This window comes from Drosophila nasuta, chromosome 3, assembly GCF_023558535.2.
Source record: "Drosophila nasuta strain 15112-1781.00 chromosome 3, ASM2355853v1, whole genome shotgun sequence".
Classification (NCBI taxonomy): domain Eukaryota; kingdom Metazoa; phylum Arthropoda; class Insecta; order Diptera; family Drosophilidae; genus Drosophila; species Drosophila nasuta.
Genome location: NC_083457.1, coordinates 14114362 through 14231591, shown reverse-complemented (window position 1 = coordinate 14231591; position 117230 = coordinate 14114362). Strand labels below are relative to the sequence as shown.

General features: G+C 39.2%; 7 protein-coding genes and 1 long non-coding RNA gene across 59 annotated transcripts; 5 read left to right on the top strand and 3 right to left on the bottom strand.

Annotated features, from left to right (window-relative positions):
* The first annotated feature begins 12324 nt into the window (after positions 1–12324).
* On the top strand, positions 12325–22833 carry LOC132792106 (ell-associated factor Eaf). 2 transcript variants are annotated; one of them, XM_060801336.1, is made up of 8 exons: positions 12325–12377; positions 13547–14622; positions 14705–14797; positions 20796–20934; positions 20995–21197; positions 21263–21350; positions 21411–21915; positions 22002–22833. In XM_060801336.1, the coding sequence occupies exons 2-8, from the start codon at positions 14496–14498 to the stop codon at positions 22389–22391; spliced, it is 1545 nt and encodes a 514-aa protein (XP_060657319.1). In that variant the 5' UTR covers positions 12325–12377; positions 13547–14495; the 3' UTR covers positions 22392–22833. The 2 variants fall into 2 exon arrangements, with proteins under 2 accessions (XP_060657319.1, XP_060657320.1); XM_060801337.1 differs by having other exon boundaries at positions 12340–12401.
* A 1995-nt stretch (positions 22834–24828) lies between these two features.
* Positions 24829–26026, bottom strand: LOC132792108 (serine/threonine-protein phosphatase alpha-2 isoform-like). The gene has a single exon (XM_060801341.1). It carries the CDS (start codon positions 25936–25938, stop codon positions 24970–24972), a length of 969 nt encoding a protein of 322 aa, XP_060657324.1. The 5' UTR covers positions 25939–26026; the 3' UTR covers positions 24829–24969.
* A 230-nt stretch (positions 26027–26256) lies between these two features.
* LOC132792109 (lactoylglutathione lyase) lies at positions 26257–27267 on the top strand. The gene is made up of 5 exons (XM_060801342.1): positions 26257–26431; positions 26507–26643; positions 26716–26802; positions 26862–26975; positions 27042–27267. The coding sequence occupies exons 1-5, from the start codon at positions 26360–26362 to the stop codon at positions 27160–27162; spliced, it is 531 nt and encodes a 176-aa protein (XP_060657325.1). The 5' UTR covers positions 26257–26359; the 3' UTR covers positions 27163–27267.
* Positions 27268–27539: 272 nt separating this feature from the next.
* LOC132792107 (gustatory receptor for sugar taste 43a) lies at positions 27540–32758 on the top strand. Of its 2 annotated transcripts, none has more exons than XM_060801340.1 (8): positions 27540–27926; positions 27996–28050; positions 31307–31439; positions 31501–31663; positions 31722–31862; positions 31915–32131; positions 32186–32537; positions 32597–32758. In XM_060801340.1, exons 1-8 carry the CDS (start codon positions 27773–27775, stop codon positions 32657–32659), a joined length of 1278 nt encoding a protein of 425 aa, XP_060657323.1. In that variant the 5' UTR covers positions 27540–27772; the 3' UTR covers positions 32660–32758. The 2 variants fall into 2 exon arrangements, with proteins under 2 accessions (XP_060657323.1, XP_060657322.1); XM_060801339.1 differs by having other exon boundaries at positions 31722–31865; positions 32597–32755.
* LOC132792105 (ATP-dependent RNA helicase DHX15 homolog) lies at positions 32705–36359 on the bottom strand. Its single transcript, XM_060801335.1, has 8 exons — positions 36194–36359; positions 36033–36123; positions 35240–35948; positions 34702–35175; positions 34372–34635; positions 33578–33700; positions 33154–33507; positions 32705–33084 (listed from the first exon to the last, which is right to left on the bottom strand). The coding sequence occupies exons 1-8, from the start codon at positions 36241–36243 to the stop codon at positions 32957–32959; spliced, it is 2193 nt and encodes a 730-aa protein (XP_060657318.1). The 5' UTR covers positions 36244–36359; the 3' UTR covers positions 32705–32956.
* Positions 36360–36505: 146 nt separating this feature from the next.
* Positions 36506–41385, top strand: LOC132792104 (kinesin-like protein costa). The gene is made up of 4 exons (XM_060801334.1): positions 36506–37451; positions 37514–38234; positions 38294–38724; positions 38781–41385. The coding sequence occupies exons 1-4, from the start codon at positions 36851–36853 to the stop codon at positions 40577–40579; spliced, it is 3552 nt and encodes a 1183-aa protein (XP_060657317.1). The 5' UTR covers positions 36506–36850; the 3' UTR covers positions 40580–41385.
* Positions 41386–41608: 223 nt separating this feature from the next.
* LOC132793059 (cell adhesion molecule Dscam2) lies at positions 41609–116275 on the top strand. Of its 50 annotated transcripts, none has more exons than XM_060802678.1 (24): positions 41609–42067; positions 48142–48359; positions 60836–61180; positions 64694–64864; positions 68545–68694; positions 81267–81390; positions 83544–84388; positions 84540–84701; positions 87994–88284; positions 101310–101429; positions 101490–102716; positions 102777–102932; positions 102997–103680; positions 104248–104356; positions 104417–104593; positions 104659–104825; positions 107487–107699; positions 109118–109273; positions 109997–110161; positions 110465–110772; positions 110838–111018; positions 111074–111232; positions 112275–112341; positions 113173–116275. In XM_060802678.1, the coding sequence occupies exons 2-24, from the start codon at positions 48293–48295 to the stop codon at positions 113252–113254; spliced, it is 6126 nt and encodes a 2041-aa protein (XP_060658661.1). In that variant the 5' UTR covers positions 41609–42067; positions 48142–48292; the 3' UTR covers positions 113255–116275. The 50 variants fall into 50 exon arrangements, with proteins under 50 accessions (XP_060658661.1, XP_060658664.1, XP_060658691.1 ...); XM_060802681.1 differs by lacking the exons at positions 81267–81390; positions 87994–88284 and adding exons at positions 81042–81165; positions 92213–92503; XM_060802708.1 differs by lacking the exons at positions 81267–81390; positions 87994–88284; positions 107487–107699 and adding exons at positions 80837–80960; positions 94929–95216; positions 107049–107216.
* On the bottom strand, positions 61802–63576 carry LOC132793063 (uncharacterized). Its single transcript, XR_009633068.1, has 3 exons — positions 63496–63576; positions 62860–63427; positions 61802–62785 (listed from the first exon to the last, which is right to left on the bottom strand). It is a non-coding gene; the product is annotated as an uncharacterized LOC132793063 (long non-coding RNA).
* Positions 116276–117230: the final 955 nt, after the last annotated feature.

Genomic DNA, 117230 nt, shown 5'->3' with positions numbered 1-117230 from the left:
ATTGAATTTTAATGTTTACTAATTTCTATATATATCGTAATAATTTTTAAAAATCCATTCAACTATATAAGATCTTCTCTAACGTATAATAAATAAATAATATAAAATACTGAAAAACTTAATAAACAACATTAAACTCTTATTGGTGGATCAATAGGATTTAAAGTCCATTTAAAGGTCTAATAAAATAAAATATGAAATATGTAAATTTGAAAGTAAGACATTAAAAAACAATCACATTTATTTAACTAAATAAAAATGTTTAAAATTACTTATTTAGGGATGATTAGTGATAGTTTTTTTTTATCTGCATTAATTTATAAAAATAAATCTTCGATAAAGGAAATGAAATAAAATAAATATTTAAAAAAAATCTCAATTAAATTATTCAAATCATAAAACGTAATTATTTGCTGATATTATCAGACGCCAGAGTAATGGGTAAACGGTTTCGATTATCGATCATAATAGACCACACAAGTGGGCACCGAATGCAATCAAGAACTCACAATCAAACCTCAGGTGGAAAAGAAAAGCAGGCTGATTGAATTTACGATTATCGAGACAGGCGCCAGTTCGATTGTCAAGCTATTGATCTTTCGATAGATAGACACCCGAAGTATCGGAGACTGTGAATTGACAAATTGCATATCGATTACGGAGCAGAGCTTTTTTCAAGTGTCGAAAAGTTTGGGAATGTGCATTTAACAAATTTTTGGCGCCAGTCACAATGGGCGAAAGATGTGTTAGGGAATTAGGGAATCATCAAATTTACATAATAACAGATCGTATTTCCAATTGAGGGGGGGCCCCTACTTCTACTCCTACAGCAACTGATCAACAACTGGCCAAGCAATCGTAAAACGACAACAGTTGGAGATGTCAAAATAGCCAAAGGAACATAAAAAACAACAAATGTGAAATAAAAATCGAGACAAGCGAAGCCAGAGTAGAAGAAGAAACCCCGATCCCGCAATATGTTAATGAAAAGACGCGATAAAAATCTTGTACAACATGAATGAGAAAACGAAACGCAGCAGCGATCAACACCACATTCTGTGGTCGAAGCAGATGCTGAAGAAAGTCCCAAAAAAACACACACACACACACATCTGTTTGATGCCCCTGTCTCCCCCGATACCCTCTCCACCTAAAGCGGTTGGTGTTAAAAATGAAGATAATAACGAGAGTGGCGCACGCGCTGAACGCGCGTTAACTCTAGGAAAGTCACCTGCTGTGCCGTCCCAGAGTACTGTGATCCTCTACCCGGAGTGTAAACAAAGCGCCCCTCGGCGCTTCCCCCTCATGATGCACTCACTCACTTAGCTATATGAGTGGTTATTAGAAATGGTAAACAAATCTCGAGAAAAAACAAAAGTTCATAAATTTTCATAGCCATTTCGAAACATGCTCACATTGTAAATCACCAGAAACGAGTCGCCTCCGATTCCTTTTCCGATTCCAAGTCTGTGTCATGGTTGTGTGGTTGTGTTATTAATTTAGTTGAAATGATTATTAATTTTACGCCATAAATCTCCACTCCATCTCGTTCGCTGCTTGAGCCCGTGCCTAGAGTTGAACTTCTATCTATCTTGGTTTCTTTTTTGGAATCATGATCTTTCTCTGCATGATCTTTGACTATGTGTGGGTAATTAGCTTTGAATACCAGCACCTGAGATGCCTCATTGGCCAAATTATGCTCATATTGTTGCTCATCGAAGATGTTTTTATGATTGATCATAAAGCATTTGTTTTTTTGAGTGTCTGTATTTCGTAATCATCCAATAGAAATAAAGTCGTTGGCTCTTGCAAAATGATCGTAAATGGCATGAAATTTACGATTAAACCTGTTAGAAACCTTGCAGAAAACGAAACAAGTAATAAAAATATATTCAAGTAGTCAGAAATTAAGTAGATGTTAAATTAGAATAGGGTTTAAACCTTGCCATCACTATCCAACTAACCTTCATCTCTTTTTATGCAAGTTAATTTATTACAAAATTGATTAGAATATATAATTTTAAAGCTACTTAAGCTGTAATTTCTAATGTTAATTAAAATTTCTTACACTGGTTGCTGAATTGAAAATTATCTAAAAACATATTTTATTTTATAAGCCTAGGAATAAAATATAAAGTATAAAATCCAAAAGAACTTGAACTTTGTTTATGTGAATATTTGAAATGAAATTATATTTCACGGCTAGTTATAAAATTCTAATATTTTGAGTAATGGGTTGAAGCTAATTTAATTAAAATATATATTAAATCTATAAATCTATAATTTTATTATTTCCTTACTGTTTTAATGAGCTAAGCTTCAAACTAAAATATATATTCTTATTATTCTCATGCTTATTTGAACAACAATGTTTTACAAAATTTGTGGAGCTTAACTAAAATTGATGTGCTTCACATTTGTTTTGCTATAAAAATAATCGAATGAAGAATAAATTTAAGATAATTTATACTGTATACTGGTACCAAGATGTAATTATCATTTATTTAACAAGTAAGAAAGTTACAGTCGAGTGTGCTCGACTGTGAGATACCCGCTACCCATTTTTAATAAAGGCAAAATATTGCGGAAGTGGGCGTGGCAAAAATTTCAAGTTTGAAACAAACTTGATCTGCGTGCAAACATAACAAATGCTGTCAAAAAAAATTATAGCTCTATCTCTTATAGTCTCTGAGATCCAGTGTTTCATGCGGACGGACGGACAGACGGACATGGCTATATCGTCTCGGCTGTTGACGCTGATCAAGAATATATATACTTTATAGGGTCGGAGATGCCTCCTTCTACCTGTTACATACATTTCCTGCCGGCACAAAGTTATAATACCCTTCTACCCTATGGTTAGCGGGTATAAAAAGCTTTATATTTGTATAATATTGCAAGTTAAATCTCCTTTCTCTTCATTACAAATAACTTTCCTTCACGCACATACATATAGTATATTATAAATGAAACTCTTATTGCAACTGCAGGAAATCAAAACACAATCCCTTCTCTATGTGATAAACAACCGCCACGACATGCAGGAAATTTAAAGCGTTCAGCGGAACGCCTCCTCGCAATAGGGGCAACCCTATAATACACTACTATGTACTATACGTCGTAGAGTAGTCGCCTCTACCCTTTTACAATCGCCTGGCCGCATAATTGGTCGGGCAATTCAATTACCCGATTCACGTTGTGTTTCGGCGTGGTGTCCGGACTCCGGAGCGAGGTGATTATGCAATTGCCATGTAATTTGCCACAATTATTCATATTAAAAATGAGTTAGGCGCTGCATTCGTGGGATGGCGAAGGGGGCGGCGAGGGGGTGGGGAGTAAGCAATTTTCACGCGTAGGTAACTTTAAACGGAGACGGGCTCGGAATAATAATCGCTGGCACATAAATATTACAAGCATCTGACAACTGAAAATTATCTGCTTCACTCACGAGCCATTTAAATCAATTTTACACTTCGGATTTCACACAAGCCAACTCAAGACTTGGCCTGGCCCGCCACGTCTCGGCGGTAGTTGGCCAAAAGGATATCATACAGCGAGGGAGCTGGAGAGGTGCAGTGCTATGGAAATTTATTGAAAAAAATGATGACAAACGAACGAAAATAAGCGCATGCGGCAGCTGCAAGGTGGTCCCGGAGGTGTGACGTGAGAAGCTGAAATTTAAGGCCAGCCAGCACTTGAATGTATGGCTAAGATAGACGCTGATTAGGGTTGCCAGGTTGCCCATCAGAACGAGCTCTTAATTGAATATTTTTGAAAAAAATATTATGCCATAGAAAATAATAATATTCTAAGAAATAAGCGATGAATATTTTTGAAAATATTTGATTTCACATCATAGAAGCATATCTTAAGAAATATAAAATACCTTTATATTATATCTTAATAAATTACAAATAATATATATTTAATTTGTTGTCTTTTACTTTTAGATTTCAGAAGAAGTAATTTATTTTCAAATTACCAGGTATCAGCTGCTTGGACTGGCATTCCTGTTTATTCAAATGTTGCAATAAGTTGATAATAAACTTTCACTAATTTGAGATAATGATTCATTTTAATTAACTTCAGTTATCTTTTTATTAGTAGTAAAATTTTAACTTTCATTCAGCTCATATTTCCTAACTTTTGTAAGATATTCTCATCTTTCTTTCAAAAATTCAATTATTAAAAAGTATTCAATTTCTGTAGTCACACACTTTTCAAATTATATATCTTTTATATATTTTTTCTTGTATATTTATAATTTTATAATTCGGATTGAATAAACAAACACTTTTCACATAAATATAAAATGTCTCTCTTCACAATTTGAAATTCTTGACACCATCTTTATGCTTAATTTGCCGACCTTTGCGACTGCTTGACAACTCTAGACTTGGCTCACATTTTACGCTGTGGTGTCATAAACGTTGTCTGCCCATCGCCCCGCCACGTTGCTGCTCCAACAGCTGGGACACTTTGCGAAACGTTTAAACCAACAATTACGCGAGCATAAATCAAACAGTCGAGTGGAGCGTCGAGCCAGGCGGGCGGTCCAAACTGAAGACGGAGACTTGGACTTGAGACTGAAGACTGAAGACTGGAGATTGGAGAGTCGCGTGCAGCTCTCGCCCAGAGACTGGCAATGGGAATGGCGATGGCGATGGTGTTGCTGATGATGCGATGCTGATGCCGCTGCTGCTGCTGTTGCTGTTGCTGGACGCTGCCGCGCCTACTGCCGATGACGATCTGCAAAAAGGTGGCTGGAATGTTACACCGGCAGCCGACCGATACGGACACGGACACCGACACCATCTGCTGTCACAGCAGCAACGCCTCAGCCTCCAGTCAGCGTCTCCAACTCGAAGTTTTGCTTATTGGTTTCAGGTGTCAATAAATAATAGCGCTTGCTGGCCAGGCCCCCAAGTCGCAGTCGGCTCGCGATCTCGTTGAGATTAGATTGTGGTCGCCGCCGCGTTCGGTGTTCGTTGTTTCCTTTAGCGGGCGCTCGCCACAAATTTAAATAATTTTCGTATTAATTAAACACTTTAAAAACAATTTGCACCGCCGCACAAATTGAATTTGCTGCTGCTGCACAACGTCAAGGACGTCGCCTCGTTTGGCGCATGCTCAGCTTGCCAAGTGACCAATTTTGTCTCCGAACTTGACAGCCGAATTATGGTTTAAAACGCTACATAATCAACTCATAAACTTGCATGAAATATGTCCTCATTCCACTGGCTGAGAATACAGTTTAAAGAAATTAAAAAAGATAACAGCAGAAATTTATAAAGAAATTCGTCTGGATGGGAATAAAGTTTAAAGAAATTACAACAAATAACGGCAAAAATTTATAAAAACAAAAACACGCTACTAAGAGATATAGAGTAAGAAATTCCTTTTTATGTTTTTTATGTTCTTTGTTGTTGTTCTTCCTATGTTAGTAATATTATCTTTTTTTATATACAAAATTTGTATTACAATTTTCTTTTAAGATCCCTCGGCCAATTATCAAAAAATTTGTATCAAAACTAAATATTCGATTATAGTTTCCTAAAAAAAACTTCGATATTTTCAGATATTCAAAAAAACTGACAAAATGCATAATCAATGCCATATTTAACTAACAAATTTTATGACAATTTGGTTAAAAATTTGGTAACCTTCTTTACAAACTATTTAGAAAACATTTACATACAATTTGACTTAATAATTGTGAAATATTTTATTGAAATTACTGAAGTTTATATTTTTAACACTTTGAAAGTTCAACGATATTATGGTCTAGAGCTCGTTTTAATTAAAATCACTATAATGTCATATTAAATTTTAAAACCAAATTTATTTTTCAATTAAAAATTATCCCAAAAGCAATTGGAGAATAAATAGAGTAATAAATTCCAAATTATTTTACAATCTACTTAAGCCCATTAAAGCATTACGCCTGAAAATATATCTCGTACATCTTAAATCACTTTATTTAAAATGGGGAATAAATAAAGTAATCAATTCCAAATAATTTGTAAAATATTGTTGATTCAGAGTCTTTAACATAGAAAGCAATGTTTTAATTCAAATTAAAATCAAATTTAGTTTTCAATTAAAAATGATCCTAAAAGCAATTGTAGAAAGAATAGAGTATTAATTATATCAAATTATTTAAAAATATATTTAAGCACAGTAAAACAATACACCTAATTTTATATTTTTTCACATTTAAAAGACTTTATTTAAATTGGGGAATAAATAAAGTAATCAATACCAAGTTATTTGAAAATATTGTTGATTCCGAGCCTTAAACATACTCGTAGAAAGCAATGCTTTAATTCATTTTGCAAACACAGCTAACTTTCACGGCATTCAATTTAATCATCGGTGGCATTTATAAATAACCAATTTCCTTTGGATCCTCGGGTTAGCTACAGCTACCCGAATTGGTGGCAAAACCCACACACAGACATAGAGGCATTCACACTGTTCGGGGGTTATTCACAATTGAAGCTGTTGAATAAATCAACGCCACAAATACACAAAAATTGAATTGTGGCCATCGCTTGCGGCGCTTGACCGGCTGCTGCCCCCGTGAAACCCCGTGAAACGACGCGACGATGGAGTATTGTAAGCCGGATGATGATGATGATGGCGGATGCGGGGCGGGAGGAGGAGGCCATGGAGCATGGCCATTGCCTGCCAAAGGTGTTAATATTCAATTAAAATTCTAGGGATACAAGTCGAATGCCTAATAAATTAGCGCTCAACAAGCGACTTGCCAATTTCAATTTGTTTTCGTATCATTTTTCTGCGTTTCTCCCTGTCCAAGAGAGCAAGGAGTCAAGACTGAGAAACGAGAAGCGAGAAAAAAAAGGAGGCTTTATAATTTATTGAGCTGCGCAGGTGGCAAAGGGATTGCAGCTGAGATTGCTGTGGACCTCATATCCTCAGCTAGATCTCTTGTATGTGGTGTGAACTTCTCACACATTACAGACAACTGGAAAAAGTCAGATTATTAAGTGATTTTTTTATAAAGAAGAAAGAGTACTAACATTCTTAAATACTACTAACAAATAATAAACTAAATCAAAATAAAAATAATACAAAAACACTAAAATTCATTATACAGTTAATCTTTTTTCAACAACATCAATATGCTATTATACAAATTTATTTGTTTGAAATTAGCTTGCTATGAAATTAAGTTAAACTTAATCAAAGCAACGTATTTTTTATTTATATTTTCATTTAATTTGTATTTTTAATATTATTTATTTATTTATTTATTTTTTTTGATATTTTGTATGCTTATACTTTCAATATCAGTATTAGGTACTAAGTTTAATATAATAAAATAAAAATAAGAAATATATAGTTAAAAAGAAAAAAAATTTTATATCGTCTTATACCAAATTGTAATAAAATTTTATTATCTATTATATTTTGAAGACACAATTAGCTATAAATGATAATTATGAAGTGTAAAGTTAATTTTATCTCAATCTGACTTAAGGAATTTTATATTAAGCGTACACAAATTTAAGACGTAAAGCAATTTTATTATACATTGAAAAATTCTATCCATAATATAATTGTTTACTTAATTTTTACGCCAAGCTTTGAAATTTCTTTTAAGAATCGAAGCCATTTTATTAAACATTAAAAATTTCTATCCATAATATAATTATTTACTAAAATTTTTCGTATAGCTTCGAAATTTCTTTTCATGTGCACTTAAGCCAATAAGAAACTTTTCTGTGAAAACTTTGCAAAGCAGTTAAGATTGGAAACCAGAGCTATGTTCACGTATGTTAATAAGCCATGTTGTCAAATGCAAACAAATTCGATTCGCATCTGGAGACTCGAGTGCCGCGTGCCACAAGTTGTGGCAAGCTCTGCGTGTGATCTTGTAATCGATGTTGCACTTAGTTGGACATTTGTACTTACACCCTGGCACGCCACGATATCGATATAATGGACACACAGCCAGCCTCGATTGACGGCACGCACCGACAGACAACTCTCTGATACTGTCTCTGACTCTGACTCTGACTCCAATTCCAGGTTCAACAGCGCGATATTTATCGCCGATAGTGAGATTCGAGATGGAGTCTGAGTTGGGGGAAAGAGAGGCCCGTGGGGTCGCTTGTGCCTCTTTCTCGATGTGCGCTTGTTTGTTGTGATTGCTCATCGGACTGTGGCATCGTCCGCCTTCCACCGCATGAGGTCCAACGATGTCGAAGAGTTTCAAATGCTGCAAGCAGGCAACAACGACAACATGCAGTTGTGGGGGGCTTCCGATCTCAGCTGGCTGGGATCTTGATGGTCTGATATACGATTGCTGATTGAGTTTTAGCTCGAATTAGTTGCAATTGTTCGCTGGCACGTGAATCATTATACGATAATTGGGGAGTATACTTATTGATAACTGTTCGATTAAAAAAAAAGAAAGTTCGTGCTGAATAATTAGGTAAAAACTGATTGCGCGGAATTGTATTTATTATATTATTATTGAAAATACCGCTGTAAAGTTTCAGAATATGATATACTTTCTTAAGTTGTGCCCCTAGAAGTTGACCTTGTTGTAAGGGTATATTAAAATGATAGGACACCTCGAAAAATATAATATATAATATATTAAATAATATAAAGTTAGTAATAGGTTGATTGTAATAAACAACCAATAATTATTTTTCCATTGTCATTATTTCAACTACACATTTATTTATTAAATATATTGAACTATTAAAGAATTGACAGCGATTGAAGTCTACTTATTTATGGATCTTACATTATTCTGTACTATTTTATAACTATACCACAATATAATATTATAGGAAAAGTGCAAAACATTACAAAAACTTCTGCGTTATCTTTCTTAAAATGTATATTTTTCAATTATTTAATTTCTTTATAAATAAACTATTTTAATAATCTGTTGATCATAATGTTAGTCTTGAGTGTCAAAGCTAATTTAATATACTCCTACCATTACAATTTTGTATGAAACAATATTACAAAACTAATATAACAATTCGTATCAAAAACATTTTTCAAAGATGATATATGCACCATATATGACTATATTTAATAGCCACTGCGTATTTTTATGGATAGTTGAATTTTGTTGCCTTTCAGAATTGCAGCACGTTTATTTTAAAGTACTTGCGGTAAAGAGAGAATGTCTAACCCTTCTTGAAGCCTCTAGTCTAGTTTATGACCACATATTTAGCGTAATAACAGGCGGACAGGTTGCCTCTACGACCACGTGAAAATAATCGCAAACTTCAATGAAATTAACATAAACATTATTTATGGCTGCCAACTCTGTGGCCAAAGATGCAAGGAAAAGTCACATTAGAAACATTAAAATAATTTCAAAAGACATAAATTTTGAATTATGGTCGCACAACATGAACGTTCGTTCGTTCGTTTTTTGCTCCGTGCTCCATTCGGTCTGTGCTTCGGATCCGTGTCCGTTCCCGGACAGCGAACGAGCACTGTATGCGAAATTTTCAAATCAATTTGGCGCTGGCTGGGCGACTCTTGGAGTGGGATCTGCGCCAAGTGTTTTCACTATAATTACCGACAATTTCAAACGATCGTGCGAATGGGCTGCCTGGTGGGTCCTCTCCACCTCCCCTCCACCTTCTGCTTCCCTCCATTCTCATGGCAACTGTGGGGAGTCCACTTAAATTGATTTATGGCCGCCTGATCGGGTGCATTTGTCAGGCCGTCGGCAGTTTTAGTTTGGTTAGTTGAATTCCAGTTGATACGACTACTAATTAAATTTACATAAGTGGGCGCACTTTTGACGGTGGGCGTGGCCGCAATAGCCACAAATCACAGCTGCCTCAACATCGGACTTTCTCAGGTACGAGAAGTCCTCTCACCCTTGTCAGAGTGGTCGACAAGACGTGGCCTTGGCCTAATTTTTGTCTTCTCGAAGGGTCGAAGGGGTCAGCTAAGACAATGCGACGTTTAATGAGGGGAAGATCCGTTCAAGAAAATGGCAATCGTATCTGACATTTGTCAGCGATCAACGATCAGAGCTGACTTTCTCAGGCATTGCAAGAGATTTGTAATTTAATCAGCGCAACATTGTTTGCCCTTTTCTGGATAACAATTTGTATTTTGACTTTTCGCTGATTCTCTGACATTTTTTATTGCTTTTATTAAGACATAACCTCAATCTGGGCCAACTTGCCGTTAACAAGGAAAATTCCAATTAAAGGAGACAAACAAGCAGCAATAACAATCACATACACACACACACATACATATGTGAATGTGTGTTGAACAATGCAATAAATGAGCAAGTTTTGAAACGAAAGTGTCGATAGGCGGCAAAATGTTCGCAGTTCGAACTTCGAACTAACAACAACAACTGTAATAACAAGTCGAATAGCAGAGAGAATGAGTGCGGAAGAAAGAGAGAAAGAGTATGTGTGTGTGCGGCAGTGCGACTAAAAGGAAGAGAGAGCGAGCAGAAACTACAAAAGGAAGTGCCATAAAAATGCAATTTTAGATTTCATCAACTGATAAGAAAAGTTTTCAAATTAGCCACCAAATGGAATATGAAATATTGCGAATATTGCGAATTGAGAAACTGTAAAGTGAGCAAACAAGAACAACAACAATAATAAACAAAAAACTCACATGCTTGATTAGAAAACAAAACAAGGACAACGGCGCATAGAGAACGGTTTGCTAACGGAAAGGCATTTATTCAGTCGGCCTACAAATTGCCGCCGTCACGCCAAAATATAGTTAGAAAGTTTTCTGTTCTTTATATATTCTCTTCTCTGGGTATTCATATATGTAAATATGTACATATGTAACTATGTCGATAAAAATGTATGTATGATGAGTATGTAATACATATGTACATACTATGTATGTTGTAATAGAAATGAAGTCGATGCTATTTTGAATGAATTAAAATGTTCAGAAGCAAAGATTTTATTGTAAACCTTGTTGCAAAGATACATTCATACATATACATATGTTATAACTTTTTTATATTTTTGACAATTTGTTTTCTTTTCTGCATACTATTTATCGACCACCCACGCCCACTTGCTGGCCCAGCTTATAGAAAGAGAGGTACAGAGAGAGAGAGAGAGAGAGAAAGAACAATAGAATGTAAACAGTGAGTGCACGGCAAAAGTATCAATTTCACTTTATCAAATGGGAGCAATCGCTATGTACGAGATTATTATAATCAACAAAAAGGATAAGGAGGACGAATGCAAAGAAATGCAATGAAGCGAACACACAGCGTCGTCGGAAAATCTGAAAGTGCAGATCAATGAAGGAAGATCAGGCAACAACCAAGAGAAACGGTAGCATCGCCAGACGGCACCGCTCAACATAATTAACGCCCAATAATGAGAGCAGCCTCTCCGACTTGTCCAAGCACAAACAGTAGCTGTTGCTCGACCGGCGCCTGTGGGATTTATGCCAATGTTAATGATGATCTCTTTCCTTTTTCTTTAGGAACAGCCATGCTTGTGTGTTTATGTCTGTGCCTGTGTGTGTGTGCGTGAGATGCCATTGTTTGCTTTTAGTATTTTACCAGGGCATGGTGTTAATCCTGAGGGCGGCATGTTGTTTGTTTTGCTTTTAGGCCGATTTTCCAAGTGCTGATGTGATTTTAATTAATGCACGCATATTATATAATTGCTAGCTGATAACTAAGAAATTAATTCTCTTTAATGTATGTGTCTATTTCTATAAAATATTTATGTTTTTATTATTGTTAGTTAATTTAAGATTATTTTCAATAAAAATTTCGTTCTGAATTTCTTAACTAGAGAGTTTTTAGAGAACGATTTATTTTACTATAAATATTGAATATGTGGAAGTAAAATATTTATTTAAATGTAATAACTGACAATTGTTCATTAAATCGCGTGTTGCATTATATACATTTGTTTTTATCAATCTGGCAGCCTATTTGAAAGAGTGTTGGAAAATGCGCTTATTTAAAACTTGGTTACTGCAACAAGTTTTACAGTATTTTCAGTTAATTATATGAAAGACCCTTGCCATTGCACCAAAACAGTATAAACATTTTGATATTTTAATACCAAATTCTTCCAAAACATTAATAACGTTTTTTGAACTTTGCTACCAATTGCTGATATAAACATATTTTTGCTTGAAAATTGTTACATAGGGAACGAAATGTTCCTTATAAATAGTGGTTTTAAGATATGAAAAAAATTTGTTGTGAGTGTAACCAGCAGGAAAATATAACAATTGAGTATTTCGGTATATTTTACAATCTAAATAAATATATTTTGAAGTTAAGCCTGCGGTCACACCGGTAGTAAGTCAGTTTTTAACAAGTCGTTTCGTGGGTCGTGGGTCGTGTAAATATTGTAAGAACTTTTTCAAAATATATAGTAAGGCCAAGCGAATAAAAAACCAAAAAAAAAAACCGTGGCAGTGAACTAATTTTATAATATGAGTGCATTGTGCATAGGCTGCACACAGTGTAAATGTGGACAAAGGCAACAACGGCAGCAACAGCAGAATGCACACCAATACACTGACACTCGCATACGCGTACATATACATCTATAGGCATACATATGCATATGTATATTTTCCGTCTACGTTTCAATTTGATTTTCGGAAATTTCACCTTCGCTTTGCTGTTTTCGGCTATTTCAAACTTGTTTTTCAGCTGTGTCTGTTTCATAGTCTCATTTTTTCTTATTTTTTTTTGTTCATTTACCTTTGCCAGCCGCTCACTTTTTTCGTTTGCTTACGTATTACGTGTGATGGTGTGCGTGCGTTTCACAAAATTATCGCTAATTTGCACCAAAATGGGATGTAAAGTGGCATAATTTGATGCGTATTTGAATACGTATCATGCATACGTACGCACACATTCACATTGATGTACTTATGCGTGCATGAGGTATGTGTGTACATGGATCACTTGCTATGTGAACAGCTGTAATTTACATAAAGAAATTGGCAACTCTTACACGGCACGTGTAAGTGTACATTTCACATATGTATGTGTTTGTAGGCAAATGCTTACCAGTGTGTGCCCGTGTCTGTGTTGCGTGTGGTTGTTATCGCGAAATTGCCTTGCTGTCTGTGTATGAGTGAGTGAATGTGTATGTAATACATTCGTATGTAATGTTTATTTGCATTGAACTGTGTATGTTATATATTAAAACAAAATGAAAGACTAATTGTCACTGCAAAATAGTGTGGTCTGTCTCCAAAAAACAAAGAAAAATGTTTAATAAAATAATCGAAAATAGTGAACGATTTGCATTAATGATGCGTAGTTGTTGCGAAATGTGTGTCAATATGTGAGACGACGGCGACGCGTCAAAACCAGCAGGTGCAGCTGTCTAGTGTTGTAAAGCGAAATAAATACATATGTTATGATGTGTGTGTGTGTGTGATTGTGAATGTGAAAGAATGTGTGTGTGAGTGCGAACAGTGCTAACATATGGCAAAATATTGCAGACAAATATTGAGAAAAATTGTGATGATAATAATAATAATTGTTGCATTTCAATTGCAGCACCAATGTTGCCTAAAGCCAGCGATTAAAAACCACACACACAAAAGTAATTAAATGCTTATAAATGAAGAACTGTGCGATAAATAAGAGAAAACCCCAATATCATCAATGCCAAATGTAACAACGAAGAAAATTGCAAAAACGCCGCCGCCTTGGAGAACCTGATACAAAATCAAAAACAACAAATTAATTAAAATATATCTAAGGAAATCAAAAAATACGTTGCGTACCTTACAACAAAAAGGAAGAGAGAAAGAGCGAAATTTAAACGAAATTATTTATTTTTTTTTTGTTTTTTTGGTTTATTTCATTTCGTTTTGCATCGATAAAAACGTGTTTGTTTTGCGTGCAACACTTTTTTCCAACGTGCGAAAAAAGCATTGCAACGTTCGAAACAACACGTCGATAAGTAACGGCCGCAAAAATTCCCAAATCCGGGGCAACTAGCAAACTGCAGCGCCTCAAAGCCAAAGCAGCTGCAAGTCAACGCTACGGCGGCAATTATCGCAAGTCCGGCAACACAGGCAGCAGCAACGGAGGTGGCGGCGGCGGCGGCGGTGGCAGCAGCGGGGGCGGTGGCGACATAGCGTCAACAACATTTACAACAACAAGCGGCTACAATTATCAACGCGGTGGCGCTGCGGAGGAGCGTAGCTTTGCTGCAACAGCGGCGACGTCGGCGTTGGCGTTGGCGTCAGCCGCAGCCTCCGAAACAGTTGGTGAAAAGTCATATCATTACAACAACAACAACAACAGTAGCAGCAGCAACAACAACAACAACAACAACAATTATCAACAAAAGTCAAACTACACCAGTGCCAATTACAATAATCAGACCCAAACAAACCACCTGCCTTATCACCAGCATACAGCATACAACAGCAACGGGAACGGGAACAGCAGTAGCAACATTAGCGGGAGCGGGAGCGGGAGCAGCAACGGGGCAACGATGATGATGACCAAACAAAAGTCAACGCTCAACGAGCGCCTCAACATTGGGGATGAGGTGCGCGAGCTGAAACTGGGCGCCACATTCAATCCGAAAAACACATCGACCGCATTTCACACAATCAAATGTGAGTTGCTTTCATACATCTCTTATATATCGTTCCGTTCTGATGACTTATGCAATACCTCCTCCTCCATCTCCGTCTATAGATGACTTTAAGCCAGCGAGTGTGGATACCAGTCGAATGGCAACTGTCGATGTTGGCTCCAATAATCAAGTTACTGTTACCGTGCCAAATTTAGGTGAGTTTATCCCATCATCAGATGCTCTATCTCTTTTTGTCACATCGTTTCGATTGGAAGACAACTAGTGTCTAATTAGCATGCCACTTGTTTCGTATTGAGGGATCAGTGTCAACAAACAGGAAAGCGGCAGACAAGCTGTGACTTTAATAGACCCTTTAATTGTGTTGTTTTTAACAAACTTTTTAAAATTTCCAAAATTTATAAGTTTTTTCTTCAATTGATTTTCGTTCCTTGATATCTAATAGTCTGATTGTTATTAAATTTGAGAATATTTACATAATTCTACATTTTTGGGATCTGCTGAGTTATAATTTAATATCTTGAAGAATTGTTCATGTATAAATTTGAGCAATTTAAAAATTCTGAAATTGTGCTTGAGAAAGTTGGTTACAGAAATAAATGTGCAATATTTTGATATGTCATTATAATTGCTGAGATACATGGCTAAATCGCTTCACCGATTGAGGTTGATTGAAAATGTATACATATTTCCGACAAACTTAATAGACCCTTTTTCGCTTGCTTCAAAAGTAAAGGGTGTCATAAGTATACAAATCAAATTGAAACCGGAAATGCTTGCATTTTGATGTTGTTGCTCATGCTCTTCTCAAGTTAAGCAAATCAATTAACAGAACACAAATCAGCAGCTGAATTTAATGCAATACTAATAAACAGAACTTGTTTGCTGGCCAAGAAAACAACGACCCTTTGCGACCCAAAATGAATCGCGTTGCAGCAGCTGAAAAGCAACTTGTAATTGACACAATAAAAACGCGGCTTTAATGCATGGCAATTGCAACAAAAGAGCTTTCAAGACTTCAGTTTGCTAGATTGAGATTCCAACTCTCTCTCTCCCTCTCTTCGTCTATTGCTCCTCAGTCTCTGTCTGTCTGGGTGATGACATAATTTTGTGGCATTATATGAAACGCTGCACAAACAGACATTCATAGATACTCGCACAAATTAATGCCTTTGCCTTATGTATTATTTTGTTTAAACGAAAGAAGCAGAAAAAAAAAGTAATGCAAAATGGGAAAAAACAAAGAAACGAAAAAAAAAAAATAGTATAACTACAACCACAAGCTAAAGGTAGCCGACAACGACTGAGAGAGCCAAAGAAACCAAATTACATCAAGTCAGGCAAAATGCAGCCAAGCGTTCAGGTTTCTGTTTCTTTTTTTTTTTTTTTTGTTGTATTTTGCCATGCTCTTTGTGGCCAGACAGGCGCAGTTGTTGTTGTTGTTGTTGTTGTTGTTGTTTTCGGTTGTTGTAACAGTTGTTGCTGTGCTCCATTACAGGCGAGTTGACTTGGTTTAGGTAACGCTTCGTTGATTGCTGCCCTGACAGCGACAAAGATTTGGGCGGCGTCCATAGACAGAGACGCTAATCGGTCAAGTGTATTTAGTCAAAGCGACGTTCAATTTGTGTTCTGCCACGGTCCAAGAAAACCAGACAGCAACTTGGGGAAAAAACAACAAGACCTTGATAACTGTTTAGACTTCTCTGGAACGTTCACTTCATGGAAATAAAACAGGGCAGTTTGATTTTAATGCAGTTGCCAACTGAACTTTGCACTTTCACTTTTATAGAGAAGATTTCAACTGAAAAGATTCAGTAAATAAAAATAATGTGTAATAAAAAAATCTTGTAGATAGAAGAATCTCGCTCCAGTTTCTTAATATTACAGTAAAAAATTGAAACGTAAACGAATCTAACTTTTTTACTTTTACTATAATAAAAGACAATTTTTATATGTCTACTTTGATAACTCAACTTGTGAAATGCTCACTTGACGTGGCAACTTCATCGACGAGTTGTATTCATTTGAAATTTTCAATTAATTTATTGTATTTTTAGCACAAAGCGCGGCGTCAGAGCAGCGATAACCACAAGATACTTTTGTATCTGTATCTATAGCCATACGTTTGCAATGTGATGTAGTATTAAATTCTACGTAAAACTAATGCAAAACACAAAAGTTTTATTGTGTGGGCGTCTGTTGCACACATTGATATATACACACATACATACGATATAGATTTTTGTGTATCGTATGACAACTGGCGCCAATCAGATTAGTTTTGATACCCGGTAGAAGGTTATAATGAATGAGTGGTATCTTCAATCTCATTAAGTATTCATTTATATTCTTTATCAACTTCAACTCTCGAGACTGTATGATTGAATATCTATTCTATATTTCTATTCCATATAAATGGTCACGCTTAACTAGACAATTTTTTACTTTAATTTTATTTTTTTCGACTAAATGTCATTCCCATTTCTAGATTCTATTTCCCTTTAAAAATTACATCTATAAGATGTGTAAATTAGATAAATACATTAGGCATTTATGACGTTTGATTTCAATAAACACATTTATGACTTTTGTAAACAACATTAAGATATTGTTATTGTGGATGCTGTAATTCATTTTTACAACTATTCTAAGAAAAAAGTTAATCACTGGAAATAATATTTTCTTTAGTATGTATTAGGTAAGCTTCAGCTTAGATTGAACTTCGCAAATGTTAATATTACTGTCTATATATATTGCATTCTTTTAAAGTGAAAAAACTTCTGTACCATTTGGTATTTGCTAATTCTTGAGAAGATGATTTCCAATCTCTTTTGTGTTGTATTTGTTATTTCTTATAGTATATTTATGTATTATTAGCACAAAGCAAGTTGTAACCACAAAACGCTTTTGGATCTGTTTCTATAGATATACGATGTATATTTGTGGTCAACGTTACTTTTTTATACTATGCATTATATTAATCCAGGCTCCGAATCGAAAAATATATATTTCAGAATCTATACTAATCGAAAACTAATACCGAAGGAAAAAATGCTATTTTAACTTAGATTTTCATTTAGAAAAACACGCAAAAATGTTAAATATAAAGAATTTTTAAATTGTAGGATAAGAAATTATCATAAAAATAGTTTAATTGAACATACAAAGCAATTGTAGTGTAAATATATAATATTATTGCCACTCTAAATCCAAATAAATAAGTTAAAATTATTGATAAAAGTGTATAAAAGTATTATGTCTGTTTACATGCACTTGAGACTTAAACTATTTCAAGGCAACGACTTTCGAGCACGTACCGTGAGCTGTCGAATTAACTCTTTCGTGTTTTTGGTTCTGCAATTTCACAACAGAAACAATCCGATTTATGCTTATCGCATTGCGCTACTACAGCATTATTTATTTTCAATTACATAGATACTCTATCATATGTGTATGTGTGTGCAAATGAGCTTCTTCTTCAGCTGAATATGATAAGGGCACACGACTAAACACACGTTATCAGCTGTGGCAACAGAATTCGACCAGGTGGCTACTTGGATATAAGAAGCTTACGCTTGAACTCCATGTGAACCTGTCTCTGTCTTCATTACAGATGCACACACTCGCTGCGGTTCAACTATCATTAGGAATACGTCTGTGTTTGTGTGCGTGCCTAATTATGAGTTATATATGTATGTGTGTGTGTGTGTGCGTTGACGTCAAAAGTAAACGGTACTTTTGCATCTTCATTTCTCTCTATGTGGTGCTTTTGGCACGACGTGAATAGTCTGCATTTTATTGTGGAATTTTTCCACAGCTCTTTTCGTTTCGTCTGCTTTATTTAAAGAGTGTGCGAGAGAAATGTGGAGCGCAGAGGTGGGGAGGAGGGCATAAAAACTAACGTGAGTTTTTGTTTTCGACCAGCTGTTCTTTCATTGCACTCCCACACGTGCGTGTAAACGTATGCGAGTGTGTCTGTAAATATCTGAATGCATGCGAGTGAGTGAGAGCAATCGCTCTTTTTTGTTCTCGTTGCTCTTTTGCCACGACGACGGCATGCGCACGCACACACACACACATACACTCCAGCAAGACTTATTAAGTGCAGGTGAGAGCGAGGCAGATAATGTTGGGATAGTGCAAGTTCATTATCAATTGCATAGAAGGAACTGTTACTTATCAATGCTATGCAAACAAATTCACTAACACACACAGCATCGCTAATAAAGTGTCACACACATTCACGTTGAGTTTTGTGATATAGGGTTGGGCACCTAGCCATGTTAACTGCACTTTAAACGATTGCTTACCAAGTTACACACAATCACTTGTTGTGCACGTGTGTGTGCGTGCGATTGTCAGTGTGAGTAACGAGTACATTCGTATAGTATTAATACTCTGTTTACTTGCAACAACAAAAATTCCAAAAACGCAACCGGATTTCGTTATACGATTTCGTTGAATGTTGCTTGTTGTTTTTGCTCTGCTTTTGTTTGCGTTTGCTGAGCCGCTGTTGCTGCTCTCCGTGTTGTAGTTGTTGTTGTTGTCGCTCAGCGCGCACGCTTTCATTTTATTGCTTTTTGACTTGTGCACTGTTGTAGTTGTTGTCGCTTTGTCGCTTGGCTGAGCTTTTGCAGTCATTGCAACGTGCATCTCAAACTGTAAGCGAACGAAGCGAAGATTATTCAACAGGCGAAAGGCAAAAAACACAGGCCAAAACAATAAACAACAACAACAAGCACAATTACAATGACAAGCAGAGTTCAAGTCAAATGAATAAATAAACCGAAAAAAATAAAGCAACAATTGCACACACGCAAACAGCCTTGCTTGTCTTTTCTCTCTCTCTCTCTTTCTCTCTCTCTCTCTCTCTCTCGGTGCTTGTGAATGACTTTTTGCACCCAAATAAATAATTTTGTTTGTGTAAACAATTTGTATTCAGTTTATGATAATTTTTGAATAATTAACTATTTGTATTGCTAAAGAATCATGAATTTTTTGCTGTTCTTATGGTTTTGTGTGGGAGAAAAATGTTAAATTAAAAAGTCAAGAGGTTTTTACTGATAAATAAATAAAGACAATAAGACAATATTTATAGATGTACTTATCAAGTTCAAAAGATGAATAAATTTCAAATTAATAGCTGATTGAAAGTTAAGTATCTCTAACTTTTCATATTATAGGCTAAAATTATTCTATAAAATTTACCAAGTTACGTTCGTATTTAATCCAGATTTGTTTTGAAAACTATATTTATTTTTGTGTTTATATCAAAGATTGTGTCTAAAATAAATGGGGCATAGTAAAAAATAATGCGAATCGCTCATAATTCATGTGCGAATTTTTTTCGCATTCATAAGAAAGTGCTTCTTCTTGCTTGAGAGAAACTTTTGTATAAAAATATCAAAATCAACCTGGGTAACAAATTGAATTGGTAGAAGCGTTAAAAGCTCAGCTTTCACTATAATTGCAAAAAAGTGTTGGCCAGATTTCTTATCAGATAATTGAATTTCTTATCGTTTGCTTGTGGCAATTAATTCTTTTACTTGAAATTCCCAAATATACAAATAATAAAACACTTGTGAAATTAACGCATTCGAGCTGAAGTTGTTGATTTTCTATCTTGAGTGACAGTCAAAACACTTGACAGCACCCAACTCACATCTGTTGAATAGTTCGTTGGGAAAACAAGATAAACAATTAAATTCTTAGGGGGTTAGCAAGTGCGTGGCTTCAGCACTTGACCGACCCGCCTTTCAAATATTTATTTCGTTTTGTTCGCATGATTATCGTTTCATTCACTCGCATTTCTGTATTTTTGGGATATCTGTCGATTCATCGCTTAATAATGTTTATGTAGCAATTGTATTACATTTAATATTGTATTTAAGGCATCGTGTTAATTTCCGCCGTTAATTAACATTCACTTTCGAAGTAAAATGTGACGTTCCGCACTCGTAATTCCCGCTGTCAACTCGTTTGATCAGAAAAACAAATACAACAACCAGAATTAAATGACAGAGTTGAACAAAAGTTCAGGTTTCTACCCTAAAATTTGATAGTACTCTAAGTAGGCTTTCTCGGCTGACTCAACTGATGAAGTAGTTAAACATTTATAGACATTTTATGAGTATTCTGTGTTGAGACAGAAAAGAAAATGTATTAATACAATATATTTTTCGTGTGTCTTTGCAGAAAGTTCCGGTGTGCCTCATACAGTTTATAAGGGTAATCACAAAAAATATACAAAAGAATGCTTAATAATTTTCGACAAGGAAACGGGTGCTATCACAATAGAGAAGCTAAATCACAATATACAAGTCAAGAAGACAAGGTAACGTAATTGAATTTTAATCAATTTTTGAACAAATATTAAATTTAATTAAATTTGTAGAAGCGAAATGTCAAACAAGCCAAGCTTGATGCCAGCTACAAATGTGCCCTCCGCTTTCCCCAATGGTAGTGGACCCGGACCCGGATCCGGCTCTGGCTCTTTGCCCGTGCCCTCCTCGGGTCCTCGACCCACGCCGGAGAACAGCACCATGCGCATAACATCCAAGACGAAAGTGTCCACAGGCAGTCGACGGAACAACATAAGTGAGTGAAGAGTTATGGGGGAATCTTTGTGTGCATCATGCTAATGTTATTGCCATATCTTGCAGTTGATTACAAGCCCCGCAATTCGCCCATGCAGCAGAGCTCACCATCGCGTCCAGTTGCCTCGCATCGTAGTCCACAATCAGCACCAGCGTAAGTTGAATCATAATGTGCCAACTCAACGAACTGTTTGTTGAAACCATTTACTTTCAGCTGGCATGCCAACAATGCGCAACAAACATTGCCAAGCATCCCCATGCTGTTGGACGATGATGACTTTGGTCTTGGAGCAGCCATGCATAATGGCGGTCAGGCGAATATCTCGGGCTCCTCGACGGGTTCCTCGGTTGGCCAGCCGGATTATGCGTCATCACACGGGCACATGGGCAAACAGCGACAGGCGCCGTTGCAAAATCATGCCAAGCGTCAGCAGCTGACTCAACGCTCCAGTCCACCCATGCAGCATTTGCAGCAGCAGCAACGGCACGAGCAACAGCAACAACAACACCACCAGCAGCAGCAACAACATCAGCAGCAGCAGAATTATGGTCGTGGCAACAGCAACAGCAACAACTACGCACAACAACAGCAGCTGCAGCAACAGCGACCATCGTTTAGCAACCATAACAGCAATAGCATGCCCCTGGATCTGGACTCGCCTAGCCATCATGATCTGTCCTCACAGTCCGTTGCGCAAGCGGCTGCCGCGTTGGAACAGGTTTGTTGTCGCCCTTCGACGCAATTAAGAATTCACAGTTTGTCATATAGTATAATATTGCTTATACAAAATCTTTTTAATTGCAGGAAATGGCCTCCAGTTCGAGTTCTGATTCGGATTCGAGTGACAGCGACAGTGGCAGCGATTCGGATGACAGCAGTGTTCAGGATCAACCTCAGTCACAGCATCATCAACATCAAATGCAACATCAGCAGCAGCAGCACCACAATCAACATCATCAGCAGCAACATTTGAATCAGCTGCCCAATTTGGGACTGGGTTCGATATCGCCTGCTTATAACAACCATCATCAGCAACAGCAATCGCATCATCATCACCAGCAGCAACAACAACAACAACACCAACAACAGATGCAGCAGTCTGGCATTTATGCATCCAACAATGGATTCCCCAATGATTTGCTACAAAACGATCTGCAATTGTCCTCAAATTCGTCCGATGATGATGACGATTAGCCGTTTTTAATTCTCTTAACGTGTTTAGCTGTAATTATATAACACACAAACAACAACAAAAACTGGAAAACTAGACGGAGAACAACCAATAAATGTAAAAACAAAACCTAATAACAAGAAACAGCAAAACTGAAAATACACCTTTTATCGATATTGATTCTCTCTGCGTTTAATTAAGTTGAAATTATTAAATGGTGAATTTAATTGCTAGTGAAATTTTTATAAATAAATTATTAGTTCTATGCATTCAAAACAAAAAACATACAATCATAACATATAATCTATTAAATAATAATTTTTAACATTATCTATAAAACTTCAATTACACAAGATACAAAAAGAAAACAACGTGCTGCATCAAAAACTACAAAGAAAAAAACGTTAACGAATGTAATTGTAATTGTAAAAACAAGACAACAAAAAAAAAAACAAAAACAAAGAATGATACGTACGTTTGCCAATATTTCAATGTACATTAATTTTAGTACGAAATCTAAGGTTATGTGAAACTTGTTGGGAATCCTGAAGAGCGCGCGCAATATTTATAAAGATACACAACAGATACTACGATACTACTACTACGACAACAAACAAATTATTTAGTTTCTAATGGAATATACACACACACACACTCATACACACACACACATTTAATTGTTAAGTGACAAAAGTGAAAGGGAGAAAAAGAAAAAATGACCAGAGCGGATTTTTGCCATTAATTACGCATTTTATTCTAAGCAATTTTCAGCTAACATTTAGAGATATATACAATTTGACAAATAATCAAACAAACAAACCAACAAACACCAAAAGAGACACGACGGACAGAGCAACCAACAACAATAGCAATAATTAAATCAATCAATTAAATCACAACAACAACAGCAACGCATGCTTATTATTTGTAATTATCAATTAGTTTATGCTTTTCTATTTGTTTAATACATTTTACCTTTGACTTCATTTATAGTCAAGCCAAATTGGATTTAACTACATATGATTTCTTTTTGTCATTGTTATGCAATAAATAGTTTATGTTTAAGTATAATTTTCAATTATATTTGTTAGCCTACCATTATACATATTTAGTATATTACAAGCAAGAGTATTTTGTAATTAATTGCTACAGCGCCCTTTGATTAGTGCCCCCGTTAACTACAACAGTGCGGAATGAAGACATTAATGTTTTTTTAGCTCATGTTTTATTTGAATTTATTTGTAATTTTTTAATTAATTTGTAATAACTATTATTATAATTATAATTTTGTTATGTGCTTGCAATAATTTAAAGCAAAGAAATGATGTGAAAAAAACCAACAAAAATAAATATGCATTGAAAGAACTTGACAATTTGTTTCATATTTTCAAATAAACAATGTACATACATAATTTTTGGAATTTTGCGGTGCAATAATACTCATAATACAACTCCTTCCAATAGAGCAATGCACTTTAAAGAAAGAAAAGAAAATTAACAAATATGTCCACACAATTAAAATTTCTGTTAACATTTATATGGTAATAGCATTTAATTTTGCCAAAGCAAACAAACAACAAAAACTAAAATCGCATTTGTAAAGAACCATCCAGAAGGAAAACGACCAACAGCTGAAACGTCTACATCAATAGAAAGTTGAGGAAAGAAAGGCAGAAGATTTATTAGAAAGTAATATGATTATTTTTATTAAGCTTATACTTAGTACTTACACTAACGAATATAATGTCGATTGATTTCCAGGCCATAGATTACATACATATTTGTTTTAGAAATTTACATTTGAAACACCAAAAAACAAAAAAAAATAAGAAGAGAAAGTAAAACACATAATTAAATAGAAGGAGATGAACAAGATCAAAACAATTCTGATAATCATAAGCACAATTTATGTAGGACTAATTATAATAATTCTAAAACGATTTACATATATAAGAATGAGGACAAAACTAACATACTAACATATTATAACAATGATATGAAATGAAAGCAAAGTAGTTTAATTGATAAGCAAATGTACGCTATATACTAAATGATATATTATATATTATACATATATTATTATACTTATATACACCATGCATACATACATACAACATATATCCATATACATACAAGATGAAAATATTACTTACGATATACACCACATACCACATACGATATGGTTACGGATACAAATACGATATACATATACACACACACACACATAAATGATAAAGATGGCGACGACTCCAGTATCTCAGAGTATCAGTTAAATTAGTTCTAATAATAACAATGACCAGTAAAAACAGTCAACAAAAAACACCAATACAATGACAAATTGCAACGTTATGTAAATATGTAAGAGCCGAGACCACACACACAAAAAAAGAAGAGATAATTGCCCTTGAAAATGCCTTGACCATGTAAATAGACTATGTATCGAAGAAAGAGAGAGAGATAGAACGAAAGATTGCGATCTCTTTACTTAAAAGAGCAGCGAAGTGAGAGTTACGCGCAGCTTGGATGCCGATTACAATTAAAATAAAGTGAACGAATTATGTATACACCATTTAACATATATATACTATATAAGATAATGCATTACAATGTTTCTCCATCGGTTGATTGATTTTGCAGCACTTGTGGTTTAATGATAACAAAATGACACACCAACGAGGCATTTACAGTCAACACGGCGCCGCTATTGTCAAATAGATTGCAGTAGTTGGGTGCTGAGAAGATGGTGACCAGTCTTCGTTCCGCAAAGAACTCGTAACCATCCTCAACCACCTGATGGGCACGCACTATCAAGCTAAAGCCATGCGATTCCAGAAATGTGGCCACAATGTCCGAATTGAAGGTGACTCCCACGCCTCTATCATTAGTGCCCCAACCAACGCAGTTCGTATCGGGATCTGACCAAAGCAGATCACAAAGCAGTCCAGTCATGGGCACCTCGGTGGGTCGTGGCAGTCGGCGTATGGCATCCAGTTCTTTGAGATCGGGACTTAGTCCGCCATGGCAGCAGAAGATGCGATTCTCTATGATAGCGGCCACTGGCATGCAATTATAGCAATCAACAAAGGTCCGCCACAACTTGATGTTGTAGCGTCGCTTGCACTCGTCATAAAAGCCATACATGCGATTAACATCGGCGGATTCATGATTGCCGCGCAGCAAAAAAAACGTGAAGGGATATTGCAGTTTGTAAGCGAGCAGCAATGTGATTGTCTCGATGGACTGATGGCCACGATCCACATAATCGCCAAGGAACAGATAATTGGCTTGCGATGGGAAGCCACAGTTGTTGAAAATTCGCAACAGATCTCCATACTGACCGTGTATATCACCGCAAATATTGATGGGCGCGTGCAACTCCAGCAGCATGGGTTGAGTTAGGAAAATGTTGCGAGCTTCGCGGCAAATGGACTGTAGAGTGGATTCAGAAAGTGTTACGCCATTTCTTGGTGATTTGTTCGTTTCCAGTCTGTGTATGATGTCCGACAAATTCGAGCCGCCCAGTAATTTTTCAGGCGGATTTTTCCAGTTGCCAATTATGCGACGAGCCATAATTTCGACTTTTTCAATTTGTTAGTTTTGAATTGTGAAACGGTAGATTTTCAATGCTTTCAGTCAAACGTTACACAGCACTAGTTGGGCGAAGAAAGCTCGATTTGCTTATCGATGCGCTATCGATAACAATGTTTAGACAATCGTTTCCATTGTAAAAGACCGCAAATATTTTTATCCATTTATTAATATTGCCGCTACGTGCCTACCTAATTAATAATACTTAATAAACAAGCGTACAAATTGTCAATCGATGATTTTCAAGCAACCCATCAGCTGTTTATTGCAAAAGCAAAAATATGAAAACACCTGTTCGAATCAAAACAGCTGACCGGTGATATCTTAAAACGTGTAGGTTAAAATTGTATTCTGCACGCAGAACATTCTACAATCTGTCAGGTTAAAGACTGTGCTCCATACAATGGGTGATGTTACAGGACTGAGCAACGCGGAGGCCGATGAGTTGTGCCAAACACAAGATGCGGCTACCAAGGTAAGTTTCCATTAACTCCAATTGGAAATGATAACAATAAAAATGCAATTGTGTTTTGTTTTTGCCATATGCTAGGACTTTCTGTTCCAACAAACCATGTACCGCATCAAGGATCCGCGTAAATCGCTTCCATTTTACACCGGTGTTTTGGGAATGACTTTGCTGGTTAAATTGGATTTCCCAGAGGCAAAGTTCTCGTTGTATTTTATGGGGTGAGTCAAGGTCGTCTTATCTTTGAAGTGGTCAAAAAGTTTATATTTATATTGTTTAAATGTGACTTGCAGTTATGAGAACCCCGCCGATGTGCCCAAAGATCCCAAGGAGCGACGCCAATGGGCTCTAAGCCGCAAGGCCACCATCGAATTGACCCAGTGAGTTTATAATTACAATCCCCATAATTATCCCATTAACTAATTACTTGGTTATTTAGCAATTGGGGTACCGAGTCGGATCCGGATCAAAGCTATCACACCGGTAACAGTGATCCACGTGGCTATGGGCACATTGGCCTTATGGTGCCCGATGTCTATGCAGCTTGCAAACGGTTAATAGAGAATTTTCCACTTCTATTGCAAATATTTATTATAACATCTCTGTATTAACTTTTTAGCTTTGAGGAACATGGCGTGCAGTTTGTGAAGAAGCCCGATGATGGCCGCATGAAGGGTTTGGCTTTCATCAAGGATCCCGATGGTTACTGGATTGAGATTTTCAATGCCTTCAGCGTGTAATCTGAAGCATGAGATTAAAGTTGCGCCCCCTTTTTTTTTGTATGTCAATTGAATGTTTGTAATAAAAATCGGAGTACGCAGTATTGAATCCGAATTCGCAAATGGCGTGACAATTGCTGATATTAATGGACACTCGCACATACACACACAAATGTTGCTTGTCAGCTTTCGGTTTCCATTCATAAAATTGAAGCAGCTGTCAGAGCAGGCATTTGGCCAACTAATTGGCCACTATGTGCTTAACTGATTGACGTTGCTCACACGCTAATTATTATTTACAGCCGATAGATAGCCACGAACATATGTGCGTGTGTGTGTTTGTAAAGTTCTTCGCCAGGACAGTCAGTCGAAAAAGACTATTGTCAACAATTTGTTCATAGGGTGGTTGTTTTTTATTATTATTATTTTTTATTTTCACTTAGGCTCTGTCCTGTTGTCCTGCCGTCTCCTGTCTGGCGGTCTGAACTAATAATAGTCAAACACGGGAGCGCATTATTTGTTCAGTGTCAAATGTGCGCAAAAAACACAATTCGATGCCATGTTATTTGTTGATGCGGAAAAAGGCACTCAGTAGGTGTCGAGAGCCGAGTGGCGACAGTTTGCAACAAACATGGAAATTTCTGAGCCCAGCATTGGCATATTCTATGTGAGCAAACTGCTCGCCTTGGCGCCCTATTCGGCGCAAAAGAACTCCAAGGGACAGCTCGAGATTCGTCGAAGTTGGATCTTTACCATCTATTCTGCTAGCCTATGTGTCATTTTGGGTGAGTAACTCAATCCCGAAGAGAAGTGTTATGAAACAGTGGCTGATGTCGCGAATCTTTCGCCATTAGTTTTCCTCACATATCGTGGACTACTTTTTGATGCTAACTCGAAAATTCCCGTTCGGTAAGTTTGACTTTATAAAATAAATATTCGATTTATTTCTTTAAGAGTGAAATGCGAGTGTACAAAAGATTTCCGATATTTGTAAAATGTTCAGTTTTTCGAATTGGGCTTTAAATTAAATTGCCTTCAATGGTTTCTATTGCCGCAAATTGCCATTAGGTGTTTCTTCTTCGAGGAGCGTAGGGTCGGGCAGATATCCTTCAGCCTCACGTTCGATTTACGAGTAGGGACGGAATGTGGGGCGTGGCAGATAAGGAGGCCTCTCGTGTCCAGGATCAGCTTCGCGAACTACTCGAGCAACTTGTCCAGGATTCTCCTCATGAACAACCCGAAGATGTAGTTGCTTGTCGTGTCCAGGATCAGCTTCACGAACAACTCGGGCAACAGGGCGGAAAGTAGGACGAGGCAGATATGGTGGCTTATCGTGTCCAGGATCCGCTTCACGAACTACTCGAACTGGCCTGAAGGTAGGACGAGGAAGATATGGTGGCTTGTCATGTCCAGGATCCGCTTCACGAACTACTCGGGATACAGGCCGGAAAGTGGGACGAGGAAGATATGGGGGCTTATCGTGTCCAGGATCAGCTTCACGAACAACTCGGGCAACAGGGCGGAAAGTAGGACGAGGCAGATATGGTGGCTTATCGTGTCCAGGATCCGCTTCACGAACTACTCGAACTGGCCTGAAGGTAGGACGAGGAAGATATGGTGGCTTATCGTGTCCAGGATCAGCTTCACGAACAACTCGGGCAACAGGGCGGAACGTAGGGCGTGGAAGATATGGGGGTTTATCGTGTCCAGGATCCGCTTCACGAACTACTCGGGATACAGGCCGGAAAGTGGGACGAGGAAGATATGGTGGTTTATCGTGTCCAGGATCAGCTTCTCTCACTGCTCTGGAATACGGCCGGAACGTTGGACGTGGTAGATATGGAGGTCTCTCATGGCCAGAGACAACGGCCAGAGCGCAGATCGAGAGCAGCAGCAAATTGATTGCAAACTTCATTGTCGTTGTGTTGAGTTTCTGGGTTTGATGCTGATTGAACGTCAAGTCGTCGCATTTATAGGCAAGCTTCGCTTTTTTGTCAACTACGTTTTAATGCAAAGTGCGGTGATTTTTGAGGTGCGCTGGGGGGATTTACACGTTCTCTTCTGCTGAACTGAGACAAGGCAATATGTGATCTGTTAAACAAATAATGTATTTCCATTCGCGAGCTGGGCATGATAAGTTTACGAACCTTATCAGTACCGATTGCAGGACAGTTGTTAAAAGGGGGAAGTTTCTGAAAAATAAACTTACAAAAATTGTACATATTCATTGTATTCTATTGCAAAATTATTTGCCAGAAGTACTATGGAATTAGTTTCATTTTTTGATAAATTATCTAGCAAAATATTAACAATTATTTCCGTACTAATGTTAGAATTTGTTGTGGTTTTCAACGTAAATAACCCTATGAAGAACATTATAAAAATGTACAAGAAAATGTCCTGCCTTTATGATTAGAAATGCATAGTTGTGCTTTTCAACATGCAGATTGGTACTACATTAGCGATGCCTTTCACATAAATATGTCTAATGGGAATACTTGTCCAATATTCTGTTAATAAAAATAATCTAAATACTAAAGACGATGAAGATAAAGCTTGCAATAAAAACAGCTTCTTAGATTTCGCTCGTACTTAGTGTAATTAATAAATCTAAGGAGCTATTATTTAAACTGAACTATATATTATATATGTATAAATCAAACAGAAAAATGTATTTTTTGTATTAGTCAAAATTTTTATATAATCTCTAAGTTTTTTTCACAGTCAACTTTTTCAATTGAAAATAAGATATTCTGAGTTTTAATGTAACTTCTTTATTTGAACAATTTGAATTAGCAAATTATTTTGGTTCTTTTTTTTTACCGATTATAGCTTTAGTTTGGAATCTTAAGTAGCCGATAAGAAATGCATGCATAAAGTTTATTCAGGTCGCATACATGTTTCCTTGAGTTTACAAAAATCACCGCAAATGTAAACCCCCCATGAACATAGCTCAGGCTGCGATCTATAAAACCAGCTAGACTCCAAACAATCGACAACAATCTCGTTTTGGCAAGCTAAGAAGAATGAAGTTCGCAATCACTTTGCTTCTGCTCTCGATCTGCGCTCTGGCCGTTGTCTCCGGCCATGAGAGACCTCCATATCTACCACGCCCAACGTTCCGTCCGTACTCCCGAGCAGTGAGAGAAGCAGATCCCGGACACGATAAGCCACCATATCTTCCACGCCCGACGTTCCGCCCTGTTGTTCGAGTTGTTCGTGAAGCTGATCCTGGACACGATAAGCCCCCATATCTTCCTCGTCCCACTTTCCGGCCTGTTGCCCGAGTTGTTCGTGAAGCGGATCCTGGACACGATAAGCCACCATATCTTCCACGCCCGACGTTCCGTCCGTACTCCCGTGTTGTTCGTGAAGCTGATCCTGGACACGACAAGCCACCATATCTTCCTCGTCCTACCTTTAGACCCATTGGCAGAGTAGTTCGCGAAGCTGATCCTGGACATGACAAGCCACCATATCTTCCTCGCCCCACTTTCCGGCCTGTTTCGTAAGGTGTTACCAGAACCTAACTCAACATCGATTTACTACATAAATATTTAATGTTGGATCTGGGCAATTATAAATATTACGAATCTTTACGAATATTTAAATTTAAAAGGAAATAAAGAACATCAATATTTAAAATCAAAAGTAAAATTGCTAACTCAAAAACACGAAGAGAGTAATGACCACATCAAGGTTTAATGCAAATAAATATCAGCTGCACTAATTTCAAATATTTGAAGCATACTTTTAGGAATAACCAAAAACTGTAAAACTTGTGTGCAATTTATTAGGCAGTGAAAGCTGTTTAAAATATTTAGCTTTTTGTACTCGTTAATAGCAGAAGTGTGCGTGATAATCTCTATTTAGTTCGCAGCATTTAAAATAATTATTAATTTCAGTAAACTTTCGCAAATATTAATAAATGAAATTAATATGTGTAATGAATTTTTTTTCCAATACTTAAAGCATACTTTTAGGGTACACAAAAATGTAAGATTATTGTGGAGTTTGTTAGGCAGTGGAAGTTGTTGTACGTCCTTCATTGCTTCTTGTGTCCGTTGATTGCAAGTGTGTGTGTGTGCGTTTCTATGTGGATTGCAAAATTTGAAATAACTATAAATTCGAATAAACTTCAACAAATCAAAAGCGCATCTTTCAGAATGAAATCGGCGACATCCAAAGTGGTAACCGCATCGGATGTATCTGTTGTTGTGCTGGCCATTGTATCAGGCGTCTACTGTGGCCTCTTTGGACTACGTGCCACACAGGAGCTAAACATGCGATTGCATAGGGTAAGCTTAAAATATGATTGTGGTATTGATATTATACAAGAGAATATACACTTTTTTACAGATCGACAGCACGTTGAGCGCCTACAACAATTACAGGCGGGATCGCTGGCGTGCCTTTGGCATGGCAAGCATATCGTTGATAGTGATTGGCATACTCCTTGGCCTGGATGTGTGGACGTGGGTGCGCATGGCACAGAAAATGAACATCAATAAATCGGACACGGGTGAGCAAAACTGTCTCAACTCAACATTTCTTATATTTATTTAAATTCCAATTTACAGAGCTCAACGTACAATGGTACATACCATTCTATAGCCTCTACTTTATACTCACTGGACTCCAAATTCATTTTGCCAACACGGCCTATGGTCTGGGCAGGCGTTATGGGCGTCTTAATCTAATGCTACGCACCAGTTATTTGGGTGGTAAGTTGCTGTACTAACTAACTAACTAACACTAACTTACACTCCATAGACAAGTCCTATACAAATGCCTCGAATTTGGTGAAGGTGAATACGGTGAGAACGATCAACTTCAATCCAATGATGCCCACGGCTCTGCACGCCAGTCTGACTAAGCTGAATGGCGAGATGCTGGCAAATGAATCGGCAGCCAAGAACAAGAGTCTAGTCATCAGAGCCATGGCCGATAATCATGAATCGTTGGGCAAGTGCGTGCGACTGCTCTCCAGGTCAGAAAGCCTTTAGATAAGTAGACTAGAGTGGTGATGATTTAATCATTGCAGCTCCTATGGGATTGCTGTGCTGTTCATTCTGGTCTCGTGTCTGCTGCACTTGGTGGCCACCGCTTACTTTCTGTTCCTGGAGATGCTCAACAAGCGAGACAACGGCTATGTCTGGGTGCAAATGTTGTGGATCATCTTTCATTTTCTACGCCTGCTAATGGTCGTCGAGCCGTGTCATCTGGCCGCTCGTGAGTCTCGTAAAACCATTCAGATTGTCTGCGAAATTGAGCGAAAGGTCTATGAGCCTATTTTGGCGGAGGAAGCCAAGAAGTTTTGGCAGCAATTGCTTGTTGTTGATGCCGATTTCTCGGCCAGCGGCTTGTGCCGTGTTAATCGCACTATTTTAACATCGGTGAGTTATCACATAATTCATAAAATAATACATACAAGATTTGCAATTGTTTCTTACAGTTTGCCTCGGCCATTGCCACCTATCTGGTTATACTAATTCAATTTCAGAAGACAAACGGTTGAACGACTTGTCGTTTATATAGTTTTAAGGTATACAAAAAGGTTGCTTTTAGTAACACTAATCGGAATTCTTAGTTGTGTGTTTAAGTCTGTAATTGCGAAAGCATAAAATAATAAAGAGAGAACATTTGTTTTTTTTTTTTTAGTTTGTGATTTTTGGAAAACAAAATTCAAAATGTAACATTTCAGCCAACTAATTTCCAAGACTTCTTTAACGGACTTTATCATTATAATTAGTTTTTCTCATTTGAATTATGTTTAAACTACGTGTATTTGTATTAAAAACTCGCATTTGGGTACTCAGAAACCCTTCTGGTACTGCTTTGTCTCCATGCGCTGTTGCAGCAACTCCAACTGTCGCTTGGCCTCGCATTGTGGAAAGTTGTTCAGATCGTAGTATTGAGGCGCCAAGCTAAGCAGCCACTCCGCTGTAAATATAGAATAATAATCTATGTATTTGAGGGAGAAAGACGAGGAAACCTAAGAGTGTTACTCACGCTTAACATCGGTGACGGTGCGTATGTAGTTCTTGGTGGTCAGCACGAATTCATTGTAGATGACCCAGTCGGGCTTGTGGTCCAGACATGTGGATGGATGCAGCTGCACAACCTGATTATCCTTGATGGTCAAATAATGACCAGTGCGCTCCAGATGCGCCACCTGCATGAAGAAGCCCTGCACTAGAGCCTTGCGTATGTTCACATAATAATCCTTGGATGTGAACTCTGTGCTGGAACGCTTCAATTGGAAGCGATCCATAATTCGGGCCAACTGTTGTCGCACATTATCAGCGCTCTTCAACGAGCGAAAGTTAATGAAATTATCGTAGCACCAGTTAGGATCCTCGCTGCCTGTTTTCGACACAAAACAAACAAATCATGAGTTAAAAGTAAACATTTTCAAAAAGAGCTTTTTACTTACTCTGCTTGAAGGCGTGATAGACATTCAGCAATGTGAGATGATCCCCGTCGATGTGGGCAAAGCGCATCTTGGCCTCATCCGCAACCTTCTTTGCCTCATTGGGACGCACGAAACATTGTGGCACTTTGTTGATTGATGTTTTTGGTGTTTGAATTGGTTTGTTTTTGTTTGATTAAGCGCAAGTTCAAAACGTGTATGTTTTTTTATGTTTTTACATTAAACAAATAGATTGTGCTTACAGTTTTGTCAGCTAGGCAATCTAGAGGTTTGATTCAAAGATTGATTGCATTTGTGAGTTGCAGGTGCGTTCTTCCACAGCGGCAATAGCAACGTTACAACAAATTAGAACAAGAATTTTCGCCGCGGCACATTTCAATTGAAATGCTTGCAACGAGGGCAACGCACATGCAACTTTGCTTTTTAGTGTTAAATGCAAAGAACAAATAAATTGAACAAACTTTTTTCTTTGCACTGGAATGACATTTAAAGTGACAGTCAGCGTACGTCGAGGAGTCTTAAGAGGATAATGGCATTAGCTTAAAGTGGCAGAAGGAAAAACATTCCTTTACTTTAAACTAATGTAAATTTTGTTACGACTAAGGAAACCCTCAATAATCTAAACTCGCTGATATTCAATTTACAAGAAAGAACCCAATCCTCAACTGGCTAAACAGTGTCGAGCAATGCAATTTATTCCCTATGTATTGCTTAAGATACGGAATTAATTGCTTGCTCAGGCTCTGTTACTATTGAACCTTGACTTAAAGATTTAACACACGAAATTTGTGCCTCACCCGACAGCATAGCCGTAATCGAAAGTATCTCGTTGGAGCAGTTGTGCTGGCAACTGGCTATCAACATCTTGGCCAATTGTGGATCCAATGGGAATTCAGACATTACAGCACCAAGATCCGTAAGATTGCCATCGTCATCAAGAGCAGCCAAATAGTTAAGCAGCTCCAGAGCTCGCATAAGTGTTTCGGGTGCAGGTGGATCCATAAAATCAAAATGCACCAGATCATCAATGCCCAGTTTCTTCAGTTGCAACACCACGGTGCCTATAAGAATGCACAATCAATTGGAATTAGTATGTCCAATAAGACATATTAGCAAGCGTTACTTGCCCAAATTGGAGCGCAGAATTTCGGGGTATGTGTTGTCTTGCATTTCATTCTTAAATGCCTTCTCGGTATATAGGCGGAAACATTTACCGGGCCGAGTACGTCCGGCACGACCGGCACGCTGTTGAGCCGATGCCTTGGATATGGGTGAAACAAGCAAACTCTCAACACGAATACGTGGATTGTACACTTTCTGCTTGGCAAAGCCGGGATCAATCACGAACACCACACCGTCAATGGTCAGAGAGGTCTCAGCAATGTTGGTGGACACGACAACCTTGCGGCCAATGGCGCCATTGGCATTTGGAGGAGGTGCCGCTTCAAAAATGCGCTGCTGTAGATTTGGTGGCAGCGTGGAGTACAAGGGAATGCACTTGAGTTCGCCAATCTCCGAGCCCAGATTATCAATTTCACGCTTGATGCGCTTGCAAGCCTCCTCGATTTCCTCTTGACCTGTGAGGAACATAAGTATGTCACCTGAAAGGCAGCAAAATATTGCTTGAAAAGTCGTTATATAAACAGAAATTAAACTGCCACATACCCTCGATTTCCTCACACATGTGAATCTGGATAACTGTGCGTATGGCCGCCTCCAGATAATCACGCTCCGGTTCAGGTGTATAGAAGATCTCGACGGGATGCGTGCGACCCGGCACATTCATGAGGGGCGCATTATCAAAGTACTGTTGGAATTTGCCGGCATCGAGCGTGGCCGACATGACCACCAGTTTAAGATCGTTGCGTTGCCGGATCACCTCTTTGAGCACACCCATCAATATGTCGGTGGCTAGCGTACGTTCGTGGGCCTCATCCAGCAATATAACCTGATACTGTTCCAGCATGGGATCAGACATTGCCTCGCGCAACAACATACCATCGGTCATGTACTTTAGCAGTGTCTTGGGTGAGGAACAGTCCTCGAAACGAATGGAGTAGCCAACCTCTTCGCCGAGTATCACGTCCATTTCCTCGGAGACACGTTGCGCCACCGACATGGCGGCCACACGACGTGGCTGTGTGCATGAAACGCCTTTGCGTCCTTTGGAGACCGCAAAGTCCACACACCATTGTGGTATCTGTGTTGTTTTGCCCGAACCCGTTTCACCAACCAGTACAATGCACTGATGTTGACTGAGTAGACGCATAAAGTCTGCTTGGTACTCAAATACCGGCAACGAGATGCGCTTTTTGTACAAATTCTGATAGCGAGTCGAATAAGGCTTATTTGTGAAGGGATTCATGGTTGGCGGCTAAACGTAAGAATGTAAAACGTTTAAACGTTTAAGTACGTAGCAATAGGTCAGGTGAATTGGATTGTGAAATAGTTAACTTACCTGTTTGCTGGGCACAAATCCGCCCAGTATTTGAGCAACGGTGCCGGCCGCGGAAGCCGCTGCGGCTGATGTTGAAGCTTCCGTTTCTCTGCTGAAGGAGATGACAAAAAAAATGACATGAATACGTGAGTGCTTTTATGACAATTTAAACGGATATTTACTTCTTTTTGGTTGTGTATGTCTCTCCTACTTCAATGCGGCGCTTCGACATCTTGTTGGCTTATATTAAAACGCACAAATTATAGCAAAAAAGTTTTTGCACAAATAAAAAAACACGCGCTGAAAGCAACGTGAAATGCGATGTTGTCCGTGTGACCGCGGTCTTAATATTACAATAGACTTTTAATATACTAAAACATACCACTATCTTTGTTCACCGCCTGGGAGCAGTAGGCGCCAGCTTTGAAGCAATTTGGTTGTTTACTTATTTATCAATTAAAAACTAGACACTTAAGTTGAGGAAATTTATGTATTATTTGCTACCATATTAACAATATTTAAAAAGCAAGAAAAATGAGTGGGAACATTACTTATTTTGCTAATAAGCTGAATTTCAACCGCTTCAACTTGTATAGCTGGTCACACTGTTGGCGGCAACAATTTTATAATTCATGCAGAACGTATCGATACGAAATTAGAATGGATATCAATATATCGATGACTAGATTTGTGTTTAATACCGATTGCTGTTGTGTGTGCGCATCATTATCGATTCAGCAGTTTTATTTTTTGCACCAAAAATCTTTGTGCTAATCACAAAATGTATACAAAAGCACACAAATCAATGTGAAAACACGCTGCAAAAGTGAGGAACAACAATGGAGATACCCATACAAGTGGCTGTGCGCATTTATCCCCATGCTGAACTTCAGGCAAAGCCACAACTCAAGGCCACCACAGAGGATGGCGACGCAGAAGCTGACAAACCGCAATCGGAGCTTCCCTCCTCGCCTCCGCCCCCGTCAACGTCGCCGTCGGCAGCGTTAGATGCCAATGGCAATAATAGCGAAAAAGAAACTGCTACGCTGAATACAAATGATACGCCGGAGAATGGCAGCTGCGTGCAAGCAATACCAATTACTGCATCGGCTCTCGGTTTGCCCAGCGCCTTGCCCGGCGGAGCGCCCTTGGACAGCATTGCCGCTGGCCTCATCCAGGTGGGCGCACACACGGTGCCCGTGACGCATGCGCTGCCCAGCAGCACCACTCAGTGCCAGGTGTATCATCAGACGGTGTTTCCTCTGATTAGTCTGTTTCTGGAAGGCTTCGATGCCTCTGTGGTAACTTATGGACAGCGTAAGACAGGCAAAACATACACACTTTACGGCCATGGCTTTGAGTGTGTTTATGGCGAGGCGGATCAGGGTGTCGTCCAACGCTGCGTACGTGAAATCTTCACGCATATTGCAGCCCATACAGGTGAGTTAAATGAGCATTTAAAATGCGTAAGGATCAGTCTAAAATCGCTATGTTTCCAATAGAGCGTACTTATGCTGTCAACGTGGGTTTTGTGGAAATCTGCAATGGCGAAGTGCGCGATCTGTTGGGCATGGGCAACGTCCATTGTCGCAGCGTCGAAGAGGTATTCCATTGGCTCAAGTTAGGCTTGAGCAAGAAGCTGGAGCTACCTGCGCACACGCTCTTTACCATGACACTCGAACAGCAGTGGATCTCAAAGGATGGCCTCATCCAGCATCGCCTGTCAACGGCCAGTTTCTCGGATCTGAGTGGCACCGATCGCTGTGGTGAACCGCTACCTGGTTATCCGCGTGATCCAGGCTTGCATATGCTGGAGCAGGTGATTAATACGCTGACAGATCCGGGCATCATGTATAGTGTCAATGGCAATATTCCCTACGGCCAGACAACGTTGACGACGTTGCTAAAAGATTCATTTGGCGGTCGAGCGCAGACTTTGCTCATTTTGTGCGTTTCTCCGCTGGAGCAGCATCTCACAGAGACGCTTGGAAATTTGCAGTTTGGCTATAAGGTGCAATGTGTGCGCAATTATGTCATCATGAATACGTTCTCCGATGACAACACTCCCATAGCACCTGAGACGATGCCCAACGAGCAAGCTGTGGTAGACAGAGCGGCGCTAATGGCAGCTGTAGGTGCGACCAATGCGGAAAACTTTGGACTGCAGTTTGCGGCCAGTCAATGGTTCAAACTAGTGTCTAATGCTGAGGGACTCTTTGCCAAGTAAGTGCCAGCAATTAAAAGAGATGTTTTGTTCACTAATCTGATATATTTTTTGTTAGATTAATTGGTTCCAATGCTATAACGGAGATGGAGAAAGAACAGATGGAGGAGTGGCTCTTTTTGAAGCAGGAATGCGAGGAGTGTCTGAGCTCCAGCGATGTGCTGCGCCAGCCGAAGCCATTGGTGCCCATTGAGGAGGCCGAAGAGCCCGAATCGGTTAGCGAGCCGGAAACATCATGCCAGCAGAATTCCGATAATGAGAGCGACAATGAATCGCAAGGTCCAGATCTAGATGAGAAACTTGACAGTTTTATGGATGAGTTTCGTTCTAAAACAGATACTCTCATCAAGGCCAAGCACGAGGAGTTTATGCTTAAACAGCCCAAAGCTGTGATGCAGAGCCAAGACAAGGAGGCGGAACAATTGAAGCTGGAACCCGCTGCTCCCACTGAAGTTGAAAGATGTGATGAACGCAAAGCAAGCACATGTGGTGAGTAGGCGAAATTATTTGCAGTGTGACAAAAATAAATGCGTAATCTCTTGCAGGTCGTCGACGCAGCATACAGCCAGGTGCTAGCTTGAGTAGTGCGGAGCTGGCCATGCTTAATCGTGTTGCCTCACAGCAGACAACGGGCGCCGAAGTTGTGGCGGAACTCGATCCACTTGAGAGTGCAGCAGGCGTCTCCACGGCAGTTGTTGTGGCTGCTGTAAGCGAACCCATTGAGCAAGTGCAGAAGAAGATGCGTAAGCTGCATGCAGAGATTGAGGCACGTCAGCGGCAACTGAAAGAAATCGAACAGACCATGCAACTGAAGCAGAATATCATCAGTGAGCTGGTTAGGAATCGCGAGACACGAAGTCATGTCAAGCAGCGTTTCCACAAGAAGAAGGCCAAATTGGACGCCGAGTGCGAGAAGGCAAAGAAGCATTTGGCCAAGGCGCTTGTGCAAGGAAAGGAGAAGGCAGAGGTGGAACGCTGGAGTGCGATTGTGGCGCACATTGAGCATCGCCTCGAGGATCTCAACTCCATGAAGCACATTGCTGGAGAGAGTGGCCAAAAGCTGAAGAAGCTGCAGCAATCGGTGGCCGAGTCACGCAAACAAATCGAGGAGTTGCAAAAGAAGCTGAAGAAGGAATGCAAATTGCGGGATCAGCTGGAGGTCGAATTAAAGTCACTCAAGGAGGCGTCACTAGTCAAGTTGGAACCGCATCCCGATCAGCTGAAGGCGGTGCAGGCACGCATTACCCACCTGGATCATATATTGCGTGAAAAGTCCGAGAATCTGGAACTGGGCGATGCCAGCGATCAGTCGCCCAGGGAGCAGGAGGGTTTGCGCCATGAGATACGCAATTTGCGACGCACACGAGACCACTTGCTGGAGCAGCGTTGCACGCTGGATCGCAAGCTGAAGCGTGACAAGATGCTGACGCAACGCGAGGAGCGCAAACTCCTCGAATGCGACGAGGCCATCATGGCTATCGATGAGGCCATCGAGTTCAAGAACGAACTGATCTGCGGTCGCAAATCAATTGACTTGTCCACCGAGCGACTGCAGCGCGAAAAGGGCGAACAGATGCTGATGGCACGCCTCAACAAGTTGTCGTCGGAGGAGATGCGCACTCTGCTCTACAAGTACTTTGTTAAGGTCATCGATTTGCGGGATTCGTCGCGTAAACTGGAGCAGCAGCTGGTGCAATTGGAGCGTGAACGCGATGCCTGGGAGTGGAAGGAACGTGTGCTCTCAAATGCGGTACGACAAGCACGACTTGAGGGAGAAAGAAATGCAGTGCTGTTGCAGCGTCAACACGAGACAAAGTTAACGTTAATGCTACGTCATCTGGCCGAGGAGACGTCCACCAGTTCGGCCAGCTATGGCGAGCGTGCTCTGGCGCCAGCTCATCCTCAAGCCAGCAGCGATTTCGATTACGAGCTGGACTTTTACAAGACAACAGGCGACAAAGTGATGCTAAAGACGCCGCAAGCCAAACCCACACCCACAGTGCTCGAGAAGTACAAAGACAAAGAGCGAAGCGGTGGTCGCAACATCTTTGCCAAGTTCCAGGTGCTCACACGCTATGCTTCGGCAGCGGCAGCGGCTGCTGGTTCATCGTCCACCGCCGATGAGTCGACGGCACTGATAGAGACCACAACCACAACGGCGACCACAACCACGACGACAGCAACCACGAGCACAGCGGCAGCGGCACTAAGCAGAGGCAAGGAGCATGCGTTGGTCAAAATCAATCAGGATCAACTGAAGCGTCTGATGCCGGCGCCAACATCCACAAAAGTCACACGACAAAAGAATAAAATCATCATACAGGACGCCTCGCGCAATAACTAGAAACTAATTCACGAATTTACCAAGTAAAAGGCACTTTAAGGTGCTATCATCTTTGCATCAGTCTCGAATCTCTCAACAAAAAGAAAAATACTCAATGAACAAAGACGTCCAATACGACTTAACAAGGTTTTCATCAATAATCCAACTTCCTTTTGACCCCTCTGAACTAAAGCATTTAAAATCCCTTGACTGGCAATTTGTAAAGACTTGACAACTGTTACTTAAAATACTCGCAATTTAGTAATCCAAAAACAAAAGAAGAAAGTATACTGCGCAATTAATATGCTCGAATTGTTAAGTTAAATGATTGGAAACACTTGTTTGATGTATGTTATGTTATACGCATTTATATGTTTAAAGATTGTATATGTATATTAATATTTTAGTTGTAAGTTTTTGGCATTTAAGTTTTCTTAAGCCTTAAGTCTCTGTCCCAGATTGTGCTATTTATTTGTTTACCACTTATTTTTTACGTTTTTAAGCATTTATTACAATTATGTCTTCCCACTAAAAACTGATAAAAGAGCTCAAATCATCCTAGCTATTTACGTTAAGTACTTATTGCATTTACTAAATAATTATTATGTTATCCTTTTAAGATACAAAACAAAAAACATTTCGGTTGTGTTTGATGCTATTTAAATGTTTTCCCCATATCGAGGATCATACAATGCATATGCTTTATATTACAACAAAAAATTGCTCAAAGTCAAAAGAATATATACAGATAAAACAAATATATATATATTATATGCGTAAAACTGATATTTTTGCGTAGAAATCATATTCCGAATAAAAAAAGTATTTTAAAAGCAACAGTATCAATTTGTGTTCCACATCATTTTATAGCATGCGATTTTATTTCCTCGCCAGCAACAGGTGCCCACTGAAAATATCCCAATGAATATCCCAAACAATTGCCCCTCCACGCACACACTCACACCACCTGAAAAGAGAGCGAACAGCAAAATGGCCGGCAGCTGCGAATCAACTGCTGAGCAGAGCGGCAAGTCAGTCTTGTTTGGACCGTCGAGCGGTGATTGTCAAACGTAGGGAAGCCGGAGTGTACGTCAGCGTTCTCATAGATTGCCATTGTATAAGTGTGTATGTGAATTGTTTTGGCTACGGTTACGGTTACGGTACGCTACTAGCACACCCCCGCAAACCGGTTCGCTGGTGGTGGTTCAATCATAAGCGCGCTTTGTCTGTGCGTTCGCATCCATTTGAAATTTAATAATAAAATGCAAAAGCAATAAATAATAATACAACAAAATTGTTCAAAAGCAGAGCAAAAGCATCAGCGTTTAGGCTGTTTGTTGTTTGTGTGCGAAGTGTAGCAGTTTTTTGTGCAGAGTCGCCACCCCAGTGGATTAGTGGCACCCTGATACAATTTGCTCACACTCATTGTGATTGTGTCTGTGTGTTTGTGCATTAACATTAACTAAATCAACCGATAAACTCGCGACTCAAATCAAAATCGAATAAACGGTAAGAAACAAAACCAAGATTTTTGCATATATCTGTCGCTGTCTGGCAACTTCTTTGTTTGTGGGCATATGTGTGTGTGTGTGTCTGCTGATGTTGTTGTTGTTCTCATAGTTATACACGCCCATGTCCCCACCAACACCCCTGTTAAAAGGGTGACGGCAAAACGACTCGGATCTATTTTGTGCAACATTATTGCAGCCTGCAGTGTTTTCACCGAGGAATTTTATCAACTTAGGCCCCAGCTTCCTATTGATTTTTCGCCAAAAACTAAAGTTTTCCCTTTGGCGAATCCACTTTGTTACTTTCCACACTCACACAAACACACACATACACTCAAACAAAAGGGTGTGTGCTGTATAGAGGCTGGCGAATCAAACTCAATTCGCAATGGCGGTTTTCAGATGCCTAGAAAATGTATTTCCTTTGCCTAAAATAAGCGAGAATTTATGTAAACATAAACATTGGTTTATTTTCTTTTATGTTGGCTAAAAATGTGCATTTATTTCGTGGATTTTCATTTAGAAATTTGCGTTTTGCCAAAACGCTCTGCCTGCATTTGTTCAGTGAATTTTTTTTTGCGCATGCGCTTTACGCCCTGTGCGACAATCAAAGCAACTCTGCGTTGTTCCTGTGAATCCGTATGCGAGTGTGTGAGTGTGTGTGTATGCAGGCAACCTGCCTGAGCCTTTGTCTCTGTCAGGTAGTTTTCCCTACTCAAGGCAGGCACAGGGCACTTTATAGCTTAAGCATCCTTTAAAATCCTCTGCAGTTTCCATGTGGCACACATACGTAGCGCAGATTGTGTTCGTGTATGTGTGTGTTTCGCTGTATATATGTGAGAACAACCCCTGCCAAGTTAGGTACTCATCTCTCATCTCGTCCCGTGCAGCTGTCGTTTAACGTTTTTTCCTTTAGTTTTCTTTATTTGATTTCGCAAGTGTTGCGCCTCGTCTTCGTCTTCCTCTTCCTCTTCCTTCTTTGGGTCTTTTGCCCTTCTCGATGACGCGTCGTCGTCTGCAGGTCTTTCGCCCTTTGCGACTCTCAACTCACGACATTGTCATCATCATCTGTAGCAAAAGCAGCAACAGAAGCAGCAGCATCAAAATCTCTTGCGCTGTTGCTAGGCGGAGTTTTTGGCTGCGAACTTTGTAATCCTGTTGAAAATTTGTTGCTTCGTCTGTGGATATTGATTTGCTGCAAAATTTTACAGCTGCCCATGGCTGAAACGAAGGTCAAGCAGGAGAAGATGTCCATCTTCGGGTGCAATCTGAAATCGCAGGGTTCCAAGTATATAGCAAATATTGATTTTGACTTCTGCACCAAAGAACATAAAAGGGTAAACTGAGCAACGGGAACAAACAGGCAAATCAAATAATAAAAGCCGAGCAAACAAAACTTTTCATTGTCGTTGTTCGTGTTGTTGCTGAGACCACAAAGTGCACTTGAATCTCAATTAGGCGCAGCGTCCAATGGGTCACTGAACATGGAAGCGGAATGACTGCACCATAAAAAAACCGGACAATGGACACTTTTCCATTCCTGCGCATTTTATTTCCACTCTTTTTTTCTCGTTTTGTTTTTAATGTTTTTTTTCTGTTTGCTGATGACGAACGATGCACAGCTTGTGGATTGACCCTGCAATGGGCCACTGCACTTTGTGGACCAGACACCCTGCGCTCCTTCGTTGTCTCCCCTCCTGTTCCCCTACTTAAAAAATACATTTCGCTGCAGTAAATGGCAAAATTTATTGGCATTGCCACCCTAATGCACAGACATTTTAGCATTTTAGTTGCCATCGACGGCGAAAAGGAGCCCAAAAATAAGAATGAGTAATAAAATTAGTATTTCGTTGATGTTTCCACGCGATTGAGGCATTTCCGGATATGATCTGATTCGATTAGGAGTCTGAAAACCTTTTATTTCCTCGAAATGCACTTGAAATTTGCTACAATTTTAGAAGTCTAAATTTTGTGATTCATCCTTTAATTTAAATATTTGAAGCTTCTAGAGTTTATATTTTGAAAATGCGATATATTTATTAAAAATCTAGAAAATACTTGATCTTACATGATTATTTTTTAAACTATTCTATGATATATCTGTTGGCTTAAATATTTATATTCTTAGATTCAAAAAGTGTTTTAAGATCACTTGGGGTATTTTTTGAATTGCAATTTGTTGATTTCTATTATGGAATATTCTTCAACTGTTTTATACTAGCAAAAAAATTTCAAGGTTTTTAATATTTCTTTAACCCTTCAAACCCTTTACACAATTATGCTGGTGTCAAGTGATAAAATCCATTTCATATAAAATTGTACTCTAGGACGCAATATAATACCATAATGACAGATGGATGAATTGCAGAACTGATCGAATATACGAGTTTGCTGAATGTGCGACTGTTTTATAATTATTGTATATGAATCGCATATGAAACTTCCGTGCTGTTGACTGATTACCAGATGTTTTTCAAATTGAAACACGCAGTTTTTTGTTGTTATTTTTTGGCATATGAATCGTATATTGGGAATCGGCTGAATGGGCGCGTCTCTCAACAGCCGGTTGAATCATGTCAAAGACAGCAAGCAGCACATGAGGCATCACAACAAATGGAATATATCGTAAATTATTGTTTATAGTATATTGTATTAAATGCTTTTTGTTGCTTGCGGAATTAATCAGTCAGGCGACCTACCCTGCTCTCAAGTAGATCTTGATCTATGTAGATGTGAAAATTCTCTTTCAACTTTTCCACCCCAAAGACGAATGCGCAGCTGTGCAACTGCGTCGTAGTCAAAAAAAAAAAACAAAAACTTGTCATTTGCGTTGTACTCGTGTCTATCCGCTGGCAAAGTTCATTACACCAATTTGAAAGCTAACAATTGTTCAATCCTCCCTTCGTAGATCGCCACGTGCCCAGCCTGTGGCAGTTTCCACAGTCGCGCTTGCGCCGCACAACCCTCAAGTCTATAATATTAATCCCTAACTCTAATTCGTAGATGCGCAACGCGAATGAAATAGTTGCCAGCAGTTGGACGGTGGTTTGTCAAATACAATTCGTTAGCTGGCCATAAAACCGTTATCAGATATTGTAATCTTATAGAATTAAGTATTCTCAGTTCGAATATACTCTATAAGATGATTCATGCCATGAATTTTTGAGATAAATAGTATATCAATATGTTAGGAAAACTTACTTACAATATTTATTAAAACCTCATTAGTATATTTTTCGTCTATCAACTCAGAACGTTAAAAAAGTCGTCAGTTATTCTAATATAATATTCTGAATATATTCCAAATGCTTACCTGAAAGCGGCTCTATAAAATGATAAACCTTTTTCCTAATAATTTACTTCTTAAACTTTGCATAAAAAAAATATTGTTATCTATTTATTTTTCCATAATAAAGTTTAGAAATTTAAAAACAAATTGTAATATAATATAACAGTTTACAAATGAAAAATGATCAGATTGGAGATACTCTCTATTAAAAAATGATCAAATTCTGGAGAAGAATAATATATTAATATGTTACAAAACTCTATTTGTCAGTCTATATAGGAAAAAGATCTCTTCATTTATTATTTGTTCCATATATAATTCCAGCATATACAATACGTTGTTAGATAGTGTAATATAATATTATATTATACTGAAGATATTTTATTTTTCTTTTTAAGATACTCTATAAAATCATGAATAATTTTTCTCTATTTATCTTATTACATTTCTGAATATCTAAACTTACATTTACGTATAAACATTCATCTTCAAATTTATTGATCTATTATTCCAATCAATATTTGCTTTTTATTGAGTATAAAATACATTCGCGTAACTTGATTACGAGTAGACTAAAGTTTAGTGTGTTTTTTTATGGCTCTAGAGTATAAATAGAGCCTTGGTCATTTGTTTCTGTAGTATGATAAAATTCACTTAAATTTTAATTAAGCGTTAAAAAGCCAACAAATTGCCACTGAAACGCTCTCAGTCGGATTAGATACAATGTATAGCGTAGTCTGTGTATGTTACATAGACAAATGCGAGGTCTGCTCGTCTTTACAGACAGTCAGGCAGAGTGGAGCTCTGTCAGTTCATTTTGGTTTCCATGTTTGCGTCTATGGCAAGTTCACAGTGTCGCGACGAATAGTTTCTGAGGCATATGTCAATACGAGACAGAGACAGAGAGAAGTAGAGAGAGAGAGAGGGAGGCAAAGAGACATGGCAATTGATAGATATGGATGGAGTCATGTGTGTGTATGTGTGTGTGTGGAATCGTGACTTCCTGCCCATCATAAAGTTTTAAAAAGCACGCGAATGTTTTGGGCAGGAGATGGAAGAGAGAGAAGGAGGGAGGTAGGGAGGTTATATTTTATGGATGACAAAAGGCACAAGACGATATCAAAGTGCCTGTTCTATCGCCCCACTGCCGCTGCCCGTTTTGAACATTCGCCCATTTGAGGTTTAATTAATGACATCCACATCGACAGTAGTCGCAGTAGTTGCTTGTCTCGCATTTTCCGCTTTTCCTCCCATTTCCTTTAGTTTCCCGTTTCAGTTTCTCTGCTTCTCCGCTTCTAGCTATATTCGCTAATCGTTCGAATGGCTTTATAAATAGTTGGCGTTGTCTGCGGGTCTAATGTGACCACCATATGTGGAATTTGTGGACAAATTGTCGAGTTGATGGATTTACATAAACGTCTCGGATGGAAATAGAACCGTGTGCGATTAGGTCGTAGGTTATATTATGCCATGATTTATAAAGTAAATGTGATTAAGTTAAATCGCTCGAGTTCTTATCGCAACGTTGCTGCTCATCAAGTTGAATGTCGCCACACAGGTTGATTGCTTGCCACGCCCCAACGCCCACATGCAAATATCAAATTACCAATTTATTGTAAAACAATTTTGCACATTCAGCAGGGCTAAAGGGGTTTTGTTGTTTTTGTTTGTTACGAGTGTTTACTGCTGAGTCTCGTTTTGCTTGAAGGGTTGTCCGAGGGGTTGTTGCCTAATCGAATTACTTGCATTTCACTAGCAAGGTAAAGATACTTATTTGCTATTGATTAACATCGATGCAGACTGGGAAAATTCAAATTTGTAATTTTATAGAGGAATATTTTGTGTGAATATCAATAGAATTAATTAAATTAATTACTTTTTAAATGAATTTTCTAATTATGTACTTGATAAATAGTATAACGTCTTTTATTTATAAAAGTAAATTCTTTTTGTTTTAATAAGTTACTAAATATTTCATATAATATGTAAAAGTTTATAAATTTTCAAATTAAGTATTTACAATCTTATAAATTTAATACATTTTTGATTTTCAATAGAGTCAAAAAAGTATTCCTAATTCGACTTAACTTTCAACAGTTCTTATACTACCTACCTATAGAATAATCGGGTCTTATAATTTTGTTTCTATAGTTAAACTATGTAACAGACAGCCGGAGACATCTCGGACTCCATGCGATATATGTTCATATATATTCTTAATGAATTTTAACAGCCAATACGCAAGAGTCATATCCGTTTTATTTGTGGATAATCTGGTATATTTTGCTATCTATGGTATATTATGAATGTATTAGTATATCGATATACTATTTACAGACTAGGCGCCTTTTAGTATTTTTGTAGTATATTAGTTTTTTATAGTTTAAGAGTAATACCGCACTATTTTGCGTTAATTGAAAATAGGTAGCGAGTATCTCACAGTCGAGTACACTCAATTGTAGCTTTCTTACATGCTAATATATGTAAGTGTAACAAAGGGAGTTATAAAGCTGTTACCAAAGGTTTATACATAGTAATATAAAGCAACTGCTGCACATGCTTATGAATTATGCTAAAAATTAAATTGAGTACATTTTTCTTAACCGCAAAGCAACTCAGAAAATAAGCAAAAGGGAGTTTTACCCCCAAACAGCATCTAGATACATACGTTTTAAGTCTGCTCGGACATGCTACAATAATTTTAAACTTGCTCATTTGGAAGAATATTATATTTTCTCTGTTTAAAGCTAATCCATTTTGCTCTCAATGTTTGTTTCTCATTCCAGCAGCTGAGTCACCGGGTCTACTCGTTGTCGTCGTCTCCGTCGCCTTCGTCGTCGCGTTTGCCGTGTTAACTACACCGTATAAAGGGTGTCTTTGAGCCCATTTTGCATAAAATCGATACATTCAGCGGCCACCCTCAAAGCGGAGTGTAAAATGGCCTATATGATGCCAAACGAACGCCTCAAATGGCTAACATTGTGCGCAGCTGTTGTTGTGCTTGGTGAGTAATTTAATTTTTCCTGCAATTCTCAACACTTTTCGCTAGAAAACTTAAATGATTAATATAAAATGAAATGCAAAATGATCAATTGAGGCAACCAATTCTTGTATACACGGCGTTTAAAAATAGCTTGTTGCACTAACAAATGGCTGAACAGATACATTTTGGTAGTAAACACACATTGTGCAATGTTGTTCTTTGCTCTCTTTTTTTAAATTAAACTTTTACTTTTACTTTTTCCTGGGTTGTGCTCCGGTTATTGTATTGTTGACACATTCCATATCACACTGGGACAGGCCTTAAATACGATATGTTTCTTTATCATAACGTAACCATTTCTATGAATTTTTAATTGCGTTGACTTTACATTTAGATTGCTTTTGTTTCACTGTTTGCTTTTTATTATTCTTATTTGCTTGCCGGTTGCCTATGAATGCTAAATGTATCCAGATACACATATCTGTACTTATGTGTGTGTCTGTATTAAGCAGCAGATAAACTGCGGTTCATTGCCTGCTGCTGAATGAAAGATATGCGCTGTGGAAGTTCAAAGCATTCTCTCTTTATGATTAATGCCCCAGCAAAGCAATCTACGCCATTTTGTGGGTCACTCTGCAACGTTCTAATCACTTCTACTTTAGTAAGCTTTTGTTTATTGAGATGGAAGAGCACTGCATGCTTTTAAACTTGTTTTTTTATATTGAGAGAAAACTTTAATAACAGATATTCAATTCTTAATAAAAATGACAGCTCATAAGTCAGCAATATCTGTAACTGAAATCAGCCAACATGGCAAATCTTATTCATTGAACTCAATTGAATGAATATGCATACTAATGTGCTAGTAATTTCCACCTTTTGAACAGCAATTGGGTGGGGCAATCGCTTGACCCGAACACAAAGGCTTCGATTGTTTCATTGCCGTCTGCGATTCGGAGATTTCTATTCAATTTATGAAGTTTTTTGGGACTGTCTGCTCCGAATTCGGAGGGATTCGTATATCTTATGGGCATGCCTTATATGATGCTCATAAATTGAAAGCCAAAAACCCCATTAGATTGCGGCCCACGTGTCGCATGCATAATTTGCATTATCAATTAAATGTGCTCGCCGCTGCTCAGCGGCAAAAAGAAACAGAATAAATATGATGCAGAGCAAGTCGCTACAATTTGCGGCCAAGTTATAAATAAATTGACACAAAAAAATGAGCCAACAAAAAAGCAAAACAAAAAATAATTGTAATAAGTTTTCAGCAAAATGTGCAGAAAAATGTAAAAAATAATGTGCGTCGCGTGCTTAATTTGAAAATTCTGTCGAATTGCTTGAAGAAATAATTATAGTTATGTGTGGAATTTTAAGCAGACAAATGAAACTGAAAACTACCGACAAGTCGCAATGAAATTCTGTTGAAATTGTAGTCAAAAAAGGGAGGAAAAAGAGAACTATAAGAATACCTGAAATCAAATAAAATTCGACGATAGAAGTGTGTGTGTGAGGAAAGTAAAGTCAAACAAAACATAATCGTAAAAGCGCAATAACAATAAAAAGCATAACAAAACAATTTATAAACAGCGCATAAAATGCCGTAATTTATTACAAGCAAGCTTTATTCAAGTTTGATTCAATGAGATATGCATATGTACATAATGCCAGCCAAGACGCAAAGATACCAACTAAAAGATACAATGCTAAAATTAATACTTTCGAGCGGCTGCCGCGTTTCTTGCGCTGATTGTGCGGGTCATCATTCAATTGAAATTGATTAAAAACATTTTGCGCCAATTTTCCTTTACATCTGTGTACAGAATGAAGTAATGAGGTAAATGTACTACTGAATACCCTGTAATATGCATTTTGTATTTATTTATTTGACTCACAAAAGACCTTCTATATTATCTTCTTTTTCACATTTTATAGATACAGGGTATGGAAGTGTAAATAAAATTTCGTGCCGTGTACATAACTGAAACTTTGTATGCTTATGTTGTTTATCAAAAATATGTGTTTGCTCGCTTGTTGCACGCCATCTAAAGTGCATCTTTTGTTTTCGTTGCTGCTGCTGCAACAGCACATTTAATTCGCATTTAATTCAATTGGATTGAAATTCAGCTCACAGTCGCTGTGTCTGCTAATCGTGATATTTACAGGAAGCACGTAATTTAACATGGCGCGAATAAAATAATTAAATAAGTAGAACGAACATAATGCTCATATAGTTTTTTGCTTTTGGTTGTTTGATCATTTTAAATAGAACTCAGACTTATTATGACATTATGAGTCGTTGTCTTTGTTATTGCTGACACATACTAAGTAAATATAATAATTAATTATCTAGCAAGCTTCTTAGTCTTGCATCATTAAATAAACATTAATTCGTAATCATAATAAGAATGTATTGAGAAGATAGTTTAGAGCCGTAAATGAAATCAAATTTTTAAGAGAAATGTTCTTAGGTAGTTGACATAATTACAATGGAAAATATTTAATTTTCCAAGTCTTGTACTTTTCACTTTGAGTGAGAATGAATTTTGTAAACACTCTTGGACAGTTATAAGCTCGTTAGCTAAATAAGAATGTACTTTCAGCTGGATAACAAAAAGTGACTCTTATTAACTTAACTGTTTAAAAAGTGCTCACAGATAGAAAAATATAATTATAGAATTTTCTTAGACTGCATCAGGTTTGGTTTGCTATGAAATACAATAGGAATTGCTTCTGTGCTGTCTTTATGTAACTGAGAGCACTCGTAAATTGTATTGAATGGGAGAATGGGAGAATGGTCCTCAAGTGAGAGATTAAAGTGAGATGTGTGCTCCACACGCAACCAGATCGGATCATATCAGATCACTGAACTGGGCTGCCAAAATAAAAGCCATTTCCGTTATGGCATCACAGAGATGAGACGAAGAAAAGAAATGTGTTTTGGGGAGAGGAAAAGCGAAGAGAGAGAAAAGCGTATAATTACAAATGATTGATGTACACTAGAGGCGAGGAGAAACCGAGGTACCGAGAGACACAAGTCGAGAGATGAGAGTCGAGCATCGAGAGTGGAGTGTCGAAGATGCCGAAGATGGAGTCGCCACATTTTGCCCCCACTTATGAGGGGCCTCGACGATGGAGGCACATCACACGCGGCGCTTGTCTAAACAACAAAAGGCAAACTGACAGCCAAGGCAACGGGATCGGATCGGTTCGGATCGGATGGGAAACCACTCCAGCATGGAGGAGGAGCAGCTGCTGTAGCTGCAGCTATAGATTTTTCCTTCACATGATTTATTTTTAATGGCTTTTTTCCCGAAACGTGTCTCTCGACATCTCGCATGTTCGATACGGTTTATTATTAGTTATTATGCTTGTGCCAAGTGCCAAGGAATTGTCGACACAGCCGCAGGAATGTCGACTCTTTGTTTTGCCAGCGCCTTTCATGTGGAACTTAGGATCTGGCGCATACATACATCATTATCATCATTCGTCTAGTTCTATGGGCAAAGTTTTGTGCATTTCATTGTTGCAGCAATTTTAGCGTCATTATTTCGAATCTCAAGTCAATTTCAGAGTCTCGAGGCAGGCATAAAGCAAATAGTTTATGAATGCATTTGGAAAGTTTTGTAATACTGTAAAATCTATTTATTTGTTCATCATAAATTCCTTTAGAAATCCTCTCGACATTCGACAGCTTGAGCATCAAAGCGATTCGTTGCCTCTTTCTGCATTCTTTGGGCCATTAAGAGCATTTGTCATACATTTTGAGCTCATTAACAGACTCGAGCAGACTTTTAAGTATTTCTATAGACAACCCAGATATGTCTAATGTTTCTATATATATAGATGGTATATGGTTAAGTGTGTAAACCTTAAGAATTTTACGAGCTGCATCGCTGACAATTTATGCTGTCTGCAACTTAAAAATGATATTTGGGGGATTCAATTTACGAATCGTGTTAAGAGGTGCCTAACATTTTATGTGCTGCTTGCATAGAAATAAGTTAGAGGTCAGCCAGCGCGTAATCCAATTTGTTAATTCTTTTGACTGGGGCAAAAACATAATTTAGTCTAGTGTGGGAAAATTAATTATTAATTCATTAATTATGCTCAAAGAAAATACATTGCTTTACAATCTATTTAGCACATTTTTAACTGAGCAAACTTAATTAATTATAATGTTTATTGTCACAGTTATTTCGTGCCTCGCAGACTGGTTTTATTTTAATGGAAATATAGACCTTATACACTATTTTTTATTAATTAATATACTTGAAACTTGCGACCTACTTTGCTATGAATCAAAAAGATCAACTTGTTATATTTTGAAACCAGTTTTGATATAAATGATATCATTAAAGCAAATATTTTTATTGCATCAGTAAATTGAGCAGTAAAATTATGGAAAATTTGTAGATATTTTAATGAAAACAAAAATGAATATTAGTAAAATATACTTATACAATTATCGAAGTTACCCATTAGTTATATTTCAACTATGCTATTCTAATCCTCTATGCTATAATCTCTTAGTAAACACAAAAGATGTTTTACAATTTCCAATTGTGTTAATTATTTTCCCTGTTTTCTTAGTTTTGTATGTTGGACTTAAGCACATGTGATTTACATGACAGCTAAAGTGAATTCGAATGCTTGTAGTGTGTGTTATACTATATTTAAATTTAGGGTCTTGTTTTTTCTCACATGTTGCTCTAAGATAAAAATACTTTGAAAGTGGCAATAACTAAGTGCTGGTTGTGGTTGTGTACGCACTCGCTTCGTACCACCATCTCCATCTCCACGTTGTAATAATTATTTCCCCCCTCCTGTCATACGCATCAACATCAACATCAACACTCAGAGAGAGAGAGAGAAAGAAGGAGAAAAAAAAACGAACTTGCCAACATATTATTATACTTATTTAATGTCTCTGCTTGGCGATGCCTTCAAAATCGTTTAGAGCCGTGCGTTGTTGCCGCATTTCACTCAACAAGCCCATGAATGGGAATGTGGATGGTAATGGGGATGAGGATGGGGAACTGAGAACTGGGCTTCCGCTCCTTTTTCCATACACTCACTGTCAGGCGCTGTCTCTTCTGGGTGGGTGACTTACTGTGTGTGTGTGTGTGTGTGTGTGTGTGTGTGTGTGTGTGTGTGTGTGTGTGTGTGTGTGTGTGTGTGTGTGTGTGTGTGTGTGAGTTTGTTTTGCTCTTTGAGTTATGTAGGCGTAGGTAAAGTGGATATTAAGTAAGTAGCTACACTTTTTTACGCCTGTCCAAACCATATTCTTTTCTACTCAGAACATAAATTTGTTATACACAGCATAACGTAAATAACAATTAGTTGAGAAATGCGATAGAAATCAACGCGCTGGCTGTAACACACAGTAAATTTAAAATTATAAACAACTTGCTGGAATTGATGAGATTAAAAAGTCGAATTTCAACGCTGAATTATGTGGCGTTAAATTAAAAAGGTTTATCTACACGAAATGGGGGCTAAGAAAATCTGAATTGTCATCTTTATTAACAATACGAAGCGAAACAAAACAGAAAGAGTGGAAGATTAACATAATTTTGGCGCCCTCATAAAAGAATCAAGCCATAATTTGTAAAATATTTGATTGCCTCGCCCAGAGAGTTGAGGTGACATTTATCAGGCAAACATCATCTACGGCGCGTACGACGAGGCATGACAAGAGGTAACAGCCCCCACCTCCACCTCTCTCCCACTCATTCGTCAGGCACTTCATGAAATGCTTGTACATTTTTGTGATGTGTGTACGTAAACTGAGTCACGTTTTTTGGGGGCTGCCAACTCGTTGTGTTTTTGGCGCTGCTTATCGCAGCAATGCAATCGAGGCAGACAACAATGACAACAATTCTTTTATTTCGACTTAAAGTTATTTAAAGTTCCATTGCTCGCGTGTTTATGAGTCTTCCCCATTTCGACGTCTCATGGAAATATCTCTTTTGCGCCTCGTTCTCGGTCTTAATTAATGCGTCGACAGCGTTTGGCTTGTTTTTTAATATGCAAAGTGCGTCGGGCTTTTGTATTTGCTTTTTTGGTGGGGCTGTCTGGGCTGGCCAGCAGCAAGTTGGCAGTCCCACTTGGGACGCACTTCCCCCGAAGCTCTTGACACATTCCCATGCACAAACACTCGCACGTGCGTGGTCGATGCTCGTGAATGTTGTGCAACGCTTTCAGCGACAAACAAACCACCCTCACTCTGTCTCTATTCGTCTCTGTTTCTCTCTTTCTCTTTCTGTCTATCTACGTATGGCAGGCAGTCAACCAGCCGGCTCTTGCTTCCCTCAAAAGTATCTCAAAGCGTTAGCAGCGCCAACTTCTACTTCATACTTGCCGTTCCCGCTGGCATTTGTAGCCGTCGTCGTCATCGAGGCACAGTGGTGTGATTATGATATGCATCGTAATCGCTTTCTTAAGCTGAATTTATTATCATAATAAAAGTGAACTAACTGGGGTAGTTTTCATAAAGTATACCATTTATATTAAAGAATGCATTTTTTGTTACTAAATTCTGCATAATTTAATATCACTTTAAAAGTAAACAAACTAGCTTTAAAGTAAATACAAGTAAAATTAATATTTAAGAGTTTAATAATATTCGAAGATTGGTAACTAGTTGCTGCATAATTTTGTATCACAATAAAAGTAAAGTGAGAAAATGTAAAATAAAATGAATATTAAAGAATTTCATAAAATAATATATTTTTTTTTGTATCTAAATTCAGCTGAGAGTGTTAAAGAATATAATGTAATGCATTTACTTATATGTATATTTAATATACACACGCAAATAATAATTACTACCCAATAAATGGATGTACATATATGTACATATGTATATTTCAACATTATTTTTCATTTGTGTTGTTAATGATTTTTATCTTATAACAATACAGTTCCACTTCACCGACTCTGCACAATGAAGCTGCTATAAATACACATTTATTTCAAGTACAAAGGTACATTGTTCTACATATTTTTATTAACCTTACCAACATGTTATTATATACATATAGTGGAATATATGAAAAATATATTATATAAAGTATAACACTTTTCATAGATTTCAGGACACTGTGTCAGCTGTCGAGACACATCAACTGCATCATCATGCTCGTCATAAACCGCACTCAGTCTCTCAGCAACTTCATAACAAGATTCCACGTGCTATCACTTGGTTTCGCTCTCTGTCACTCTCCCTCACTCTCTTTGTGCTTGTATAACATCCCACACCTAAACGATGTCCCATATTGGCTCCTGTTTGCTTAACGGGTGTCTCACGTGTGTCGCTCCAGATAAATGTCACCTTTCCATCAGCGACGCGTCGTCGACTCGACCGCAAGGTGGACAGCTTGTGGTTTCGCATGTCATTCATTGAGTTGGCTGTCGGGATTGGAGAATTGTTGTTAGAACTGCCTACTCTATCGGTGTCTAGTGGTTACTCTGCGTAGGCATTGAATGACATTTTTTGTTACGCATTAGCTAATTGCATTTCGGGCCAACAACTTATAACTTAGTTATAACAGTTGCCCCTGGCTTTAACGTGACTTTGTGTGGGTCTCTGAAACACACGATTCGAGTGGGTAAAACTGAAAAATACTCGCAACAGACCTTTTAATTCTCTGTTTCACAGCTGTCGAACTGGTTTTTCATCTCGTCAGACAGATGTTTGCTTTGCCAAAAACAGCGCTTGAATAGCAGAAGAATGCTCCCGATGCGATTGAACTACACGCATCATTAGCTCAACACTCATTTAGAACTTCAACCGTAATGTTTGATGAAAATATCATTTAGATCGCGTGACACTCGCGGTGTTTGATGTTGCACACAACACACACACACTCACACACCTCCCCAAGCTGACCTCTCACCTCATGTGCGTGTTCAATTTTCGATGTTTGGGGCGTATTGTGTTTGGTGTTTTGGGTTCTCGGGCTTTGTGTCATACGTGTGCCTATTGAACTTGTGCGCTTTGTTTTGTTTTTCTTTGTCAGGAAGTTATTAATTTCGAATTTCCTTTTACTTTCCCGCTGCTCATGAAAACGACAGGAATCATTGATGTCTGTAATTACGTCTTTTTCGGCCTTTGTCTAAGCCTGGGAATCGGTTTATTAGCAGACTCATATCAAATGGGCGTAGCACGCACTGGCTACTGAGTGGAAGGGCTCGACAGGTCAACCCATTAATTCTTTTTAATGGAAATTAGCTAATTTTTGGAAATAGTTATAGTCACAGATATGTTGTTTTAACAGTGATATTTTCTAGGTACAAAATTAGGTTGTATAATTTATTATTAATTAGGTTTACAAAATTCAGTTTTCAATAACTGAAAACATAAAATTTATCATTTGTTAATAATTAGAATTTAGTTGTAACTTATCTGAACGTTATATTTAGAGGACAGCAGACTCCAGTCATCATTTTACAATCAATTTACTAAATATAATAGCTGCTGTGATGATAATATTAAATGATGTATGATATTTTAAATAAAAGCTGAATCATTTAAAGCTTTGATTTAAGCTTTGCTAAATATGAAATGTTCTACATATGTATAGTATGTGGAATTCTTTTCTTCACTGCCAAATGATTTTAACAACTAGTTGGGGCCTTACTTATACCCACAATACTATTTTAACAGTAGTTCGCACCTACTTAAAAGTCGTGGCTGACTTTGATATTTATAGCTCTCTTTACTATACACGCTTTGGGAGTATTATGTAATAAATAATTTTGACAAAGTAACGCGACAACTTCGCGACAGCATTTTGCTTTAGCTAGAAATATATTTCCTATTACTCATCCGAGCCGTCACACACATTACGTATACGTACACACACAGACACATGCATAAATCTATTGCTTGGCTCGTTTATTTGTTTATTTAACATTCAATTCATTTGCGAGTGCGGTCTGTGTTAATGTTTGTTTACTGTGGCGCCATTTATTTGAAACGGCGTCTCGGAAGAGTCAAAGAAGTCTGGAAGCTCCCAGCTCCCACGTAGTGATCGTAAGTGCGCTGGGAACTTGTCGCTTGCTCGTAGCACGAATCGACAACTGCAACTCAGATGACCTTAGCTTCCCATCAGCGTCAATTGCAATTCCCTCTGATTAATCATTTTGCCGCATAATTGCATTTACACAGAGACAATTGACAGACGCAGTACGAGTATATAGAAATGTTTTGATATGCTTCATGCTTAATCAGACTGCATGTTTGTATGTATTGCACTGTGAAGTATATAGTACATATATGTAATTGGAAAATTGCGCTTCAAAAACAACTAAAGCGGCACAATTGACTGAGTTGTGTTTTGCTGTCGCTGTCGTTGTCGTCGTCGTTGCTCTCCTCGTGGTTTTGTTGGGCAGCTGGTAACGTCACCGGCGACCTGGAACCGGTTTCTGTATGTTTGTTTATTCAGCTTTTGATTTGCCAAAAAACAAAAAAAAAACTTTAAGCTAGGGTAAAAAGTGACCGGGCCACTTTATCTGTTGACCATTGAAGAGAAGAGGAAACACCTGCTGCAAAAATCTTTGCAAACAAAACTGAAGCTGCCGAAAAGTTGAAACAACGTGCAGAAAAGTTCGCAAAAGAAAAACAAAACAAAGAAGATCAAAAGCAAAAGGCAGCTGGTGTTAGTGTCAAGGAGAAGCAACAGACAAAGGCAAAAGTGAATTCGGCAAAAAGAGAATTCATTCATTCTTCCTCTCTCTCTCTGAAGTGCAATGGAATTAACCAAGGATAATAAATGGAAATCATTTGCTTTTTATTCTCTTGCTGCGGGTGTCATGTTTTTGTCATAAAACCACATATTTACGATCCCATAAAGTAAACCAGAAGAGGAGGAGCTTCAGTCTCTTTGCTCTCTTCAGTTCACTATTTCTATTTTATAAGCGAAAAAAAACTTTGTTTCTAATCGTTTTCTCAATGCTCAAACTGAAAAGCAGATGTGTAACAGCTGCAAGATATGAGTATGAGTATGAATATAATTGGATTTGCGGTGTTCCATCTGCCATATTCGCATTTATTCTTATTCATCTCACTTCAAAATTTCGCTCTTTCTCTTCTCGCTATATAAGGGTATTGATACCCGCTATGCATATGGTAGAAGGGTATTACAACTTTGTGCCTGAAAAAAATGATTCTTTGATCCTATAAAGTATATACATATATATTTTTTATCAGCGTTAACAGACGCTTATTATTATTAAAGAGCAAGCGTATTGAAGCTTTATTTCTTGGTACATTTAAATATAATTAAGTAGTGCAAAAGTTATTTAAGAAATAATTTGACAATTAACATGGCAAAAAGGGGCTTCAGCTAAGGGGCTTACTATGGTAATATTTAAAAGTATGTCAATATACAAAATAAAAACGTTAGTATATTGTAGTATTTTTAAGGTATTTTAATTTGGAATCTTTTAAGAATAATACTCCACTGTTTTACTTTTATTTAAATTGGGTAGCGGATATCTCGCAGTCGAGCACACTCCACTGTAGGTTGCTTACTTATTATATATGAGTTTATGGTACTTATCCCTCCACATGGCCATCATATGTTTGCCACTGTGAATTTTTAATATTCTTTAAAGGAATTTAATTTATGAATTCGCAACGCGTTATTGCGCACTTCCTGCGCGTACATAATTAAGGAGTCATCATTGAACAACAATTGGGAAATGGAGAAATCAATTTGGTTGACCGCAAACCCAACTCACTGACACTCACTCTAATAAGTGGGTATTGGAAAAGGGTATCAACACACGCACCGTCGAAGACTGTCACACACTCTAAATAGCTGGCTATGTCAGTTTAATTAATTCGTTGTCATTCTCCAAATGCCACAGTGGCGTGCCGCAAGCGGCAAGTTCTTTGCTGGCCTTTAAAGAATTTTACACTGCCATCAAAAAACACTTACATGCCACGCCCATTGTGTATATGCCTCTTTTTGCCACACTGCTTATTGTTTTTAATTATTCTCTAACAAATTTTGTTGCTTTTCGTGTTGTTGTTTGTTTGGAAAGACGAGCTCGACATTAATTAATGCGAGAGTGGAAATGATAAATTAGACAAGTGGCCACATGACCCCAAAATGCAACTGTGTGAACTCTGAAGGACATGCGAAATAGTCGTTATATGTAGTAAAGCACAGCTATAGGAAAATGTAGAAAAGTTTATGCTATTTTAATATGATGATTTAATTGATTGAGACTAGCAATTAACTAGATTAATAAATGATTAGATGACAAGTAAAGTTAAATTAAAATGTTGTCAATATTTGTAATTTGATTAGTTAAATGATTTAAAGTAACAATTATTTTGTTTAAAACATTAAAATAGGCATAATGCCTAATAAATAAATAACTAAATAAGTAATTAAGCAACAAAAAGTAGTTCAATTATGTTGAAATATTTTCGAACTGTTTTTGTTGGGTTAAAGATTTAATAAGATAATAGAAAATATTAAAACTAGCTTATATAAACTATCTATTCTTGTAAATAATTAAATAATAATTATACCAAAATAAATAAATAAAAATGTTAGGTGATGGCAATGTTTGTAATTCATTAGGTGATGTGGTTCGAACTGATTGTGTTGGGTGAAAGTTCCATTGCCCAAAGGTTGATTGGAGTTTAGACTGGAAATCACTTAGCTAAATTGTTTTATACAAAGTATAAATTAAAAATAATAACATACTAGAAAATGAAAGGCATAACACACAGCTTGAAATGTTTTATTCACTGCTGTATATAGAATTGCGAAGCCTTTTCATATGAGACACAACTGAGCGCTGGCTTAAGGTGAGTCAGGCATTGAAATTGCTGCATGCCGATGCATAAAATGCGATACGAAATTGCTGGCGAATGTAGAAGTGACTTTTGGGATGGGAACAGATGGGTTAGTTGGTTGGATGGTTCTGCCTGTGTCTATGGAAACTTTTGTTGTGCGCCGCAGCAGCAACAGCAGCCTCTTTGAAAGTGTCAATGAACGATTTTAGACCGTTCGCCTTTTGTTTGAGCTTTGCTTTGTGTGGGTGTGTGTGTGCAAGTGTGTGCAGAGGAAATGAAAGAGAGACCAGTTTGTAGTTGTTGTCGTTGTTGCTGGTGTTCTCGCAACAACAACGCGAACAACAGCAAAAGAGTTCAGCACTGGCTGCAGGGCATCCGCATAGCGAAGCGAGTTACTGATCCATGGCATTCAATTGTCGAGCAGCAACAACCACGACAACAACTTTGGAACAAAAGCCAAACTGTTGACAATTGACTTGGACTCTGACAAATATGATGACAAATTTACATGCATACACGCTCCATATACATACACAGATACTTATATGTATGCATGCGTATACTTAATATGCGCATGTGAATAAACTTCCGCTCCGCTTGCCCTCAATATTTCAAGTGCTCTATGTGTTTTTAATTATATGTGTTAATTAATTTTCTCTCTTCCTCTTTGCAGCTTCTGTCGGCAACACTTTGGCAGCCAATCCAGCAGATTCTGATCAAAAGGGACCCGTCTTCCTTAAGGAACCCACCAATCGCATTGACTTCTCGAACTCAACTGGCGCCGAAATTGAATGCAAATCGAGTGGAAACCCCATGCCCGAAATTATCTGGATCCGCAGCGATGGCACCGCCGTGGGAGATGTTCCCGGACTTCGTCAGATCTCGTCGGATGGCAAATTGGTCTTCCCACCATTCCGTGCCGAGGACTATCGTCAGGAGGTTCATGCCCAGGTCTACGCTTGTCTGGCCCGCAATCAATTTGGATCCATTATCTCACGCGATGTTCATGTGCGAGCGGGTAAGTTGTCGGTGTTCTAGAGAGAGCAAAATGGAGTTACAGAGTGCAGAGCAAGCTGGATGGATGTTGCCTAAATCTAATTAGAAGAGAAACAAAATGATTGAAGGGACATCAAAAGCCCTAGATACTATTTATTTATTTAATATATTTAAAAGAAGTCAAGAGTTACTTGAAACAATGATGAACTTGTATGTTTGATTATTCCATATTATTGAATAGCATAGGATTACATAAAGATTATCTGAAAAATGTATTTTCCGAAATGAAGTTTTAGTAAGTGAAAAAAGGGAAATTATTTCAATAAATTCAAAAACAAACAAACAATATAATTGCTACTTTCATTGATTTATTATAAATTAATATAGGATTTTTTTTAAAAATTTTGATGATGATATTAAGAAAAGTTAATTAAATGTGATTGAAACATCAAAAGTAAGCACTCTTTTCCAATTTAAAAACAGACTCTCATTATTTTTTTCACTTCAATTGTAGAAAGTTTTTTAAGACTTAAAATAGTCATGTTAGATTTATTTGGCAGTTTGTTTGACATGTTACTAAAGTATTTAAAACTACAGCCACATCCAAAGCTTGCACTGCACTCATCAAATATCAAATATTTATTGCAGGATTTCAGCAAACTTTCAGCAGAACTCGCGCTCCACGTTGGTTGTAAATTCGTTGCTACGTTGTTAAGGGCTGTCATTTTAATTACCAGCATATGTCGCTTTATAATGTGTAATGTAGGGAAATGTTTCAACGCTCTCTGCTGCAAAAAGGAAAATCATTATAGTTGCGATTTTGTTGTTGCTCCATTGCTTTGCAATTCGATGTCAGTTGGCATTTGCCTTAAATCGATTTGTTATTTGCACTTTCAAGCTGTCTAAAGTGTTGAAACTTTTGCAGCACTTCTTGCACTTGCCAAGATACATAGTTTATAGGGTTTGGAGCACATGTGCCACCCTTTGTTGCAGTCGTCGTCTTTGCAATTTCACCGTAATTAATTATTGTGCAAGCTGTTGCTGTTGCTGTTGATGATGATGCAATTGCCACACATCGTTTGCCCCGACGCGTCGTCACCTTGTCCGGTGGGAGGCCAGAGTTCATAGCAGGCGAAGTTCATACTCTCTAGTTATTAGTTGGCTCCCCAAAGACATGCATATATGTATGTTATTTATTCATGTGAAAATTTGTGAACTTGTGCGCTGTGGAAATATCCATTACTTCCGCTTGCATAAAGCAACGTTAAATAGGCCAGACTTAATGACTTCTTATCTAATTATGCTACAATCATGCAAGCAACCCCATGTCACTTGAACGCCACCTGGCGGTCGTGGATGGCAAACAGTTCAGCGTAGCTTAGTCATCGGGTCGCGACAGTTGACGTGTTCGCTAGCAATTAGCCCCATGCCAAGAGAGACCTAACCCAATCTCTGCTTCCCTTTCCTTCGCATATGAACTCGGTTCCTATTTAACTCCAAGAATTTATCATGTTCGTTTAGTGCCAAAAATATAAGTAAAGCAGAGACTGATGATAATGTGGCCAACATGAATGAAATATGGCTTTAACACGGGCTACACCTCAAATGCTGACTGGCTGGCTGACAACTAAAATACGTTTTTAATTAATTTTATGCTGCGACTGCGACTGTGATTAAAACTATGTTTTTTTTGTCTCGCACTTTTCACTTAATTGGCCGCCTAATTGTTTTCCGACAAACAGGAAGCTTACGCAGCGTGTGTATTTCCAGGAATTCTATTCAACAGAGTTGTCAAGGTTGAACAGGTGTTTTTTTTTCAGCGTGAGAATAGTTTCAGATTCGCACAAACAACAACAGCACTCAGCATACACACTCAGCACTCTTTCATTCATATCATACACCACTTTACAGTTGTTGCCCAGTACTACGAGGCGGATGTGAACAAGGAGCATGTGATTCGCGGCAATTCGGCGGTTATCAAGTGCTTGATACCCTCATTTGTGGCCGATTTCGTTGAGGTTGTCTCCTGGCATACCGATCAGGAGGAGAACTACTTTCCGGGCACAGAATATGGTGCGATGCCCAACAACAAGAACAAAATATACTTAGTAGATCTCAGCATTATGTAGGATTAGGTTTCTACTAAAAACGCATGGCCATCGTGTTACAATATTCCTTCATGCAAAATCATTCATCAAACTATTATTCCCATCTTATATTATATGACTATTTTTGTTTCTTCTCCTGTATGTTTAGTCGTTTCGCAACACTATGAAGAGGATATACACAAGGCGTTTGTCATTCGCGGCAATTCGGCCATATTGAAGTGTGATATACCATCATTTGTAGCCGATTTCGTTAATGTCATCTCCTGGCATACCGATCAGGAAGAGAATTTCTATCCAGACACTGAATATGGTGTGTTTTCCTCACTTTCTGTCTTCGTCTGTCTCGCTCGCGCGCTTGCTCACTGCCTTAGTATATGTGTGTCTGTGTGTGTGCGTGTGTGTGTTGCAAAACAACACTACTTTTAACTACTACGTCTACCAGCAATATAATCCCCCCAAAACACACACCACAACAACGAAAACAATCACACCACACGTGTACAGTGCAAGAGCAGTTAACCAACACTAAGTACTAAGTACTTACCAACACCAACTATCAACAAACGACACCCAACACTGGTACACTAATATCTGTAAAATACGCGCCTCTCACACACACACCAAGTGTAACTCTGCAATGAGCTAACTCCATTAACCAACACTGGTTAGGTCAAAGTCGTCCCCTGTCCGCTCTTCATTCAGTTTAGTTTCTTTTCTTATTGAACATATATTTATATTAGTATTTTTATTTTGATTTGTGCTTATCCATGTGTCTTATGCCATTTTTGCTTTAGTCGTTACCCAATACTATGACACCGATGTAAATAAGGCCTATGTGATCCGGGGCAATGCGGCTGTGCTCAAGTGCGAAATTCCCTCATTTGTCGCCGATTTTGTTAGCGTTGTCTCCTGGCACACGGATCAGAATGAGGACTTTTTTGCCAGGCAGCGAATACGGTTTGTTCCAAGTTTTCAGGTTTCTTCTATAGAGAGTTTGTTATACTATAAGTTGTTGTAGACTCGTGCAAAGTTCCCTCATTTTCCCCCTTCTATAAATTATTTATTTTTCCATTTCGTTTTTATGCATTTTATATACACACATGATACAAAGTTGACTTGTTGTTCTCAGTGCGTGTTTATGAGCCATGTACCTAAACTATTATTAACCTTCAGCCTCAGACAGATACAGCGGAGACTTTCTCAGGGAAGTTTGCCATGGCATAGCATAGCATGTCTAAATATTTATGCACATCTCATCAAATTGCGCATTAAGCTGCATTAATTGCATTCGCTCCAGCTTGACTTATTTCAATTAGTCGCTGCTGGGTTTTCACACGCCCAACGTAAACACACGCGAGGTGTGGCAATCCTTTCCCCCTGCACTTCACTCTTATTAAGTACTCTAAATCTCATTCCATTCCATGTAGTTGTGCAACAGTTCTACGAGTCGGAGGTTAATAATGAGTATGTCATCAGGGGCAATTCGGCGGTGCTGAAGTGCTCGATACCATCGTTTGTGGCGGACTTTGTGCAGGTTGTATCCTGGCAGGATGAGGAGGGACAACTCTATGGCACACTCGAAGACCAGCAGGGCACGGGTGCGATTTTCGAAACTAAGTTGCTAAGCCTTAACTCTTCGACAAACTATCTTTCCCCCACATTATCCCACTGTATATTTTACATTTTCATTTACATATTTACTTTTACAGCGCGTGTGTTTTACGATAGTTTTTCGCTAGTTCATTTCGTTGATTATTTGCTTTCCCTCAAACATCTTGCAGTCGTCAACCAGTACTATGAGGCTGAGGTTGTTTCCGAGTATGTGATCAAGGGCAATACGGCGGTGCTCAAGTGCACAATACCAAGTTTTGTCGCTGACTTTCTGCGAGTCGAAGCCTGGGTAGCCAGCGATGGCACGGAATATATGCCGCAAGATGATTTTGGTAGTTCTCTTAACTAGATTGTATTTTTTATTGATAAATAGTGGTTTCCCTCTTAATCATCCCGATTCCTATCCCAAAATGCTATAGCTTCATTTGTTTGCTTGTTGTTTCTGTACAGTTGTGAATCAGTTTTATGGCGCGGATATTTTAATGGAGTATGTGATCAAAGGGAATGCTGCGGTATTGAAATGCTCGATACCATCGTTTGTGGCTGATTTTGTGCGAGTTGAGTCCTGGATCGATGAGGAGGGCACTGAACTGCGTCACTCTGAAAACTATGGTACACTCAACACACACAGTTTGTTAGACTCTAACTTTAAGTTACCTCGGTTACCACGACTATCCAAACACTTTCCATGTTCTCTTTTGATTTCAACTTTTATTTTCCCCGCTTCATTTTGCAGTGGTTAATCAGTTCTATGAGGCCGAGATAATGACAGAGTATGTGATTAAGGGCAATGCAGCAGTGTTAAAGTGTTCGATTCCCTCGTTTGTGGCGGATTTTGTGCGTGTCGAGTCGTGGATTGATGAGGAAGGCAATGTGCTGACCTTCTCCGACAATTATGGTGGGCAATATGCTATAGTGCAGCTCGGTTTAGACTTAAGTTAGCGACGAATCCAAATCCCCAAATCCGTAACTGAACCACAAAATTATCTATTGATTTGCTTATTTGTTTTGTTTTTGCGCAGTCGTTTCACAGTTCTACATTACCGAGGCTGAGAATGAGTATGTGATTAAGGGCAATGCGGCGGTGGTCAAGTGTAAGATTCCCTCGTTTGTGGCCGACTTTGTGCAGGTCGAGGCCTGGGTGGACGAGAATGGGGTTGAATTGTGGCGCGATAATGCAACCAGCGCTTATGGTACAGTCTAAAAATCATTTTACATTTTCTCCACATAGCTGTTAAAACTTTTAAGCTAGTTCTTAGATGACTTTTCCCAACAAAAACACTTTCCATCCATCACTTTTGTTTTGTCAGTTGTCATTCAATCGTATGAATCGGAAGCGGATAATGAATATGTCATTCGTGGCAACTCTGTGGTTATGAAGTGCGAGATTCCATCGTATGTGGCGGACTTTGTTTTCGTCGATCTCTGGCTGGATTCAGAGGGTCGCAATTATTATCCCAATAATGCCGAGGAGACGGGTACTTTTTCCATTTCGTATTTTTTTTGTGTGTGGGTTATTGACATGCTTTCCAGATCCAGTTCCATATATTAGTACCTTATTTCATATTATGTAGTTTCTTTAAATTATTTTTTTTGTGGTCTCTTCGTGTTTATCTCTACCAGTTGTGCATCAGTTCTATCAGACACGCGTCATCGATGAGTTTGTGCTGCGCGGCAACTCTGCAACCCTGAAGTGCCTGGTGCCCTCGTTTGTGGCTGATTTCATAGACGTTGAGGCTTGGTTAGATGAGGAGGGCGTGGAAATAATGCGTCCTCTGCCAGATGAATCCATTGGTAAAGGATGTTGCTGCTTAGCTTAGCCATAGGACTAGAACTCTTTTAATTCCTTTTACCTCTATTCCACTCATTATCCATTCACTCATTATCCTCATGAATGCTATTTCAGTGGTGAAGCAATTCTTTGAGTCCCAAGTGTACGATGAGTACGTGATCAAGGGGAATGCGGCCATATTCAAGTGTCAGACTCCATCATTTGTTGCTGATCATTTAGAAATAACGGACTGGATCGATACCGAGGGCGGTATCTATACCAAAAATATAACGGGTACAAGACTTTTGCGAATATCGGTAACATTGTAGAAACATGAAGGGGGGGAAGCATCTGTTGTCTGTCCACAATTTTTACATCTTATGATTTCGAATTATTTTCCCGAACATACGATATCCATCTTGTCAATTTCCCAACTCTCGATCTCTCATCTACCTTCAGTTGTGCCACAATCCTACAGCGTCAATGTCATGGATGAGTCCATTTTGCGTGGCAATAGCGCAATTCTCAAGTGCCACATTCCCAGTTTTGTTGCCGACTTTATTGTGGTCGACTCGTGGGTTGAGGACGAAGAGCGGCAGATATATCCGCAGGCCGATGTCACAGCTAGCGGTAATTCATCTACTAGCTATTAAGTTCTCCTCTAAATGTTAGCCTTGTTTCTATACACACTCAATTCAAAATAATTCCCGTCCAAAAACGCATTCCATTCGCCAGCTTGTTGCTCGATAATCACTCAAGTGTTCAGTGCATTGGTCCAAATCTCCAAGAGCTCCTCTTCTAACAGGAAACCACTCTCATTGCTGCGCTGTTAGGCATTCAATTACTTTCTGTTTTCTTTCTTTTATTTTCACTTTCCTTTCTGCATACTCTTCTTACTTTATCCCAACTCCAATGTTATGATTTCTATATCCTTTCCCTCGCTATATCCCAATTCCAAGAGTCGCTCCTGACTTGCCCAACATAAAACCTACCCCTTCATGTAGTCGAAAGTAGCGTTGTTTTGTAGCCTAGTGTAAATATGTATTTAAATAAATGTATAAACAAAAATGCTAATAAATTAATGAATTTTAACTAAACGTAATACTGAAAAAGTAAACATTTTGTAAATATGAGAGCTTAAGCAAATACTCATTCGATTCAGAAACTGTATAACAAACATCCATCAACCACGATAATCCACAACATCAGCTAAAAGTATTGGCATTTTTGTTAAAGCATGAGAATCATTACGCATCGTTAAGAAATTGTAGGAAATTCTCAAGAATTTGTTTATAAACCACTTGAATCAATTGTAAATATATTCAACTTAAATAATTTCCCACAATTTATTGTCGATCAAAACAATTGCTTGGAATGGTGCATAGTTAGTTATAAGCAAGAGATTTTGCTCAGATTAATTGAATTCGATTTGGCAAAAAATAAATAAATAATCTGAACAGATTCTCGCTTGTAGTTGTAAGACTGAATTTGTTAAATAATGAAATTAATTTCATGTATATTCTCAACATAAAAATAACGCACAATCTTCAGTCTTACACTCTTAATTGTACATAGCATCGATTCTAATCTAATAATTAATATTTATAGTATACACAAATCGCATTTTGAAAGTCACATTGCATGATCTATGAATAATGACATAATCTTTTATGAAAAATATATATGAAGTGCTTTCTTGCTTTGCAATCTTTGCTGTTATGTGGCTTTCGAATGTGAACTGAACAAATTCAATTAAAGCAACAGTTTTAATTGAATTTGATCAATTGAATGGTAGCTTTATCTTTACGTTAGCTTAAGTTCCCCTAAGGATCACCATGACTAATAAATTTTATCTTTTCGTTAATTATTTTTAATTAAACACAAACACAAAATTAGACGGAAAATATCTGGTTCTGCCCTCCGGAGAATTGCATATTCGTGAAGTTGGACCCGAGGATGGATACAAGAGCTATCAGTGTCGCACCAAGCATCGTTTGACCGGAGAGACACGTCTAAGCGCGACCAAGGGACGATTGGTTATCACAGGTAAGTCGGCCTTGTTTGCCAATTGACTTTCTAACTTTTTTTTATGATATAAACTTCAGTTATCAAATATCTTCAAGAAGAAATTAAATTATATAAATATATTTTATATAAATAAATAAAAAAAAAGAAATTAAATCACCATTTTTGCATAGCTGGTGAATATATTGAAAATATATTCCATTAGTATTTAGTCGATTTCTATCTTAAAAATGATAACTGAAGTTTAATATTGCTAAATAAACTTCATACAAATATATGTTACTTTTTTATTGAAACACCTTTTCATATTGTTTTATTGTTTATTGTTTTATTGATGTACATATTTTAAACCTAAAACTTAATTCTAAAGTTGTAAGTGAGATAGGGAAAACGTTCAAAAATATTTTAAAGTTTATCTTACATTCTTGGATATTTTATATGGAAAATCTAGACAATAATTTTAAAACAAATATAATATGCTGTATTTAACATATATTTGTGTGAATCTTAATTAGCTTATAAAATTTGTTAAAATAAAAAAACTACTTTGAATTACAAATTATTGAAGTGTAGTTTCTTTATTTTAACATATGTATTTAATGTGTGTATTTGGAATACTCAACTAAATTAAAAAACAAATTAAAACAAGAATAAAATACAAAATAAATGTAAGAATGTTAATTTTTTTTTGTTATATTCTTTATTTATTTACAATCTATCTATTTAAAGATAATAAGTAAATTATATGAAGAATATTAATGATTAAATGAAATATTGGTAAAGTATTCCAAATACACTCAGCAGAATATTGAGTAACTAAAACGTTAAAACTTTATTTACTCGGTGTTCCGTTTTTATAATACCGAGATATTAATTACTCGGTATATAAAAAACATATTTGATGAGCAACAATATTCTGATTTATTTGTTTATATTCCCACATTCAATCAAATAGATTTTTCGCTTAAAATCTGTTTCTTTGTGAAGGAATAGCGAATATAAATATCATAAAAATAACAATTTTAATTACTTGCTATTGCATTGGTCAGAAAATTGTTGTTCGCTTAAGACTAAATTGAAAACTGCCTGAATGTTGGGATAGGGTACTCGACAATGCTAAGAGCTTGAAACAAAGCCTAAATAAATAGAGAAAGAATAATTAAGAAATGTCTGTGGTCCGTTGAAAAAGTCAGAGAAAGAAAGCAAAGCAGAGCCTTATTTAATTTGAATTCATTTTTCGAAATCCTTTTGCCAATGCGCCCAAGAGGTAAGTGCCAAAACAACAATTAGTTCTAATAATTAAAAGATAAACTGTTTAAAAAAATTTGTTAACTACATTTTCCATTTTGGATTCATTCACAGAACCAGTTGGCAGGGTTTCGCCTAAGTTTCCAACCACATTGACAAGTAGCAGCTTTACGAGCTCGGCCAATGATAGTCTCACATTGCTGTGTCCTGCTCAGGCTTATCCGGCGCCATTATTTAGGTGGGCAACTCAATTTGAATTAGACCCAACTTTGGCCAGTTTTCCGCAGCTTTCTTTTCTATATATGTATCTCCTGCATTTGTTTCTTTAAGAACCCATTGCAAGTGTTGGTCCACGTCTGCTCTCTGGCAACGACATAAAAGTTGTTCAATATGCTGCCCAACATGCCATAACTCTGCTCTGTCCAGCTCAGTCGTATCCTATGCCCATGTTTAGGTATGACCTTATCCCAACAACTTTTAACTCGAATGCGTTTCTCTGTTAGAACCCGTTGGTAGTGTTGGACCACGTTTAACGAGTGGCGACGAATCTCGCATCCTCAGGGTGCACATGGAGCAGAGTGCCACATTGCTATGTCCAGCTCAAGCCTATCCAGTGCCCTTTTTTAGGTAACCCAAACCCAACATCAGGTTTTACTGAAACTCTTCCCCCCACTAAGCTGTCATTAATTATTTTTCAAGAGCCCGTCGCTAGTGTTAGTCCCAAGGTGACAGCTGGCGATGATGCCATCAAAATACCCAAAGTGTCCATGGGTCACAGTGCTACACTTATGTGTCCAGCTCAGGCATATCCGGTGCCCTTCTTTAGGTAAAAACACACCCAACATTTAGGCACAATTTAAGCTGCTTTTCCATACTGACTTTATACACTGTTATTCTGTATTAGAACCCGTTGGTAGCGTCAGTCCACAGTTCAGTGGCAATGGCAACCAGGAGCACATCACACTCACCCGTATTCCACTTAATCAAAGCGTGACTTTAATGTGTCCAGCTCAAGCCTATCCAGTGCCATTCTTTAGGTAATACTTCATATCCCAACATCAGGCTGACTTCATTTGACTTGTTATCATAATTGTCTTTATTGCTTTAAAGAACCTGTTGGCAGTGTGGGTCCTAGATTGACCTCTGGCGATGATTCTCGCACCACTAAAGTGCAGCTTTCCCATAGTGTTACTCTGCTCTGTCCAGCTCAAGCTTTTCCAGTGCCCTTCTATAGGTAAGCTCGCTTCCCAGATTCAGGCAGTCTGTTAGCAATTTTTTTATTGAGCTTTGCTTATATTATTCACAGAGCCCGTGGGCAGTGTTAGTCCCAAAATTAATACGGGCGAGGACTTTAAACATGTAAAAGGCAAAAGTGCCCAGCATCTGAGCTTACTCTGTCCTGCTCAGGCATATCCCCAGCCATTCTATAGGTAATAATACCCAACCAACTCGGGCAGTTTTTAAGCAAAGTTGTCAAATTTGTCTGCCTCATTTACAGAGCCTGTGGGCAGTGTTAGCCCCAAGATAAACACAGGAGATGACTACAATCATATAAAAGGCAAAAGTGCCCAAGACTTGAGTCTACTCTGTCCTGCCCAGGCATATCCTCAGCCTTTTTATAGGTAATAACCCTTCCAGCAACTAGGGCAGTTTTCAGAAAATGGTGTTTTAGCAGTTTCAATATCTTTACTCTCCTTCCTTCTAGAGCCCATTGGCAGTGTTAGTCCCAAAATAACAAATGCAGATGATCTGAAGCATGTGAAAGTCAAGCTCAGTCATGGCGTCAGTTTGCTGTGTCCAGCTCAGGCTTATCCACAACCCGTTTCTAGGTAAATCCAGTCCCAACATTGCAGGATTGCTTAAGGAGTTGCTTTCGTTTTTTAAAGAAATTTCCAATGTTTGCAGAGCCCGTTGGCAGCGTGGCACCCAAGCTCAATTTTCTCGAGCGCTTTAAAATGATGCAAGTCGAGGGCGGCAGCGGTTTCAACATTCAGTGTCCGGTTCAATCTTATCCAATGCCCGTATTCAAGTAAGAGCCAAAGCTAAGTCCACATCCAACATTCAGTTTAGTTTAGACAACTTCGATTGATTTTGTGATGTTTATATGTAGAACCCGTTGGCAGTGTGCGTCCAAAAGTCAATGCCCAAGACAAGCACCAGTTTATTGATGTGCAAATGGCCAACAGTATTGCGCTGCTCTGTTTGGCACAATCTTATCCAACGCCAGCTTTCAGGTGGTTAGTAAATTGGCCCCGCCCAGCAAAAAACAGACAGTTTTCTAGCATAATAAAGTCGTGCATGTCATGCCAGCAGATAAAAGCACTCGCAATGTATTTTTCTTATATATATTGTAGAACCCGTTGGCTCAGTCAAGCCCAAAATAAACATTCAGGACAAATTGCAGACACGCGAGATGGCGCAGCACGTGAGCTTTGCTCTGCTCTGCCCCGCTCAATCGTATCCTATGCCTGCTTACAGGTTAGCTGCTCCTTATAGTTGTAAAACTACTGCATGTCCTGGCGCTATAAAGTCCTTAAATTACTCCGACTTGACCGCAGCACAACTTTACGTTAGTTTAATTCCGATTCAACGATTATTTCGTTAGCCTTATTTCCATTCAGCGATTATTTTGTTAGTCTAATTTCCCGTCAGGCAGTTATCAAATAATTTTCGGCAATTGTGCTACATTTGGTTGGCTTTTGCTTTACAGAACCCATTGGCAGTGTACCGCCCAAGGTGGGCATAGCTGACGAATTGTCCAATACACGAACTGTGCTGGGAGCTAGCTTCAGTCTCAAGTGTCCAGCTCAATCGTATCCTATACCAGCCTATAGGTATGGCAGTTTTCAAGAAAATATCATATCTATAGATCTTTATATGGAATGTATGCCTTTTTCGTAGAGCCTATTGGCAGTGTGCCGCCCAAGGTTAGCATAGATGACGAGGTGGCCAATGCACGTGCTTATGTGAGCAAGAGCTTGAGTCTCAAGTGTCCAGCACAATCGTATCCAATACCAGCATATAGGTGGGTTTCACTATATCAGTCAACATTCAGGTAGTCTGAGGTTAGAACTCACACTTATGAGTGGTTTTCTATTAACTCCCCTAGAACCCGTTGCTGCTGTGCCACCCAAACTGAATCTGCTCGAAAGAGTTCGCACCATGGAAGTGCAGTTGGGCTCGAAGTATGCAATGCAGTGTCCTGGCCAAGCTTTTCCGGTGCCCATCAATAGGTAAAAGTCGCCAGCTCCCAACTCTCAGCTTCAGGCAGCTTATTTCTTATTTCATTCCTTTTCAAAATGTAATTTCATTTACAGAACCCATTGGCTCTGTGCCACCCAAGATTAACAATATCAATGACAAGTTTCAATTGATGCAAGTGAAATTATCTCAGAACTTTGCCATGCAGTGTCCAGGTCAGGCGTATCCTGTGCCCGTTGTGCGGTTAGTTTCATTATCAAGTGCCCAACCAACATTATAAGGTTTAGTTTATTCCAATCGAAGTAACTTTTTGATATTTTTATTTAGAACCAATTGGGTCTGTGCCTCCCAAGATTACGAATCTGCACGATAAGTTTCAGTTTGTGCAGGCAAAATTGCAGGAGGATTATGCCATGCAATGTCCTGGCCAAGCATATCCTGTGCCCATTGTTAGGTTAGTTTGGCATCAAGAAATTCCAACTCCCACATTAATGGCAGATGATAATTACGTAGAATATTACAAATATTAGAGAACACTCTTTTTTTTAGAACCTATTGGCTCTGTACCGCCAAAGATCACAAGTTTGAGCGACAAGTTTCAAGTGTTGCAAGTGAAAATGCTTGAGGACTATGCTATGCAATGTCCTGGTCAGGCTTATCCAGTACCCGTTGTTAGGTTAGTTTGACTTCCATCTCCCTCATTCATGGCAGCCTTAAAGAAGAGTATTATTATTAGATTACTTTCTTTGTAGAACCCATTGGCTCTGTGCCACCAAAGATCACAAGTTTGCATGACAAATTTCAAGTGCTGCAAGTGAAAATGCGGGAAGATTATTCCATGCAATGTCCTGGCCAGGCCTATCCAGTTCCTGTTGTTAGGTTAGTTCCCTATTCGCAACATTCAGCAAGGCAGTTCCCAAAAATGTTTTCTAATTCCTGCCACTTTTCATCGCAGAACCTGTGGGCTCTGTGGCTCCTAAAGTTGATACCCGCGATGAATTTACCTTTGCGAGGACACAACTGGGATCATCGAAGGCGCTCATTTGTCCAGCTCAATCGTATCCTATGCCAGCGTTTAGGTAAAGCCCCTTGCTCTCAACATTCAGGCACCCCTTAGTTAGATTGCATTCCTTATGAATTGCTCCATTCTTTCTCTTAGAACCCGTGGGGAGCGTGGCACCTAAGGTTGATATTAAAGATGAGATTAATTACGCACGCGCTGCATTAAATCACAGTCTGGCTATAGTCTGTCCAGCTCAGTCGTATCCAGTCCCTGCCTTTAGGTAATTCTATCCCAACATTCAGTTGTTATTTTAGTTGCTTTTGGGGTTAGCTTCATTTACTTCTCTCACTTGCAGAGCCTGTGGGCAGCGTGGCACCCAAAGTGGATGCCAATGATCGCATTAAATGGGTCGACAAGCCCAAAGGTGTTTCATTAAGCTTACTTTGTCCCGCTCAATCTTATCCAACACCCGCGCAACGGTAAGCTGCGTTTTCCTACTCCGCATTCTAAGGCAGTTTTCTTTAGGCTAGTTGCATCTTATTTATTGTTGCTCTTTACAGAGCCCGTTGGCAGCGTGGCACCCAAAGTGGATGTCAAAGATCGCATAACGTGGCTTGACAAACCCTCTGGAGAATCCTTGAATTTGCTTTGTCCAGCTCAGTCGTATCCTATGCCAGCTTACAGGTATTAAAACCAGTTTCATTCAGGCAGTTTTAGCAGTCTTTAGACACAGTAATATAGAGAATATATATTTGCAGAACCCGTTGGCAGTGTGGCGCCCAAGGTTGATATGCATGATAAAATGGATTTTTCCATTAGGCGATCAAACACTTCGCTGAACTTATTCTGCAAAGCTCAAGGTTATCCAATGCCAGCCTTTAGGTATGATTACGAGTCCCTTCAACTTATTCAGACAGTTTAAATTTGATTGCTAAAGACATTTCATTATTGTTTTGTAGAACCCATTGGCACTGTGGCGCCCAAAGTTGACTTGAAAGACAAGGTGGCCATATCTATGGCTAAGTTGGGTTGGGAATTGAGTTTAATATGCCCAGCTCAGGGTTATCCAATGCCAGCATTTAGGTGAGAACAAACACTATACCAGCTGAAGGCAGTTATTGATTATAGAATTAAATAATCAACTTTCGCTTACTATTATTCGGTTGCTTCATAGAACCTATGGGCTCTGTTGCTCCCAAAGTGGACATGAATGACAAGCTGAAGTTCTCTTCGAAGCATTTCAATATCTCCTTGAGTCTACTATGCCCCGCTCAGGCTTATCCAATGCCAGCTTTTAGGTGAGATCAACGGTCAATATTCAGGCAGTTTTTACTTAGAAAGAAAGCAGTGAGTTTCAATATTTGTTCCTCTTTATAGAACCCGTTGGCTCTGTGGCGCCAAAGGTTGACATTAACGACAAAGTAAAGATTGCTATCATCAAGTCGAACAACTCATTGAGTTTGGTGTGTCCAGCTCAGGGTTATCCCATGCCAGCCTTTAGGTAATACTTAGTCGAGTACTCTTTCTCTTCTTTTTGGTGAGGTTTTAGTATTTAACTCAATATGGATTATTGTTATTTCAGAGCCCGTTGGCTCTGTGCCACCTAAAGTTGAAATCAAGGATAAAGCGGGTATTTTCTTGGCAAAGTCGTCACATTCCTTCGCTCTGCTTTGTCCTGCGCAATCGTATCCCATGCCAGCCTTTAGGTAATCGTCCAAAGTTTTCCTATTAGGACAATATTCAGGCAGTAAAAATTGTTAGAGCTTTCATTGAACTCCATTCGCTTACAGAGCCTGTGGGCAGTGTGGCGCCCAAAGTAGAGATTAAGGATAAACTGGGTATATTTGTGGCCAAAGCGAACAGTTCCATGGCTCTGTTGTGTCCAGCTCAATCGTATCCTATGCCAGCATTTAGGTAAGCTCCCAGGCAGGCAGTTTAAATATATTTCGCGAACACTTTTGCAGAGCCAATTGGCAGCGTTGCACCGCGTGTGAATCGCAAGGATGAGTTTAATCATGATCGCATTAGCAGCAGCAAGTCAATTGCAATACAATGTCCTGCACAATCTTATCCTGTGCCAGCCTATAGGTAAAGTAATAGTGCACAATATTTTGAGTCTTGTTTTGGAGATTGTCGATTATATTTTACTCTGATAGTGATTGTCCGCTGATTATCTTTTGCTCGCATAGTGTTAATTATTCCCCAGTGGCAAATATGTTTCTTACAATGTGATAATTTTTCTCTTTAACACCGAAGGTTACTTGTTTTAATCATAGTGTTAATTGCTGCTCAGTTGAGTTACATTTTTGCACTTCAGTTTGTTTTGATGACTTCAAAGTCAAAGAGTCTTCAATTATATATATATATCAATTTAATGTTATTTTTCTTTATCAAAGTCAATGTGGCTTTCTTTATAGTCGAGTAAAGTGAATGTCAGTTCTTCCCCAGTCGAGTATCCTATGCCTTTAGCAGAGTCAGTTTCAGTTCCCTTTATTTAGTCTATCTCGTTAATATGCTATATTTTAGAGCCTGTGGGCAGTGTGGCTCCGCGTGTCAACAAGCAGGATGGCTTAACACGCGACAGCATTCGCTCTGAGCAAACTGTGGCCATCTTTTGTCCTGCTCAAGCCTATCCAGTGCCCTTCTATAGGTAATATGTTGACTTTTAGCATTGCTTGCAATCATAAATCGAGCATAGCAAAATCTTCAAGCCTCATTGACTGCCAATATTAATTGGGTCTTAGCCTTTGTCTCCCATTCTCTGGCTGCTGCATAATTAAACCCATTCACAATAAGCTGTCACGCAATTGACTTGAACTAGGCACAGCTCTCACACTCCTCCCAAAGTTTTGGCAGTTTTCAAAGTTTCGGTTTTCAATTTGTTGCCTGTATTGTGTGCTTAACTAACTTGTACGTTTCAAGAACCTGTGGGCAGTGTACCGCCCAAAATCAGCATTGGGGAGCGTCGCAAGGATGCCGAAGTGCCTCTCGCTGGCGATTTGAGCATCTTTTGTCCTGCTCAATCCTATCCAGTGCCAGCTTATAGGTGAGACTCATTCAGGCAGTTTTCATTTAGCTTGTGGGTTATTTAACTGGGTCTAATATATCTATTATTTGACATAGAACCCGTTGGCTCTGTGGGGCCCAAGATAAGCGTTGGCGAACGACTTAAGGATGCGGCAGCTCAACTGCACTCCACATTCACGCTCTTCTGCCCCGCCCAGTCGTATCCTGTGCCCGCCTTTAGGTAATCCCAACATTCAGGCAATGTTTATTAACTAGTTGTAGTTGCTAATGGCAAACTGATTTTCAATTTTTAGAGCCTGTGGGCAGCGTGGCGCCCAAAATCAGTGTTGAGAATCGACTCAAAAATGCCGAATCGCATTTGGGCAGCAGCTTTACTCTCTTCTGTCCTGGCCAAGCTTATCCAGTGCCATTCTTTAGGTAATTTCCTCGAGTATCCTAGGCTCAGGTTAAGGCAGGCTAATACTTGATTACTATAACTTTTTCGATATTTCTATAGAGCCTGTGGGAAGTGTGGCACCTCGTCTCACCTCGGGTGATAAGACACGCAATGTGGACGTGGCACTTGGCGGCAGCTTCACTTTGCTCTGTCCCGCTCAAGCGTATCCAGTGCCTTTCTTTAGGTAGGAACTCCCAACATCATTCAGGCAGTTTAATGAGTCAATTTAGTGGGTATTTTTAATTGAAATTCACTTGATTGCAGAACCTATTAGTGGCGCAGCTCCGAGAGTTGCTCTGATACAGAAAACAAATATAGAATATGCGCGCATAGATGGCACTGTGGCTATTATGTGTCCAGCTCAAGGTTATCCTGTGCCCGCCTTTCGGTAATCTCACATTCTGGCAGTTTTCTTTAGCATAAATGTTGAGGGAATAAGCTAATCTTCTATTACACTCTTTAGAGCCCATTAGCAGCACTGTGCCCAAAGTCATTTCCCTGGCCAAATTCGATATGAAAACTTATGCAGGCGCTAGCACTTTAGCTTTATTGTGCCCAGCTCAGGGTTATCCCGTGCCAGCTTTTAGGTAAATCAAGTACAACCACTCAACATTCAGGTTTCCGTTTAGTTTTATTGTACTTCTTTGTTAAGTCTTGTGAGCACTTTTCAGAGCCCGTTTCGAGCACAGCTCCCAAGGTGCCGCCACTGCAGTCGCGTCCTTTGATTGTGGCACATCACTCAAGCATTTCCATTCTATGCCCAGCTCAGGGCTATCCTGCACCTAGTTTTCGGTAAGCTTAAGTTTCTATCCAACATTCAGGCAAATAGCGAAGATGTCTTGTATTGTTTGTGAACGTTTTCTATGTGCTTTTCAGAGCCCATTGGCAGCAGTCCGCCCAAGATAAATGCTTTGACCTATAAGCCAAATGTGATTGAGCTTCAAGCAGACACTGCTATACTCTGCCCAGCTCAAGGCTATCCAGCTCCTAGTTTTAGGTGTGTTGTTCATAGTAGAGATTTAAATAAACAAACTATACCAACATCAGGCATTGATTGATTTATAAATACTGATAAATTCATCTCCTAACACATTAACAGAACCCATTTCAAGCTCGGCTCCCAAAACTCCTGCTCTCGTTCAGAAACCTCTTGAATTGCAGCAAGCTCATTCGATTTCGCTTCTCTGCCCAGCTCAGGGTTATCCAGCGCCCAGTTTTCGGTAAGCCGAAATCGCGTACTTCGTCCTAACATTCAGAGAATATGAATTTAGTATGTTTCTTCAATTTATTGTGCTTATTTAGAGTCTGATTTAGCTTGCATAAACAATTTAATGTGCTTCTCTAGAACCTGTTGGTGGCAAGGCGCCCACTTTGCTTTCCAACGACATTAAACGCTCCTGGATTGAGCGATGGCAATCCACAAATCTGGCGCTATTTTGTCCACCTCAAGCTTATAATGAGCTCTATAATGAGCAAACCCTTTGAGTTGCGAAGAGGCAGCGACATTTCGCTGCTTTGTCCTGCTCAAGGCTCAAGGCCAGCACCCAGTTTTCGGTAAACTCTACTTGCTCTATCTCAACATCTGCATATAAATATCGGTTATAAGTTGAAGTGCTTTTCAGGAAATGAAATTAAAATAAATTCAACACAATACTAAGTTCACATGAAATTGCTGTCAATAATTTAAAGAATCTAATTTCACACTTTCCAATTAATTGGGAATATACATTGATTTTATTAAATCAAAATAAATTAATGAATTTATTTGCTTATATATTGAATATGCAATCAATTTCTGATTACATGAAAATTGTTTGCTTATTTCTTATAACCGATATACTCTATAATATTTGATGTTCCTCTAATGAATTCTTCGCTATAAATTGCTCCCATTTAGAACCCGTTTCGGCCAAGGCGCCCACTCTCTCCACAGACACAAAGTGGTCGGGCATTGAACGGCATTGCGGCATGGACATTGTGCTGCTTTGTCCCGCTCAGGCATTTCCGGTTCCTGTTAGCAGGTTAGGCTCCCAACAAATGCGTGCCTTTAATTATGCATGAGATACAAGTGCGAACTTTAACCCCAAGCGAATGTTTTTCGATACGTTTCGTTTCATTTCTCTGCGTTCATTCATAAAACGTGCGAGCAAACACAAACATAAACACACATAGGCACAGACACAAAGGCAAACAGGCGCGCACACTCATAAAAAGTAAGCTAAGTAAACAAACCGTAAACCGTAAAGCGCAGACCGGACAACATACAACTCATATCGTAGACTGTCAGCCGCAGACTGGCAAAAGCAAAACGAAATCAATTGCAGCTGGCAAATTCCCCCACCACCATTCACAGTGCCAGCGATTTGTAAACAAAAGACGGCGGCGCTCAGCTGATTGCGCTCTCTCGCTCTCTCGGGCACTGCGCATGCTCGTGTTCCACATGAAAATTTCCCAAACAATTACCCCTACATGCGCGCGCCATTGTTGCTGTGGATTGTGAGTGTGGTATGTGGATGGAATGCTCTCCGCTCGCATACCGGTTTATGAATGAACGCACGTTTTTGGGTCAGCTTTCGCTTTGTTGTCGTTTTCGTCTTGGCTTTTGCCCTCAACTTGTTGCCGTTAGTTGGGCTTTGTGCGCATGTCTCGTCTCAATTTCACTTGTTGAGCGTAACCTTAAGCTTAACATTGACCTTAATAAAATATGTATTGTGCGCGCCACTGTTACGACAAGTAGTATTGTCGTCTATTACCCGCCCCTGCCCTTTCGCTCGTTTTTTTTCGACTGTGCTCGTAAAAGTTCAACGTCTTTTGTCTGGCGGCTTCGTGTCAAAAGGTCACGTTCAACACAAAGTTGCACTTATGTTGAGGAAGTTTTTTTTATTAGATTTTCATTGAATAAAAAGCAGGTTGTAGGTTAATGCATTCAGACAGTTTTCGGTAGTAACTTTTTAGTTGAAATTAAATCACTTTCACTTTCCTTTCAAAGAGCCCATTGGGTCCAAAGCACCTGCTGTGCCCACCGGAGTGCAGACTTTTCAACAAAATGTGCCCCTGGGCGGCACCTTTGCAATGCTCTGCCAAGCTCAGGCTTTTCCTGTGCCAGTCTTTAGGTAAATTAAATTAAGTATTGAATAAGAAAACTTTAAACTTTAGAGTGGCAACTTGGACTTCGCCTTGTCAACTGGTTCTTTTAGAAATTGTGTATTAAATTAATTGTAATTTTTCATGAATTGACTTAATTTTAGAGCCTGTTGGTGCCAAGGCTCCCACTTTCTCCAGTGATTCCAAGGGCAGCATTTTTGAGCGTTCCATCAATGCGAGTTTTGCGCTTTTGTGCCAAGCACAAGCATTTCCTGTGCCCATAATTAGGCAAGTTTAAAGAGTAGCTCCCCCAACTGGCAGTTCTCAATTGCTTTTATATATAGAGTACTTACTTAATGATTTTCCTAGAACCTATTGGCTCCAGAGCACCAACATTTTCCACGGATTATAATTCCTTTTCCTATGCGCGTGCTGTTGGTCAAAGCTTTGCACTGCTTTGTCAGGCGCAGGCATTTCCCGTGCCCGCTATGAGGTAGATTTTATAATCCTTCTGAAATTCAGGCAGTTTTCTAAATTTAATTGTTGTTTTGTAGTATTGAAGTATTAAGGCACTCGATCATTTCTAATTTACAGAACCCATTGGAGCTAGAGCCCCAACGTTTTCGACAGATTCAAATTCATTTTCCTACACTCGTGGAGTAGGACAAAGTTTTGCACTGCTTTGCCAGGCTCAAGCATATCCTGTGCCCGCCATGAGGTAGTTTCTTTTAACCAGCTCAAATTCAGGCAGTTTTCTATATATTTCATTGCTGTTTTATAGAGTTGTAGTATTGAGGTTTTTATTCGTTTGTAATTTGCAGAACCCATTGGAGCCAGAGCGCCAACTTTCTCGACAGAGTCTAATGTGTTTTCCTATACACGTGCTATTGGACAAAGCTTTGCACTGCTTTGCCAGGCTCAAGCATATCCAGTACCCGCCATGAGGTACTTTATTTTTCCGGTCAAATTCGATCAGTTATCTTAACACTTATTGTAGAGAAGTTTAAAACTCTTACCTATATCGTAATGTGCAGAACGTATTGCAGTCAGAGCGCCAACCTTCTCCGCAGATTCTTTTGCTTTCTCATATATACATGGAGTAGGCCAATTCTTTGCACTACTTTGTCAGACTTAAGCGTATCCTGTGCCCGTCATGAGGTAGATTCTTTTCTTGAGTTCAAGTTCAGGCAGTTTTCGTATTACAAGATAACAAGATTTTAATTTTTACCTACGCTGTAATTTTGCAGAACCCATTGGAGCAAGAGCGCCAACCTTCTCCACAGACTCTATTGTATTCTCATATATACGAGGAATAGGCCAAAGCTTTGCACTGCTTTGCCAGGCTCAAGCGTATCCAGTGCCCGTTATGAGGTAGTTCGATTAAATTCTATAAAACATGAAGGCAGTTTTCCAAGCATAACTCTTGTCTACAGATTCGCTTATTCTAAAAATCTTTTGCAGAACCCGTTGGTGCTAAGGCACCGACATTTGCCAGCGTATCTAAAATCTCTAGTCTAGTTGGTCATAGTGCCAATGATATCGTGCTGCTTTGCCAGGCTCAGGCTTATCCTGTGCCAATCATTAGGTAAACTTTGCCAACACACTGCCAACTGGTTGAAATTGTTAAAATTGCCTAATTTGTACTTTCTGTTATATAGAACCTGTTAGTGCCAAGGGTCCAACATTTGCGTCCGATATGAAAAGCTATACATTTGTGCGATATTCGGGGCAAAGTTTTGCGCTGCTCTGTCAGGCTCAAGCGTATCCTGTACCCATGATAAGGTAGCTTAAAGTGAAGAGTATCTATTACATGCAGTCCAGGCAGTTTATATTGTTAATTTGCGATTTCTTTTTGACTTTTCGTAGAGCCAATTGGTGCCAAGTCTCCAACTTTTTCGGGAGAGGCGAAAAGCTCTACCTTTATCAAAGAAATCTCGACCAGTTTTGCTTTGCTTTGCCAGGCTCAGGCATATCCTGTGCCCATCACACGGTTAGTTGACCTATAATACAATATTCAGGTAGTCTTCTTTTGAATGGGAGTAATTCTTTGACTTTATGAGGAATAATTGCTGTTTTACAGAACCTATGGGCAGCGTGGCGCCCAAAATATCCGGCGGTCGCTTGCAGGAATTGACCAAAACAGCTGGCAACGATTTGGCCATGCTATGCCAAGGTCAATCCTTTCCTACACCAGCATTTAGGTAAAGCTCCTAACAATATTCAGGCAGTTTCAATAAGTTTAGCGTTAACAACTTGAATTGACGCATGAGTTTATTGCAGAGCCCATTGGCAGCGTGGCACCCACAATAGCTGGGGATCGTTTGCAGGAGCTGACTCGCAAGCTAAACCAGAGTTTCTCTATACTCTGCCAGGGTCAAGCATATCCCATGCCTGCTTTTAGGTACTTAAGAGTAACAGATTGTTGATAGAGATATAAAGTTCAGGCAGTTTCCTTTTGTTGGTTAGAAAAAGAAACCCTTAATCACTGTTTTTGCAATTTCGCAGAACCCATTGGCCATGTCAAACCTCGCATTGCTGTAAAGAGCATTGAAATCAACGAGGTGCCCTTGAATGGCACATTTGTGGCTCATTGTCCCGGTCAGGGTTATCCTGTGCCCGTCTATAGGTAGCTTTTGCATAGGGCGTTTGTCTTGCTGTTAGGAAAATTTCCTCTTCCCCTCGTCGAAGTGTTGCGCACAATAAGCAAATGAAGTGAGGTAAGTATAAAGAAATTCATATCCACAAGAAGTTGGAGTAAGTATAGAGTAAAGTCCTCCTACAGAGTGTCATATGCTTGTTGTGTCTTCGCTTTGACTCCCCAATCAACTTGGACTCAATAGAACACCGATTAACCCTTTCTTCTCGTTGCAGATGGTACAAATTCATTGAGGGCACCACCCGTAAACAAGCTGTGGTATTGAACGATCGCGTTAAACAGGTTTCGGGCACACTCATCATCAAGGACGCTGTCGTCGAGGATTCTGGCAAATATTTGTGCGTGGTCAACAATTCAGTAGGTGGAGAAAGTGTGGAAACTGTGCTGACTGTGACTGCTCCTCTGTCGGCCAAGATTGATCCCCCCACACAGACCATTGACTTTGGACGCCCAGCTGTATTCACCTGCCAATATACCGGTAATCCCATCAAGACCGTCAGCTGGATGAAAGACGGCAAGGCGATGGGACACAGTGAGCCAGTGCTGCGCATTGAATCGGTAAAGAAAGAGGACAAGGGCATGTATCAATGTTTTGTACGCAACGATCAGGAATCGGCGGAAGCAAGTGCTGAACTGAAGCTGGGCGGACGCTTCGATCCTCCTGTCATACGTCAGGCATTCCAAGAGGAGACCATGGAACCTGGACCAAGTGTGTTCCTCAAGTGCGTTGCTGGCGGCAATCCTACACCTGAAATCTCTTGGGAACTTGATGGAAAGAAAATCGCTAACAATGATCGCTTCCAAGTCGGACAATATGTGACTGTCAACGGTGATGTTGTGTCGTATTTGAACATTACTTCGGTGCATGCCAATGATGGTGGTCTCTACAAGTGCATTGCCAAGAGCAAAGTCGGCGTGGCTGAGCACTCTGCCAAACTGAATGTCTACGGTCTGCCCTACATTCGTCAGATGGAGAAGAAGGCTATTGTTGCTGGAGAGACGCTGATGGTCACTTGCCCCGTTGCTGGATACCCAATTGATTCTATTGTCTGGGAACGTGGTGAGTTTAAGGGAACAAGCTGAGATCTTCATTTTATAATTGATACAGAATACAAATTAATTTAAATATTAATATTAATTAAAAAATTGGTATACAATTTAATTTATTATATTATAATATTTTATTATTATAATATTTTATTTCTGTTTAGATAATCGTGCTCTGCCCATCAATCGCAAACAGAAGGTCTTCCCCAATGGCACTTTGATCATCGAGAACGTGGAACGCAATTCGGATCAGGCTACGTACACCTGTGTGGCCAAGAATCAGGAAGGTTATTCGGCACGCGGTTCACTGGAAGTGCAAGTCATGGGTAAGTTGAATGCTCCATTTATTGCGTCGCCCACGCGGCGCCTCTTCATATTCTTTTCGGGCGGGTTAATTTTCAGCTGCAACGAAATCCCTGCAACGTTGGTCGTTCGTTTAAATTCTGTGATTCATTGTGGCTTTTGATATATGCTTAGTGCCGCCACAGATAGTGCCCTTTGACTTTGGTGAGGAGACCATCAACATGAATGAAATGGTCTCGGCCACCTGCACCATCAACAAGGGCGACACGCCCCTCGAGGTTTACTGGACCACGGCGCCGGAGCCGAAATTGGGCGGGGCGCGTCTCATGTCCAACGATGGCATACTGATCACCAAGACCACACAGCGCATCAGCATGCTGAGCATTGAGTCCGTCCACGCTCGCCACATGGCCAACTATACGTGCGTGGCCCGCAATGCTGCGGGCATTGTCTACCACACAGCGGAGCTGCGTGTCAATGGTGATGAGTTCAACTCCCAAATCTCAGCCTCAGTCTCAGCTTGTGTCTCCGTTTTAGTTGCAGTCTATTCCATTTTGATTTTAACCACATCCCCATTAATATCCCAGTGCTGCCTCAGATAGTGCCATTTGATTTTGGCGAGGAAAGCGTCAATGAGCTGGACATGGTCTCGGCCTCCTGCACGGTCAACAAGGGTGATCTGCCAATCGATGTGGCCTGGACCAAGAACGGCGGTCGTGTCTATACCAACGATGGCATTGTGGTCACCAAGACCAGCACACGCATGAGCGTGCTTAGCATTGAATCCGTGCGTGCTCGACATGCTGGGAACTATTCCTGTGTGGCCACCAACAATGCCGGCGAGACCAGACATTGGGCCATCTTGGCTGTCAATGGTTAAATGGGTTTTTCTTTCTACTATTTGTTGAGTCTTCTTTATTTACCGTTTGCTTTGCTTTTGTTGTTGTCCCGCCACTTTCCCTTCAACTACCCACAGTCTTGCCTCAGATAGTGCCCTTTGATTTCGGGGAGGAGAGCATCAATGAGCTGGACATGGTCTCAGTCTCGTGCACCGTCAACAAGGGCGATCTGCCCGTGGATATCTATTGGACGAAGAATGGTGGACGTCTCTATACCAACGATGGTCTGCTGGTCAATCGCAATAGCCAGCGATTGAGTGTGCTCAGCATTGAATCAGTGAGAGCTCGTCATGCTGGGAATTATTCCTGTGTGGCCACCAACAATGCCGGCGCCACGAGGCAATCAGCCATGTTGGCTGTGAATGGTTAATTTCTCTAACTTTGAGCTAAATCCTCTTTTGTTTTGCTTTTACTTGATCACAAATCCCAAATTCCTATCAGTCCTGCCCCAAGTTGTGCCCTTTGATTTTGGGGAGGAGAGCATCAATGAGCTGGACATGGTCTCCGCTTACTGTACGGTCAACAAGGGTGATCTGCCACTTGACATTGCTTGGACCAAGAATGGTGGGCGGGTCTTTACCAACGATGGCGTCGTTGTCACCCGCAATAGCCAGCGCATCAGTGTGCTCAGCATTGAGTCCGTGAGAGCTCGTCATGCTGGGAATTATTCCTGCGTGGCCACCAACAATGCTGGCGAGACTCGACAATCAGCCATGCTGGCTGTGAATGGTTAAGCTCCACAATCAGTATATTTTTTGTAGTTTATCTTTTTGTTTAGTAATTTGTTTTGCAATCCTCATCCAAACCTTGATACCACATTGTTAGTGCCACCTTCGATTGCGCCGTTTTCGTTTGGCGATGATCCCGTGAATACGGGCGAAAATGCCGGAGTGCAGTGCATGGTGCAGAAGGGCGATGTGCCCATTACCATCAAGTGGACGCTAAATTCGCGTCCCATTATCAATGGCGAGGAGGGCATCACCATACTGAAACTGTCGCCCAAGACGAGTGTGTTGAATATTGCCGCCGTCGAGCAGAATCATCGCGGCACCTTCAAGTGCATTGCCGAGAACAAGGCCGGATCTAGCTTTACCACATCCGAGTTGAAAGTCAACGGTTCGCGCTTATAACATCGCACTCTTTTGATTTATGATTTTGTTCATTATTTTTATTTATTGCTTTTTCATTTGTACACACTCATCATCCACATCATTCACCTAGTGCCACCTCATGTCCTGCCCTTTAACTTTGGCAGCGAGATCTTCAACGTGGGCGAAATGCTAAGCATCAATTGTGTGGTGCTTAAGGGGGATTTGCCATTGAAGATACATTGGACTTTAAATGATGTCAAAATAGAAACTGGATTGGATGGTTTCACTGTCATACAGCTGAACAGTCGCACTAGCTACCTTAGTGTGGATGCCTTGGAGGCAAAACATCGTGGGGTTTACAGCTGCATTGCCCAGAATATGGCGGGTGAAGCCAAATTTGCAGCCGAATTGCAAGTGAATGGTTGGTTATTGAGCTGCTTTAACTTCTACTGCGACTTTCCTTCTCTATGTTGGTAGCTTTCTATTAACACTCTGCTGGTTGCCTCTTTTGTTTCGGTGCCTCTTTTGTTTATGGAGTGTGTGTTGTATAAGGATTGGAGTCCTTAACTTATCTTAAAATTGGAGTTAGAATATTCCGCTTTACATATTGTGTGTGCTGCTGATTAAAAGAATACTATTTGCGAATAAGCTGAATAGGTGATGAAATTGTTTGCTAGCAGTATAACTTGTGCTGAATAGGAAAAGGAATTTAATTAGTAAAGTATAGAGAAAAGGTGTGATTGTTGAATATGATTTTAAGCAGTTTAAGTTCAGCTGAATTGCTGAAAATTAAGTTAATGATGAATAGCTGAATATGCAGTTAGAACTGAAAATCTGAATATAGAAATTAGCGCTTGGAGATTAACGTTAAATAAGAAGAGAACTAGCTGAATATGGACTCCTATCTTTTCAAACCCAGTTGCACCGCAGATAAGTCCCTTTTCCTTTGGCGACGAACCTTTGAATCGTGGCGAGGTAGCCAGTGTAAATTGTGTGGTGCCCAAAGGTGATTTGCCCTTGGATATATATTGGACCATAAACTCGGCGCTTATAGTCAACGGTGAGCTTGGCTTTACTATTGTGCGGCTGAACAAGCGCACAAGCTCATTGAATGTGGATTCTCTGGAGGCTGCCCATCGGGGTAGCTATAAATGCATAGCAAATAATTCAGCGGGTTATGCTGAATATGTGGCCACACTGGAAGTGAATGGTTCGTCCAGTGAACTAAAGAAATCTTTACTTAGCGTAGATGTTGTACACTTATTTGGTTAATTATATTTTGTTTTTTTTTTTTGTTGACCCAATTCCCATTCCCCTTCATTAAGTGCCCCCACAAATTCAACCTTTCGACTTTGGTGCCGAGCCCGCAAATACGGGGGAGATAGCGGGTGTCTTCTGCATGGTGCCCAAAGGTGACTTGCCCATGGAAATACGTTGGACTCTGAACTCAGCGCCCATTATAACCGGGGAGCATAGCTTCTCGTTGTCGCGATTGAATCCACGCACCAGTTCGCTGAGCATCGACGCTCTGGAGGCACGTCATCGTGGACTGTACAAGTGTATAGCCACAAATAAAGCAGGCGGCGCTGAATATAGTGCTGAATTACATGTGAACGGTTTGTGCCGACTGCGAATTCTTATAGGATCATTAAAACACATTTATTTCACAATACATTTCAATTATTTTTATGTTGTTGAATTCATTTGATTTATGATTTTACAAACCCATTACTTGTAACCACTTTAAGTGCCACCGCAAGTGCTGCCCTTCAGCTTTGGCGAGGCTGCGGCCGATGTAGGCGACATTGCCAGCGCCAATTGTGTGGTGCCCAAGGGAGATTTACCTCTGGAGATACGCTGGTCCCTCAATTCAGCGCCCATCGTGAATGGTGAAAATGACTTCAGTTTGGTGCGTTTGAATAAGAGAACCAGTTTGCTGAATATCGATTCGCTGAGCGCATATCATCGCGGTGTTTACAAGTGTATAGCCACAAACGCAGCTGGGAGCAGCGAACACCTTGCTGAATTGCAAGTTAATGGTTTGTGCAGCACGTTAGCTAACTAATACTGATACTTTAAGTGTATCTCGCTTAAGTAGCACTAAAACGAATTGTTGTGATTGCTGTTGTTAATTTTAATTGTTGTTGGCGCACACTGCACTGTTTTAGACTGCTGAATAGCATTTAAAGCTGCTGAATGGCTATGCAATGATGCGTTCTTGGCGGTAACAAGCTGTTGTATTATATAGAGCACTGTTCTGGTTCCTCAATAATATTAAAGGCTCCTAAATTCTAATGCAATGGAAAGAAAATCAAGAAAACCAATGGTCAATTACCCATGCTAAATTCAGTTTAAGTTGTCACACATTGCTTACTGATAGGAAATCATGCGCTGAATTGTCAATAACCCTTGCTGAATTGTGTTTACTATAAGTTGTCACACATTATTTATTGTTAAGGAAACATATCGTTGAATTGTCGTTGACCTGCGCTGAATTAATATTGAAAGCGCTGAATTGTGGAATATACAAGTTTCTCTCCTTGTTTATGAGTTTATTTAGTTTATTCAACTTTGCTTTAATCCTAATTTGCTGCGCAGTCCCGCCCCAAGTCATGCCCTTTGTTTTCGGCGACGAACCCTCAAACTACGGCGACAGCACTGCCGTTCAATGTATGGTGTTCAAGGGCGACACACCGCTGCAATTGCACTGGACGCTAAATGGCCAGCCCATAACAAACGAGATTGTGGGCATCAGAATTATCAAAATGTCACCCAAGCTCAGCTCTCTGAGCATTGATTCCATCAATGGCCATCATCGGGGGGCTCTTCAAGTGCATTGCAAGCAACGCCGCGGGCAGCGCGGAACAAACTGCCGAGCTCGTTGTGAATGGTTAAAACACGCTATTAATTCAACCTTGTAACTCTTTTATTTTGTTGTGCTTATAATTTGAAATTCCCAACTCCCAACTCAAGTGCCCCCACAAATAAGACCTTTTGACTTTGGCGACGAGGCTTCCAATTCCGGCGAAACCATGGGTATACAGTGTACGGTGATCAAGGGTGATCTGCCCATCAATATTACATGGGAGCTGAACAATCAGACCTTGGTTAGCGGCGACTGGGATGTGGTGATTGGTCGCATGTCCAGCAAATCGAGCACCCTGAATATTGACTACATTGCGGCCGAGCATCGGGGTGTCTACACGTGTAGGGCTCGCAATCCGGCGGGCGAAAGCAGCTACAGTGCCGAGCTGAAAGTCAATGGTGATAATGCTCGACAACTTATAGTTGGGTTTACTTAAGTTATGATTTATTTGGAAGTATAATTTTTCATCCTCGTTTCCTATTCCCAAACTTCCCCATTTTGATAGTGCTGCCTAGCATCTTTCCCTTTAGCTTTGAGGGCGAGGCAAACGAGGGCGACAGCGTGCAGTTGACCTGCCATGTGGCCAAGGGGGGATTTGCCACTGCGAATTCGCTGGACGCACAACGATTTGCCGCTCTTCCCGCACCTGGGCGTCATGGCCAGCAAAATTGGCGAACGGATCAGTCTGCTGACCGTCGATACTGTGAAGGCGGTGCACTCTGGCAACTACAGCTGTGTGGCTAGCAATAAAGCTGGCAACTTTAGCTACACTGCCGAGTTGCTAGTGAATGGTTTGCGAGATTTTTAACGAAACACCCACACATTTGAATCTTTTACTTTATGTGCTCGCTATGTATGATTTTAATCCACCACAAATCCATCCACAATGTCCAAAACACACACAATTCTAGTACTGCCTCAAATATTGCCATTTGCCTTTGAGGATGTCATCAACACCGGCGATTCCATTGACTTGTTCTGTCAAATACCAAAGGGCGATCGCCCCGTTAAAGTGTACTGGAGCTTTGAGCGTCGGGCGAGCAACACGGATCCGAGTTCCGATGAGTTGCAGCCACAGATGCGAACGAATCGCATCAGCAGCAAGACGAGCATGTTGTCCATCCAAAGTGCTAGTCCAGCCCACACGGGCACCTACACCTGCATCGCCAGCAATGCGGCGGGCACAACCAGCTACAGCGTCAACCTGACTGTGAATGGTACTTGTAGTCGAATTAAGATTAGCTTAGGAATTGTGGTTGTGGTTGCCTAACTTTAAGCAGTTAACTTGCGCCTTTTGCATAACCTAGTTTGGATACTAATCTTAAACATTCTAATTCTACAACAACTAACTATCCATCTCTGATTAAGTCTCTCCAAAAATTGCACCTTTTGACTTTGGCGAGGAGCCGCTAAACTATGGCGAACCTGCCTCGGTGCAGTGCACCATTCTGGGTGGAGATCTGCCCATTAATGTCACCTGGCTGCTGAATAATGCTACCATCGATAGTTACCATGATATCTCGTTCTCTCGTATTGGCAAACGCATTAATGTCTTGTCCATTGAGTCGGTGGCCGCCCATCATGCGGGTTTCTATTCCTGCCACGCCCAGAACAAGGCAGGCTTAACCGCGCACTCGGCGCGTTTGATTGTCAATGGTTAAGCAACTTATATACTATATAATTTTCTTTATGCTTTTTTACCTTACAATGAGTTTATTTAATTTAATGCCTTGCCTCCTCAGTACCTCCCAAGATAACACCCTTTTCCTTCGGCGATGAGCCCATGAATTTCGGGGAACCCGTCTCGGTGCATTGCACCATATCGGGCGGTGATTTGCCAGTGTCGGTCATCTGGACATTGAATCGCCATCCGCTGTTGCCGGAACTGGAAATATTCACGGAGAAACGTGGCCAGCGCATACACAATCTAATGATCGATGCCATCGAGGCGAAGCACGCCGGCAATTATACGTGCATTGCCAGCAATTCAGCGGGTCGTGCTGAGCATTCAGCTGAGCTCATTGTGAATGGTGCGTGGCCGCGCAGTTTATGAGTATTCCTATCTATAGACGGCAATAGCAATTCTTGTTATTAACATTTTGTAGTTTTGTGTAGATTTGCTGACTTGAATATACCCATTAACTTGGCTTCGGTTTTCCGAAGATTACAACTACTTATTTGCTGTGTTTCTCCCGTCCCCTTAACAGAAAACTTTTCAGGTGTTGTGTGTGCTGGTTGCTGGTAAAATGTATGTTGAATCGAGCAAAAGAGTCATGATTTATTTTTCAATTCCCCCAGCTTTGCCTCGCATTAGCGCCTTCTCTTTCGGCGATGAGTCCATGAGCTATGGAGAATTTGTGAATGTTCAGTGCACAATATCGGGCGGTGATTTGCCTGTGAATATTACGTGGACCCTGAACGACAAACCCTTTGAGGATTATCTAGAAATACTAACCACGAAGCGTGGCAAACGAATCAACGAACTGACCATTGAAGCTGTCTCGGCCAAGCATGCGGGCAACTATTCCTGCATTGCCGAGAATCGCGCTGGTCGTGTTAACCACACGGCCGAACTTAAAGTTAACGGTTAATGCATTTCTCAATTTTTGTACAACAACTAGAATTTTATATATATTTTTGTTTATGATTTTTCAATACCCTGTAATTCCTCTTCCAAGTTGCTCCCAAAATTTCGCCATTTGACTTTGGTGAGGATCCCTCGAACTTTGGTGAATCGGCGAGTGTTCAGTGTTTGGTTACATCGGGTGATTTTCCCGTGAGCTTCGCTTGGCTCTTCAATGGACGTGAAATTAATGAGAATGTCTACGACGTGTCTATGGTGAAGTTGGGCAAAAAGATTAGCGCCTTATCGATTGATTTCGTGCGCGATCATCATGCTGGCAACTACACTTGTGTGGCCGTCAACCGAGCTACCTCGGTCAACTACACAGCCGAATTGGTTGTGAATGGTACTGAGCATCATTTGAGTACTATGCTAAATTTTCTTTTACTTTCTGCTTATTGTTTTGATTCCCATTCCCGCCCAATGAAATCCCAGTTCCTCCCAAAATTGCGCACTTTGACTTTGGCGATCATGCCATTAATTTCGAGGAATCCGTTTCGGTGAACTGTCTTATCTATCTGGGTGACTTACCCATGGACATCACTTGGCTATTTAACGGTGCTCACATCCAGCCGTACAACGGCGTCTCCATTGTCAAGGGCGGCAAGAAGGCCAGCATTCTGACCATTGACTCTGTGCATGGTGGCCACGCTGGCAACTATACGTGCAAGGCACGCAACGATGCTGATTCCGCAGAGTATACAGCCGAGTTGATTGTGAATGGTACTTAAACTAAATGACGGGGCTTTGCATGTGATCTGTGATCTTTTCTTTTATAGATTATGATTTCCAACTCCAATTCCACCCACAAACAATTCTTCCACAGCACCGCCTAAGATTGCGCCTTTTGATTTCGGCGAGGCGCCAGCGAACTTTGAAGATTCAGTTTCAGTGAATTGTCTGGTGACCTCGGGTGATTTGCCCATTGAAATCGAATGGTTGTTTGAGGGTGCTCCAGTCAATTATGCCACTGGTATTGCGGTGCTGCGGGGTGGCAAGCGAACCAGTCTCTTGACCATTGACTCTGTGCACGCCGGACACGCTGGGAACTACAGCTGCAAAGCGAGGAACAAAGCGGCCAGCAGCGAGTTCTCTGCTGCGTTGGTGGTCAATGGTTGGCCAACTTACAAAATACTTTTAGATCTTTAAGTGTTGTCCTTTAAGTTTTTGTTTAATTTTTCAACTTATGACTTCGTCCCTTTACCCCACCCAGTACCACCTAAAATAACACCCTTTAGCTTTGGCGATGAACCCGCCAATGTCGAGGATTCTGTCTCAGTGACTTGTCTGATTTCCACTGGCGATTTGCCCATCGACATCGAATGGTTGTTCAATCACTACGGCATCAGCTCCTACTCGGGCATCATGGTCATGAAGGGCGGCAAGCGCAACAGTGTGCTGAGCATCGACAATGTCCACGCCAACCATGTGGGCAACTACACTTGTCGCGCCAAGAATCAAGCAGCAGCTGTCAATCACACGACCGAGCTGATTGTCAACGGTATTCGCGCGCCTTTAAACTCTACACTTACAATCAACGACTTTTATTTGCTGTGGTATATTTTGATTTGTTAATTGTTTGAATATGATTTAAGCCCCGCCCAAAATCACACCCTTCACCTTTGGGGAGGAGCCTGTAAATGTCGAGGATTCTGTTTCGGTGACTTGTCTCATCTCCACTGGCGATTTACCGATTGATATCGAATGGTTTTTCAATGACTATGGCATCAGTTCCTACTCGGGCATCAATGTGGTCAAGGGGGGAAAAAGGAACAGTATGTTGAGCATCGACAATGTCCAGGCGAGACATGCGGGGAAATACAGCTGCAAGGTTAAGAATCATGCGGCAGCTGTTAATTATACGGCGGAATTAATTGTCAACGGTATTCGCCAGAGTTTCAAATGCTTCACATTTTTCTAGATTTATTATCATTTTATTTGCGAGTTATTTACTTCCTCCCATACACTCATACACATTTCACTTAAAGTTCCACCCAAGATAACACCCTTCGATTTTGGAGAAGAGCCCACAAATGTGGAGGACTCTGTGTCCGTGACGTGTCTCATCTCAAGTGGAGATCTGCCCATCGATATTGAGTGGCTCTTCAACGATTATGGCATCAGTTCCTATTCGGGAATCTCAGTTGTCAAGAATGGCAAACGTAGTAGCATCCTAGGCATCGACAATGTGCAGGCGAGACATGCGGGAAAATATAGCTGCAAGGTTAAAAATCATGCGGCCGCTGTTAATTATACTGCGGAATTAATTGTCAACGGTACTCGTTAGAGATTCACAGAATAAGCTGCGCATTTGTTTAAATTATTTATTATTTAATTTTCGAGTTATTTCCTCCCTCACACTTATATATACTTCACTTAAAGTTCCACCCAAGATAACGCCTTTTGATTTTGGAGAGGAGCCCACAAATGTGGAGGACTCAGTGTCCGTCACGTGTCTCATCTCGAACGGAGACCTTCCCATCGATATAGAGTGGCTCTTCAATGACTACGGCATCAGTTCCTATTCGGGAATAAATGTTCTGAAAGGTGGCAAACGCAGCAGCGTCCTAGGCATCGATAATGTGCAGGCTCGTCATGCGGGTCTTTACAGTTGTCGTGCCAAGAATCATGCTGCCGCCGTCAACTACACAACAGAGCTTATTGTGAATGGTATTTGAATCATGAATGAACTGACAATATAATCGCTTATTTTTGCTTTTGTTGATTTTGATGTAGTTTTAAACTATTTAGTAATTGCATTTCCTTTAAAGTACCTCCCAAAATCATACCCTTCACGTTCGGAGACGAACCCACCAATGTTGAGGACTCTGTGTCGGTCACTTGCCTGATTTCTAGCGGCGATTTACCCATTGATATTGAATGGCTCTTCAATGACTACGGCATCAGCTCCTACTCGGGCATTACGGTTATGAAGGGTGGCAAGAGAACGAGCATGTTGACTATAGATAATGTTAGTGCTCGACATGCTGGCAAATATAGTTGCCTGGCAAAGAATCATGCGGCTGCTGTCAATCATACCACCGAATTAATTGTGAATGGTATAGAGATAGTTTTTTGTACTATTTAAGGCTGTATTGTAGTTTTATTTTTAGTTGCGATTTGTTTTAAGTTTTCCCTGTAATGTATCCACAGCTCCTCCCAAGCTAGCACCCTTTGATTTCGGTGACGCCCCTGCTAACTTTGAGGACTCCGTTTCGGTTAATTGCTTGGTTTCCTCCGGCGATTTGCCCATCGATATCGAGTGGTTGTTCAATGGTGAACCCATTAGCTTCGCCTCGGGCATTGCAGTTTTGCGCGGCGGTAAAAGAACCAGCGTATTGACCATAGACTCTGTGCACGCCGGACACGCGGGCAATTATAGCTGCAAGGCAAAGAACAAGGCAGCAAGCAGCGAATTCTCTGCCGAATTGATTGTGAATGGTTGCTACACTTTGCTCCTTTCTGTTGTTTGAATGTAATTAGAGATTATTATGATTTCGTTCTAATCTTGCATGCCAACTTATTTTCCCCACAAGTTCCACCCAAAATTACGCCCTTTGACTTTGGCGATGAGCCGGCAAATGTTGAGGATTCTGTTTCCATAATGTGTCTCATATCAACGGGTGATTTACCAATCGACATCGAATGGTTGTTCAATGACTACGGCATCAGCTCATACTCTGGCATCAATGTTGTTAAAGGTGGCAAGCGGAATAGCATGCTGAGTATCGACAGTGTTCAGGCCCGGCATGCGGGAAAATATAGTTGTCGGGCCCGGAATCATGCAGCTGCTGTTAACTATACCACCGAACTGATTGTGAATGGTATTTGGACCATTAGGATTACGACTCAATTGTAGATTAACTTTTACTTGTTTGGTTCTTTCGGTATTATTTTGATCTCTTGAACAACACATACAACACATTTCCAATTCCGTTTCCATTTCAAAATATTCAATTAGTTGCACCGAAAATAGCGCATTTTGATTTCGGCGAAACTCCCGTCAATTTTGAGGATTCGGTATCTGTGAATTGTCTGGTTAGTTCAGGCGATTTGCCGCTCGACATCGAGTGGCTCTTCAATGATTATCCCATCAATCATTACTCGGGCATTTCCACATCCAAAATGGGCAAGCGCTTGAGCGTGCTGATGATCGATGCTGTGAATGCCCGACACGTTGGCAACTACACGTGCAAGGCCAAGAATCTGTGGGCCGCGTCCATCTACACAGCGCAGCTGCTTGTGAATGGTATATCAAAAATACTCTCACTCGTTTGTACAGGACATGAATATCAATTACTCCTCAGTTTAATTATTTTCTTTTTATAATTTACACCAACTACAAATTGTAAGACACACGAACAAAGACACAAACAACAGCTACATTTGCATGTCAGCTTTTTGCTTAAAATGACATTGTAAGCTTTATGTATTCGCTTTTATTACGTATACGTAGCAAACAATCTCGCATGATTCCATTCTCCCATTGTCGGCTGCAAATCTCATACTCTAACTATAAGAAAGAAATTCGAATGATTTAGGCCACAAACTTGTACAAACAAAAGACTTAGTAAACGAACTTGCATATTAGTCGTTTAAAGTCAAAAAAGACAAAAAATCAAATGACTTAGGCGACAAACTTGGTTAAGTAAAAGACTTAAGCGACAAACTTAATGAAATGGTAAAACGTGTTGACATTGAAAGACTTGGGAAACAAACTTACTCAAATGAAAAGACTTTGGCGACAAACTTGCTATCATAAAATGACTTTAGACGAAAACTTGCTCACATGAAAAGACTTAAGCGACAAACTTGCTGCGATCAAAAGACTTAGACAACGAACCTAATGGAATACCTATAATTTGGGAATATTAATATGAATACAATCAACTCATACTTAAAACTATTATCTTCAACCACTCAAGTGCCGCCCCACATTACGCCTTTTGAGTTTGGGGATGAACCTGCGAATTTCGGTGACTCGGTGACCGTGCAATGTACCATCTCGAAGGGTGATTTGCCAGTGGACATTTACTGGCTGTTCAATGACTATGCCATCAACGAGTACCATGGAGTGACCACCTCAAAGATAGGCAAGAAGGTGAACGTGCTAACCATCGACTCGGTAAACGGCAACAATGCGGGCAACTACACCTGCCGTGCTCGCAACAATGCACAAACAGTGGAGTACTCGGCGGCGCTGATAGTCAACGGTTGGGCAGCTCCTAAACAACACTTTACATTCTAGATTTAACATAGTTTATGATGTAGTTCACATATGAGTATTTTTCATTGTTTCCCCTTTCGTTTTTTCTGTTATAATGCACCTCCCAAAGTATTGCCCCAAATAACGCCCTTTGCCACAAGTGCGCAGCCCACGCATCTGGGCCAATACATAACCTATCAATGCACCCTGACCGAGGGCGATCTGCCCCTGAACATACGATGGACATTCAACAAGCAACCGCTTTTCAATGACGAAGACCAGGACATACTCATTGCCAAAATGGGCAGACGCAGCAGTGTCCTGACCATCGAAAGTGTGGCGGCCAGGCATGCGGGAAATTACAGTTGCCATGGCGAAAACGCTGCTGGCAAAGCCACCTACAGCACCCAGCTGAAAGTGATAGGTGCCGCGTTCATGCTTCAACAATTCTTTTATGCTTATTTGTTTTGTTTCTTTTCTTCATTTACTTTCGGTTCTCCCCATCCACACACACACACATATTACGTTACGTTCAGTTTTGCCTCGCATTATTCCCTTCGCCTTTGAGGAGGGCCCCGCCCAAGTGGGCCAATACTTAACACTGCACTGTTCTGTGCCCGGTGGCGATCTGCCGCTGCTTATCGAATGGACGCTGAATGGCATCGCGATCGGCGACGAGCTGGGTATAAGCACTGAACGTGTCGGTAGCCGCGGCAGCGTGCTCACCATTGAGGCCGTTGAGGCGCCACATGCAGGCAATTTCACGTGCCATGCCAGCAATTTAGCTGGCCAACAACGATATACGACGCTCCTCAATGTCTACGGTTAGATATGTAGTTAGCTTACACACACCCACACACATACTCGTGCTTACTGTAATTACATACGCGTCGAATCTAACCTGTCCGCTGTAGTTTGTTGCTACTAACCATGCGTCCATCTGTCAGGCTGCATGTCTGTCTCTCTGTCTATGTTTCTTCGTGTCTATCTCTTTCTCTGCGTCACTCTCAGCCAAGGCTAGTAGCACTTCAAAGCTTGCATGTGAATACCTAACCAAAGCACTGCAACGGAAAAACCATTAATCGCAAATTCATATCCAGGAAATACTACAGAATGATGTCTAAATATTTTATTTTTAATAGACAAAGACTTAACATACATAATAGGTATGACAGTTGACCTTTAAAAAGAAATTATTCTTAATATGTTAGGATGTTTTGTCACTGATAAGTCGCATTCGTTTATCTGTAAACCTTGTTCTTTCAACATGCCTGCAATAAACGCCCGATATCTAGGAAATCGAAAGTCTCTTCAATCTTTTATAAAATACTCTTTTTGTGTATATTGTACTACCAATTATTCAACCACTTTCGATCGGTTTGCCAACATCCAACGTTTGAGGCAACGTTTACCTCTGAATGCCATTATTTTTATACATTTATTATTATTTTCTTTTCTATTATTTTGCTTCTGACTTTAAGTACCGCCCAAGCTGGCACCGCTGCCCAACAATTCGCCACTTTATGTGGGCGACTATTATCAATTGACCTGCGCCGTGGTGCATGGCGATGCGCCGTTCAACATCACTTGGTACTACAATGATCGTCCAGCCTTGCAGCTGGAGGGCGTCAACATACTGATGCACAGTCGACGCAGCAGCTCGCTGAACATTGAGAGCGTGCAGGGCGGACACGCTGGCACCTACACGTGCATGGGCTCGAATGGGGCTGGCTTCTCGACTGTCGAGTCGGAGCTGAGCGTAAAGGGTTTGTTTTCGCTGCACCTTAAAGCCTGGGCTTGTTAGACTAGACAACTGCTGTAAATTTTGAACACTCTCCACTGTCAACTATCTCTTTCTCTATGTGTGTGTTTGTTGAACTGGTGTTGGTACTTTGCATTTAGCACAAAACAATTGTATTATAACACTCACACTTTCTTGCACGGCTTTCTGTGTACTTTTACGGTTTAGAGTTGCCGCAGATTGAGCAATTCCATTTCAATGCCAACGGCGTCAATGGAGGCCAGGCGGTGCGTGTCATGTGCATGGTCACCTCGGGCGATCTGCCCATCGACATCTACTGGCTGAAGAATGGTCAGCCACTGTTGCGTTCCATTTACCACAAGATCGATGAGTACACGTTAATTCTGTCGCTGCGTCAAACAACCATCAGTGACTCCGGCAACTATACGTGTGTGGCCAGCAATGCGGCTGGTTTGGCCAGTCGCTGGTCCACACTCAAAGTGAAGGGTACATAGTCTCACATATTTCCACTCTTCTATTTTTTTAATTTCTACAAAGTTATCATTTTTGTACCTCAAACAAGCGACTTGAATCGAAAGACTTAGGCAACGAACTTGACATTCATAGCAAATAGTTTAGGTAATAATTAACTCAACTCCAGAGCCACCGCTGCTTGCCGCCCTCTCGCTGTCGACGTCCGTTTGCGATGTCAACGATTACGTGCAGCTGACGTGCATTGCCAGCCGCGGCGCCACGCCCATTCGCTTCGAGTGGCAACTGAATGGGCGGCCATTGCATGACGACGACGATGACACGGATGCCACACAGGCGACGGTCGGCGAGCACACGAGCCTGCTGCTGATCAACAAGGCGCAGGCTCATCATGCCGGCAACTACAGCTGCAAGGCCAGTAATCATGTGGGCGTGGCCCAAAGGCAGGCGCTGCTCATTGTCAACGGTAAATGGGAAATTTTGGGTTAAAGCAAGCAGCAAAAAAAACGAAAGATTTACTTTTTTCTCTTCAGCTAATCGAGAACTTTTGCTCTCTTTCTCTTACTCTCTCTCTGGACCCAAAGAATGTTCGACTGCGGTCAAGTTTTATTCGATTCCCACTGTATATATATAAATATTCTCCTCTGTCTTTGTCTCTGTCGGAAGCAAATGTTAGTTTTTTGACCTAATATCCATGCATCCGCAGCAACTTTAGTGTGAGCCAAAAATAGCTCTGATTCACATACATGTTTAACCAGCAGCACACACACGCACCCATACACACACACATACACACACCTGCACAGAAAGGACTCACAGCTTGATACCTGTTTGAGTGAACAGTTCAAGATATTGAATGTGCATTAAATCCGTTTAATTTCAATTCAGTTTTGTACTCAGTCTCATGCTCCAACACCGAATAAACCACAAGCCACAACAAAAAACAACAACCACAATAATAACAACAGCAATAACAACAACAACAACTCGCATTTTAACCGCTTTTAATTGTCTACTAAATTTAATCTCAGTCCTACGGGATAACCAAGCGCTTCTATGAAATAGCAGAAAACAAAACACAAGCCTCTGCTACGTCCCCAAAACAACATCTATCAGTCCCATCCCAACAACCCGAATATTCCTCAACTTTAATTACTTTCATTTTCATTATTAACTATAATTTACTTAGCTCACTAAGGCACAAAACGAAGACTGATCAAAAAACAAAAAACCAATTGAAAAGAACAACAAGATAAAGTTGGGAAATCAGCTCTTCGTTTTGCACAAACTGCATGTAGTTTATGATTTTAGTTAGTTACTAATTATGATTTAGTTAAACTCCCACTCTAATTTGTCCTTTAACACTTTGGTTATTTAATTGTGCTAATCTCTTTAGTTGTAGTTTAGTTTATTGGTTCACTTAGAAACTTAAGCTAAGTGTGGAAATATGATGATGAATACCACAAATATATTTCACATTTCCACACTTTGTGTAAACTGAAATGAATAGTAATTAAAATAAATAAATTTAAAGATTTAACGTAATTAAATGACAAATATCAATTCAGTTTTCACTCAAAAGTCCGTCCATCCGTCTGCCATAAAATACTACAAACCGCATGCTAAATGTTCCACTTTAGTAAAGAAACCGCAACAAATATACTAATCGATTTTTTTCTCTACCAACAATCAACAATCGACGCTGAACAACAGTGCCACCAAGATGGATCCTCGAACCCACTGACAAGGCTTTCGCTCAAGGCTCCGATGCCAAGGTTGAATGCAAAGCTGATGGATTCCCTAAGCCACAAGTGACCTGGAAGAAAGCAGTTGGTAAGTGAAGGAAATATGAAGAAATCTCTTCAATCAATATTTAATTAAATTATCTCCTAGGTGACACTCCCGGAGAGTACAAGGATCTGAAGAAGAGTGACAACATTCGCGTCGAGGAGGGAACTCTGCACATTGACAACATTCAAAAGACAAACGAAGGCTATTATCTGTGCGAGGCTATCAATGGCATTGGCTCTGGACTCTCGGCTGTGATCATGGTCAGCGTACAAGCTCCTCCAGAATTCACTGAGAAACTGCGCAATCAGACCGCTCGTCGTGGTGAACCCGCTGTACTGCAGTGCGAGGCGAAGGGCGAGAAACCCATTGGCATTTTATGGAACATGAACAACATGCGTCTGGACCCCAAGAACGACAATCGTTACACAATTCGCGAGGAAATTCTCTCAGCCGGCGTCATGTCCAGTCTTTCTATTAAACGTACCGAACGCTCTGACTCTGCTCTGTTCACCTGTGTGGCCACCAATGCCTTTGGCTCCGACGATGCCAGCATCAACATGATTGTCCAAGAAGTACCCGAGATGCCTTACGCCCTGAAGGTGCTCGACAAATCCGGACGCTCCGTGCAACTGAGCTGGGCTCAACCCTACGATGGAAACTCTCCCCTCAATCGCTACATCATTGAGTTCAAGCGCTCCCGTGCCTCCTGGGATGAGATCGATCGCGTCATGGTACCCGGACACACCACCGAAGCCCAAGTACAGAAACTGAGCCCAGCCACCACCTACAACATTCGCATTGTCGCCGAGAATGAAATTGGTTCGTCGCAATCATCAGAAGCTGTCACCATTATCACTGCCGAAGAGGCGCCCTCTGGCAAGCCACAGAACATCAAAGTCGAACCCGTGAATCAGACCACACTGCGCGTCACCTGGAAGCCACCAGCACGCTCCGATTGGAACGGTGAAATCCTGGGCTACTATGTGGGCTACAAGCTATCGAACACCAACTCGTCGTACATCTTTGAAACAATCAACTTTATCACCGAAGAGGGCAAAGAACACAATCTGGAACTGAACAATCTGCGCGTCTACACACAATACTCGGTGGTCATTCAGGCCTTCAACAAGATCGGCGCCGGTCCATTGAGCGATGAGGAGAAACAGTTCACAGCCGAGGGTACACCCAGCCAGCCACCTAGCGACACTGCCTGCACCACGTTGACCTCACAAACCATTCGCGTTAGCTGGGTTAGTCCACCACTCGAGTCCGCCAACGGTGTGATCAAGACCTACAAGGTTGTCTATGCTCCCAGTGATGAGTGGTATGGTATGTATTGATTGGAATTGTTGCTGAATCGAGTCCGAACTAATTGTATTACACTTCTAGATGAGACCAAACGTCACTACAAGAAGACTGCCTCCTCCGACACTGTGCTCCATGGCCTGAAGAAATACACTAACTACACCATGCAAGTTCTAGCCACCACAGCTGGCGGCGATGGCGTTCGCAGCGTGCCAATTCATTGCCAGACCGAACCCGATGGTAAGACAATTAAACAAACAAACAAATTATCATTTAACTTATTATAATTCTCCTCGCCTTGCAGTTCCTGAAGCACCCACCGATGTCAAGGCTCTGGTTATGGGTAATGCGGCTATTCTGGTCTCTTGGCGTCCACCAGCACAGCCCAACGGCATCATCACTCAGTACACTGTCTACTCCAAGGCTGAAGGCGCTGAGACTGAAACGAAAACCCAAAAAGTGCCACACTATCAAATGAGCTTCGAGGCCACCGAACTAGAAAAGAACAAACCTTATGAATTCTGGGTCACTGCCAGCACCACTATCGGAGAGGGTCAGCAATCGAAGAGCATTGTAGCCATGCCCAGCGACCAGGTGCCCGCTAAGATTGCGTCCTTCGACGACACTTTCACTGCCACCTTTAAGGAAGATGCCAAGATGCCTTGCTTAGCCGTTGGAGCCCCTCAGCCAGAGATTACCTGGAAGATCAAGGGCGTCGAGTTTAGTGCCAATGATCGCATGCGTCTGCTGCCTGATGGATCCCTTTTGATTAAGTCTGTCAATCGTCAGGATGCTGGCGACTATTCTTGCCATGCCGAAAACTCTATTGCTAAGGACTCGATTACCCACAAACTCATTGTGCTGGCTCCTCCTCAATCTCCTCATGTCACACTCTCAGCCACTACCACCGATGCTCTGACTGTCCGCTTGAAGCCCCATGAGGGAGACACTGCACCACTCCACGGTTATACTCTGCACTACAAGCCAGGTATGAGAAGAACAATATTATATTATTTATTTAATTTAATTGTATAGAATACAATTTAAATCTGAATAGTGTAGCCTAAGCAACTTCCATTATATTATTTTATTACTTTTTTACAAAAATGTATTAAGCGAGTTTTCTAATACTGATAACATTTTAATCTAAAATTTATAGTTAAATATAAGTAGAACAATTCATTATTTATATACTCAAGACATTTGCGATATAGTGTGACGCAATGAAAGGTCGACTGCATATATAATTTTGAGTCTCCTTTTTAGTAATGTCGAGTCCGTTAGCATAATCAACTACTAAACTAATAAAAAGTTTGAAATTCCAATCCATATCATAAGTCAAATTTAAATTTTATGCATTTCAATGTTTGAAACTTTCATGATATTTGTCATTTATAATTTGTATTCTGATATTTTAAAATTCAGAAATTTAATTTTAAGTTTTATATTAAACATTTTAGAAGTACAGTAAAAGAATAAGATCTCTCGCCTTCAAAACTTGACTAAAACTTATCATACATAATCAAATTATTAATGGTTAATGACACACTTGCAGAATTCGGAGAATGGGAAACTGCTGAGGTGTCCGTTGACTCACAGAAGCACAACATTGAGAATTTGCTATGCGGCTCCCGTTATCAGGTTTATGCCACAGGATTCAACAAGTGAGTAACGCATCAATTCACTGTCAATTATAACTAACCCTTCTCTTCTGCCTTCTTAAGCATTGGCGCTGGTGAAGCCTCCGACATTTTGAACACACGCACCAAGGGCCAGAAACCCAAACTGCCAGAGAAACCACGTTTCATTGAGGTCTCATCGAATTCGGTCTCGTTGCACTTCAAGGCCTGGAAAGATGGCGGCTGCCCCATGTCCCACTTTGTTGTCGAGAGCAAGAAACGGTATCTGCACTCAAAGGCACAATTAAATTCAATTCAATGCAAATACTAATTGACTTTACTTGTAGTGATCAACTGGAATGGAATCAAATCTCGAACAATGTGAAACCCGACAACAACTACGTAGTCCTCGATCTGGAACCCGCCACCTGGTATAATCTGCGCATCACTGCCCACAATTCGGCCGGATTCACAGTTGCTGAATATGACTTTGCCACACTCACCGTGACCGGAGGTATTTATGATCTGTTTTCCAATTCACAAACCTTCACATTGCTTTTGTACATAGAGAACTACGTTGATAATGCTGTTGGGGAACCCCGCAAAGAATAACCAACAGCATTATCCATATACAAATAACAATGCTAGGCATCAAGTAAAAATGTTCTACACACTTTTGCCCGAGTTGAAAATGCTTTTTATCAAAATCACCCAAAATGAAAATGAGCAAATATTTTTATATTATTTCGAGCAAATTGCACAGTATTTAATTTAATTTCCATTAGCTGATGTTTATTTTTTGTCACCAAAAAACACCAAGCTTGTCATACCTAGTCAAATCTATATAAAAATATACTTTATTTTATTTTAGTTTTTATTTCAAATGTGAAAAGTTTGACGTCGTGTATAAAACAAAAACTGTTTTTATTGCGTAAATGCAATTTGTTTTTTACGTTTTCATTTCTTGAGCAAACAATGTACAAAATCCCGAGAAGAGCAGCTGCAATGCAATATCTTGAAATAGTTGAACTCAATTCTCACCAGTCACCAATATTATTATTTCTAGACTATTGTAGATCCCTAGAAGATCACCTTAGATATGTTGTTATTTATTTCGAATATATGATTTATTTGTTTGAGTTTTATCACCTTGTGTTAACTGCATTTATATACATAACATACATGTATGTGTCCAGTCTGTGGAGATGAAGTATTTTGTACATTTTGAGAAAGAAAGAGGCATTAAAAAGTACACACATCTAAGTACTGCCTGATGTAATAATGTAATGAATAAATGTTGTAACTCCCCCGGTGCTCCCTTCTGCAATACGTATCGTAGGAATACGTGAATGTCGCTTGAACAAAATTCCGAATTGTAAATTTGCCTAGAATTTTACAAATTCCTAACTAATCGATTCTTTCTGCAGCGGCGACAGTGAAGTAATTGTGAGTAGTTGAACTTTCAGTTCTCCATTGGATTCAGCAAGGAACTTTCACGATAATTGTACAAAAGTGTTTTCCCACAACTGATCGCACATATGATTCATAAACGTTGTTTTCATTTCAAGTTTTCAATTTAGTTTAGCTTTTATTTTGATTTTGACAACTAGCAAAAATGCTCATTAACACTGCTTTTATGACAAAATGTATCTCAACAACTCAGAAACGAGCAGAGCCAATGCGAACACACCTTCTAAAAAGCACAACAACCAAAGTTTCATATTCAATCAGTATGTTTAGTGAGTCCTAAAGAGAGCTGAGATCAAGATAATATATACATGAGATTGACATTGACTTCCTTATAAGAACATTCTCATTACACACGACCATTTATTTATCGATTTCGATTTAATATTACGATTTACGATTACAATTCAGTTATGTCATCAAGTTATAGTTGAGTTCCGCCTTAGTTAGTGTTTTCGATCTTTTATTTAAGTGTTTCTTCCTAAGAGAGATATTCAAGATTGTCTTTCGTTATCGTTCTCGTTCTCCTACTCATTCTCTTGAGAGCAATTACACTTGGAATGCTGTTAAATGAATTTTTCCAATTGCTTACAAATAGTTTTAACCATTTACTTAACTTAATTAGTTCTAAGTATTTACAGTTAAACAAGAAATATCTATTTAAAAAAACAAATTGCATTTGAACGTATTAAAAATAATGTTATTTTTGTTATACAATTTAAAAAGTTTATTCAATAGTTACAAATAGTTTTCATCTAAATATTTGCAAATAATTATGCGTGGTCTTAACGCATTGTAAAATACAAATTAAATACTCTTAACTAATGTTCATTCTTAACTCGACTATTTGCGACACTTCTCCCCACATTTTCGAACATGTTCCAAAAAAAGGTTAAATGCGAACTCAACTCGATGTTATACATACATATGTACATGCATATGTATTTTTGTATTTCTCAATGTATTTGTATATGTGTGTGTGTTGGGTACAAAAGTCAATGTACGGGAAGAGACGGCAAAAGGCAAAAAGATCGCAAGGAGAGCGAAGAAAGAGAGACATTTCGCTCTCTTTGCTAATTTGCCAACTGTTCAAGCTTCCTTTTCATTCGCTATCGCTGTCGTCTTTTTACAAACATACGAACAAGCATACATACAAACTTACATATGTACACTTATCTATAACTGTGACTACTCTTTATCTCTCTCTCTCTTTATCTGTCTCCGGTCTACATGTGAAACACTTTGGTTGTTGTTGTTATTGTTGTTGCAGGCACAATCGCACCCTCGCGTGATTTACCCGAATTAAGCGCCGAGGATACGATCCGCATTATCCTATCGAACCTAAATTTAGTAGTGCCCGTCGTGGCGGCTCTGCTCGTCATAATCATAGCGATAATTGTTATTTGTATTCTGCGTAGCAAAGGCAATCACCACAAAGGTATCTATAAGTATATCCAACTAATTACGTATTTCTTTTTTTTCGGTTCCTCTCTCTCTCTCTCCATAAACCACTCTATCTATCTTTGTCAACATACAAAACCGCCTCGCGATTTTTTTTTTGTTTGGTATTCTCTATCGAAACACATACACAACACTCACTCACACACACTTTTAATGTGTATGAATTTGCCTGCACTGTTGTTGTTGCATCCGATAAACGATAAAATGCATGCTCGACTATGGTTTGTATATCGATCGAAATAAAAAGGCACTATCGCACCCCTCGACGATGGCATGGGCCATGGCAATGTCCATGCTCGTATTCCCATGCCCGCCTGGATGCCCGAGTGGCTGGATCTGAACTTTATGGTGCCATTGATTGCCACCGTTGTCGTGGTCGCGGTTGGTATCTGTGTTGTGTGCGTGGCTCTCTCCCGAAGACGTTCCGATGATATGCGAGGCGGCCAGAAGGATGTCTATTGTAGGTTTATCTTGTGCGACCTTAGCACAGGAGCAAAAGTGTTCTTCTTTCTATTTAATTATTTGATTTACTACAAATTTTATTTCTGTTTTCATTGAGCGGCAAATTTGTTTTCTCAAATTGCCATTAAGTGTTAATATATTAGACAAATGCAATGCCGTCACTCTACAACGAAATGCTGGTAACCTCTTTTAAACTCTTGGAATGTTTTATTCTATTAGTCTTTATTGATTGCATGATAAATGTGTAGTTATTATAAATAATCGATCAACACAAGCTTACACGAACAAAAATATACCAATTGCCAGTCACTTTTACAAAAATATACCAACAAAATACCAAAGATAATATACTCAACTTAATCGTGTATCAATATATAAATATAAATATCAATATTTGTGTATATACTCATATGTACAATCATATCTCCTATAATATAATCGTACTCATAGAACTATCATCAATTTTCCATCGCCATTGAAAACCATTGGAAAATTATTTGCAAGTGTCATTCGTGTAACTTATACAAAAATATTTTGCGATGACTCTAGATTTGCCATAATAATGTCAAGTAATTGTACAAATTGAATTGAATTTATTGATTTGATCTACATTATTATTATGGCATACTCGTAATCGAGATTTCCTAATCTGTTGTTATGAGTTTAATCCTAAAGTTTAAAAAGTGTACCCTATGCTATCTCCAATGTTGTAAATACGTTTTGCTTATATCCTAAGCAATATTCACAGTACTATTCACAACAGACTACTACAATCTTAAACCAATCTATCGACACATATTTCATTGTTGTTCAGTTCACACATTTCCAATCCCCAATTTATGAAATGAAACCAAAACTGAGATGCTTTTTTAAATCGCAAATGAAAATGCTTAAGTAAAGTACAGTAAATTGATATCTAAAGTAAAGTACAGTAAAGTAAAGTAAAGTAAAGTATTGTATAATGAAATATAAATTCAAAATTGATATCATCACTCATTTTCATGTCATTCAATCATGAATCGTTATATCGCTAACAAGTTGGTATATTTTAAGCTGCAAATCCAAAAACAAATTAAAACAGAAAACACTCTCTTCACGTAATTCCCTTTGGAAACTTTGTTCACAATTGTAAACTTGTATTTTTGAGCTATTATTTAGCACTTTAGCGTCTTGAGATGCCGCACCAAAAACCAAAACCAAAAGAATTGATAAAAAAAAAACAAAACATAAAAATCTAAATCAAATCGTAAAGAAACCAAAATATTGTGAGTGACGGAACAAAGCTGATTGATACGAACTAAAGCAAGAGAAACAGAAGTAAAGTATGCGAGTTGAAATTTTGAGCTGCATTACAAAAAGGGAAAAGCATCTTCAGTGTTTCACTATTGAGTTCGCGATATCATATATTAATTCTAGACGATGTAGTTTACAATCAGACAATGGGACCTGGCGCCACCTTGGATAAACGTCGCCCCGATCTCCGTGACGAGCTTGGCTACATTGCACCCCCCAACAGGAAGCTGCCCCCCGTGCCCGGATCCAACTACAACACCTGCGATCGGATTAAGCGAGGTACAGTCATAAGTAAGCATCTAAATTTCCAATGCAACATTTATTAATGCCAGGACTATGCCAGCGAAGTCCTTGCGTTTCTCCTTTCCTAATGGAAACGAAGAGACAACTAGGGCTATCACTGCGCATTGGCTGCGGCTTAGTTTTTTCCTTCTTCCATTTACTTTGCAAAAAAAAAAATGTCGTAAAAAGACATGAATGAAAAAAAGACGAGTATTTCATATTTTGCGTTGCTTTTGCATAACACAAACAAGGCACAGGGGAAAGGCGTCTAAGGCGTTGCCACACCCCCATTCATCATTCATTATATCATATCATACAATCAGACACGAGAAAAAACAAATACACACATACATAGCAATGCTTTCTCAAATCGAAATTCTTAATGTTGCTTCTTCGAGTGGCTTCTTTATGATTTGGAACCCAATTAAGTCCTCATATCACTACGAGTATTATTAAATGTTGCGCTGAATTTAGATTAAAATAATTATTTACAATATTTATTTGCAATTTATTTATACTCATTATTTAATTGATTTTAATTCTTACCCAAACTCTGACTCCAACTCCTACCCAATCCCTCCAACGTTTTGGTTGCTTGTTTTTGGGTTCACTCTTCGTTGATGTTGTATGAATATTGGAAATTGAATAAACCACCCACACTCACACACACACCCACCCACATACAAACTCGAAACCATAAACGAATATGAACCGGTTCAGGCCGCGGTGGTTTGCGCTCAAACCACTCCACCTGGGATCCCCGTCGCAATCCGAATCTGTACGAGGAACTCAAGGCACCTCCAGTTCCCATGCACGGCAATGCCAATATCTACGGTCATGGTGGTCATGCCCATGGCAATGTCGAGTGCCACTACAGACATCCAGGTAGGAGAGGCTCCCCTCAGTTATCTTTATGTTTTCTTAAGACTTTTCATTTCATTCCCCAAAACTAAAACCTAATCCTTTCCTCAATACCACTTATAATTTGGATTAACATTTAGTTTTTAACAACCTAACCCTAACAAAATTGTAGTCTAACCTGGTCGCAAGATGCCCGAAGTGTAAGTAGACATCTGTCATTCTGTCTGACAGCTCGCAGCACTCATACTAAAACACTAAACACCAAACAAATCATTCCACAACCGCAAACGCTTTGAGACCCTGCTAATCGAAATCTTCTCTCGCAAGGCATGGAAGATGAAATCTGCCCCTATGCTACGTTCCATCTGCTCGGCTTCCGTGAGGAAATGGATCCCACCAAGGCCATGAACTTCCAGACCTTCCCCCATCAGAACGGACACACTCCCGTACCCGGACACGCTGGAACCATGCTGCCCCCTGGACACCCTGGACATGTGCACTCTCGCTCGGGCTCGCAGTCGATGCCACGTGCCAATCGCTATCAGCGCAAGAACAGCCAGGGCGGACAGTCTTCGATCTATACCCCAGCACCCGAGTACGATGATCCCGCTAACTGTGCCGAGGAGGATCAATACGTAGGAAACAGACAAAAGGAGTTGTTAAGTGATCTATATTCAACTGATCTTTTGATCTCTTGCAGCGTCGCTACACTCGCGTTAACTCTCAGGGCGGCAGCCTTTACTCTGGACCTGGACCCGAATACGATGATCCCGCTAACTGTGCTCCTGAGGAAGATCAGTATGGCTCTCAATACGGTGGACCCTATGGACAACCCTACGATCATTATGGCTCCCGTGGCTCTATGGGACGTCGTAGCATTGGTAAGAGAAATTCTTTAAAAATTTGAAAGTTAATTTATAACGAATGCATATTTAGGCTCTGCACGCAATCCAGGCAATGGTTCACCTGAGCCTCCACCACCCCCACCACGCAACCACGACATGAGCAACTCCTCATTCAACGACTCCAAGGAGAGCAACGAGATCTCAGAGGCCGAGTGCGATCGCGATCATGGACCACGCGGCAACTATGGCGGTAAGTTTTCGACAACCAGTTGAGCAACAAACATAACTTACTTTATCCCTGAGGGAAGTGCTTAATGGATAATAATTTTAACTCGATTCCATTTGCAATCTTCTTAATTTCCTTTTTCGAAATTTCCTTTGTACATTTTAATTATAATTCAAACAATCAGAAGACTCCAATGAGGGTGAGTGATGTGAAATCGAATCAAAGTTCATCTAGTCTTCATAGTGAATTTGAATTGTTCCCCCGTTTCGAAATATACTCGCTTAACATTATCACAACTCACCTCATTCTTCGTACTGATCGTGATCATGAAAAATCTCATGACGTTCCCTACCCATGTATCTGGAATGTGATCACATCTTCATTCGTCCCTCATTGTTCCAGTTCATTCATGAGTCATTTTGAAGACAGTCGATGTGTTGTTCACATTACGAATATTCATGCTGTGTTTTGCTCAAGTTTCAAAACATTATTTGGAAATCTTAATTTTTAAATCATTTATGTGTCAATAAAATAAATTAACTTTGGTTTTGGTTATACATTTGTTTTAAATTAAATTTTTACTGCACATTCAAACACACTTCATTTCATTTCACGAAGCACTTAGAATCCCAATTAAAAGTTTCTTTTTTTTATCACATGTTGAATGTTTATGTTTTGTGTCTAATATCGGATTTATGTTTAATTTTATTTCAATTTTCATTACATTCAAAACTCATGTGTCTCTAGAATTTCGCATGTGTTCCTCTAGAAAGTTGTTCGAAATTTTTGTGGTTGTTAGAAAAAACATTAAGTTAGCTACGTAAGAGATTTAGGTTTTTATGCTGCACGATTTAAGAAAAGAAAAAAACACATTTTTATAAGCAATAAGTTTTATTTGATATTTTATTTTTTCTTTCTGTTTTCTTTTACTTTCTATGATAATTTAAATCAAAATAACTACTACTACTTTTGGTTGGTCCATTTTTTGTGGGGTTCTTAAACAATCATTTCTATTGCAAATATGTCGATAACGAAAACAAAACCAAAAACATAAAATAATATACAGCTGTGAAAAGATCACCCCAACCGAAAGATCAACGCACCACCGAAGAGATGCGTAAATTGATTGAGAGGTAAGAAACGAGTAGAAATATTAAAAAATATTGCAAATGCAATATGCGTATAACAAAAAAGTATATAAAACAAATCAAAATTGCGCAGAATTATAACATAGTTTGGCACTTAATTTCATAAAGAACTAACTTAATAATAAAATAACAATATGAATTCTGTGCAATTTTCGAAACCTTCTTGTACCTGAACTAACCTCCACCATTGTATATTTGTTTATTTATTATAATACAATAAAATTCACTGAAACACCGACTACTTAGTCGCAGGCAGTTGTAAGTTCTAACCTAAATTAAGTTACGTATTAAACTAACAAACGCTTTTGCATGTTTTGTGTACATAAATAATTAAACTAAGATTGCATGTTTGATCTTGTCTCCTTCCCCATTTCTGTTGAGTATTTATAATTACTTTTGGTTTGTCTTATTTGGTTCATTGCAAAAGAAAGCAAATCACAGTTGAGTGTTTCAAAACAGTTCCCAAAACATTTATCATTTGATAAACAATTCAATTACAATAATTACCAAGCATAATCGTAACCGTAACCGTAATCGTATATTAATCAACAGGCTTAAAGTGATACCAAACACTGTACTATGATTACCTCAAAAACACGTATAAGTTGTTGTGCAGCTTGCCGCTTGGCCTTATCTTGCCACACACAATACTCGAGCCACATGTGGCAAGACAACAAACAGAACCAAAGAACCACATGAGGCAATGCTTTGGTTGCAGAAATGAGCCCAAATCTAATATTATTAAACATTTCATATATATTGTTTGCTATATTTTTTGATTGACCACTGATTGTTTGATTGATTGATTCCCTACAGAAACGAAGCCGGCCCAAAACAACTCCAACTCCAACAAACAAATGGCGCAGGATTCACAGCCTACGATACTATGGCAGTGTAATTTGTAAGCAGCAACTTACGAAAGTGGGCGTGGCAGTTTAGCTTAGTGTTTTTTGGAGTCAATGAAGTGCGTAGGAGTTGAATGAACACATGAGCACACATACACCAAACACACACACACACTCACGCGTATACCGACAGACAGACAGACAGACACAAAAAGGGCAGAGTCAGTCATCAGATTTTGAAAGTATATAAAATATCGAAAAGAAAACATCACAGAAGTAAGCAACGCATTTAAGCGCAAATATATATACACACAATTATTAAACTATTTCAAGTATTTACAAGAGTAATTACACACAAACAAACACACACACGCATTTGTGTGTGGCATTTGAAAGAACAAAACTTGAACGTGGAACATTATAATTGCTAATTAATATTTGATATTTGATAATTGATAATTGCATAATTGAAAGTCATTTTTAATATTGCATTTTAGTTTGTAAGCCAAGCAGAACAACCAAAATATATCAAGCGAATAAATAAGGTAATCTCTCGTCTAGTATTCGTAAGAAAATACATACATCCGAAGAATTCGCTTTCGATTTGCCCAGACACATATTTGTTTTTTGCCATCTATGCCAAAAGCATGAAACTCTTTGCCTAGCCTAAGTCAAAGTCATAATCTTAATTGATAGTTAAACGTATTTTGTTTTATTTTGTATGGTCTGCAAATCCTATAACTTATATACTACTTATTTGTATCGACAGAACGAAGGCGGAAGTTGTATTTGAAACTTATTTCGCTTCTTGTTGACTTGCGTTGACTTGTGATCATAATTTTTAGCATTGTGTGTGTCGATTATTTATAATTTATACTTATTTATATTTTTTAATTTTATACTGCGCTTCCAAAAAAACGAAAACCGCTAAAATGAACTTGTTCAATGCACAAATAGCAAATAATAAACGTTTAGTCTCACACTCACACTGTCTAAATTGTATTATACAAATGTCCCCCAATAAAGAAAAGCGCGCACTTTATGATTTGTCATAGAGATTTACATTTGTATTCAGTTATACGCATTTCAAGCTTTAAGAAACTCTGAAATTGATAATGTGCACACCTCAATTTCTACATTATACGTATTTATTTAAGTTTTTATTATTATTATTTTAGTTCTGCAAATACATTTACGATTTTCTTGAAACAACTTTGGTTTGCTCTTTTATTTTCATATTTTTATTGATTTTACAGCAATCGCATAAATTGTGAGGCTACTTTCAAAACTCAAAGACTGAACTATGCAAATTTTAAAAACGAATGAAAATGCTTAACAACAAATATGTAATTACAAAAGGAGTTTTACAGTACACAACATTTGCTCAACAAGTAGAAATAGCAAAAGCATTTGAGGTAGCCCGCAATTTGAAGAGAAGTCAACAATAGATTAAACTCATTTAATTCTCGAAATAAATAATACTTTAATTTATTAAAACAATTAGTTATTACTCCTAGATTGTTCCGATTATGTTTCTGTTTCACCTAACACTTTACATATTCTACACTATAATCCTACCTAGTTATATCGATTTTATATATGAATGTAGTGTTGTGACAAAAATATTGCTTATACTCGTACATATATATTATGGGAAACTTATATAAATGTACTACAAATTTTAATGGTAAACGAATACAAATATTTAATAGCGTTTAGACAAATGGCATTTAAATAATATACAATATACAAAAAAAAAAAAAAAAAAACGAAAAAAAAACTCTTAAAAAAATTGAGAAAAAGTCACAAATTTTCAAGTAATAAAAATAGCGCAAAAAATGTTGCATTTCGGTATAACAAAATTAAAAATTAACAATTTTTCGGAAAATCAAAATCAAAAACAAAAAACAAATATTTAATCGAAAATAAAGATTTAAAAAACGAAACTTTTGACATTTTCAAACAAAATCCAAAGAGGTTTGCAAAAAAAAAGAAAGAAAAGAGAAATAATTAAATTAAGCTAAGTATTAATATTCAAATATAATATACGAGTACATCAAGCATTTTTCATACTTATCATGCATATTTGATCGCTTGCTTTTTGTGTTGCTTCAGAAGAACGTAAAGCAAAGGGGAGAAAACAAATATTATGAAAACGAAAACGAAGTCAAATAATCATTAAGTCTAACATAAACTAACCTATTTTGTAATTATTTAGCATTCAACATGCATACACATACTCTACATACATACATAATATTAATAATTTTCTACTTAACTTTACTTAAAACGCATAAATCAAAATTTAATTCCCATTGCATTAAAAACATAAGAAAAAAAAAACAACAAAGAAAACTATCAAATTAAAAAGGTATAGAAAGTCGCCCAAATACGATGACAGCATTCAACTTCAACGCACATCAGATCCAACACTTCTTTGGAAACGATAACTAAGCATACGAAGAATGAGAAATTTAAAAAAAAGATACCAAAAAAGAATGAAATTATTGAAAATAAGAAAAACAGTTTAAAATGCATACTAATCACTCGCTCCTTCTTAGCCGAAACAAATATTACTCATACTCATATTACTCATACGACACGATACGATACGAAATATATATGAGGCAAGAAGATAAATTAAATACAAATATCCAAAACAAGATTCGTAAAATTCGTAATCCTTAAGCGCGGCATTATAAACCTAAATGAATACTTCAAAAATGTGTATTACTAATTACAAATTACAAGAAACATATATGTATTAACTATATATATTAATATTGAATGTATTGAATTGACAAACTACATTTGCTACATCACACAAACACACACACACATCCACATACACAAACATACCCGAAAACACACAATCAAAGATTATTACCTACACTTGGTAAGTCCATTTCCCGAGTACCCAAGATTTATTTCTTGGAGTACAATTCCTAATCTAAAGATTCCTTAAAACACACACAAAACACAAGCAATTTGTCAGTTTCAGTGTCATTAAATACAAAAAAAAAACAACCACAAAAAACTAAATAAACGCCAATCTATGTTGGATAAAACACAAACGACGTTGTTTTTATTTACGCTGTGTAATACTAGTATTGTATTTCATGTCTTTAGGTTTGACCTGAATTTCCAATTACCCTGTAAGGTTGTGGTACTATGTTGAGTTTATAAATCCTTAAATATTTAAAAGAATTATATTTATAATTATATAGTAGCAGTAACGAAAGAGGAGTATATATACTATCTTCCTTAGTTAGTTCTATTAGCAGTCCAGTTCTTTATCTATGGCAAAGCGCCATCTATGTGTGAAATGCGGCTTGTGTACTACCTAACGCTGAAACATTTGGGTGCTGAACTCAGCTAACGCTGCAAATTCCAATTCGCCGCGATTGTTTCCAACAATATTCTGCAAATTAAAAGAATTAAATTTTAATAATTGAAATTAAATTTTAATTTAATACATTATCAATTTAATTATATGACTTTTATATGTAATTTCATATAAATTGAGATATATTTACATATCCATGCGATTACCTTATTTGAAATTAGTTCATCCTAAAAGTATGCTACAATTTTTAATTAACTTATTTGAAATGCTTGAATCGAAACAAACTTCACTGCGCTTTGTGGACAGTCTTCAGCTGAATATTTAAAATTACAATATTGCAATGCTTCAATTTCGTTTTAATTAACTTGTATTTTCTTAGATCTAATTAATCTAGAGAATCTATCTACTACCAATATGAAATCATCAATAAATTATGTAATTTTCAATAGTCGATAGGGGTTATTACGATGTTGATCAGGGTATGAAAGACAAATGCAAAGTATTTTACTATCTACCAAATTGGGAAGGCAAACAGTCGGCGGCCACTGTAAACAAGAGAGAGAGCGGGGTATGCAAACAGAGTGCGCTCGATGGACAGGACAACGCTTGGGGATTGGAGATTGGGTGTGTCCTTTTGCCGCACTGAAGCGAAAAGTTCAACAGGCTGCTCCACTAAATCAACA

Bases quoted from the DNA above. Each gene is read 5' to 3' on its own strand.
- LOC132792106 (XM_060801336.1), top strand. From the start codon at position 14,496: ATGATGATGACCAAACAAAAGTCAACGCTCAACGAGCGCCTCAACATT. The intron at 14,798-20,795 runs GTGAGTTTATCC...GTGTCTTTGCAG, and splicing joins TGTTACCGTGCCAAATTTAG to AAAGTTCCGGTGTGCCTCAT. The intron at 21,198-21,262 runs GTGAGTGAAGAG...CATATCTTGCAG, and splicing joins CAGTCGACGGAACAACATAA to TTGATTACAAGCCCCGCAAT.
- LOC132792104 (XM_060801334.1), top strand. From the start codon at position 36,851: ATGGAGATACCCATACAAGTGGCTGTGCGCATTTATCCCCATGCTGAA. The intron at 38,235-38,293 runs GTAAGTGCCAGC...ATTTTTTGTTAG, and splicing joins GCTGAGGGACTCTTTGCCAA to ATTAATTGGTTCCAATGCTA. The intron at 38,725-38,780 runs GTGAGTAGGCGA...AATCTCTTGCAG, and splicing joins ACGCAAAGCAAGCACATGTG to GTCGTCGACGCAGCATACAG.
- LOC132792105 (XM_060801335.1), bottom strand. From the start codon at position 36,243: ATGTCGAAGCGCCGCATTGAAGTAGGAGAGACATACACAACCAAAAAG. The intron at 35,949-36,032 runs GTAAGTTAACTA...TCTTACGTTTAG, and splicing joins GATTTGTGCCCAGCAAACAG to CCGCCAACCATGAATCCCTT. The intron at 34,636-34,701 runs GCAAGTAACGCT...GCATTCTTATAG, and splicing joins AATTCTGCGCTCCAATTTGG to GCACCGTGGTGTTGCAACTG.
- LOC132792108 (XM_060801341.1), bottom strand. From the start codon at position 25,938: ATGGCTCGTCGCATAATTGGCAACTGGAAAAATCCGCCTGAAAAATTA.
- LOC132792109 (XM_060801342.1), top strand. From the start codon at position 26,360: ATGGGTGATGTTACAGGACTGAGCAACGCGGAGGCCGATGAGTTGTGC. The intron at 26,432-26,506 runs GTAAGTTTCCAT...GCCATATGCTAG, and splicing joins CACAAGATGCGGCTACCAAG to GACTTTCTGTTCCAACAAAC. The intron at 26,803-26,861 runs GTGAGTTTATAA...TTGGTTATTTAG, and splicing joins GCCACCATCGAATTGACCCA to CAATTGGGGTACCGAGTCGG.
- LOC132792107 (XM_060801339.1), top strand. From the start codon at position 27,773: ATGGAAATTTCTGAGCCCAGCATTGGCATATTCTATGTGAGCAAACTG. The intron at 28,051-31,306 runs GTAAGTTTGACT...CGCATCTTTCAG, and splicing joins AACTCGAAAATTCCCGTTCG to AATGAAATCGGCGACATCCA. The intron at 31,440-31,500 runs GTAAGCTTAAAA...ACTTTTTTACAG, and splicing joins TAAACATGCGATTGCATAGG to ATCGACAGCACGTTGAGCGC.
- LOC132793059 (XM_060802664.1), top strand. From the start codon at position 48,293: ATGGCCTATATGATGCCAAACGAACGCCTCAAATGGCTAACATTGTGC. The intron at 73,366-83,543 runs GTTAGTTTCATT...TTCTCGTTGCAG, and splicing joins TATCCTGTGCCCGTTGTGCG to ATGGTACAAATTCATTGAGG. The intron at 104,826-107,486 runs GTATTTATGATC...CGAAATAAAAAG, and splicing joins CACACTCACCGTGACCGGAG to GCACTATCGCACCCCTCGAC.